General features: G+C 39.2%; 1 protein-coding gene and 2 long non-coding RNA genes across 7 annotated transcripts; 2 read left to right on the plus strand and 1 right to left on the minus strand.

Annotated features, from left to right (window-relative positions):
* Positions 1–3,120: 3,120 nt before the first annotated feature.
* On the minus strand, positions 3,121–58,999 carry wdr11 (WD repeat domain 11). The gene is made up of 29 exons (XM_005473868.3): positions 58,787–58,999; positions 57,724–57,835; positions 56,690–56,843; positions 56,326–56,499; positions 55,802–56,003; positions 50,477–50,642; positions 47,470–47,572; positions 46,583–46,781; positions 45,743–45,843; positions 43,552–43,728; positions 33,768–33,852; positions 30,641–30,747; positions 27,440–27,515; positions 24,875–24,983; positions 23,561–23,682; positions 22,916–23,063; positions 20,016–20,122; positions 19,531–19,645; positions 18,259–18,430; positions 17,350–17,458; positions 15,506–15,568; positions 15,123–15,188; positions 12,569–12,758; positions 9,717–9,812; positions 8,997–9,162; positions 8,628–8,725; positions 7,240–7,385; positions 6,664–6,743; positions 3,121–5,260 (listed from the first exon to the last, which is right to left on the minus strand). The coding sequence occupies exons 1-29, from the start codon at positions 58,870–58,872 to the stop codon at positions 5,058–5,060; spliced, it is 3,732 nt and encodes a 1,243-aa protein (XP_005473925.1). The 5' UTR covers positions 58,873–58,999; the 3' UTR covers positions 3,121–5,057.
* On the plus strand, positions 12,711–18,887 carry LOC112841962 (uncharacterized). The gene is made up of 3 exons (XR_003213471.1): positions 12,711–12,919; positions 18,227–18,452; positions 18,783–18,887. It is a non-coding gene; the product is annotated as an uncharacterized LOC112841962 (long non-coding RNA).
* A 7,373-nt stretch (positions 59,000–66,372) lies between the features above and the next one.
* On the plus strand, positions 66,373–70,030 carry LOC109204696 (uncharacterized). 5 transcript variants are annotated; one of them, XR_003213636.1, is made up of 5 exons: positions 66,373–68,328; positions 68,520–68,591; positions 68,677–68,767; positions 68,934–69,091; positions 69,730–70,030. It is a non-coding gene; the product is annotated as an uncharacterized LOC109204696 (long non-coding RNA). The 5 variants fall into 5 exon arrangements; XR_002064201.2 differs by having other exon boundaries at positions 66,373–67,523; positions 68,219–68,328; positions 68,520–68,579; positions 68,677–69,091; XR_002064200.2 differs by having other exon boundaries at positions 66,376–68,328; positions 68,520–68,579.
* Positions 70,031–108,365: the final 38,335 nt, after the last annotated feature.

Consider the following 108,365-nt stretch of genomic DNA (forward strand, 5'->3'; position numbering starts at 1 on the left):
ATTCAAATGGAATCAGATAAAGCATGGGGCCTGAAGACTTGCAACATAAACATCACCTGGAGCCTCCCAAGCAGGGCCCCCAGCACTGCTCCAAAGCCAGTCAGAGCCCGCAAACATTAGAGGGTGAACAGTGAACTCGACCAATAGCAGCGACTGAAAGGAGGGAGGGAGGGAAGCCACCTCTTTACCAGGAAAGAAACTCAGATGAGATCGAGCCTGTGGGTTCGTTCCACGCCAGGTGATATCCCCAGATGTGGGCGATGAGAGGTGATGTGAGAGGGAGGGGAGGCGGATTGTTTGAGAGAAACAGATATGACCTTTACATGTATAGCTCGAGTTTCCCATGGAGTGGAGTGGGATCACAAAAAAAACAGTGAGGCGAAAGGCAAGAAAAGTGGGCATTGATGTAGAGTGGGCTTTAGTATTCAAGTCAGCGTCCCGGAAAGCTGGCATTTTGTGGAAAGGTTAAAAGGACATCACTGAAAAAGAAATAATCATGCCCGTAAAAATAATTATCCTCATAAATGCGGCAGCCACTCAAACCCCAAATTATTCCACTACCTGGGGTGTGAGCTGCCTGAAGAATGCTCAGAAATGTCTGGGGGAGGTTAAGAAAACAATGGAAGAAAGGATAATTACACAGAAAATGAGGAATGAACTCAGTGGTAACCCTCAGCGAGGAACGGGGATGAGGGAGAGGGAGGGGAAAATCTCAAAACAGCTCACACAAATGAAGAAGGAGTAAGGGATACAAGCGAGCTTGGACTTGCCCATCCTAGATAAAGCTATCCGTCAGGAGCACCATAGGAGGAACATACTCATGGGAACTGGATGACCCTGCTGTATGTCACTGTCTGCAGCTCACAGACTGTGCAGCAGTGCTGTGCCATACTGCAAATTTTGGTATTGATCCAATACCAAATAATCACAGGGTCAGTATCACAGATACTGATCCCTTTAACCTGTAAAGACATCTTAATTAAGGGAGAGCAGCGTGTCATGATTTATGAGCTGCATCATCATCAGCTTGCAAATCCTGAACACTTTTTAATGACCACTAAATCACTGTGATTTTTTCTTTCCACAATACTTAGGTAACACAACAAAACACACCTTTCAGCTTTTCCTGTATTGTTAAATTGGACACTTTGGGTCAGCTTCTGGTGTTTAAATGAGCAATAGGCTATAATAAAATAGACGTGACAGAAACACAGGAAGGTTCAGATATTTTGTATGTTTGAGATGTATTTTGTCATTACAAAAAAATTAACATAGTTCATTGGGCGACATACTGAGAATAGAAAGAAAGTATTGATCATATCACTAGTATCAACGTGATACTAGCGATATTTGGATCGATCTGTCTAGCTCTCCAGCCCCCAATCCAATCCTTAATCATCCTAAACCAGCGGCCCCCAACCTTTTTTGCGCCACGGACCGGTTTATGCCCGACAATATTTTCACGGACCAGCCTTTAAGGTGTCGCGGATAAATACAACAAAATAAAACCAGTACCGGTGTTCTGAGAAACCATCCTACTCTGACAATACGTCCTACCCGTGTTATAATTTGACCGTGACTTGCGACTAAACCTAACCCTACCCCTAACCATAACCATAACCTTAAGATGTATTCTGGATGGGTGAGAGAAAAAAAAGTTAATTCGGCGTTGGTGTTGTGCGCATGCGGCGCGTCTGCGCAGAAACGTTGGGTAGGATGTTTGTTCAGGTAGGATGGATTCCCAGAACACCCCGGTACCAAAAACACAAGATTTATTCATAGCACACGGGAAAAGTCCGAGGAAAACAGAGTTATGATAAAAACGATATAAAAAAAAAAAATAAAAAAAAATAATAATAATTACGCTAAAAACCGACAAAACCCCTGAAAACCATCAATTTCTCACCCGAGCCTCAACTCTTGCGGACCGGCACCGGTCCATGGCCGGCGGTTGGGGACCTCCTAAACTACACACCCCCACCTCCACCAGCAACAGAGTGAACGGAAACGAATGTAGACTGAAGCCAGAGTTTGAATGAAATCCAGTGGGTCACATTGTAACAAATTTCATAATGCGGAATGAAGATCGAAACAAAGTATCGATCCTTTCGATATCGATCCACCCACCTCTACCGTGCAGCCTTGGCTTTACCTCTGCTTGCTGCACACACAGGCCCCTGTTCAGTAGCTACTTATACAGATGATTGAAAACAAGGAACAGCAAGAGTGCTGCATATGATTGATCTGTAGCTGGCTGCTAATTCTTGCAGTATGTGCGTAAAACAGTGGAGGCGGGTGATTTCCAGCGCTCCTCACGGCTCCGGTTGCTAACAACCCCTTAATATTGTGTCAGCTGAAACTGCTTTGAATTTTATTTCGAGGAAAATGGGGATCCGAGAGGTGAAAGCTAAGCAGCAGACGGAAACAAGGCTTTCAGGAAATTAGAGGAGATGGGGAGCAGCAAGAACATGAGTTGGCATGAGGTTATTCTGGTGAAAGGAGAGCGAGGGGGAGAAAAAGGAGTAAAGCGCATGTAAAGTGGAAACTGGGAGTGTGGGGCAAGCTGGGGTGGCAGACTATGTAGAAAGCAGTGGAACAGCAAAGAAAAGCTGCTGCGAGGCCCCGCATACTGATGACCTGGCTGTAACGGCTGGATCGGCTCTCCGGCAGTTATTCATTAGGCCATTAAAAGGAGCACAACCAAGGCGCTTGTGTGGCCCTCTGTTCCAGACTGTTTTTCTTCCCTTTGTGTTCTGGGCTGTGTGCGGGACAGAGAGAAAAAGCAGAATGCACGTCAATGAATAAATCTGCGACGAAGAAAAGAGTGAAAACGGTTAGACCTGGACACAGAGCTGAAGCCAGCTGTTGGCCCTCCTTGTGAGCAGAAAGGGAGTAATTAATCGCGGAAGTGGCTGAAACAGGAACTAATTAACTTTTAGGACAGCTTGATGAATGAACGAACGCTCAAATTCAATCTACCTGGGTTGAAATTAAACGAGGAAAATTAAAAGGAACACTCGCTATAATGGATCTCTAGAGAAACCAGTCACCCTGCCTCCTACTGAGGGATTACAGCGCCCTCTTGTGTCTTCAGATCTGTAACAACACACAGAAAACATGGAAGTTAATATTGATTTTATTGCCATCCATATATACACATACATTTCTATTCTCTTGCAATATTTATATAGCTTAAAGCATTAGGGTCACCGTGTAAACCATGATCAAAGAACAATGAGGGAGAGGAGAGGGGCCACTAAACTTTGACACCATTACAATCATTTCTTACAAAATATACTGCTAAAGGCATGTCTCCCATCTACATGCCTCAATTTTCAACTATTTTATTTTATCGAGTTCATCTACATATAAAGAAAAGCAGCAAGTGTTAATCAAACCAGTGCCCGATCACAAATAGGCAGTACAGTACACGTTGCTTCCACAATACTGTTATGACTGGAAGAAGATGACACAGCTTCGGGTCAGCTACATCATAACGTCGTCTGTTGGACTGTGCGACTCTACGGGATCCTACAGCACGTTATTGGGGAGGCCATGTGAAAATTGATATACAGGAAAAACATGCAGTCCCCCCCTAAAATAGGACTGGGTTGCCATAGTGACACAGCCTGGGGTTTACTGTAACACAACAGAGAAAATAGCACTGACGTGTTTTTGAAACACAGTAACGCACTACAAGGTCCCGTGGATGAAGTTGCTGAACATAACAAAGCAAATTAAACACACAGTCACTAAAATCTTCGTATTGTTGCGCACATTTTGTTTTGTTTTTTTATGATCAGGACATTTTTACCATGTAACGAGGTGAAAGCAAAGCAAAGGAAAGCTGGCGCCGTCTGAGCCAGTGTGTCGGATTATGTGATTGTGATGAGCAACAGCAGAAGCAGCAGAGTATTTGTGTAAATGATCCATCAGAGGTCTGAATAAAAGGAGTTTTGACAGCTCTTCTTTTGACACACACACTAGAGAACAACTTCACTACACAAACATCAAAGTACACATGTTGCAACGTATCCTCTCAATTCTCCGTTAAAAATAGAAAAGATTTTAAAAATCCATTTGGATTATTGGATTGGATTAACAAACAACCCTCTGCACACTCTAATTAAATGGTGCTCAATCCCTCAGGTGGCTGCGGTCAGACTCCTCTGTCCTTGGCATCAAGGGAGATAATATACTAATAAGTGTCTAATAAGTGCAGGGTGGGCTGGCTGTGCAATTTTACTGCCATCCAACTATTACAGCTGCAGAGGCGCGTGCAGCAGCAGCGGCGCGTGCAGCAGCAGCAGCAGCAGGCTTTGGTCAATTACTTATAAAGCACCACCACCTGCTGCAGAAACCCCTCCCCCAGTGTGCTGTGTGCCTGTCTACAGCAATATTACTGTATGTTTCCAAGACAGTCAGGCAAGTTTTCAATCAAAATTATGCAGCTTTTTGGTTATATTGAATGCTAAACAAACAAAAAAACTGGGAATGTGTCACGTCATTTGAAAATGGACTGTCAATAATGACACGTTCAAATGATTTGCATTTCTCAAACAGGAATAGAGAACCTGTTACTTGGAGACTAAATGAATTCTGCCACTTTCAATTTCAGCAAACTAAAGGCAAATTGAACATGCAGAGCTACAACGGTTCTCGGAAATTAATACAGGCACGCAAAATAAGGCTTAACAAGTAAACTGTAAAAAAGAAAAAATCCTTTGAATTTATCAATCAACCAAAACATGTACAGATTTTTGGGGGATAAAGGTAAACAAGGAAAGTGTTTCTTTTGGGGCTGATACATACATACAGACAGAGCACAGACACAATGGTCTCACCAAACATGAAGACATTTCAGTCTGATTACTGTCACAGACAAACCCACTGACTCAACATCAAAGTAAACTCCTCATATTGATGTGAAGATGATGATCATGATGCGCCTGGATGCTTTGAACTGTTAACTAACTGAAGTTAGACTGAATGGCTAACTCTCGATAAACACCAAAGAGCGGGCTGTCCGTCGTCTTCTCAATCTTCCGTCTTCGAGGTCACTCTTTGCTCTCCAGGCCCAGCTCGACGACCTCTTCGCCGAGAATGGCTTCCGGTATACCTCCCTCTCCTTGAAAAAGCTCCTCCATCAGCTGCTCCCCAGCGCTGCCAGCCCGCGACGCCCACAGAGCAGCACCCTCCCGCAGGCCCAGCGTGCGCAGCAGCCGCGCGTAGTCCAGAAATGCAGCTTCGATAAGTTTATGTGCATAGTGAGTTAAGGATGCCACAGCAGAGCGACTTGAAACTTTTACATACTGGCATCTCATCTATTGAAGTTCAAGAAAGATTAATCAAGTGTTGGTCTAATTATATCACTGAACCAAATCCTAAAAGGTAACAAATAAAACGAAAGCGTTAAATTAGAGAGCAACACAATAAATGCAGGCGCTCAGCTGTTAGCTTCCTGCCAGTGCAAAGTGTGCATTACATTTAAAAACACTTTGAGTGCTCATGTGGAGTACAAAAGCTATATATAAGAAACAGTCCAAAGCAGACGACCCTGTGTGAGCAAGTACTTGGCGACAGTGAAGGAAAAAACCTCTGGCAGAAAAAGGCTCAGGGTGGCCATCTGCTGCTTATGTGGTTTCCTGACATCCTAAGGACCTGCTAGCATTGAGGTGAGAGAAAGGATGGCGCTGAGGGTTCCTATGGTTACCCTTTTTACTACTGTTTGTATGTCCCTGCTCAAAATATTTTTTAGGCCAAAAAGATGATCTTTCTTACTATAAGCTTCTTGAAAAGAGGATGGTTGGTGCACTGCACTGATTTTAGCTACAGTATGATGACTGCATTCGCCCTCTTGCACATTGTACATTTGGCTTATGCGATTACTAAATTTACAAAGATTAATTGGTCTCTCTCAAACACACACACACGCTTTTGTGTGGGCCTAACTTCTAGGCAGTGTTGGCTCATGAACTCACAAAGTCTGAAAAATAGAGATATTTTTACTGAAATGCTGTTTGATGTTACTGTCACTTCTCCAACAAAAACCTGCGCTTGAAGAGAGCCTGGCTTGATCTGGTCCTCATGAATCATAACTCGCTTTGTGGTTAAAACACAGAATAAACACAGCTCTGACAAGTCAAACAGATATCTTATTACACAGCAGAGATTTCTAGATGAAATATTGCTTTTAGGTGGATGTCAGATTCTTTTTCTCCTCTCACAACATACTCAGCGTGTATTAGATAAAATAGAGATTACGCAGCACTGTGCACATTAAAAATGTGGCTGAGAAAAAGAAGGGTTTGGTAGGACAGATGTAGCCATAAATTCTTGTTGAGGGTTACAGTATATCTCAGTTGAGTCACAGAGCAGCATACTACTTGAGTTAGATGGTAAATATATTTAAATCTTACAGATAAGAAGTATGTGCCAAAACTGTGCCCATAGATGGTGATCTACAATAAGCTTTCAAAGTTTGGGTTGAAAAAGTTCTCCAACTGTTCTCTGTGATCACAGTGTGTTACTGGCTAATGGGAAAGTGTGAAATAGAGCTTGATGTGCTCTGCAGAGCATCTAAATTGACCTTCACTGTGAAGCTGCCTACTATCAGGTGCATACTTGTAACGTGTAACAATAATGGGTTTTCAAAAAGGATATTGGACGAGTCGTTGGCCTCCATCACCCCATACTTCAGACAGGCTTCGATGAAGAGGGCGGCACGATCAAAGTGTCTCATGCTGTCCGGGATATGGAAGGAAGAAAAGAAAGATACACAGAGGAGGAGGTGAGAGGGACCATCAGAAACCAGCATCTGTCCATGCCTTGATGCCTGTGTTCCTAAAGAATGCATCAACCTTGTCGTCCTCATGTCTCTCTAATTCTCTGTGAGAGCTTTTTGCTGCCAGAAGCATCTTGGAACATGAGCTGTTAAGGAGGGGGGACCGGTATTCTCAGAGGAGATCGATGCTGAGGCAAGAGCCACAGGTACAGCCCACACCCTACACTGTGGTTTGTCCTTCAGTGTACTCAGGAAGAAAAGGAAAGGCGCTAACTGTGAAAGTGCAACATCTTAGAACAAAAAACTTAAGTGTAAGAAAGGGAATCTCATTTTAGAGAAGAAAAAGTGAGCTAATATATCTGTACATGCGTGTATTTGATTACATGGGATAAATAGGAGGTCAATATTTTTAAGAGTCTTATCTTCCCATTTCTTAATCTTCAGCTTGTTCCTACCTGTGGAGCATCTCTCCTACTTTGTAAAAGCAGCCCAGTGAAAGCAGCACCAGAATGGCTTTGGATTTATGGTTGACCTGTGGGGAGCAGAGGTGTTCTGCCCAGCGCTTCAGCACGTCTGAGCTCTCTGCTGGGTTCAGACGCACCTGGAAGCAAACACAACACGCAAAGGCATGAATTAGTGTTCTTAGTTGGAGGTTTGTCACTCTCCTGCTAAAACACACTGTGTGGTTAATTATTAGGCAACTGAAGATTAATTTTAGCAGTGAACAGCTACAGCACTCTTGGTAAATCCAAAATGTTGATGATATATGTGAGAATCACGATCTTCTGAAAAGACGCAGACCTTTTCTTGTACCGCTGCTTGAAGTAAGTGTCTTCTAAAAACTAGCAGTCGGTTTGGGAGTTGAGTTTGAGTCCATCTTCAACCCGAAATCATACAATTAGCTCATCTTTAATAACGCCAGCCCATATCAGTACCCCACCTCCACCGCCACCTTGCTGATGTCTGCTTCAAAGTGGAGTGTAGAGCCTGTTACCGATCCATCCAAAGGCCCGTCTGTGTGGCCTGACAACAGTCCCTTCCATCTGATCTTTAGATATTTTTTGGCACAGTACTGAGGTAGTAATTTATGTGTCTTGTTCATTGGTGGTCGGGTTCAGCCTGTGGCTGTGTCTCTGAGCACTGAACACCTTGCACTGCAGGTAGGCTGCCTTCTAGAATATGGCAGCGCTGCAGAATAAGGGGTTCCTAGCAGCTTTATGTCTGAGTCTTCTCAAATCTTTGGCAGTTAATTTAAGTCTCTTTTTTCCCCTTCAACACGTATCTTGTCTGCGTGTTGACTATTTACAACAAAAAGTTTGGTTCTGTCATCATGCCCTAATATTGCAACAATTTCTGCATCTCCTTGAAAGATTTCTTTTTAAAGTTTTGCCCTTCAAAGTCAGTTAAATATCTTTTTGTGCCCATTTTGCTTGAGGAAAAGAAGCTAATATATATTGCTGATCTCCTTAGGCCAGACCCTCCCTCATTACACACATCACCTGATTTGCTTCAATCCAATAGGTCATTAAAGTTTATAAAGCTTATAGCTGGAAAATATGCATAAAAACAATGATATGGTCAAAATGTTTACCTAATAACTGTGCACACAGTCTATTTTTGTATAAAAGTCTAGGGGAGCCTAAATATGCGACCACTATGAGAGTTCCCTGATGTAGCTACAGTGCTAATGCAATAGCTAACAGGAAAACAAAGTTCAGAGAATAAATGGTGGCGCCATAAGCGTCACACATCCACAACTCACATGCCCACAGATTTACACTATCCAAACATTACTCAGTATCTGATCTTCATCCTGCTGATGGATGCCGTCATGCTGAGTTACCTTAGCCAGCCATGCGGCTCGGTTCCACTCCCCGTAGGTCTGCAGGTAGCGGCAAGCATCTGCTGCCTTGTCAATCAAACACAACAGCTGAACTCCCTCTGATAAACAGCAGAAGATTGACAAGTCATACACACGTGTGAGACATCATAGCCTATCAGTACCAAAGGTGGCCAACATGGCCCTGAAAGCAGCAGAATGGTTTCATTACACAATGCTACTATGAGCCAAATTGATAGGATAAGCATTATTTGATTTATTGATTGATTCCAATATAAGTTTTTCCAATTTAAATTAAAAATAAAAAGATCCCAGGTGTATGCTATACAAATAAAAATGTCCTTTCTGGTATCAGATATAGAGGAACACTACCTGCAAGCTTGCCATTAGCTATCATATTGGTGGCCACTAGCTTGATTGTAGATTGCGAGGGGCCTGAAGAGGTGATGGTGGTCACTAGGCAGGCCTTGAGTGAATCACAGTAGTAGCTGGGGTTGTCTGCGCTCGTCTCCAACAGTAATTGCACCGCCCGGTCCGTCTGAGAGCAACAACAAAGAGATGAGAGCGTAATTACCGTGGCAGCAGAGAGAAACAAGGCATTAGTAGCTCTGATAGGTAACCACTGTGCACGAGCTGAACAAGACAGAGCTGCGAGGGGAAATTATGTTTATTATCATGCTTTTCATCTAGTGTAGATGAAGGCTGGAGCTCGTGCTGGGGTCAGCACCGACCGGCCTCTGCCGGTCTGCCTGCTGGATAACTGCACCTCCGGCAAACAGCCGGCTGATTGCAGCTTGTGATTAGAGGGAGAGTGGTGACATTGAGAGGTGAAAGAGGTGATGTCAGTCCCCGCAGGCTGTGAAGCTAGGGAGGACAGGAGCAGCGCTGATTTTCTTCACTGCGATATGAACTATTTATGATTCTGACATTTCAGCTTGCATGTATGCACAGCTAAGGAGGTGTAGATTTGTGAAAAGTGTGGCGCATAGTCTACGCAGACATTTAAGCGGATACGTTTATCAGTTATGCCACATGACAACTCCATACAGATGCACTTTAGCTGTGTAGGCGGTGCGGTGGTGTCATACTTACCTGACCCAGAAGGAGGAGCTGGTCAGCGCATTTCTTAGTGTGTTCATAACTGGAGCGCTTTACTTCCTGCAGGTGAACTCGATCCAGCTGGAACTTCTGTTTAAAAGAAAAACACAAGGAGCAACAAGGACTAAGTTTTTGCTTTGTGCAACAAGTGCTTTCAGAAATCCATTAAACCTTGTGTCTGAGAGAGAGACAGAGAAGATACGAGTTAGTACGCATGCATTAATATAGGGAGAAAGTGATGGATTGACAATTATATGAATACATATACCAGAGTTGGAGAGTATAATTATAATGTCTTTAAAAACTTCACAAGCTTCTTGGGTGTCAGTGCTCCCTGTACTGTATTTCATTATTAAGTGTCTGTTTCCCAATTATTGATGACAGATCTCATTTTTTCCCTGTCAGACACTTCACTTCAAAGATGAAGTCAGTGGAAGAAATACTGTTTGGTTGAGGTTAAGGTGCTCCTGGGCAAGACCACACAGGAAGCACAATGCACCATCCACTCGCCCTCTACTGTGAATTCAACTTGACCTGCTCCATTCTCACATGGGCGAGATCACGGCGACTTTGTACCGGGATGAGGCAGGTTAAAGCCTGCTCACAGTCCGACATTTTTATTCTCACGCGCACCTCCGCCAGGTAATGTATGGAGAAGTTTAGAGCTGCCTTCTTCATGTCTTTGAGTGGACGGTGACACCTCTTCCATCTGTGGAACAAAGGCTGAATGAGCAGTCTTCACCAGACGCCAGCTTCCCACGTCCAGTTAATGCATCATATTAACTGTATGTGGGAAGTAAACCAGACTAGTTCTTTGTTCACTGATCACGAAGTGATAGAAAAAAAAAAAAAAAAAGGTTTCCACAAACTGATGTCTTTCTAACTGGCTTGTGTGGACGCATCCATCAGTATGTGGTCATTTCTTGGGGACTTTAAGGGTCATCTCTGTGGAAGAGATACAGCATGCTATCTTAGGTTCGCCAAACATGACTTTGTGACCTTTTTTTTATTTTTACCTACACTCTATGTCTCAGAAAGTCACTCAAACAGTCCTGTCAGTGGGAAAATGATGCAGCTGTCATCACTGCAGCTGCTGTTTCAAGGCTATGTCAGCTCTGTGGGAGTCTTGGGGCGTGATGCTATATCCCCATAATGATGTGTAATACTGACTGTACTGACACAAAGGGAGCTGGAGGACATGGAGAAAAATCACTGATGCGTTGGTGAAGATGTCTCCCTGGCTTCCCCGGCTCAGTCAAAAATTGTCTCCCTGGGGGAAGGATAGACGTTCAGGTCCTCACTACCTTGGGGTTCAGTGAAGGTGGCGTTGGATCTGATATATTCTTTAAGGAGGGCAGGGCGTCCCATGCATGCCTCAACAGGCCCGTTAAAAGAAATTCTTCAGGTTGGTTTCGCGTGGGCGCAATTCCCTATACTCACTGCAGGCATCGAGATTGTGTGATTGCATGTACTGACTACACTCTGTTCAATGAGCAAAAGATAGGCAAGAAAAATAAAAACAGCAGCTGATGGACAAAAGACTGAGTCATCAGTTTTGGGGAGAGATAGCAGCATAGTAGATTTCTTTATAAGAATGGCTACGTGCACACATTTATTGCTTCTACATCTACAACAGAGGCTTCTTTTTTTGGCTTCGCTTTATTTTGATGAATTCTTCTGCAATTCATAGCTGTGCGTATACTTCCTTGCGGAGACCAAATGAGTTTAGTAACTTCAGAGCTGTGTGCTCTGTACTGGAGTCTGGGATATTAGTAATTACAGGCAGGCTGCTGCCACTGAAGTCGTTTTATGACAACAGGAGCCAAATGGTGCTGCACACGGTCTTGGTAGCTCTTTGAAAGTCCTAACTTTGTGATCACTGCATGGCCCCTCATTAGCAGGCAGCACAACTTTCACAGAAACGGAATGGTGCATAATCCATTAGAAAAAGATGTTAAGACTTTTTAATTGGAACTATACTGAGTGAAATTAGACAGTACATTTGCTTGTTGCTACTTAAAACCTTGAACTGAAAGGTTTGGGGCACCATTTTCAACTGGTTAAATCGTCTTTTATCAAAAATGGAAAAGGCTTTTTCCTTATTTTACTTTCGCGGGTACATGGAGGTTAGCACAGTGGGGGAAAAAACGGTACAGCAGCCAAAAAAAAAAAAAAAAAAAAAATTTCCAGAAAATGCTATCCCCACATGCACAGTAAGCCAATTTTTAATTATCTTACATTTTCAAACTGTCTCTTTTTTGCAGACTAGAAATTAAGTCAGTTCACAGACACAAAATGGGAAAACGATGGAAACACATTTGAATGGAAAACTTTTCACAACACAAATGTTGCTCAGTGTGCTGAAAAACACGCCTAACTAGTCTGATAAACTGAAGATGAAAAGAGAAGAGTCATGTTTATAAAGACCTTGGATGCTGATGCAAGAATGTCATCAGCAAGATGCTACGCAATCGCACTGCACAAACGAGACATTTTTAAGAGGGCATCCAATAAGGGCTTGAATCACTCAGAGGAGAGGTAGGCATGGAGTTGACCTTAAAGGCTTAAAAATGTGGGCGAGAGTAGATCCACAGCGTCATTAGTAACAGAATGCACTGTTTGACCGAGGTGATATTGACACTGTGGACGATAAGGGACAGCCCGTCTGTGTTTGTTTGTGCATAGTCTGACTCGAGGACATCGACTGTCTTTGGGATGGCTCCTGGGGGGATTTTTTGTTTTTTCAATGTTAGCTGAAACTTATTTGTCTTTACTTTCTGTGCTCACCAAAGAGACAGCACCAAACACAGGTAAACACTTTCTCCATCTTCTCTTAGTATACTGACCTGGAAGTAAGAGCTCTCACACAAGACATCGTGGCAGATGTCCAGGTGGCTCTGAGGCGACGGTTGGACTCCCTCGCTTTGGGCCTGACCCTCTGCGGCGGACACAGTTAGCTGACGAGCCTGTGCAAATGACTGGATGTAGTGGGATGCCACTGTCCAGAAGTGAAGGTCTGACTCGTCCCCGAACAACCTGCAGTTTGCCACAGAAAAACAAAAACGCATCACCTGAGTTCAGTGTTTGTCTCTGGACTAGTCAGATTCTGCAGCCTGAATCATCATGGCACCTGGTTTCCCTACTCGTTTGCTCATTAATGACCACAGTTCCTCCATCATCCAGCCTACGCTTTGTCTGTAAGTGAGCTCTCCTCCTCCTCCTCCTGCTTTACTTTCCTCAGCCTCCTTTAACATATCGGCACAGACACATAGCTGTTGCTAGGTTACCTTATGACATTAACAATGGCATGGAAACTTGAGACAGCCAGATGTAGAGACATAATCGTGAGCTCTCACTAAGAGTGTAGCCAGGGTGTTCAAGGAACAAAAACGGTCTTTTAGACTTTCCCTGTAAATCATGGCATTAATAACAGGATGCAAACAGGGGTGGGATGATATGATATTGCCTTTCTTTTCATACTAGCTGCTCTAGATTTGTCAGATGCTCGAGGGAAATGAAGGCTGAAGCACAGATGAGATGAGAGTTGCTGACACAAGCACAAGTCTCATACTTCTTTTTGTGGTGCTTCAGAACTGCACTTTACAGTTACAGCAAGTATATGCTCTTTGGCAGTTAATTTAAATGTTTCAAAAACAAAATAATTTGCTTTGCTTCATAAATTTACACCTTCTGGCTCATCTTTCCAATTTGTTCTAAATTAAGTAGTTACATTTTTATAATTATATTCCTCCACAAATAACCAGAAATCCCTGCTAAAACATCAGTTTACAATATAGTAGAAAAATGAGCCCAGCCTTGTGTAATATAAGCCTCCTCAAATGATACCAAAGCTCTCAATAGCAGCCTCATTTCTCTGTTGACAAGTACAGTATTTCCTCTACTATTCAAAGCAATAAAAAAAGCGAAAAACTTTCTTTAAAAAACAGCTTTTGGAGGAGAAAGGAAACAAAAAACATGCTCCAAAGGTAGAAATTCAATGTAACACAAGCCAATACATCACTGACAGTCAAGTTAGAAAACCTGTGATCACTGAAACCAGACTGACTATTGACTCTGCACCATGGCTCCATGAGGAAAAGAAAAAAACAGGGAAAATGAAATTTGATTGTGAGATTATAAAAAAAAAGATGGAAAAGGACACAGGATGATGGGGAGACGGGCCAAAAAAATCAGTTGAAATAAAGTTACAGCAGTAATCAGAAGGTATTGAATGAGATACAGAGCTGCAGTGGCCGTCTGGCTAAAATGACAGATGGCTACTTGCACAATCTAGAGCTGAAAAACAAGAGTTTCAGACTAGGCACAATGGAAATTCACGTTTCTCTAGCAACTGACTGCATTTATTTGACTTTTCTAGAAAACATGAAGATAAGCCGGAACACTGAGCGTATTTGGTCAGACGAGACCAAGACAGGTTTGTTGGATTAGATGAAGAGGCAAGAGCACAAATAGCACTGCAAAAACCTCTGTGAACCGAGAATGCATAGTCCTGAGAGTGATGCACCAAGGTGAGAGAATACAGCTCTTCAAGAGTGCAGAAGGAAACGGGGAGGTGATAATTAAAGGGAGCACCATGAATGACTGTGGAGATGATGGAGAACAATACTGGCTGATGAGATCACTTTTCATCTGCAGAAATCGGGCAGGAGAAGAATATTCTAGCATGATAACAATGCAAAACAGACCACCAAAAATCACGCAGGAGTTTAGAAAGAAGACACAATCTATGATCTGGTCAAATGTGTCATCATGGGCCACTCTCTGATCTTAAGTGGGCACGATCACTAAAACTACATGATAAATATGTAAAATTGCAAACAGTACTGGTAGCTGCCCAGATTGTCCTGTAATTTTAAAATTAAGAAAAAATGAAAGGAACTCCTGTGTGTTATTTCAAAGATAGAAAGTCGCCCTCTTCATCACTGAGTAGCTGAAATAAGCTCTCTAAAAGATGGCTGCAATATCTTTTAAGATTGGTATCCTCCATCCTGAGAATGTTTAGTCTGTCATACAAAAAAAAGTGAACATAGATATAGAAAAATATTAAATCCCCCCCAAAAAACCCAAGGTGCTTTTCTTGCACAACGAGAGCAAATATTCACTGTGCAACTCATGTAAAGTCAGAATTATTATTTTTATTAGAGAATATAATTAAGTTAGTATTATTCTCTATATTAGACAACTATTTTTTTCCTTGTCCCTTATACTTTCATACTTCTGTTGGAACTCTGTAACCAAGGCTTTTATGAGTCTTTGACATAGATACACTGTCTGAATGTTAACAAAATAACCGCCCCGGGGTACTAGCGAACGCTCATGAACACGGTACAATCTGCGCAGAGACAAACACTGGCAACTTCACACAGAGCTCGAACTCACCGTGAGACCAGGAGGCAGCGCTGCAGAAGACTGAGCTCCGGGTCCTGTAGCACACTCTTCATATCACTGGGGGGCCAATCAGAGACAGACAATCAAAACACAGCCAGGGCCAATTACACTTCTCTAACACAGCAGGCCCAGTGTGGCTGTTCCAGGAGTTTCGTCTTATCTGTCAACCCACAGACTACATGCTCTCTGGGCCCGCTGTCTGAGCACGAAGGAAGGACTTACACTTTCTAACTGTAAAACAACCCTACATGAACACAAACTGGAATCACATACATACACTGTTATTTGGTTGTTAGTGTCTGTGCCATTACATTAATATCGAGTTACCACATGAACTTGGCATTAGAGGACAAAGCAACAGTGCAGTAACTCACTTTGATAATGAGTTGAGCTGCTCCTGGATTAGGCCTTTTATCTCATCTTTCTCACTGTAGTCTCTGAAACAGAAGGATCAAAGCAAGTCAAACGGCTCCTTTAACATCTTCCTTAAATAGAACCTGACCTGATATTAAATGGAAATCTGAACACTTCCTTTTTAAGAGAAGTCGATCTGTGGTGTCAAGCGAAGTCTATTCTAACATTTAAGCTGAGGATGGGTATTGCCTTACACACACTGCTAATATAGCTGCTTACTTATGATAAGGGAGCTGTGAAGCAATGAAATACTCAGGGCTCAGTTAAATGGGTTTGTAACTACATCTGGCTTAAAAAGTGTCCCTGTGGACGGCCTCTGCTGAATCCCGCGTTGAGCTTGTTTATACTGGTGATTTTTACAGACAGTGTCTGGGTGGTTGACAGAAGCTGTAGTGGTAGGATGGAAAAGTAAGAAGCCTAATCTTGCAGACATCTTACCTAAAATTAATTACATTTTCTATATTTATATTTTCAGTTCTCATTTTGCAAACTGGGTGAAAATTCTAACAAAGTTTTGTAAACACAGCTACCTACGGAAGAGGATTAGGGCCACTGGAGGAAAAAAAAATAAAAGTGGGCTCGTCTTTTTTGTTTTTCTTTTCCAGAATTCTGAGAAAAAAAAATCAGAATTCTGATGAAAAAGTCAGAATTCTGAGAAAAGTGTCAGAATTCTGAGAAAAAAGTCAGAATTCTGAGATTAAAGTCAGAATTCTGAGAAAAAAAAAAAATCAGAATTCTGATGAAAAAGTCAGAATTCTGAGAAAAGTGTCAGAATTCTGAGAAAAAAGTCAGAATTCTGACTTTAATCTCAGAATTCTGACTTTTTTCTCAGAATTCTGGAAAGGAAGAAAAAAAAAAAGACGTGCCCCCTTTTTTTTTTCCCAGTGGCCCTAATCCTTTTCCGTAACTACTTTATAACTGTTCTTAAAACTATATTTTGGTTGAGAGACACAAAAATCAACCTTCAATGCAAAGTGAAAGTAGATTAAAAATGGATAGTATTACTAAGTTGTAACCAAGATTCGCAATCAGATGATTTTTATTTCTCCTCAGAGTGAATCAGTCTGAAAATAGGTCAACGTTATAAATTAATGAGGGGAAAGTTTGGTTTTGAGATAGCAGAGCTAAAAACCTTCTCATACTCATTCATTAGTTTTTTGTAGAACATACTGTATGTGGGGAGATGAGATCAGTCTGCAACTGTAAAAGTAGCACAGTTCAACAGAAGATGGCTTATCGGTCTTCCTCCTCAAATAGAGCAGTACACAGTACACATGTTTAAATGCAATTTAACCTAGAGCAGTTCACACAGATCACTGACAGACGCTGTGTGGACATCAATAATTGAAACTACTGACAACAATTGATGTGCTGCTCTGCTCACTTGCTCACAACCGCCTGCTTTCAGGGTAGGAAGCAATATTCCATTTTTATTTTTAAAAACACATCAGTAAAACCCATCTTTACATGGCTCAAACAGTTTATTCAAACATCAGATACTCATACTGATCATACTGATCTTGCAGACCACCTCAGGTCAATTCATGAACTTCTATTTAGTAAGTTGCTTTCTCTTACTAAAATGTATCTGCACCCTTACATACAAGAAAATGAGGAGTAAAGCTTCTGATCACGTCAAACCAAACCTATTCATAACGTCAAATCTTGTTGCTAGTTCCTTTAGCTCAGCAGCACTTTGTGAAAGTTAAAATCATCCTCAGGTCAAAATCAGTTAGCCTGACTAAAAAGGCATGTGAAAAGGAGACGATTTCACAGTGAACACTTGTTCAGAGGTGAGACTTACACTTGCGTGACGTCCATGGTAAAGGTTCCTGACCAGGGTTGCAGCAGAAGAAAAGCCTTTAGAGTGAGGGCAGCTCGGGGCAGCAGCAGGTAAGGGCACCACACTGGATCTGTGCATTACCACAGATAAGAAAGAATACAATATTAGACTGTGGGTTTTATCAGCATCATAAGCTGAGTGACTACAGATGTCAACCTGTAACTGGGTAAAGGAGCTCTAATCCACAGCTACACCGATTAGACATAACAACCACCTGCCTAATATTGTGTCAGTCCACCTTTTGCTGCCAAAACAGCCTTGACCAAACTGTGCTGTGGTTCTTCCCATATAGTATCATGGTGCCAGGTGTTCCTTAGGTATGCGATGCACACACATCTGGCCATCCACATGATGTAAATTTAAAAAATAAAACAGGCCACCTATTTCCACTGCTCTGTGGTCTATTACTCACGCGCTTATTATTGGCGCTTTTGGTGATGGCCGGGGTCACCATGGGAACCCCGATTGGTCTGCGGCTATGCAGCACTATAGACAACCAGAATTACATTTTTCTGCAAACTGAGCTACAGTAGCTAATCTGTTGGGTTGGACCACATGGGCCAGCCTTCACAAAAGCTGCAGCTTAGGAGATGTTCCGACCCAGTTGTCTTGCCCAGTTTTCCAGCTTATAGCGCATCAATTTTGAGGACAAAAGGCTTATTTGCTCTCTAATATACCCCACCCACTAACAGGTGCTGTGATGAAGGGCCAGTCAGTGTTATTTAGTTCACCTATCAGTGGTAATAATGTTATGCCTGATTGGGGTATATGCAACTATTTTTGGTTGACACTTAATCAAAATCAACCTCAAAAATCTTCATAACCCTTTTCTTTTCAGTCCTTTTACGCTGCATAAGGATCCTAGCTCACCAGTCAGGTCTTGTTCATCCATGCGGTAGCTGGCAGACTTCATGGCCATTTCCAACACTCGGATACAGCCATCGTCAGATGCCAGGACAACCTTGTCTGATGTGCACCAGTCGATGTCTAAGATGCGGTAGTTCACATTGCGACCAATGCGCATACTGCTGACCATTTGAACCTGCAGAGAAAGGACATCCAAGGTGATTGATTTCAAATTTTAATCTAATTGCTTCTTTTATTTGTAAGGGCACAATATGGAAAGTTTTTTTTGATTAAGTAAAACAGGAAACAGAATGATGTTATGGGCACACAAGAAAAACTAAAAGTACAGTAACTACAGGTTTATTTTGTTAACAACCGAACTGTTGTGAATTTGTATGTGATAGCGCAAGATCCCAAATGGCTCATGTGTTTCCCGCTTCAGCTGCTGATTAGCTCATTGGAAGGAGGGGCTGAAATTCTCTTTTAGATTTCTAATAATAATTCTCATGATTTGTTACATTAAAGCTTTTTCTTGTTTTCCTCTACAGCTTGACTCATCTGCTGTCCGGCTTTTATAACTGGGGACCATAAACAGAGCTCCACGATGACCATTTTCTCTCTACCTCACTCTTCATAATAAACCAAATCATCGACGCGTGTGTCATTTAATCTGCCAGTTAATATCTAACACTGATTGCTTGATAAGCCAACAAAAAATGTAGAATGGATACAGATAACAAAATGCAGTCGATGACATTAGATCAAATAAAAAACCGAAATGTAAACAAGCCAGAAGGAATCTTGGGCAAGATGAAAAGTAGACTGCTCAGAGGGGACCTTGTGGATGTTGACGACTTTGGTAAACAAAGCTAAAGATGAAGCAGGGATTCACGTCGCCTTCAGAAACCACAATCATCCATCCTGCTATGCTTGAGTTTTTACATGTCAGGAGAAAGCTTTTAAGAATTGCATGTGTGTACCTGTACAACACACTGTAATCATTTGTCAACGCAACAGCAGAACTGCAGCAGTTGTATTATTATTACAGTGTTAGCTTCAGAAAGGACATTAGTTTAATGCACCCCATAGAAATACTGTCATGCCCCAGTGAATGCCGTTCTATGAAAACCCATTAAGTGTACCACAGTGAGCCCGTAAACCACTGCTATGAACCTGAAGACGACTGTAGCTTTTTTAACTTATGAGCTACGCAGTGCAGTGAGGTTATGCATGTTGGGAATTTATAGCATCTCATCTGCAACTACCAGCATGTGGAGTTACTGTATAGAGTCTTACCTCTTTGGTGTCCCAGACCTCTGCTCCATCTGTGTACATGACCAGCAGCTTTTGGTTACCCTTCCCAGGGGCGAAGCGGATCTTCTTCACCCAACCACGATGTGTTGGTATCCCCCTAAAAATGTCAATTAATAATAAAAAATGACCTTATTTGCTTTGTGGATTTGACTTTCCAGCTTCATCACTCACAGGTTCATTCAAACACGCTCGTGAAAATGAGCCTGTGTGGGTAAGTGCACTACATGATGTACTGTGCGCAAAATCTGAGAGCGCATCAAAGGCCATATAATGCATTTTATGTGCCATGTATTCAGACCAGGTCAAAAGTGACCCATGTGTGATTTCAAACATGAAACCTACAACCTCTGAAATGGGCTTTACTGATCGATTTGCTCATAATGTTTACAATCTATGAACCGTTTCTTTAACAAAGCATCAGAAAGCAAAACTAGAGCTTTCATAACGTTTTTCAGTCTAGCTGTTACCTCGACAAACGAGCCTTGAGATCCCAGAAGTTGAGATTGCCGTCCACATCCCCAAGCACCAGGGTGTCACCTTTCCAGGCAATACAGGCTATACTGCCCATGCTCCCCTGCAACACAGGAAGAGAGAAAAAGGTGTTAAAGCAAAGATGAAAAAGTGCTAGCCTCACAAGTGAGTCGCTGTAGCTGTGTCCTCTGAGTATTGAGATAAATTGCAGTCGAGTCCATGATCCTTCAGACATGCAGTCTGAAGTTTATGATTACCCATCATATAACTGGAGATAGACATCAAAAGGAATTAGGTTATTATGTTCACAAGTCACGTCTTTAATGCAGCCAACCATTGCGTAGTTAAAAAAACAAAAACGCGCAATTCAAACAGCATAAAAGCCATCCCTTTTCCCTCTGCAATAAAACATCTCGCTGCCAGGCATTTAATGTCGGGACATGAAGAAAACAAGACAATAAATTGATATATGTGTGGCAGCTGAGTGGTAAACAAGCACAGCATCTGAGTTTTGAATAAGGCCAGACTATGCTGCGAAGCAGAGTGCCAATGTTAAGATGTTACGTGTCAGCTCATCCTCAGTGTGTGATAGCCCAAAACTTTTTAGGAGAGTTTGGCTCAGTTCCCTGACAGAGATATGAAGATCTTCTATCATCCCGAAAAGACTGTAAAACCTTTGGGGTATGCAAATCTTTGAGAAATAAATCTGAAGCCGTCACAAAACTAAGGCTTTAAAATCCCCAGGTAAACCGCTGGTATCTGTCTACGTGGTGGAAAGCAAAGCACTGAATACGCAAACAATCCACCAGTTCACAAAGGAAACGAATATATTCCACAGGTTTCCCTTTAGAAATGCTACACGAAGTGAGATAAATGTTACTGAGTTAAATAGTATATTAAATGATAATGAAAAGATATGAGATTGTGCCATCTTCAGCGATGACAAAGATGTGGGCAATCAACACCCGACAGCAGCAGGTGCTACACTACAGCATGACTAAGCTCTAAGCAACTGCAAGTTTGAACAAGGTAATGAGTCCAAGAAAGTCAAAGTCCTCCAAAAGACAGGGAGGCTTAGGTAACTGAAACTTTCTTAATTAACAATCAGAAGCGTTCTTTGTTAGTGGTGACATGTCAGCTTGTAAGGTAATCGAACCATCCTACTGTCATGATGTTACCAATGCATCCTGGATTCACCCGGGTGAAAAGAAATCCTGTCTTCAGTAATAGCTCGTTTCTTTTTACACGGGAGGACACTTTGCTGTCAGAGCGGATTAATAGCTAGGTTAACATGTACTTGCTTTACATATAAATACACACACGCTTTCTTTTTCCTGAAGCCTGACTCATTGCTCCCTATCAGTGAGGTGAACATTTGCTAAACGCTATCTGGGACAAACTGATGACACCGTCAAATTCGCAGACATTCAGCTGGCCGTTTGGTTCCCAGGGAAAAAAAAAAAGAGAGAGAGAGAGAAAACTGGCAAAAAACATAGCGCTGTACAATTTATCTTTGAAACCTTTACCTTGATTACATTTAGTTTATGACTGAAAGAGACATTAGGTTGGCAACATTTTGTTGGGGAGCCAAAATCTATATCATCCCCTGCACAAGTTCTCACAAATAAGCTGAAGGACACAGGATTTTAAAGAGGGAGTGGTGGCATTTACTTTATCGAGGGGAAAATTGGGGAGACACTGCCTAACAACCGGAAAGCAGAGCTTCTTTTGAGTAAAGTGACAAGACAGTGCAGATATAAAGTAAAACACATAACACCAAGGAGATATTTAGCCTTTAAACATAAGAGACCCAAAAGTAGATAAAGAACATGAAAAGAAAAAAGAGAACTTATTAGCCTTTGGCTAACAAAGTGACTGGAAGTGATGGATATGGCACAGACTAGAGGTGGGGGAACTCCAGGCCTCAAGGGCAGGTGTCCTGCAGGTTTTAGATGTGTCCTTGAGGCCTGGACAGCTGATTGAAATGGCTAAATTATGTCATCAATGTGTCTTGAAGTTCTCCAGAGGCCTGGTAATGAACTAATCATTTGATTCAGGTGTGTTGACCTGGGTGATCTCTAAAACCTGCAGGACACTGGCCCTTGTGGCCTGGAGTTCCCCCACTGCTTGCATAGAGTAAAAAAACAAAAAAACCAATGTGTGTTATGAAACAGAGAGTAAATAGATAAACAGATGGTGGAAGGTTGCTGATCAGTAGTTACACTGTCAAAAACATCCTGAAATGAGCTCTTTTCTGGTTTCAGGGGGAAACTACTGTTAAATTATCAGCAATCAAAGGATGGCCAACAACATGCCCAACACCATGGGCGTGTGGACACAGCCACAGCAGGTTGTTGGAGCAATATTCACTGACTTTATTGGTAGACAAGAGGAAGTGAGTGCATAGTAAGCTCCTCTTAGGCTATCCTAACCTCTGATGGTATTGCAAATCTGGCCCCAAATTTGCCCAGATGGTTAGGTGACAGAGTGTTTTATTTTGCAAATACACTATTTAAAGAAAAGAAGGCACAATGAAATGTCACCTCTTTATTGTCACCAGTATCTTGAAAATGCAAATGTTTAAACTAAATTTTTAACATTTTTCCTCACAACTTATTACAGCAACAAAAACACAGAGAGAGAGAAAGGACAAAGTCAGAAGGAAAAGCAATGATAAGAGACAGACTGATGTAAAGGAAAAACCTGATTTTGATCTGTGTGTACAAAAAGGATTAACATGATATTAACAAAATGAAAAGAGGTCGATATAAAGCGGGGACAAATAGCTTTGTGCAAGGATCGGTGTGGACGACCTTGAAGCAGTACAAGAACTTATAAGGTAAGAAGAGACGAAGAGGGAAGGGGAAAAAAAGAAAAAGACAGTCTCGGGACTCACATCAGGTGGAATTCTTGCACCATCTTTGACTGTGTTGCCCTCTACAGTGATGTGGTACACTTGTCCATCTGTGTCAGTGAATACAAAATGCTCCCTGGCTGAGATAGCCTGGCTTGTCTCCGACTTGCTCTCAGCATCCTGCAGGAGACTGTAGGGAGAAGAAGACAAAAAACGATACTGACTATTCTCCCACCTAAGCGCTCGTCTTTATTCACACTTTCTCGTGTGAAATTTTTTGGTTGGACATCTTGCTATTCTGCTCCGCACTTTGACAGGGCTTTACAATTATGGGGAGTCTAGTGATTCCCCAGCAGGGGTGGTTGTACCGCAGGAGGCACCTCTGCAGAAAGACTGTCGAGAAGCTGAACTAATATGAAAAACTAGACACATATATGCATATATATATATGGGTTGTTACACATGAGTGCTACATGACATGTGGTTGAATAATTTATTCTTTATTACAATGTTTTCTTAATGAAACATAGTAAGGACTAAGGAATTTGTTCTGGACTGTCTGTTCTCTTAACTTCTAACATTGGGACCATAAAAAGTAAATACGATCTCAGCCAGATGGATTTAATGCTGGATTTCATAAATGTCAGTCAAAAGGCTTCCAAGATTCTGGAGCTCCACAGCACTCACCTGATTACTGAGGATTCAACGCTACTCTGCTCGGCATCTGACACAGTCTGCCGAGCCATGGCCTCCCTCGCAGCCATCTGCTTCTTCTTTAGACTCTTCAGGTTGTGGGATGGGGACCATTCCTGTTGACATAACCAGGGGATTGCGGTTTTTGTAACAAAGCCATCCGTACAACACATTTGCGGACACAATAGCAAACAATTGCAGCCTGACTCGCAGACAAAGACAGACTGAGAGAAGGGAGATCTGCACACTCACATAAATGAAACTACGGGAGGCAGGAGATTTGTTTTCCTCAGCCCTCTTGTCTACTTTCTGGTGAACTGTGGCTACAAGTCTGGGTGACTCGAGGTTGTAATCAATATGGAAATGAGACAGCAAAACGGTGCTGGGGGAGGCCTGCATGTATTATTAAGGTTACTGCCGTTTTTATTCACACTGTGGACGATTTTTACGGCCTCACTGTAAAGTTTGTCCAGCATAACTCTTGTTTTATGAGCATTTCTCTGGCCTAATGAAGCCACTGCTGTTTGCTGAGCTTGGGGAAATTTTCCAGACTAATCTTTCAAATGACCCATGCAAACACAAGGCGAGGATGGGCCAAAAAGTATGAGACTATTAACACAGGAAAGAGTCAACAATGCGTATTTGCAACACTTTGTAACACAAGTTAAAATATAAAGTGTGGAGTTAATGAACATTTAAAATACAACAGAAATGCTACATTCCAGCGTGTTGATGATCTGTTGTTCTCTTAGTGTTGTGGTCGATTGGTCGTCTTCTTTCGGATGCTCACCTCAGCAGATCATCAGCCTCACCCTATGCCCACCATCCTCCTCTGTCACACCAACCCTCTGTATGTCCTTCTTTACTACATCCATGAATGTTTTCTATCGTCTTCCACTTTCTCTCCTCCCTGGCAGCTCCATGTTCAACAACTTTCATTCAATACATCCACTCTCTCTTCTCTATACATGTCCAAACCCTCTCAGCCTTCCCTCTTCTGACTTCGTCTCCCAACTGCTCAAACTGATGTGTCCCTCAGGTATACTCGTTCCTAACCCTGTCAGTTCTGGTCACGCCCAATGAAAATCTTTGCATCTTTAAATCTGCCACTACCACCTCCTGTCTTTTTGTCAGTGCCACTGTCTCCAATTCATATATCATAGCAGGTCTCACTACCATCTTGTAAAGCTTTCCTTTCACTCTTGCTGCTGTCCTTCTGTCAAAAATCATTCGTCTCTCTCCTGCCTGGACTCTGTTCTTTACTTGGTACAAAACCACATTTTTATTAGTGTGTAAATGTGTTTGTACCAGTGCAGTAACAGTGGGGAAGTTCTTAGCCATCTCCCGGAGAAGAGTCCCAGTCCGGATGTCCCACAGCTCCAAGGGTTTGTCTCTGAACACGACCACCAGGTACTGCCTGAGGAGGAAAAACACAAAACATGCATTCTGAACAACCAATATAAGGCTTGTTGTTGTGTAGCATAAAGTAAGAAGTTAGCAATGTATGGCTAAAGTAATGATGAAGACATGAGTTGTTTTTTTTATTATGCGGTCTAAGACTTTTTGTGTTTATATGGTAAAAATAAAATGGTCAAAGTTTTAACACTGATATATGATTCTACCTCTGCACAAGAATTTAAATTCAACACAGTTTGCTGTTTCAACAACTCCTCCTTTCTATTCAACTCTCCATATTATCTTCTAGCTTAGTTACACCACTGTTTACAGTGTACAACAGATTAGACATTCTGACGTGTGACCTGATGTTTATCAGACTAAATCCACAAAATAATCACTGTCCAAACCTGTGACCAAGCTAACAAGCTGTTGTTCTACTGTGCAATTACACAAAAGCCAATATTTAACCTTCAGCTGCTGTACAGGAACTTAAGTGTGTGAAAAAAAATGGTCTTCTGTCACTGTAAATACAAACAGTAAGTTATAATTATTATAAGATTGTGCTTTGTGGCCTCCTGTAAGATGTGATGAGTCTCCCAGTAATTGTACTTTTTTCTCCTCCCTATTATAATCACCTCAGTAACAAACAGCCTAGCTGCTTTTTAAAGTGACGCTGTGCAGCTTTGGAGTAATAGAAGCAACCGTGGAAATAAAATAAAATACATTTTTAAACTAATATTGCAGAAAATCCCTCAAAAACCAAATCGTGGTAGGAGCAGCCACAGATGATCTTTTAGAGTGAACTCAGTTTCAGAGGCCAAAAAAACAAGAGGACCACAACAAACAGACACACATTGTGAGTGCAACTGAAAGAGGACAGTCAACATTTTCAGAATCTTTTCTAATGAATGATTGATTATTGAAGAAAAATAACAAAATTATTTGGTGCGATTCTAAGAACGTTCTTCAGCCTGACATCTTCAACAACACTAATCGGCCTGCAGTTTGTTGCTAACAACTTCGCTATGGCGTTTGTTGTCGCTTGTCCTGCTTTTGTTTATCTATTCTTCTCCCACAAGTCTACCGAAGCCTCCCGCCACTGTTTGTTTGGGTGGGTGATTTGGGCATCAATAGCGTGTAATGCATTTAAGTGATACTTCAGACTTGAAGTACTCCGGTGACAAGTAAACTCAACTTTGCAGTGCTTTACAAATAACTTTAGTTCTGGAACAGGTTTAATATGTCCATGCAAAAGATCTCCACCTTTTCTGTCCCTGCAACTTTTTTCCTGTTTCGGTTCATGTGAGCGCTGCAGCATAGGTCGGCCCACCATTAAGTTTCTTTAATTTCTCTCTCTCTTTGCAATTGCATGTCATCAGCCAACAGTAAGCCTAAAGCCTTATAAAATGGTCGCAATAGGTGAAGCAAAATCTGAGCAAAATTAAACTGAGACTAACTACTGAGGTTGTCTCGTGTCAGTGCTTCGAGTTTGAGCGTTTCTATATTCATTAAAAAAGCGATGTCTAATCACTCTGGGTGACTTGCTAGGGTTCATAAACTAGGACTAGGGCTGATTAAAAGGAGTGCAATAAGATCACGCACTGGTCAGTTCAGACTGAGACAAATGTGGGTTTACTGCTTGTTACTCGAAAGCAGTTCGTGGAGAAGAAACAGTTTACTTAGTGCTGCATGGCAGAAAATCTTGTAGAATGCCATTAGCAGTACATTAATTGTCTCCTCTTGTGTTACAGCTTGTAATATCATATATAACATTCTCGCGGCCATGGCTTCTGTACTGACCCTTACATTTACTGCCTCCACCGCAGCCTGTTCCTTTCAGAGGAGGGGAAAGGAGGAGGGGAAACTTGTTGCCACTGGCAATAAAGTAAAAATGCGCCGTCAGTAGTCGCCCAGTGTGGGCTGAATAATTAGATGTCACCTTCCATTATAATACATTATCTACCTTATGCCATTCGTAACGTATACACAAGGCTTGACAAAAGATGTTGGCCTTGAAAAAAAGATGAAATGACTGTCTCCCAGAGAGCAGCAGAGTATGCAATAAACAGCTGCTGTATGAAAACCTTGTTTATGGTTTCATTTTTTTTTTAAATGTGTGATGGCTGTAAATGAATGCTCTATTTTTTTCCACTGAATAACACAGCCCTGTCAAAAGATATGGCAATGAAAGAGAGAAAATTAAGTTTCCAAACGCTGCACAACATGAATAAATGAAGGTTGGGGAATAATTACAAATGAAACAGCAAATTAAAGACAATTCTCAGCTTTAAAGCCCTTTTCACAGATTTCTATTACAATTTGATCCGAGTATGGCAAAACCACAAGACCACTCACACCTTTATGTGAAATATACACTCTGTGCTTATAAATGTGAATCTCAGCTAGAAACATCAGCAAGTGTGTGCTCTTATTTGTATTTACTTTTGTTGGTGTTGTGGAGAGTTGGTGACTTACTTGAGATGAGACACTTTAATCATCTCAATGGGTGGCTCATCATTTCCGCGCTCGCCTCTGAATGCAAAGCATCTGCCTGGAAAGCACAACAAACACACACCGAAAAGGAGAAAGTGAGAGGCTGAAGGACAGGAGGTGATAATTGAAGACAGAAGATGGTAGCTTTCCTTATACCTGAGAAAAGGCTGATCCATCTCGTTTTCTTTTTAGTGCCAGTGCATCCTGGTTTTATCTCTTTTGTCAGAGCCAGGAGAGAAAGCTATACACAACTTATTCTAACCATCTGCTCTAATCCGTGCTTAACACTCGCAACTTTCCGGTCACGAAATTCGACATTATGCAGAGCATCAAAGTGGCCCTGCGAGCAAAACAACAATGCCCTTCAGGTGCACTGCATCACATTTGCCAACGGAAGTGCTTATCAGATTTCGCGAAGGACACTAAGGAAAGGTGGCCTGTTTGAAATGTGCAAGTGATAGAGGTGCCTGTTGTAGGTTTAACCTACAGCTGTGTTGATGACGGCAGGTGAGAGCTGTGGTGCATTAGAGGCTTATGAAGCACTGCTCACCATTTACACCTTTATTTCCTTATATAAAGTAGGAAGAATCACATAGGTCAAATGTGCATTTACAAAAGCACATCGCAACTACGACCCAGGGTGGAGCAAACACAGTAACAGAAACACCAAAGGGAAATTACATTCGACTTCTCATTACCATAAAAACTGTCAGAACCTGAAGCGCTTCCATGATTGGATTATTTTTGGAAAGACAAGTCAAAGGGTTGATGCCTGAAATGATCATGGATGTGTAAGTAACAAGTAATCATCAACATTTATGCAATAAACTTTTACATTGTACACGAGGCGTTTCAATCTGGGTGCACAACTTATCTTTACTGCACCTTAGAAAAATCCTTTCACAGGAAAAACAGCATATCCATTTAGGGCAGCTCCTATCACTGCTGCAGAAGCCAAGTACCGCCACAACTGACAGCGTGAAGACGGTTTCCCATCCTAGAGTCTTCAACTTTATCAGGAAATGCTACAAATGCATGAGTTTCCCTTTAAGTGGATTAATAGGTGAAGGGAAAACATTTAAGAACAGAACACACTTTTGCACATGTTCACTTTCCCCGACTGACTGAAATGAACACAAGTAACCTCAAGTAACAGAAACAAATCTGTGTGAATCTGACTTATAAAATCTAGACCATAAAGTTTAGGAGTAAACGTAAAAGCTTCACTGTATAATTGTTCTTTTAAACATTAAAAAATATGTGAAATATTCTACGAACAAAAACGCAATTCAAATACTGTATGGATATTGTTTAGACTTGAAACCCACAAATACTAAATTCACAGAAGCATAATGCATTCAGTTAACAAAACAAATAGTCCTGTTTTTCTGAATCAACCACATCATTATCTCAGAAATTCAAAGAAAACTTTCTAATAAAAACAAAAATATTGCCCTGTTTTTCAGAATTAATGAGATAAGAGCCTCTTTTGGGAGTTTAAGTTAACTTGAAAGCTTGATTTCATGAGCAATAATGGTCCGACTGCTTGGTTTAATACAGGGAGATACTATCATGTTATAAGTCGATTTGAATGCATTTTAGATCCTGGAGAAACGCTGCAAAATCCAGCACATATTACTCAAGTCATGAAATCAATGTCTCAAGTCAGCAGAAGCTCTTTTGAGATTTGTTAAATCAGAAAACGGCAGATTTGTATTATTTTTTACTAAAAATGTTCTCTGAAAAACATGTGCATTGAGCTTTTGTAGAAGTTTAGGTTGTAATCGGTAAATAAGATCAGTGGAGTTACTGAACGGTATGTTTTTAAAATTTTATTGGTCTTAGGGAGCTGTTTCCCTGTTTTCCTCGTGAACCTAGCACCATGCTAGGCTAAACAGATTAAATTGGCATTGATCTTTTCCATCTAATTCTTGGTAAGACAGCCAAACAGAACATATTTTCCAAAATATGATGGACTAAACTGCACAAGAGAGATGTAAACCTGGGCAGTGAAGGCTAAAGATCCTGTCTGCACCTCCAGCATCTACAGGTGGATGACAAATTAAAGGAAAAACCCTTGTTTCAAACTCTATCATGATTGATTTGGTTTCTTCAAGCATGTCATTGTGAACCATATGCTACAGCCTTTGAGGTCAACATAAATGTGGTCTTTGTGAATTGTTACACTGACATGTTACACAACGGTGTCCACCAACACACTGATTTTTTTCTTTTTTCTGCGTCTCTTTAAACCTCTTTTAAATCCAGAGACGTAGGAAAAATACTAAGACACATTGATGCATTTCTGGCAGCACAAGGTGACCCAGCACCTTTCCTTTAATTTGTCACCAGTCTTTAAATTTGTAGTAAAGAACAATTGAACGAAAAAACGATTAAGTATGTTGGATGGTGTGTGGTATTGTAACCAAAGGTAATGTCACAGACTATTAACTTTGACGATGCTGGTGCTTAAGACAGTTAATAAAGTGTCGTGCTAGTCTTGCCATTGTCCTAATGAACACAGGGCAAAGGCTCAGTAAATGAACCACCATTGTGACCATAATTCTTTTTATTGCAGCCATAAAAAACCTGGAGGAATTGGAAATATTTGACCAAAGCAGAAACGACTTATGGAAAAGATGAAAGTTCTCATCAGTTCTTTGCATCTAAAAATTGTGTCTGATTTTCTAATATTTTAAAAAGAAGTAACAACAACACGTATTTTTTAAAGTTCCACTGAAGCCATTAAACATACTTTTCCTCATCACCCGAGGTTACAGAGAAATCATGCTTTCTTTCAGCTCAGAAAATCCAGCATTTCCTATTTCCACTCCTGTGGGAGGCAGAAACACAATAATTCTATAGACATGTAAGAAATCATGATGGATCTCACTTTCAGAGCTAAACTTCCTTAGGTGGTGCCCTAACACTGTTTAGTTTGGACCTTAATTTGGATAGTGTGCAAGTATTCCTTGGAGGGAAAATGGAAGTGTCTCTTTGAGAACCACACAGACAAAGAGAGACAGATAAAAGAGAAAGTCGGAGCGACAGAGACTCAAGTCTCTTTTTTTTGTGTTGGTAAGGATGCAGAAAGCCAAAAGAAAACTCTCAAGAATAAAGGATAATATAAAAGTTGTGGTTGGTACCCTCAGGTACAGATGATAATATGTGCGTGTCTCTCACCAGTAGGCAGGTCGACATGCTGCAGCTCATTTCGCACCAGCCCCATGTTGTTGGGTGCAGAAGTGGCAAAAGACAGGAAACTGGTAAGACTCACCCATTCTATCCCCCTGTGAAATAAATCAATACACACACAAGATTTTTAGTTAAACTGAAAGAAAAAAAAAAATAGTGCCATCTAACAGTTGCAGCCTAGCTGTAAAACATTCCCATTAATACATCCAAGCGTGGTGTGAGGTAGATGGGTTTCGTTAAAGCCCAAAACAAATCGGGAAGGAGCAAAAATCCACAGCAAATGAAGCTAGAAAGTGTGAGATTAGGATATTTTTCGAAGAAGCTGGCCCAGTGGAGGGAGCACAAACTCCACAGTAATGAGATGGTAAATAGCCACATGATTAATTAGTCGATTTCCCCACTAAATGTAAATGAGATGCTAAGAAACTGGGCTTCTTTCGGCATGGCTGTGCAGGGCAACGGCTGCTGGACTCATCTACATAAAGCACCTCTCCTCTCCCAAACTCATAAAACACACAGCTTTAAACCTAAGATTGTACATCACAGCACTGCACTATGTTCCACCTGTGTCTGTATATGAAGAGAGAAGAAAATATCTATTTATATGATAAAAAAAAAATGCACAGGGGGAAACATCTATGAGATCTGTTTAATACGAGCAAACACGTGTTTTAGCAGCGGACAGGTCAACGGAATACATATTGTATGCTGAGAGCGTAGAGAAGTGTTTAAGGAGACAAATTACAAGCGGGTGGAGACATGAATGCTGAGTGTCACTGCTGAAGAGCAAACTCACAGTCACCAGTAACCAGGCAGAAAAAGCCACTGCCTCATTTCTCCCTTTAATCCTTACATACACAGAAGGCGTTTCAAGTAAGTTCTGCTCGTGTTGCGCAGCTCATTAAACTTTGTTGAAGTTTTGTATTTGTGGATACCAACTTCTCTCATTAAAGAAACCCTGGCTCTGCTTGAACGGATGGTGTTTGCTCCCAATCAATCTCTTAACAGCATTAATTGATTCAATCTTGTGCTTAATTAATCCTGGTCAAATAGTTTTGCTGCTCATTACAGAATACTAACTAATGAAGCACGGTTGGCTCTGTGCTGATGTCTGGCGGTTGCATTGTGGGGCAGCTTTCTACGCAAAGACTGTAAATAAAGATAGGGCCTTTTTTCCAGTGTGGCTTTTAGTTTTAGCTCCCTGGAAGTCCCGTTATGACCACTCACGCTTGGGCATCTCTTTAATTCCGGTCTTTAACATCAACTTCTCCTTTAAACTAAGTTGACATTTGTGCATTTGATCCTCTTCATGTTGTTTTTTTGCTGAAGAGCCCGGAGTTACCAAGCGCAGCAGGTTAGGAATGGGACCAGGAGCGTGCTCGTCATCTTGTCAATATTCATAAATGTATGCATCATGAATTCGTCCTTCACTGTGTGACTAACAATGAGCTCTGTTTTACATTCTGAGGCAACCAGGCGGAAAACATTCAGTAAAAAATCACCTGAACTGTGACTTGTACGATCGTGTGCTGGCACGCAGTACAATGAAAAGTTTTTTGGCCGCGCCAGCACATTTGCTCACCGCTTGGTCCGCTCAGATTTCAGGTTCAGTGGCACACTGGAGGAGATCCAAAGTGCATCACAGAGGTAAAAGTGTCAGAGGACAGAATGGGACTTCCACTGAGTGGTGTAAACATTAAAAAAAGCCACTGTGTTGAAAACACAGGCACAGAGGACTGGCTAAATTTAAATCGGGTATGGTTTTTGATTTTTATAGACCAATTCAAAGACAGTTTTGATCACATCTTGTACATTTGAAAATACAGCATGTATCGCTAACCACATCTGAAGAAGCACATCAGGACAAATGAGTTAAAAGAATAGGAAAACTGCACTGAAACAAAGTCAGATTTTAGTCAAGAACATCACCCCAATCTGTCTCCTAATTAGAATAAACAGCCTGAACACTTACTTGATATGAATTCGACATGACTGAATGGTGCCCTTATAAATATGTAAAATGATATGTGATGTGGATTCAGCCCAGCAAGCGTTCTGCCTAATGTGTAACCAGTCTTACAGACAATGCACTGCTTTCTCCCTCCCTGGACTTCTCTGTTACACCACCAACAACAACAAAACAGAAGGACGAGGTCTTTTCAGCAGCTCCCTTATTTCCCAAGAGGTCGCAAGAGTGGATGGATCCACACGTTTGATCTGGCACAGATTATACACCGGATGACCTTCCTGACGCAACCCTCCCATTTATCCAGGCTTGGGACAGGTATTAGAAGTCCACTAGCTTGTGACCCTCCCCCTGAGGCGGGGTTTGTGAATTGAACTGAGGATCTTTCACATGTAAGACAAATGAATTAACCGCTATGCCACTGACACCAAGGAAAAATGCAACAACAACAAAAAAAAAAAACCCAAACAAAAAACAAAAAAAACTTTTTACTGTTTTATTCCAGCTTTTTATTGTGTTTGTAGTGTTTGGGTCCCAATTAGCAGAAATGTCAACAGCTTCTTATTGCTCCTGTTTTTAATGATCACTTTCCTGATTAAAATGCATAGTTAATAACAGAGGGAAGAAGCTTCCTAATTTAGATTACTGCTCTTTCCTGAACTGCCCCTTTGATCTGTGATTGACAGCCTAATTAATTAGCCGCTTAGACTTCAGGGACTGGTGTGTGTTCAGAGCTAAGGGTGCCACAACATGTCTGAATACTGGTGTTGAGTTTCTCCCTCAAATAAGTAAATTACTGTAAAAGGCAGTGGGAAACCAATACATCACTTTTCATTTTTTTCAAGATTGATTATTGTACTTAGCTAAACCACCTCACTTTAATAAATACTTGAAAAAAATATAAACCAAATAGGGAATTATTTCTTGTAAACAAACATGTGTTGACACAGCACATTAATTGTGTGACAGTGAATTGCCTGAATCCACCTCAAGCTGATTGGCTCCTGGGATTTGTCTAACATGTCATTTTTCAGCTAAAGACTGCCTTGAGTTCATATACTTGCTCATTACTGCGACTGAACTGTTGACCTGTAAAAAAAAAAAAAAAAAAAATCTTTTTGTACACAATAACAGAAACAACAGTCTTACCTGACTTCACACGAGTGAACGCTGAGTTCTTTGTGGAGAAGTCCACTCGTTAGGTTGTAGACCAGCACAGACCCGTTGCTCGTGCCTAAGCAGAACAAACGGAAACAGAGAGCAGGGAGTAAGACATACGAGCCAGGCTGATGCAGAGAGGAAGAAAGGTCACAAGCCAGAGTTACTTATCATAGCAGCATCTAGCCTCCAGCAGTATCAGAGACACGATGTGTCAGTGTGACACCCCTGTGTGTTCCCTGTCACTGCAGTAGGTGTGGAAAGAGGCAACACATCAAACCCTGTGTCATTCAGCTCACAGCCCGAGAACATCGCAGTTTCATCTGCTGCTGAAAACGGCACAACAGCTCGATCCGTCCCTAAACTTTACCTGATTAAATACCGCAAGTGACATTCGACACTCCCACAAACTCAAACTTTTTTTTTAAAAACATTTGTTCATGCTGATATTACACTTTTAAAAGTTATTTTCTGACGTTTGCTTATGCAGCTAAAAAACATTTTTTGAGCAAATACAAGAAATGTTGGCCTTTTTTTTTGCACTGAAATAAATTCAGACACAAAAAAATCAAACTAAGACAACTGAGTCATCACTTTGAATCATTTGCATCTTCTAAGGATGTAAACAAGTTTAAGTTCTAAAGCCTTTAATATTCCACCTCAGCTTAATTTACAAAGTGGACTGGCATCATGCCTATTGTGCATATGCAAATACCCCAATTTCATTTTCCTATATATGCAATAATATCCTTTATTTGCACTCTTTGCTTTAAACCATAGACTGTTTTCAAACTACTTGGTAGTTTTTCATAATCAGGAATGACAAAGCTATTATAAAAAACCCAAAACTCTGCAGTGCATCTGATATCTAATGAAGACTCAAGTTTAATGATGTCTGGAAAGCATTTAACTGGGTCTGGGGCATTCCTTCTGCAGGTGCAGAAACACATTTAGTTTTTGCAATTATACTGACTGTGACCACAGTGACTATGATCACATGCTGACACAACATCTGGAGACTGTGATAGGCAGTGTGGCATGGGTGTCTGTGTAAGCACGTTTGTGTATTCCCTTCCGTCTCCCGGTGCTGCTAATAGATGGCATGTAGTGTGGGCACAAAGATGTTTCAGCAGGATTTGAACAGGGAAGGACTGAGTGGAGATGACATTCCTGCAGCCTGATTCCTCACAGCCAGTGTTTGTTTACTTTATGCAAGATTAGTCAGGCTCTGTAGCTCGCAAATTATCACCTTATAGTTTAAGAGATTGTTAATCTATTAAAAACACATGTAAAAATGTCAAGTTGTTGTTTTATGTGGGTCTGGAATACACTTCTTGGCTCAGCATAATGACTCCAATGCTTTAGCTGCCTGGCAAGGTCACTGGAAGAACAAGACTGAAAGAAGTCGCTGCTTCAAGAAATATATTAGTGAGCATGCCTGCTGAAAGGCCAGCCAAGCAAGCTGTCTTTCCTAGTCCCAGTGTTTATGCACAGTTAACCAGCAACTGGCTGTAGCCTTATATTAACCACACAGACATGAGAGTGTATAAGTCTCCTCTAGCACTTGCTCAATAAGACCACACTATTGTTTATTTTATGTAGAACAGAAATACGATGTTTTCTGACCAGCTATTTCTATAGTGCTAGTGGTAGTGTCTGCCTTGCAGTTTCTATCGAGACTAAAATAATAAGAATATCTCAGAGATTTTATGTCTTGGGTTGTCAGTTCTGTTTATTTGTCTTGTAATAAAATAAATTGACGAGTAAAACAAAAATTAACCTTTATCAAAAAGACAGCAGGAGTTAACTATTACAATAATGAATCATTAATTTTAATCAAAAGTTCATCCTTTAAACATTCTGTTTTGGCTTGGGCACGCATAGTACTTGGCGAAACGGCCTCACTAGCGTTTACTGATGATTTCAACGCTGAGGGGAGCAACAAGGTCAAGGCTCAGATCAGCCAAATGCATTAAAAGTCATTGGAAAACATTTTAGCATTCAGCAACAAAGTAAACAGTCCTGAACAAATGGTCATTCGGATGTTATCACAGTGAAGAGTTGGGATCAGTGGCTAAGTGGGTCACCTGGGGACGATGCAAAATATCTCAGGATAACTTCAGGCAGGTACAAGCTAATAAATACAATGATTTTGTTTTTGTGTCATCATATAGACAATTTATGCAATTTTTAATGTACTATAGTTTTTTTTATATTTACTATAGTATCCTTTTTTTATTGGTCGTATAGAATTTATAGCAAAACATTGCATTAATAGCGTATTTAGACATATTCTTGATCGCACTTTCCCATTTAACCTCATGAATTCCTTGAGAGTACCAGAAATCATTTTATCCTTATCCAAAAATTAATGTTTCAATACCAAGTGCAACTGATGACAGATCTGAACTTCATCTGCAGATGAACCCAACAAATTATGAGAAGGGGGAAAGACAGAAAAAAAAAGACAGATATTATAAAGTGACAGCTTTGAATGGATTCTTTTGTGGGCTACAATCCCAATTCCTTTCTGACAGGCCACTGGAGCTGATAATTAAAATCCATCAATCCGATAATTGCTTTGCTTTCTGAGGCACAGTAGCTGCCTTCATGTTTATTTTGTATATTTGTTATTGATAAATTTAGATTTTGCTCTATTGATACTTTATTTAAATCATCTATTTTCTCTGGTCCAAACCAGGCAGGGGAGTGTAGCTGTCAGGAAAGTGTGGATAAACAAATATTAGAAGGCTGGAAGGGATATCAGTCTGTCAGTGTTTGTATAAGCCACTGAATAAGAAGGGTGTGGGCCTTGTACCTATCAGTAATGGAGCTGTCAGATACCCCAAGGCTTACAACTCTTTAAACAGGAGACCAGAAAGCAGTGATTTTGGGAAGCTCCTTGGGTGCAGAGCTTCTGTAACCTTCCCTAAGAGAGGAGGCTCAGAGCAGAAAAGACTGGCAGAGGGGAAAGTGAGAGACGGAAATGAAGAAAACAGAGATGGGAATCCCTGCACTTTGTCTAACTGTAATGAAACTGTGGGAGGCAATTTCAAACCTCAGTGCTTTCACACCATCAGCAGTAGGTGCATCTCCTGCTTTAATTGCACCAATAGAAGGTGTAAAAAGTCTGTATCCTTAGCTGTTCCCCTGACTAGTGTGGCATAACTGAGAACTCAGTGTTTCTCCACTTTAACTTGCGCACACATCAGGGAGAAGCTTAATGCCGACTGGAACAGAGGCCAAGAAAATGAGCTGCATGTGCCAAGCACTCATGCGTGACTCAATCTGGATTTACTGATCAGGTTTATTCTCTGGCTCTTGGTAAATAGGACAAGTAATATATACCAACACCCCCTAGAATACCTGCCCCAGTGCCAGCCTTGGCATCAATACTGAGGAGGTGAGAAATGCAACTGTAACTCTGACTCATTGATCATTAATGATCAAGTAACTGACCTCACAGCCCATTGTTCATTCAGTGGACTGGTTTCAGTTATTGTCAAATGTATTGTTTATAAGATTGGGGAATCCTGCAGTCAGCTGAGACTGAAGAAGTCACTTGGATAAGTGACAAAATGTTTCTCCCACTGAAAACGCTACATCCAGATGAAAAGAAACAACCTTTTGGGATTTACTTACCATCAAGACAATGTAACCTTAAATCGTTTTGTATTTGATGACAGCGTAAGTAGGTAAAGTAAGCAAAGCAACGTTTATTTATTAAGCACTTTTCAAAATCACACACAGACTGAGAGACTCTGAAGTCTTTAGTCATGTACGAGGAACAGGATAACAAATTCTGAGCCTGTGAATAAAGATAGCCACCAGCATTGAATTTTGTATAAATGTGATTTGTATAATTAAGATTAATTTAACACAAATCATTTTTTTTATATATATATATATATATAGCGCAAAAATCACAAAAGTCGCCTTAAGCCACTTTATGTTGTAAAGACCCTACAATAATACAGACATAACCCCAACAATCAGATGACCCCTTTGAGGAAACACTTGGTAACAGTGGGAAGGAAAAACTCCCTTTTAACAGGAAAAACCTCTGGCAGAACCAGGCTCAGGGAGGGGCAGCCATCATGCCACACCTGGTTGGGGGGTGGGTGGAGGGAGACAGACTGTTTAGTGCTCTGTATTTACATACAGGAATTTTATATATGACATTACAGTAATCTGACACAGTGAGTAACAGACTCCAACTCTCCAAATGCAATATTTAATATTATTGTAACTTGTACTTTGTGTGCGCATTCCCTCTAACTGTGCTAATAAAATAAAGTGGCTATAAATGACACGCATTAGCCTCAAGATACCATTTTAATTAAACATACTTCAGCTTCTGAATTATCTGGACGCTGCCTCCACCTTTCAGCGGAGATTGTGATTCTCCTTCTAAATCCTCGGCGTAATTAGCCAGACCTTCAAACTTATTATTCACAAGGCATTTCACTGGAAGTGGAACAAAAGACACATTTCAATAATGCAGCTAGAGACTGTTTAACTACTTGACTGTGCAAGATGACAACGGGGACCTGCCAAATGATGTGCAAAGAAAACCTAATCATCCTGTTCTAGCTTTAGACTCAAAATGCTACCGAGAGCCAGCTGTGCCAAGTCAACCCCACACCATCTGCAGCAGAATGGGCAGCCACTCCAATCCCTCGTTAAATTGGGGAGGGAGGGTCAGTTTTTTACTATTGCTACCTCTTCATTCATTTCACTCCTTAACAAAAACACACCTAAGACAATTTGCTATTAACAGTTTAGGTTTTCGTCTTTTAGAACTATTGCACTAATTAGGTGATAATGTGCAGTGAACTTAAGAAAGTTCTGTCTTCCATAACTGTGGACCTGACAGGTGTATAGCAAAAGTAAACAGACCAAGAAAATGGTTATAAGACGTAGAGCTTGAAGGTATTATTATTCATCTGCCTGTCTGTAGGTATGAAGCAGGCAATGTATCTTTAAGGTATGATTAATTTATGTGTCCAATGTCAGGGGACAAAGTGTAGCCTATTTTTCAGCCTGACAACTAAACTGAAGGTTTGCTGCAACGGGGAGCGAAAAGCTGCCTGCCTAGACTTAAAATGGAATTTGGCACAGAACCACGAGTGTGTGTGTGTTTGTGTGTGCACGCATGTCTACACACATGAAAAGCAATGGCAAAATGAGGGGAAAGAAACACAATCCTGCTCTTAATTTCCCCTTCAAATTTAGACTTTCATAATTTTATGCATCATTACTGTAGTGAGGAGGGAAAAGAAAATTGCTATGCCGATCTAAAACTAATAAATCCAAACTTTGACTGCTTCTCTCTCTCTTTTGCCTGGCAGCTGTCTTAGGAGAGTAATAACAGAGGATGATACTTCAGATTAAGTCTATGCCTTGTGCCATCATTTACCGAGACCGCACAGTAGGATTTGATGGCCCGCTGCTTACTCACCGTCTGCCTCAAGGACATAAATTTACAGCAATGATATGCATATTCACAAATCCTGACATGCATTTCATTTGAAAAAAATCAATTTTGAGTTGTTTTTTTTCCCCAGCTCAAACTTGAGATTGTGTTGCTATTTGAAATAAAGACCTGTTTAACTTGCTTGGCTTCATATCAGCTCTGTTAATTTCCTGTTAGGGACAAAAAAAAATTGTGATAATTTGACTGTGTTCATTTTGGTGTGTGTGTTTAACTTTGTAGCAAAAAACTCTTAATTTGACAAACGGAATCAAATTTATGCTTTTCGAGTCAACTGGGGGGAAAAAAACCTAGAGCGTTAACAAAGAGTGTGGATGTGCATGAAATTAAAATGTGCAGCTGCAGCTTATAGCTGCATAATCATTTCATCTCGTCTCCCTCAAAAGCAATCTTCACTCACTGGATATTTACAAACAAACTTTGATAAAAATCCAACCAGGCTTTTCCTCAAACAGATCTGTGGTAGTTACACACGGCGGCAAGAACGGCATAGATGAGTAAAATTTAATAAACATAAAAACAAAACGAACCCTTCTGTGCTTCGGTATGGCGAGCCAAACAGTTGCTGATAAACGTCCATTTGTGTCTTCAACTTGGCATTCTTTTAGAAATCAAACTGCTGGCAGTGCACCTCTATACATTTCACTGATCAATAAAATTAGAAAAGCACTATATAAATGCATTCCCTTTACTATCTATTTATCTGTTAGAGTTAGCCTCGTCTAATTGACTTTCCTACACAGCTAGAAACTATAATTTCTCCAGACACTACTTCTAAAGCTGAAATTGCACTGTTGGTATTGGTGGGACTTCATTTTATTTTATTGTATTTTGCAGCCAATCGTTTAATGGACATTGTTAAGCTGTTGGGAACAACAAATAAAATCATCACTGTTTGATATCACTCATTTTCTAAGTCCCCCCCCCCTTTTTAGGCTACAAGCCACTCTTGAGCAGGCGGAGAGAAATATAGATATATAGGCTGCTGATATCTGCTTATACATGCAGCACTGAGGTGACATGCATATTTTCGTGCTAACTAGTGCTAATCTTGAGGTCACTTTTGATCAGGCCATATCCTTCAATGAGCGGAGAGTGATGCCGTAAACCTAGTTCATTCATGACTTTTAGGCTAATCAATTACAATTAGACTATTGTAAATCATTATTATCATCAGGTTGTTCTAAAAGGTCCCTAAAAAGCCTCCAGTTAATACAGGGACAAGAGAGAAAGATCATATTTCTCTCATATATTTTTTCCTGTTAAATCCAGAATTGAACTTAAAATCCTTCTCATGAATTATCAGGCCCCATCATATCTTAAAAACCTCATTGTCCTTTCTTAACCAAGCACTTCGCTCTCAGACTGCAGACTTACTCGTGATTCCTTGGATAGAAGTAGAATTGCCTCAGCCTGATAGCTGAGGCAGAGGCTTCAGCTATCAGGTCCCTCTCCTGTGGAGCCATCTCCCAGTTTGGATTTGGGAGACAGACACTCTCTCTCTATGTAAGAATAGACTTAAAACTTTCCTTTTTGATAAAGATTATAGTTAGGATTGGAACAGGTGACACTGAACCATCCCTTAATCACGCTGCAGTTGGCTCAGGCTGCTGTGGGACAGCTGTGATGTGCTACACTGTGACACACTGAGCACTTCTCCATTCACCTCTTTTCACTTTCCAGGTGTTTAGAATAGAATAAAAATATTATTATCCCACATTGGGGATTCACGATTTTCTGTTGTTGTTGTTTATTTACCACTGCAAGATGTCATTACTTTTTCATCTTCTTTCTCTCTCTCAGTGTTTTTGCCTGTCTCCCTATGCTTTGTTTTTTTCTGTTCTTCCCTCCCCAACCAGTCACGACAGATGGCTGCCCCTCTCTGAGCCTGGTTCTGCTCGAGGTTTCTTCCTGTTAAAAAGACATTTCTCCAGCCTACCTTCACACAGTCTTTGCCCATAGGGGGTCATTTGAATGTCTGGGTTTTCTCCAGAATGCTGTAGGGTCTTTACCTTACTGTGTAAAGCACTTTGTGGCGACTGTTATTGTGATTTGGTGCTATATCAATAAACCTGAATTGAAATGTATTTTCTTTATTAGCTCATAGAGTTTGAAAAATACAAGCAGTGGAAGCATTTGGCACACTTGCTACACTTGTGAGGCTGAGCCTCTGTGAATAAGGTGATAACAATTCCAGTCTCATAAATACAGGGAGCTTTTCCCACATTGGTTACAGCAATGCTGTTTCTCTACAGTGTGGATAGACTGATCCAGCTGTTATTCACTGAAAACATCTTCACACTCATCATGAGGTCTGTCTGGATATTTCCAGCTGTGGTTCTGTGAAGCAAACAGAGATGGACAATAAAAAAAAAAAGCCAGTCATAACAGTGTAGTAAGGTTAGCAAATCACACAGGAAGAGGTCTCCTGATGCACAGAAAAACTGGGCATGGTAGAAGTGAAACATTAAGTCGATTATCTTTTGATAACTTTTTGAAATTTTCTATAAAACTTTAAACAATGTGTGTGCCCGTATCTGACAGTAGCAGCAGCTATATCCAGAACGAACTGAATAAGGGGCTTTCTCTGTGTTAAAAAACAGAAAAAAAATAGCACAGTTGGATTGTGGAATTTATTGCTCAGGGCAGTTCTCAGGGGTTATGACATCACAAGCTGATATACTACTACTCATTCTGGAAGCCTTTTAAATATAGGCAGGTACACACTGGTCTCTAGTCTGTAGTATAAAGCTGTATATAACAACTATCACTTACAATTATGTGAATAATAATAGTCAATAAGAGCTTTTTATTTAAGTATTAGCTGCTTTAAGGAAATACGAGTTATCTGTGGGATGTAATCAGTGCAATGGGGCCAAAATAAGATCACTTCAAGTGTTACAACTGCTGTTGATCCCTTTTGCAATGACATTACAATAAAATGTCTTTATAGCTACTAAATGCCAACAGAAGAAGCAGAGATGGAAATTTTACACGCAGTAAATATTCGTTAAAGAACTTACATCCATGAATTATGTCTGTTTTTTTTGTTGGTGTTAATCTTCTATCAGGCATTCCTCCATCTTTAAATCCCCTCTGGCATAAACAAACAGAAATAATAAGTGCGGTAAAATGCTAAAACACTGCAGCAACAACAGCAATTGTATTAAAAATCATCACCCAAACACATCAAGGAAAATTCGTCTGACCTTTAAAATTGAAAAAAAGAAATAAAAAAATTAAAAAATAATGAATTTTTTTTTAAAAGTAGCAATAAGAAAGCTAATCCAGGTGAATAGTAAACAGAGAAACAATGAATAGGCTTTCTATCTAATTTCCGTTTAAACAACTTCAGCTTGGAAAGGAACCACATTTAGAAAAGAATACATAAAAAATAAAACTATTTATGTCACTTTTGTGCACTCAAACATTTGTGTTTTTTACAGTAAAGCCCTCCACACTATACAACATCAATTACAAATGAAATGAACTAAACAAAGCTTGTTTTCTTACCATTCCAGTGTCGATGATGTTTAATTATCGTCTGCAGTCAACATGCATCTTCACACTGAGAGACGGGAGGTTTGAAAAACCCAGCACTGGTTTCCAAGGTAACCAAAGGTGAATCCAGTTCGAGTTACAGAAGCGTTTTTAAAAAAAATGAACAAATGCAAAAGATAACCCGGCCAGCTACAAAGGAAGAATACGTCACCCAATAATAGAACCAAAGTCCTTTTTCGCTCCTCAGTGGGCCACGAACTCGGTCTCAAATACCAAAGTGTTCGTCAACATTAACTTACCCTAGCTTGACAATTACTCACGGATAATACAGTCAATGCTTAAATGTTTTGCCACCATTAATTTACTAATGCTTTGACATCTAATTCACTTGGTTGTGTATCAAGGACTTGTCAATAATAGTAGGTAATGATGATAAAACAGCAGCAATACTGTGTTAAAATCTTTAGTGGACTTGTAGGACTGCCAATGTGAACTCAAAAGAAAGCAAATCAAACGTATACGGTTCAACAAAAACACGACATTTAGACTAGAGTTAGCTGCATTTACAGTTTCTGCGGAATTTACCAACGTCACTTAAAATTAACTCTGTTGCGTGGTTATAATGATTAAATGATGATATAACAAATCAATAGTTTGTTTTGCTTTTTTTGGTTTTTTTCCAGTAAAACAGAAACCTCATAATGCCAGCGGTAGTGACTCATTTGTCATAAAGTTTTGCAGAATTGCGTGATTGCGAGTAACTGGTTTCCTATTACCTACCTACAGCCAGAAGGGGTTGATAGTGGTTGATATTTTTGGTGGTAAGAGGTGGACACATGCGGATGGCAAATGGTGGCAGTGGCAGACCAGACAGCAAACCGGTTAGCAGGAACTTCAGCTGGACTTCTTGCTGGTTGGAAGATGTAGGAAGAGTCTCACCAGCTATCAAGGTCTGACCTGGAGATGGACAAAAAAAGATAAAATAAAAAGACAAGACGTCAAGTTTTAAGTTTGACATAATGTGAAAAACTACCTCTTATTTGCTCTTAAATAATGAAATAACAACAGGTTAGGAAAATCTAACCAAAATCAAGACTTTTCTTTCGTTATCACTGTCACCATTGTATTCTATCTTATACAGCTCATATGTAGAGGGAAGGCTGTCATTCTGTAAATCAATCACTGTATAAGACATAGACAGCAACACTGGGGTGCTACCATCTGTATGAATATGTTCAACGAAGAAATAAATAAACCCAAGCAAAATAAACAAAATGTAAGACAAAAAAACATAAACAAAATATAAACAGAAGCTTCCTGAGAGCAGCAACATCAACAAGTGAACTGCAATAACAAGATGCTACATTATGTGAAACAAACAGTGTTTGAATATTGTGTAGGAAATAAATCATCCCAAATCAAGACTGTGGCAGAGTATCATCTGCACCCTTGGGAAGGAATAAGTCAAAATATGTTAAAACAATCCCAATCTTTTGAAATCATTGATAGAGGTATGAATCTCTCATTTCTTTTTCCATATTTTCTAAGAACTCTAGACACCTCGTACTTGTAAAAAGCTTAATAGCAGCATTCCAATAGTGAGACACCTCACTCATGTTATCAGAGAACGGGTTTACGAGATAAGTAACCACAAGTTTTTTCAATACTTTAAAATCACAGATTGAGACATGGATGTGATGGCAATTCGCTTAAAAAAAACAATTTCATTACTGCACATCAGACTGCGCATTTTAATGCACTGTGAACGAATAAATCATCTTTATCTGTGTATCTGCTGGAGAGCTTTAGTATTCTCTGAGGAACAAACATTAAGTTGTAAATGGCACTTGTTAAATAATTCATTTGGTTTTCTTGATTTCTTTACACTGGATGTGTATTGTCTTTCAGCTTGGAGTTATAATAACACAAGATTAGAATATAATTACAAATAAAACAAAAAAAAAAAAACCCCAAACAAACCACACTGTGCCTACCATAAATTGCAACAAAGGAAAAAATGGTTGTCTAGTTTCCAGCTCTTTCCACATCTCAGTGTAATAACAAGCATGTTTTTTTTCACAGACTATAAGTAACCTGCATGACAGTGATATTTCCTCATAACAAGAGCTTTAGTCAGCAACTGTCAAACAGAGCTACTGCTCCAGGCAGTAGATGGCTTCAGTCTGTGTGTGTGTGTGTGTGTGTGTGTGTGTGTGTGTGTGTGTGTGTGTGTATGTATATATATATATATATATATATATATATATATATATATATACACATATATATATATCTATCTAAAGGATGAGACAGAAAACTCCTCCCCTCTAATGCCATCCACCTCCCACAGGTCTGCCGCTCAATGCAAGTTAACTCTCACTTAATACAAATGACAAACCTAACACACAAAAAAAATCATCCTATTACAATTTTACATTTACATTCATCTTTTGACAGGCAGCCTTAAATCATCAGGGAGGATAAAGAGAGAGGGTGGAGAGGAAAAAAGGAATTAAATGAAGGAGAGACATCATAAGCAGAAAAGATGAGACAAAAAAAGGGAAAAAAGGGGAAAGAGAGGAAGGGCCATGCATCTATGGGACTCTTTGTGCAGAGCTGCCCAACGGGGGAATAAGGCTGGCTTGTGAAGTGCACAGAGGAGAAACCAGCAGTCACACATTAAAGCAGAAACTGAAGGGGTGCCTCGAGGCCCACTCAACTCGCAGAGGTACAATAAAAGATACACTAAGACCTGCAGCATCCACACACACTAATCTAATTCCCTTCATGTTTTTGAGTTTTCACATTTTCTTTCAAAAAATGAAAACCATCCTTCTATGATGAGAATGAGAATGCTTCAGCTGCACCAAGATGTGACATGTGTGACATTTTGCCTTTCAAACAGCAAACTATATTGTCTGAGATGCGCCTTGTAGTGGAGTGTTGATGGTGGTGGTGTGTTTAGGCATACCAATCATGCTGTTAAGAGACAGATCCTGAATCTTTTTCTGGTTTGGACCCAGTGGAGCTCCACAAAATGACACAGGGGAGTAGAGCGGCGACAGACCCGAGCTGTCGTGGAGAAAGAGAAAGAATCATTCACCACATGAACTTCAGAGTGACATAAATGAATAAACACATGCGATATTTCATAAGCTGCATACAAATTATATGCATTGCGTCTTAACCTTCCTTAGTTAACTCAGCTTTCCCTTTCAAAACGCACCTCACTGAGAGTATAATTTATGTCATTATATCAAACATAAGCTAAAAAACCTTTTAGGAAACATCAGACTGTCAATTTAGAGCACTGCAAAAGAAAACTTCTGCAACTCATTAGCCGTGAAACAGAAAACCAACCTGTCAAGCAAATGAATTCAAACAAGACTATAATAAGAAAATTCCTCACATACTGACGGAAAGCAAAAACTTGTCATCCCTTTTTCATTTAATGCTGTAGATTTCTCTTGTTTGCCCACATTAAATTGGCTTGTTCACAGGCAGGCAGAATTCACTCTGTCTCACGTAGGAACCCGACTTAAGAGAGAAATACAAAACTGTTCTCGACAGCAGCGAGGGAACGCTCCATCAAACGAAAAGACACGTCAACGACAACCCAACCCCTCTGCACAGCCCACCTGCACCAGTCACGATGAAGACTACATTTAGGTCAGAGGATTATTATTTAAAGTCAGCTTGAGTCACCTTACAAAGCAGTCAAACTTTTAACCATTACGTCTAGCTTTCAACTGTGAAATTTGTAATGTAACTTTGCAGAATTATTTGGCTTTCTTCATACGTGTGCGTGTACCTAGGATTGGTAGCAGCCTTGCCAGTGTGGGCTCTGAGCTCCCACAGCATGGCTCTGCCATCGCTGACCATGAGCGCAGCCTTGTTTTCGTTGACGGGGCAAATCACCATGCGATATGGTCGGACAGTCTTCGTGACTCGGATGGCGTCACACTGAGAGCGCAGGTCGTACACAAGCTCCTGGACACTCTGTTCTGGGTCTGGGAAACCAAAGGAATGAGGGAAAAATACGACAAAGAATTAGGGAGAGAGAAAATGTACAGAGAGGTCGACGTGCAGGAAAAATAGTGGCAGATACAAACCACATGATGGAAATTGTGGATTGAGGACAAACAAGAGGAAAAAAAATACAAAATGTCAAAGTCTACACAGAGTAGATGTTCATAATACTGACAACAGAGGAAAAAAAGAGGAAGAAGAATGGGAGTATATCCGATTGAAAGAACAATTTTGAGCACATTAGAAAAAAGAAAAATAGAGAGAATAGAGAGCTTTACATAGACTTAAGGCAGTAAAAAGAGTAGGTGAGAGATACAAGAGGAAATTTCAGGGAAAAAAAAGGAAAATGGGTATAGAGAGATGTGTGTGGAGGAGATAGCAAGGAGAGCAAGTGAGGAAGAGAGAGAGAGATTCAGCGAGACAATTGTCTCCCATTGGCCTATCACGCTAAGCCAAAGATAAATGAGACAGTAAGGGGCTAAATGCCCGCTGGAGCATAGGAAAAAAGGCTACAGGATCCAATTGCAGTGCAGTTGGCTGAATAGATGATGACTGGGGGATGGAGCACTGAAGTGAGGAGCAGCTTAGGCGCTGAAGTGAGGAGTGAGTAAAGCACAACGGCTATGTGCAGATTGTGAGTGGATACACCATTGTGAAGAGGTTTCATACCCGCCGCTTCCTCAGTGGCAACCGTGGAGCGACAAACTCGTAGTGTGATACAACCATTCTCATGGAGACAGTAGAGGGCGTCTCTCTGAGCACAGGGAATCACCTAAACACAGAGGGAGTGGGAAAAAAAAGGGGGATCATGTGTGATTGTGACTTTGCCAAATGTCTATTTGAGACTTAATGTTGAACAGGTGGTGTTTACATTTGCTCCAAGCACTGCATGTATTTGCCAATGTATTTGCTCCACAGCATGAGAACCCCTAATACACTCATCAAAATCTACATGTGTAAATTTGTTTGGCACAAACAGAGAAAAACAGAACAGGGGCTAAGCTTAATTAGCTTGTCAGATCTCATGCTAGTCTAAAAAGGAGGGATTTTTGCCAAAGGTTTAGACTCCTGGGCCATACTGATGACATGATTGGGAAAAATATTATTGTGCAGACTTAAGATGTTATGGCATAGTCATGTTTTATAAATACATGGGCAATAAGCTAAGAAGGTGGGAATTTAAAATATTGCTGACTACAGCAGGCAAGATCTATTATCATACAAAAAAAGGGATACATTTGATAAATTATCCTGATGATGAATTATGCAAATATACTGCAGGATTCATTACTTCAAGTAATTATTCTACACTTTTACTCTCTCCCCTCACCCCTAACCAGTCGTGGCAAATGGCTGCCCCTCCCAGAGCTTTTGTCGCGCTAAAGGGGAGTTTTTCCTTCCCACTGTCGCCAAGTGTTTGCTCAAAAGGGGTCGTCTGATTGCTGAGGTTTTCTCTGTATTATTGCAGGGTCTCTACCTTACAATATAAAGCACTTTGAAGTGACTGCTGTTCCACATTGCATCGAAGATACTGTTTGGCAGGTCAGTGTAAAGAAAAAAGTCAAGGAACACATTCTCCCTCCAAAAAGCAAAGAAAATTCACATTTTCGGAGTATAACTGACAACAAGACGGTCATCAAAAACACTGAATGACTTGTTTGCATTTAACAGCTCTGAAAATAGTTTTATCTTAAAGTGCAAAAAAGCAGCAGCGTTTTGGGGCCAGTTCTAGTGTTGTATAAATATCAGATCCATTTCTGTAATCCTTTGAATATATTTATTGATGTGTGTGGGCATGTGCATCTGTTATTTTATTGTGTAATCCTCCGTTTCATGTGCAGCAGTTTGGTTAACTTTGTTGTTTTAAATATGCTGTATAAAGAAATTTGGACTGGATTTGAATTTTGTGTGTAAAACTGCAACATAATAACAATGAAGTGTTCAGTTATTTAAAGCTTCTACCATCTAACAGGTTTTAAATCTATTCACATTTTGTATGACAAAAGCCCTACAGAGCTCACCTGGTATGATCTGTACAATAAATTCTATATCAATGCAGTTCTCATGTTTCTATACCTTATTAATTCATGACAGCAATTAACATATTAACTTATGTTTGTTACTAACAGATAATCTAATCAAACTACTAATTAAATTCATCATGTTCACAAATATGTGCATTCAGTTGTGACTGCTATTTTCTAATCACAAAGCTGACATCTTCACATTGCTTCTTCTGTTGGCTTTCTGAACGTCTGGTTTCATTGAACATACTGTACATTTTATAATACCTCACTCAATTTATGCCAGTGCACAAAATATTCCAAATACTCAAATACAAAAACTGCAAGACATCAATCAGCAGCCATTTGAAATCAAAGTAAATCAGCACCTTGTTGAAAATGAACAGATAAACAACAAATTGATGGATTCTGTATTAGTTTGCTATTGATAGATGGAAAAATGACTGTAGGCCATGTTGACCTGACAAACTGGCAACTGCACACTATGTATGCCCCAACCTGACAGTGGAGCCTCTGTACACTCGAGCATAGACCTTTGCTAAGCTGTGTCATCAGTCATGCAAATTGGCTGGAAGACAAGCACTTTATAACACTTAGAGAAAGGAGGCGTTGGTCAGACAGAGCCTAGGCAGCTGAGTAATACCCCTTTGCTTCTGCCCCTGGTGACTTTAGATCTTACTCCTTGACTACAAAGGCTCATTCTCTACCTTTGTGTTGTTAAACCATAGAGACGTTTATTAAAACAAGATCAGTGACAAACCAAATAAAGTATGATTTATGATAGGACAATAATACAAAGAACAGAGCGCAATTTCACAGAAGCAGAACATGTCATCGACTGCAGAGATGAACTAATAACTGCAAACTGCTCCATGCATGTACATTCAGGCATGAAATTCAACACTTTTCAAAAAGGCACATTAGGTCTCAAATACAGTAGAACCATCGCTGTGAAAAATCAGGAGAGCTACTCTGTAATGACAGGGCAGCACAACGGTCAATCTTTTGGAGACGGAGAGTTAGTAGAGAAAGGGGGAGCAAACGGTGCGACTTTAAGACAGTTTCTGTTCAATTACTGGCACTGGAGCTGTGACAAATCCTCAGTGTAATACCCCCACAGCATTCATCAATTTCCAATTAGAAATCCAGACTTTAAAAGAAAGTGAATTGGCACCTAAAGGTCAAGTCTGTCGCTGTGGAGAGGCAGTATAAAGGCAGGGGGGGACTCCCCCCCTTGTTGCTAATGACTACATGGTCCTGATGTGCAGTTGTCACACCTGATGAGGAGAAACAACTGCAAAGGCGGGTGCAAAAAGATTTAAGAACTTTATCATTTGTGGCAGGAGGAACTGTCTTCCTGGAGGAATCATCCATAAAAAAGACAGATTTCAGTAAAGCTCTTCAAGTAAGATGTTGATATATGAGGTTTGTTAAAGCCACATAACACAGCCATCCTTTCACCTAGACCAACTACGGTGTCAACGCAAAACAGTTTAAAAAATAACTTTGCACATAACGTCAAGAGTAAGAGATTGGTGAGAACGCCGAGCCTGAAAATTTAATGCTGTTTTAAGGTTAACTTTCATCTCTTCAAGTTTCACCGAGATCCATATTTAAGGGAATTTGCTGCGTATTTTTGCAGCGTGCCTCACCTGGATGAAGGGAACCCCGGAGCGCTCGATGGCCACCACACCCACCGTCTGACTGAGCTCCAGGTCCAGGATCAAAATTTCTCTGGGATAAAGCAGCAGCATGTGGTTTCTCTTCGAAGGTAGGTAGGATAGCTGCAGGCAGTCGTTCAGCGTCACAGCCTCTGCCCTAAAGCATCAGACAGCAGGGGAATGACAACAATGAGAACAGGGAGTTAGTTAAAACAGCCTGACACTGAAACTGAGAACAAACTAGATGGAATGGGAAATAATAAACTATCAATCTTTACTGACAAAAAGATTTTTCTTTAATCCAAGGATTAAGCATGTCCTGGAATTGCCTGTTTTGTCGTGTTGTTTACGACGCAATTTAATGGACACAGAAGATGAAAAATGCTAATTACGATGACTAGAAATGAGGGTTAGATAATAGCCCGCTCAGTAAGTCAGTCTTATTCTCCAGATAAATCAGGATATAATGAGACTCTGCTGTAACAACAACACATGCATATGAAATATGCAAATTCCATGCAAACCAATATGATGCTAGATTTAAAATTCCTGAATCAAGTTTAATATAAAAATTCTCTCATTTCTAAGGACAAGTTGATATTTATTCATGTCTTCCCAAACAGAAGCTAGAATGAATGACTTATTATTGTTGTGAGTCACAGGGAAAATTTGAAAAGGCACTTTGGTTGGCTGATGAACTAAGCAGGTACTGTAAGAATTGCAAAGAATTTCCTTTACGTTATTTTTGGCTGCTCTGATTTGTTATTCACAGCGACTTCTTTCATGTGCGACTAAATTAATGACAGGTACTATTATCTGTGGCGGCAACCAGTTTTGATCTCTCCGTATCACAGCAAAGCGGTCACAGGTACTTCTGTTCAGTACAGCTCACTCAAGAAGGAAAAAGAGCCGATTTTCACTGAACTTACGAGCAGGTCTACAGCCACAACTCATTCCAACAGCTGAATTCCTCTAGGTCACGGTAAGATCAAATAAAAGAGAGACAAACCTTATAACACAATGGAGATCATTATCATCTGGGGAAAGTGTAACAGATAAAATAGACTCAGTAGGGGAACCTTCAGGAGTTACTGAGCTAAATTACACTTTTAGCAGCTTACTGAAGTCAGAAAAGAAAGAGACAGAGGCTAAAATGTCTGAGTCACCAAAGGCAGAACATCAGAAAGAAGCAGACCTTAGATTGCAAGCAACAGATCTTCAGAGAGAAATGAAAAAAGTAAAAAGGGAGAAAAGGGAAATAAAAAGACCTGCAGCCCTCAAATATTCAGCTCTCCAATTACCAAAACATCACACGCCCTTCTCGCCCTCTCAATCGTTGTTATGAATAAGACATGAAGGCTACAGCGGTCAGAGGATCACACACAGTTACATATTGCTAAGTACATACACATATGTGTGCTCACGCAGTGAGTTTGCTATCAAAGACGCAGGACATTCGATAGCAAAGGTGAATGCCTTTATTAAAGTTTTAAAGCACTCTCAAGGTTCTATTATTTAACTCGCCCAAAGGACATTAAAGTCAAATACTGTCTTTATACAGCAGTCACAGCACCTTGAGCTTGTTATCTACACAATACAAATTCAATTTACACACACTGGCAGCTGCTGGAGGTGAAACTGAACTGAAGCCCACACTGAGGGACCAAAAAAACCCCATAACCTAAAATACTTCGGTCACGTCACTCCTATACACATACTGATCACTCTTGTGATTATATTTGTACATGTCTGTGAATGATCGGGTTCTCTTTCATGTTATGTTGTTTCTTTTTCGATTGCTCTCACACTACCTGTAGCCAAGCTTCAAATAAAACTCTAAGGTTTATGCCACAGCTGCCCTAAGGAAACAGTGTTGGGAATAAGTGGTTGAATGTTTGCTTGATTAACCTCTGAATTTTGAAACAAGTCCAGTGTGCAGTCGCAGGGCAGCATCCTACTGCCCTGAAACCAGCGAGATGGCATTAACTGTGCATTTGTCGGTGTGGTTAGCGACTGTTCATCGAATGTGTCCAAATCAAGAGATTCAGTTTCATCAATTTTTGATCAGCAATCTGAAGAGCAGCTACAGTCAGACAGAACCCCCAACTCATCGGCAAGATAATGAACTTTGCCATTCCCTGTTGTGTGGAAAACTACTCGCTCTGCACACAACATGATTTCAGATGAAGCCATGAATTAAAAACAGGCCTGATTATTCAGACTTACTGTTTTTATCCATAACATTATGATTTTTTCATAATCATAAGAACTACAACTTCAAGCATCTTCGTGAATTATTTAGATTTTTTTAAAATCTAACTTATAAATATTTCTGTCAGTTTAAAAGAAAACATACATTAGTCGACGTTGCTCTGTATATGTAATAGTATAGCTGACTTCATTTTGATAAATGAACCAAATCTCTAGTGGCTAACACCCAGATTAATGGCTCCCTGATGGGACACTAATGCACACAATACCATACTGTATTCAGTAAGTTTCTGATAACACTGTGGGGGAGCAGAGTCTTGTTTAAATCCTCCATTTATCAACCACAAGCAGACAGAACCAGAGAGAGTAGAGACTGTAGACAAAGGCGAACTGAAGGAATACAGCATCTTGGATAGCAATTACACACAGTTAAAGGTGAGGAAGGAAGTTGTCACACATGGATAGAAGACTAAAACAGACAAAATGAGAAAGGCACGAGAGAATAAAGACAAGTAAGATTAATGGAGTGTTTGTTATCAGAACTGGCTTGGTGGGTGGACAGAGAGACTGGGGCATGCTGCTATAAATAACCTGACAGTCACAACCACTCTAGCGGGAAGCTGCCAGCACATCAAACAAGTCTACAGCTCATGCAACTTTTTCTAAATTAAGGCTTATACAATTTATCAAGTTTGTCAACTAATGGAATAAGAAGCCAGAAGAAGTACATCACTACTTCTGCTGCGTTTCAGAATTAAAAATCAATGTAGCAAATATACCAAGTGATCAAATCCTTCCTTATTCTCTTGAGAAATGCTACTCCCGGACCCTTGACTTGATTTAGCATCTGATCTATGTTTAAAGAGGAATCTCACTGCTGTGCTGGAGAGACAGTTACATCAAAACTAGGTCATCTATGTAGTGAAAGGTGCTGGTCCTGTTTTTTGGGGGGGTTTTTTGCAATGACCAAAGAAAACATAAAAAACAAAACAAACCAAACATAAAAATAGACCGTGTTAGTCCATACTGCTGTCAACAAAAATGCTCCGTGACCTGCTTCTTACAATGTTGCTTGTCGGGCCATTTCTATTGGTTAGGCTTGAAAAAGTGTCTGGAATACTTCTGTTCACATAATTTGGAGAAGCTTTGCTGTCAAATGAACAGGGAGGTCTCAGGTAACACAGTGGAGAGTAAAATATACTCTACAGAAAGACCAATCGGCCACAACATTAAAACCGCTGGCAGGTGAAGTCAATAACATTGATTATCTTGTTACACTGACTAAGGGTGTGAGAAATTAAACAGCAAGTGAACTGCCAGATCTTGAATATGATGTCTAGAATGCAGAAAACGTGCAAGTGTAATCTTAGTGACCTTGATGAGGGCAAGAGTGTGATGAAAATAATAATGCTGGCTATGACAGAAAGGAGGCAAAATACAGAGCTCACTGTATATAGGCATGCATAACAACAGCCTGGTCTGACCGCTCATGCTGACCCCTCTTCACAGAAGAATGGGCATGTGAGAACTGGACCGAGGAGAAGTGGTTCTGGACTCACACATCAAAATTTATTTTAGATCAGGAGCTATTAATATTCCCCAAGGTGTCATGTGAGAAACTACATCAATAATATCAGACAATAAAAATGTGAAATAGGCATAAGAAAGAAAAGACTTTATCACCATTTAATCAACATTTCCAAAACTAAGTGTGAACAAAAATGCGCATGTTTTTGGTAATGTTGTTTAAATTTGTATAAATCTGTTCACAAGTGAGGGCAGATCCAAAGAGAATCAACATTTTCACTGACAATGTCTCTTTTTCCTCCTTGAGAAAATACAAACAAATCCAGCAGTAATACTGATTTAAAGTGTTCTCCCAGCAATGAATCAGGTTGAGCAGGTCAATCGCTGTTTTGATCAAATAATAAATATATAAATAAAACTTAATTGAACTTCACATTCTTTTCATAGCTTTAGTTGTAAACCTCTTCACCGATTAAAATATAAAAACTCAAAATAAAGTTTTGAAAATGTAAAATAAATGGATAAAACTTTACAGTCAGTTTGATCATTCAGAGTGTTTTGCAGGCACGACAGGCACTGACTTGATATTAGGCAGCTGCTTTTCATGTTGTGGCCAAACAGTCTATGCTTCCAGCTCTGTATATTACAAAGCTTGGTTAGTAACTGAGATTTAGTTCATATGATAGTAAATAAACCTTGGTGTTTACTTAGAAATCACCGGCCTTTAAGGTGTCACAGATAAATACAACAAAATAAAATGATATCACCAAGACAAAAACTGTGGTATTTTTGTAAAAAGAATAATAAACGTGAGTTCACTGTGTAATTGTGTAACTTTATTAGCAGCGTCCTTGTGAAATGCGCCAACAACATTGAGAGTAACATCCTCCTCTCTGCTTCTTAATGCTCTCTGGTCGCTATGGTAACACGTAAATATTTCTTTCAAAATAAGACACACAACTACAACACAGGAAAAGACCCAGGGAAACCGAGTTAATGATAAAAACCCCTGAAAACCATAAATTTCACACCCGAGCCTCAACTCTCGCGGACCGGTACCAAACGACTCACGGACCGGTACCGGTCCATGGCCCGGGGGTTGGAGACCGCTGTCTTAAAGACTTTGTAGTTTACTTTGAACAAGTCATAAACTCATCAAAAAACAAAGAGAGAAACAGCAACACAACTTACAAAGAGACAAAAAAAAAGGAACTGGACAACATTGAGACATAGCATTTCAATAAAACATGACACCGGAAGGGTGACATAACCTGCAGGAAGTTTGATTTAAAAACTGACTTAACACGTGTAACAAATTTTTTCCACAGATTATCCTTTAGCACCTAAATAAGTGTTGAGATGAAATTCAGACATTTATTAAAAGATTAACATGCTGTAGTGTATGAAGATCTTGGCTTTTCAGTAAGTTACGTCTTAAAAACCATACAATACTGCTAACATCAGAGCTTCATTAGACTTGTTAAACTTAAAACAACAGTCTATGTGTCTCAAAAAAAAAAGATCAGAAATATTTTAAAAATAAAGTCGAGGAAGTAAAATTAATTTAATTTCACTCACGTGGGCTTTTCATTGGTAATGAGCACTTTGACCTTGTTAAGGGCCTTCTTGGCACCAGTAGGGGCCGGAGCTGTTGCAGGTGCAGGTTTGGTATGCGCTGGGCTTGCATGAGGACTGGCAATGTAGACCTTTTTGCCAGCGCTGCCTGGGGGTTTGGAGTAAGAAAAGTCTGTAATGAAGACGATCCCTTCACTGGTCAGCACTGGAGAAAAAGGACAGAAGAACATTATAAAGATTAATTTGCTTATTACAGATTGTCAAACGTCAATATTCTGTTTTCAATTTGCCATTTGTTATTTGTGAAAGTCTCTGCTTTGACTTATCTTTTTCCACAAAAAAAATACCACTGGTTAAATGGTTGGTATCACAGAATACCAGTCACATGCTTTCAGATATAAGATATGTTCAACCATACTGCAATAAGCAGTAAATTTAAGAGATCAAGCATGCCCTGTGTATGTGGGTGGCAAAGTAATGAATTCAAAGGCTTCATTAGTTTTTTGGTAAGTATTTTGTTCACCTACATGCCATGTTGGAAGGGTCAAAAGGGTCAAAAGAAAAGGAGAGGATATTCTCAGCGTAGCTTTTTTTCCACAGTTTGGTGCCTGTGTCTCCATTCCACAGAACAATGTAGTTGGGAGGATGGACAGCTAACAAGAGATCACGAGACGCATCCTGATTCCACAGCCACTCCAAGTCTGACAGAGGGAGCGAGCAAAACAGAGAAGAGGAGGTGAGAATGGAAGCGTAGTGCGCACCAGCAGGAGCGGCAGTAACAGCGTCCTAATGAAAACAAATAGTCAACAGCAAACCATCGGCTCAGTGTCTCTTCTTGGCAGGACTGCCACTGAGCTGACAAACATGTTTGGTGTCTTGAAGCTGTCTTACCCTGGATAGGTTTGGAGTGCTCCTGTATCTCACAGTGGGCTGTGCCGCTGACCACATCCCACACTATAATCTTCCCCGAGGCATCTCCCGAGGCCAACCGCAGACAGTAGGGTGAGCTCAAGTTGTGGTAGTAATTTTCCCTGGACCATTTTACCTTCCAACATAAAACACTAATTGAGTCTCTGGGAGGGATATCAGGTAATGCTGTAAGCCTTCTACATTTGTCGACAGAATGCTCAGAAAGTCAACAACAGAAAAGAAAAGAAAAACAAAACAGCAAGGTCTGAAGATGTATGATTTCACTAAATGTGACATTGGGGAGAAAAGAGAGAGTAAAGGACATTATAGGAAATGCATAACACTGAAAGGCACATTTTATATGTGAAATAACAAATTACTCCACATACAAGCTGGTGTTTAAATAATTGATTCTGTCTGTCTATTTGCTCCCAGGTAGGCATGCCCTTTACTGTAGTTACTTCTTTTTCTATTTCCTTTTTTTCTTCATTCAGCAAGTTCTCTTATGTCAGGCTGGGTGGTGAGGAATAGCTTGTTGCTGTGGCAGCGGTGCTTTACAAGATTAAAGTGTTCTTTATAGCGAAGAATGAAAGGCCCGGATTGAGCCCAGGCACTGATAATCACTGTAGAATTTATTGCCCATTATTTGCTCTTCTCTTCCACAACACACATGCACGCGCGCCGCACGGACGCACACAAAATGACTCTCTGTCAATGCTCTGTGTTGCAGGTGTTGGTTTACAAGAAGTAGAGAGAGCCAAAAGTACTTCACTCAAGGTCACACAATGCTAACATTAATACTGTGAGACATAAATAACACAATCCCACAAGGTGTGTTCACTCTGTAGCCTCATTAGTGTGCCTATTCTCTAACGGCTTAACTTAGTGGTATATATTAAATCATATTTTGAAGTCTACGGAGCAGAGACGCAAAAGTGAGTCAATTAATTCATGTAATTAAACAGCAATTATGTTGTGGAGGGAAACAATTAAGCCAATTTACTTCTCAAACTCACCTTGACCACATTTGCCTTGTGTCTCTCCAGCACCTGGATGGTCTGGGCGGTCTTAGGATCTATTATGAGAATACTGGAGTGACATCCCTGAGCTATGAGCCCCTGCCAGCCCCTACAGACCACGTTAGCAAGGCAGAATAGGAGGAAGAGGAAAGAAACAGATGAAAGATACGTGAAATGGTTTGGGATGTGAGACATTGATCTACAAAAAATAACATATGATTCAGACTGTGAACTCTGGACGTTATGAATTTAAACGTATGTTTCCAGTCAGCCTGACACTTAAGTGCACCGTCTCCAGTAAACACAGCATTATTCAACAACTGTGTCTGCATTCTGATTTCTGTGCTTTCCACTCCATGTCTAAATCTACCTCATCTTCTTTCTGTGCGCGTACAAGACCTGCATGCATATTTGCCTGGAGTGCATCCAGACTGCATAAAAATCAAAGCTCAGTGACACAACAAATTTCAAAATGCCAACATAACTTGAAGCTAAACTTTCGGTTCCAATGAAAAAAGCTGCAAGTGAAGAGACTGTACTATTTGCTACAACTACACAAGCTTAATTTATCTCATATGATGCGTAGATAAAGTTAAATATTCACAAGGACAGTTCCCTTTTTAAATATGACAGGTGAAAAGCAAGAGATTATATTTGTGAATAGCATTATAAGCAAAGGTATCATATTTAGGTTCATGTATGCGAAATGAAACTTTGGCACTATGCTGCTCTAATCTAAAGTTTGATCCCTTTAAGTGAGTGAGTTTATCACGCGAGTCCGACTGCGTTGACAGTCTCTGCTTGATTGCTGTGGAGGATGAGGCATTAGAAATTCATCAGGCCCGACAAAATGTCACATGACATGGTACAAGAAATATACCCCGCACGTTTGTGGACTCAATGACAAATTATCAGTGGCCGTTCACGCTGACAACTTTACATGCAGCAATAAAGACAAGCCACGAAACTGACAGGATGCAAACAGCAGTTCCTTAACGTCATCTGTCAGTCGCGTATTGAATTAACCAAATTATGCTAGCAGCAGAGATGCGGTACTCACCAATCTACGGCGGTTTTATTCTGCAAATTGAGAGTGCCAGTTAACGTCCGAGCCGCGAGTTTAATGTTGACAGTGTAAGGAATCATTGCTCTTCCTAAGGATTTCTGCTACGTTAACATTTAATGAGTAAACACTGCTAAAATTAATTAGCTTATCTGTATCGGCTCTGTTGTGAATGTTAACAGGAAGTGAAATGGTGTTTCTAAATAGGATGCCGTGTAGGAACAAATTCCAGCAACAAAGTTCCGCAATGAATACAACAGTACTCCCCCCACCCCACCACCGCCAGAAAAAGAGGAAAACAAAGAAAAAGAAGCAAAAAAAAAAAAAAGAAAAAAAAGAAAGTTGTAATATATGTAAGTAATAGTTACAGTAAAGTAAAATACTGTAACTGAAAAACATACGGGCTACATTTATTGTTTTAATCCTCCCAAGATTATAATAATAAAAATAAATCAATAAAGTAATAAAATACATTATATTAAATTAAATCAAAAGTTGCCTAAAATACAAAAGTAAATAAACCTCAAAATGTTAGTCTCTGACAACACAAACAGCTGCTTTCATTTTTCTTCACCAAGTGCTGCATTCATAACACAGAAGCTATACCAGTTTCATAGCTGAGACATACATACATACATACATACATACATACATACATACATACATATTATACCAGAAAGTTGTTCTTGGCTGCTTATTGACAGAGGGTTGCTTGGTCGCTTGGGCATATTTTTATGCGAGTTGCCATTTCTGATACGACCTCAAAGGGTGTCTCACTTGTAAGGTGAGTGTACAAACCACTACATTATGGAGTCCCTTTGCAATGTGCGGGAGAAATATCCAAAACTAAAGAAGAAGGAACAATTGATGAAAGCTATGCATTGTTTTCACAGTTTTTCACAAAAAATAAAAATCAGTATAATGTGTAACTTTCAATAGAAAAGTCTTATTTTGGGTCAAAGTTGACAGGCAAACAATTTTTTATTCTTTGGTTTTTTTTGCTTTGTTTTTTCAGATTTGACCAGTGAACACGTACCGGTGACTTTTTTAGGCGCAGTTTATTTAGACCAGGGGTCTCCAACTTCAATGAGCTGTGGGCCACTGCTGGCACTGTCATCTGATTGGAGGGGTACTTTAGTGTTCAAGTAGTACAAAAAAAAAAAAACCCAACCAACTAACCAACCAAGCAAACAAACAAGAAAACACCCACAAATATTTCTGAAAATGTAGTGTTTTGTTTGTTTTTTAAAATTTAAAATATTGTATAACAAGACAAAGCTGGAAACATGAAAGCATTTTTTTTCTCGCTCTTAACTAACTTAAGCCTTTCACATTGGTACCCTCTGTCTGGCCAGACACGTGGCAGCACTTCTGCTATAATTTTGTTCATATTTAACAAAATAAAAATGCAGACAATTTTTTGTTTTTTAAATAACTTATTTTAACACTGCACTCAACAACAAACAAATCCTCCCTAAGAACAAAAGTAACTTCAATATACGGACCGCAAGTAAGGGTGACATGGCCCTCAAGTGGCCCCCGGGCCCTGATTTAGACTGTGGCACACAGCGTTAAAGGCTGGCTGCCAACTGACTTAAAATAAATAAAAACTTAACTGAAATGATCAATCCCCCAGTGGAAATAAAGTGAAATTAAGCTGAAGTGGAAGCATGCAGTACCCAGTAACTAGGGAATTATTGTTGTTCTGCTTTAATTGGTGTTCAATTATAAAATGTCACTGAAAACATTTTATCCTCTTTTCAATTGCAATTTATTCACAATTTAGCATCCACCACTTGAAAAGTTTAAATACATAAACTATCCCAAATGCTCATGTTGTTTGTTTTCTTTTTAATGTCATATGAGTTAAATGAATGATGAAACGCCTCAAATGTTTTGTGTTTTCAAAAATGTGTTATGTACTCCAATAAAGTGCTTAATTCTAGTTGCTTATTTAATATTTAACAACAACCAGTGTCATGACTACTGCAGCAACTCAGCTTTCATATAATTTCCCCTCGGGATGCACATGTTCAGTAGAGACCCCACATTTCTCACTGTGTGAACAGTATCCTGCAGGAAGATGGTGACATCATATTTTAGTCTGATGGGCTTGGAGGCAGCACACAGGGGAGTGCAGTGAATGGTTTCTGGCCACCAAAGCTGTGAAACTGAAATATAAACTACCTCATTTAAGTGTCTGCAGTTCGGGAGTAAAATCTTTGTGACTTTTATTTGCCAGTACTCCCTCTAACAGCAGCTGGCACACTGGTTGATAGTGCTGAACACACCAGTTGTGCCTCCTGGTAGTGCTGTGTGATACAGCAAACTTTGGTAGCGATTCAAGTCCATGTAGACACAGAGCCAGAATTGCCGCTACCAATACTGACCCCACTACCAGATATGAATACATTTAAGCTACAAACGCAGCTTATAGAGGAGATCAGAGATCATTAATTTGAAAATGCTGTTCACATTTTAATAGTAAATCACTGTGATTTTTACCTTCCACAATAATAAGTTAATACAACAAAACACACCATTCAGCTTTTCATGTATTTTGAAACTGGGTGTTTTGGAGACCTGGAATGTAAATCTGCTTGTCTCTAAAGCACTTTGTGGCAATACAATAAATACATATTTATATAAATACAATAGATCCAACAGTAACTTTTCATAGTGTAGGTTTTGAGGTATATTTTTTCCATTTCCAAAAAAATTATGTATTTTATACAATTCAGTAGCATCGATTCGATACCAGTACCAGCATTGGTATCTACACTGTTGATATTTGGATAAATCTGCTTATATCAGCCTCCTGGGAATGAAGTGCATCCTGGCAGATTCTTATATTAGGGAAAGACCTTAAACTTAGGGGTTTGACTGAAAATCAGAAGAATTTGTTTACAGCTTTGGAACATAAAACTGCCACAGAAATATACAATATGCCAGATTTAATTACACTTTCCGTGGCTAACAGAGTTACACAGGTTAATTCTTATTTAACGTAAGCTCCTTAAGCTCTGTGATAAGAAGCTTAATTTGCTTTATTTACTGCAAAAGCAAAAAAAAAGCAAAAAAACCAACAAACTTCTCTCAGTTGGAGGGTTTTGTTCCAGCCTCTGAGACGTTGGCCTTCAGTTTTGAGATTCATTCTTCAGTGGAGGATGAAGAAAGAAAAAGCCTGCAGTGCAACACAAAGAACATATACTGAGTCCAAGTGAACTGAAATAAAAAATAAATAAATACAATGGAACTTTAAGTTTATTGGCTTGAAGGTTTTTTTAAAGTAACATTTGATTTACTCTCATAAAGTAGAGATTTTCTTTAAGAAAGATGTTTTTCCAACTTGCCTATTGTGACATATTGAAAAACACAGGTTCCAACAACACAATGAAGCCCATTTTTCTTTCATCTGTAGAGACACTAATATTGGATGTGGGGGAGAAAAAACAGACATGTTTAATAGTCAAGCACTTTTAAAAGCACTAAATGTTCAGGGTAACTGTTAATTCATTTATGGCTCATTGGCTGCAAATGCAGTACTGTTAATGGTGTTTTCACCAGAGAACTAATTGTTATTTTTTAGGCTAAATTTTCCTCAGGGAGTCACACTGTTACAACAATTGATTGAAATTATAATTCTGACATTTTCAGCACCGCAATGAGATTTTCAAGCTTTTTCTTATTGTGATGCAGATCCAGGAACAGGGGAAATATTTGTATTTATTAATTATTTTTTTGCGGCAGACAGACTAAATGAACATATACCATATTGTTCTTTGTCTTTCTGTTATTGGATTTTGCTAACAATCCCCTCCAGACCTTTTTCCGATTTGCATGTTAATTGTGAGAAGGTTTACTCGAGATTGCATCTCACCTTACATCCTATAAATGTTTGACTGTCCATCAGGATGCTGTTACAGCTGTCTGCACATTCAGTGTACACATCACAAATCTGTCTTTTTAATAGTAATTATGCCAGGTCTGCCACACTGCTCAGCTGGAATGCAGTTATCATATATTTTTTATTCCTGCTTGAGGCACACAACTTTGGATTTCAGTCCAACATTAACCTAGCTTCCATATTAAAATTACAGAAACTGTGAATATAATTTTGACGGGCTATGACAGTATTTCATTGTAAAGTCATTTTCTGTTGCGGCTTGGAGAAGCAGTTAACCTTTTCATACGGGAAGCTAAGGCATTTATTTTGAGAGACTGCCTGTCAAAACTGATGTCTTTTTGCTGTATTATACCCAAAATCTACTTAACAGATCGTTGAGATTTTTATGAAAATAGTTTTTGGAGTATATGAAAATTTTCCGGTCATTTGCAAATCTAGGGGAGCGCTGTCTAATCCCATTAAGCATTTCTAACTGAAATATAATCTTCTTTTCATTGTTAGTATTTATGTTTGTATGTATGTATTTATCCATATCTCCATAATTAGATAATCAGAGGGGACAACAAGGGAATTGGCCTCATCTGATCATAAAACTGATTGCCAGTCAGCTGTCCAAAGACTTCTGAACCTCTAAAAATGGGGAACTATGTATAAAACTGTCTGTCATTCATAAATTAATAAAGTTATTACAACATTTTTTATATAAAACTGTGAGTTAAAGCTGATTTCTGGTACTTAAATCATATCTTGAATGTTTATTTAACACAAACACCACCGTGTTTCAGTCTTTCTCCAAGTGCACTGTCATGTACATTTGAAATGAGACACTGAGAAATGCACTGAATGGGTGAATTTGCTAGGATGATCACTCCTTGGGTTTTTGGGACATTGTGTTAACACACACCCGAATGCTCCAGAACAGCAAACTGACAGAACTTTCACACATTTTTCTTCTCATATTTAATAAAGTTTATTTGATCAGAAGCACCTGGCTGCTACTAAACTACCTAGGGTGTACTTACTGTAGTAAAAACTTTCCTTTTGACATGATTGCAAAAGAGAACAATTTAATTATAAATTAAATGCAACCTATAATCGTTTAGTGAGTTTTATACATTATTTACATTTTTGCATTACGTGTTAAAGGATCAAAATCTGCAAAAGTTCGCAAAATGAATGTACCTCATGCACTACAAAGTTACAGTATAGCAATACTGGTTTTGCTAACATTTGAACAACAAGCTCAAAACAAAAACGCTGATCAAGGAGTCTCAGTCACAGTGGCCTATTAATAGCTAAGCTTTTACAGTTCTTGGCTGCTCAAACACTGGAAAACACATCACACATCCATGTGAATCAAAGTCTAAGCCCAGCATTACTGAAATAATGATCACAGCACTGCTAAATTCAGGACACAGAGTTAAACATTAACACTCCCATGAGTCTTTGCGTCTGTCATAGAAGAAATCAACTCCAAATTATCGGGTGAAAAAAAATGCGTGCAAAACACTCCTTAATATGCCGACACATAGCACATATAACACAATATTAGTAAGTACACTTAGATTAAAGTTAAATGCATTCATCTGAATAAAGTTTGACTAGCATTTGCATCCATAGTGAGGCTTAACCTGGAAGTTACTGAGAAGCTTAAATGTATTACTTTCTGTCATATTTATTTAATCATATCAGATGCAAAGTCACATACTATCATTCTGGATTTTTTTACAGGACAGCAGCAGCATAAATCATAATTTAAAATCATTCATGCTGCTGCTTGGCATTGATTCATTAAGCATCTTACAGTTAATGAATTGCTTCTGGACTTCTTATCTAGTATATTCTGCAATATGGCTTCATTCCATTGTTATTCCTCATTCTCGTTCCCAAACCAGGCAGGATGTCTTTATTTTGTTTAATCAGTGCTGGCTCATGATTATCCTGTTCAGCTAATGGTCTGAAAACATGTACAGGACAGCTAAGACATCATTGGCACATTGCTTTTCAGGGAAACATGTGCATCCTTATTTGTGCTGCGTTTCACCATATGTTGTAGTAGTCAAACAATTTCTTCAGGTTTTCTACTGTGTAGTATTAAACGGATGATTTCTGTGACATGTGCACATGTTAGGTTTATTTAAAATTGCCACATATTCAGATATTTTTATAACATCAATAAAAAGACAACAATCCAAATGGTATAATCAAAAATATGCCATTAAACAATGAGTTTTTTGGGGAGAAAAATCTGTCATGACAGCTACAAGAGCGCTGTTAACTGCTTAGCATGAAGCCTAAAAACCATACAGAGTGCTAGTCTGACTCTATCTAACATAAAACAGTAACAAATCTACCTGCCATCACATCTAAAGCTTGTAGTCAATGTGTGTGCTTTGTTTAATCTGTACAAAGCGTGTAACTCAAACAGTGACAAATAATGTTTGAGCTTTTTCTGAAATGACTGATGCTGTTGTTTTTGTTGAGACGAGTTCTTTTCACCACAAGTCTTTTTTATTTCTCTCCTCTTTTTTATAGCTTGTTGATGTTTTTTTTTTCTGCTAGAATAAAACCTACTTGTTCACTTCAGGTCTACCCTGGTCAAACTGGAAAGGCACTGTTTGATCAGGCATTTCTAACAGAACAGGAATAATTTGAGAGTTTGAAAGGTCATAAATCAGCTGTTTATTTCTTTCACTTATTTTTCTTCTTGCAACCTGTACATTTCTTTGTTAAGGCAACGGGTCTGCTGGGGCAGTGGTATGTAATGAAGGTCCTTAAATGAAAATGGAGAGCAGGAATAATCACACTTCGGGTCATGTAAAAACTCAATTAGAGCCTGAGTGCTGTGAGTGTGCTTGAGTGCTGGTCATAAGCCTTGTGAAATATCTCCATTATTTCCTCTGCCCATCTAGCCTGAATTTTCGGCCAATGGAAAGTGTTCAGAACGTGCTGAGAAGTTTTTTTTCTCTTATTGATGCATAGTAAGCACTTTACATTTATTCCACACAAACTCAGTGACCCCCATCTCATTACTGCAGAATACAATGATTTGTATGAGGTAAAAAGTTGGAGAACATTTATGGTCTTGACTTGGAATGACCACCAGCTTGACGTAACTTAATGTTAGTCATAGAGACCAAATGTTCTCTGCAGCTTAATGGACATTACACTTTCAAATTGCTGAGAAGATGGCTTTCCATTCTGTTTATTTATTTTATTTGTGATTGATGTTAATGAATGTTAACATCTGATCTACTGCAGTTAAAGAGCACACACAATCTGGGAAAAAAGCACGATGGAGACTAAACAAACAAGACATCCACCGATCAGGCATAATGTTGTGACTACTGAGAGTCGAACTGAATAGCGCTGATTATCTCTTCATCACGGCATCTGTTAGTGCGTGGGATATATTAGGGGGCAAGTGAACATTTTTGTCCTCAGAGTTGATGCGTCCAAAGCCGATGGGCAAGCATAAGGGTTTGAGTGACCCTGACAAGAGCCAAACTGTGACAGCTAGGTGACCGGGTTAGAAAATCTCCAAAACTGCAGCTCTTGTGAGGTTTTTCTAGTCTGCATCCGTCAGTATCCATCAAAAGTGGTTCAAGGAAGGAAAAGCGATGGGGTCATGGACAGCCAAGGCTCAGTGATGCATGTGTGAAGGCTGGCCTACACTGTAACAAAAGTCAGTAAAATATACAGCAAAACACCGTCAAATTCCAACGGTAATGGAGCGTAAAACCAAAAACTTCCTTTTACTGTATTAAATAGATTGAATAACTGTTAATTGTGAGACTGGATAAAACTTTGTTTTTTACTGTAATAAAATGTTGAAATTATAAATATTGTCTGTGAAAACAAATAAATATGCATACATTTTACAATTAAATATTGTAATGTTGAAAATGTCTGAAAAACTTAGATTTTACGGTATTATTTGAGTAAAACTACATCTTTTGGGGTTGTGCACATTGGAATTCACAGTATAAAGCTGTAGATTTTTAAGCAAACAAAAACATTCATTTTTACAGAAGCAAGATGTTAAAAAATAGGGTCCACCGTAATAATACAACCAGTAAATACCATTAAAAAAAAAAAAAAAGCAAATATCAGCAGTGAAAGACAATAAAATTGATAGTATTTTTTTTTATTTTAAAATTCAGATACTGATATACAGATTAAAAGTTAGGCCTGCAGTATATCATTGTTAACCTTCTGATAAAAAAAAATCAACAGCAAAAGAAGATGTTAAAAATAAAGTTCATGGTTGTGAATAAAATTGATTTCAATAATCTTTTTTAATTATTATTTTAAAACAACTTTATGTTGTTGTGTTTCACGCCATATTATCAGACCACCTTAAGTGGGTCCGCCTTAAATTTTGAGTTTGTGTGATGGCTGTTGATTGGTAGCTAAACTGCTGGTAAACTGTGTACAGACGTTTTACGTTCGAATTGCAGAGAAAAAAAAATTCTGGTAGCAACATTGTGCAGTATGAGCGAACCATTTCACCAAAAAAAGGGGAAGCAAGGCAAGACGTGGCTGCAGCGGTCTGCAGACGTGACTTCTGATCAAATTCGAACCTCCTCCTAAAGAAACAAAGAGCGACATTACATTGCGGGATGACGTCACCTGAAAATGACCAATAGCGCGGCGCGCTGCTGAGCTGTGTGCCAACCGCTCTTTTTTTCATGCAGGAGACTCAAGTTGGCTTCGCTAACGGACACAGTTTTGAACTCGTATATTAGCGCCATTTATTGCTGCTTGGACCACAGCATCTTCGGAATTTGTAGACATCCTGGCAGCTTACAATTAGTTCGAGGTGAGGTGAGTACATGCAACTTCAAGTTATCTCTGTTATAAAAATCCACCAGCCCAGCGTTTATAGATAATTTTAGCAGTTCGTTTTTTATGAGTGAGGTTGTGAATTTAGTTAGCATTTGTGAGTTGAGTTAGCATTAGTGTCACGAGGGAAGCATTGCTCTGGATTAGTTTCTGTGTTTGGCGTGCTTAATTCGCTAGGGAGGAATTACCAAAGTACATGGAGTTATGTTAACCTGTAATTTCCTTGGTAAGGTAGTTCAGTCATCAAGGGGCTACGTGATTTTTTTGGTCAAAACCCATCATGTCTCAAGCTAGTACTCTACCAGGATGCCTTTGAAGTCGTTAACCCTTTAGGCTCTGCAAGGACAAAACACAAGGTATTATTTGTATATGCATCAGTGGCAAACTTGCCACTTCATGTACGCTCAGACACAGATCACATGTCTCTTGTCTTACTGTGCAAGGAGAAAGATTTTAAAGAGTTTGGTCATGCTAATGTGTTCTCTGAATTACTGGCAGACTTGAAAGAATTGGAGGACAGTGGGATTGTTGCATCAGATGAAACTAGAGTCAAAGGAACTTTGTTTTGCATTGCTGGTGATAATCTGGGTTCTCACTGTATTGGTGGCTTCACTGAAAACTTTAGTTCTTCAAAGTACTTCTGCAGGTACTGCCTGATAACGAAATCTGAATTTCAGGGTGCTGACCCAAATCTGTGTGGACCAGAACGTACCAAAGAGAACTACAACTCTGCTGTTGATCGCCTCCAGATTGACAATACACCAGACGTCGAAGGAGTGAAGTTCAGGTCAGTGTTCAATTCACTGAAATACTTCAACGTTTGTATGCCAGGCTTGCCACCATGTCTAGGTCATGATATCTTTGAGGGAGTAAACAGATTCAAGAAGATATTTTACACATTTCTTTGTTGTCTGTCTCTAAATCTTATTTTGTCTTTATTATGATTAAAAAGGTTTGTTTTGTTCCTGCCCTTTTCAGACACTGAATTTGAGCAGAAACCATAAGGATACTCAAAGGACCTGTGACTCTCAGGAAATGGTGAGATTTCAGGTCATAATCTTTTTTTCTTTTTTTTTCCATTAAATTCATTTTCCTTTTTCCCTTTACAATATTGCTGTTTTGTTTTTGTAAACAGCATCAAATGAGAGGGACAGATGAAACAGTTTCAAGACAATAGCAGGAAAAACATGCTGAAGATTGAAACAAACCTTGGCTGGAAATATTTGGTATGTGTTTTACCGTAAATCAAATTGTTGAAAAACATTCAGCTACACTGCAACACAGGGAAACTTGATTTGCACTTATTTTGTTACTTTAATTTCTTGTCTCATTATTTTTGTCAGTTATTATTGTTTATGGTGTATGCCCTTCTTGTTTTCTTTCTGAATGCAGAAGGTATCTAGCCAGTCCACAATGAAAGCTTTGTTGCACCCCATGAGTCTTCTGGCAGAAATGATGGCGCCTGTATTCTTTGGTTTCCCTAAACATCACACCCTGCCTGTTTATACGAGGCTCTTCAATTAAGTCTGCACCCAAAGATTCAATAAGAGGTAAGCAGTGGTATTATTCAAGTTTTGCTAAAGAAAGATGGACAGGAGACACTAATCTTAATCAGCCGAGCTCAGGTTCATGTCCAGGTGAGCAGTTTCATACGCTATAAAATGTAGATTGAATGATAGGTCTCATCACCATGCATTCAGCCATTAACTTCAAGTTCTATGATAAATCAATAGAAAACTTAAATACGTTTTCCAACAAATTATGATTGTGATTAGGGCTGCGTTGTCTATGTATCACTTTTACATAAGTAGATTTAAAGGATAACTATTGCCAAAACGCAACCTGGGCTGTTTTTTTTTTTTTTTTTACTGTATCGATTTTGATGCGCTCAAATTTATGCACCGGCCCCTAGTATTCCCATTCACTGGCTATTGACCACAAAACAAAATCACGGTCAATCTCAAAAACGGCTTGTTTGTCGTAATTATGCTTTTAGATATATGTTTGTCTCGTTTACAGTAAAAAAAAACAGCCCAGGTTGCATTTTGACAATAGCTATCCTTTAAGAACTGTATATTTTACACTTAAGAAATCATTTATCATTAGATCTGTTTTTGGCAGCACGTTTTGTTCATTTCTGTGCATTTTGCTCAAGCACTGATCAAACTTTGTCCATTTTTTGCTGCAGAGGGGATCCTGCCAGTCCAAAGTGAACTCCTGATGGACATTGAAGTACTCCTGCAGAGCTTGTATCTTCGACACCATGCGCATTAGAAACTCCACTGAGTCCTTTCCTTCACCAAGGCAGGACCCAGTGACTCATTACTGTTGATAGGTCAGGGGCAGGTAATATTTTGTTTCATGTTTATTCATTCCTCTATGGATTACCAGCCATATATATGGACACATGCTGTATTCTCAAGATCTATGCTGTTTTGTAGGAATAGAGAAAATGATATGTTTAGTCTGTTTTCAAATAGTATGTCAAATTTTCTCATTGTTTATCAGTAATATTCACTACCTTGGCTATATATGAGCATCTTTAGGTTTTTCTATATTTAGCGGTTGCAAATGTAAAATGTACGGTAAACCATTTATGTTCCTCATATTGTACTGTATTTTTAGCGGTAAAATACCGGCAGCTGTGGTAGCCAGGAATTTACCGTAAAATGTATCTGGTCAAAATAAAATGCTGTAATTTGTTATACAATTTCACTGTGTTTTTTACTGTCAAAGGTTTTAATAAGGTTTAACATATTTCTGTTATTTTTACAGTTATTTACAATAATAGGGTCTATCCTATTACTGTTAAATTAACAACAAATTACTGTAAATATTATTATGTCATAACCTTTTTTTTACTGCAAATATCCGTAAAAAGCTATGGAAAGTTGCATTTTTTACATTAAATTGCTGTATAATTGACAAATATATTTGTTTTTTTCTATCATGATTTTGGTAAAATAATACGTTGTCTACCTTAAAATTTAGGGTTACAAAACCAGTATACCGTATTGTCTTTTACAGATTCCACATTTTTTTCACGGTATATTCCTGGCTACCACAGCTGCCGGTATTTTACCGTAAATTTGACAGTTTTTTTTTTACAGTGTATGTGGTCTGATCCAGCAGACAAGCTACTACTGCTCAAATTTCAATAAAAGTTAATGCTGGTTCTTACAGAAAGGTGTCAGAATATACCCAACCACATGGGGCTGCATAGCTGCAGAGCAGTTAAGATGCCCATGCCGACCCCTGTACATCGTTGACCACCAACAATAGGCAAGAGCATCAGAACCAGACCACAGAGCAATGACAGAAGGTGGCCTGGTCTGATGAATCATGTTTTCTTGTATATCACACGGATGGCCTGGTGTGTGTGCATCACTTACCTGGGGAACTACACTATGGGAAGAAGACACCCCAGCCAAGGCAATGTGATGCGTTGGGCATTTTTTGCCCAACGCATCAGTCATCCATCCTGACAAGTAACTAAGTATTTGCTTACAGCATGACTTAAAGAATCTGTCACTAATGTCTTGGTGCCAGATACCACAGCACATCTTAAGGGGTCTAGTGGAGTTGCAGATCAACCATGTGTTTATTCACCTACATTAACAAATTCCAAAACATAACACAAACATACAGCCCAGTGTTGAGACATGATTCCAACCACCTCTGTTGTCAACTGGGAGCCTTTTATAGACAGCTGCTAATTTGACCCTCAAACCATGTCGTTTTCTGGGGTTGCATGCTAAACTAAGATGGTAAACTACACACACATCACATTTACTAGCCTTTATTAACATCAAATCAAATATGTAGAAATAATGACAATTATTAAATCAAATATTTTCCCATTTGGTCTACCATCTATAATCTACAATAAAACTTCAATCACGTTGTGGTGTCTGGGAACGTTAAGGAAGGCTGGGGCACACCATTGGGAGAAAACACAGGTAAGACATGATCTTGTCATCAAAATATTCACTTAGGATATAAATTGTCTCTCCTACCTATTAAAATACACATCAGGTTAAAGTAATACTGTCCATCAGCTTAACCAAACTTGCCAAATTTCTGTTCCTAGGTTGACATTAACCAGTAGCAGCTGGAAGACTGCCAACAGGAAAAACCAATAAAAACCAGTACAACTTTTTTGTTTAAGTGTCTTCTTTTACACAAATGTTGAAATTACTCATGTATGTTAATCCGGCCAAGCAATGAAGATGACCTTCATTACAGGGCCCGACACAGAGTTAGCCAGGAGGTCATAATGTTATGCGTATTGAATAGTACATCACACATACACCCATTTTTTCTACATAATTCTGAAAATGTTATGCTTAGGTCCAGCTACAGTACATTATAATCAGTTTTTGATGTTCAACACAGGCTCAAGTGTTCACAATTTCAGAAATTTCAGTCATCTTTTGTAGTTGGTTTCAAAATTCACAGAAAAACTCTTAACCTTAAAAACAAGGCTGTAACGTTCTTATCACTGTGACATTTTTTCCACTACAAAGGGAAAAAAACAGCCTACAAAATATTACTCACCTCCACCAAAATATCATTGTGAATTGGAAGTGTCAAGGATACACATAATGTAATATTGCACTGTAATATGATTTATTTACAGCAATATTTGGTTTTGAAACATTTAGCCATGTTTAATGTGCAGAAAATACTGTATAGAAAAGTATGGTAAAACTAAAAAAGAAATAACAGGGGTAATGTTTGAGCCACAAAATTTATAAATGGCACACAACAAAATCCATGCACATCATGTGTGTTTTCAGAAATCACAGAATCAATCACAAGGTGAAGCTTCTCCTCTAGTGCCCATATGCTCTCATCGTTTTTGTCTTACCGTCAGCACAATTCCCTCTGCAACCACATGGAGCACGGGGAATGAGAACAATCGAGCGGAGGCAACAGGGTCATAAAATTCTCATTGATTTCTCTTAAACCACAGCAGTCCATATGGTGTGCTCAAGTTAACGGTTTACTACGTCACGTCTTAGCACACTTCGTTGTCGTTGCTCACGGAGCATTTTTGATCCACACGAACAGACAAAGCCTTTGACTCGTATCTCCTGTGCATGTGTTCACAACTCTTTTTCCATACTTTAAATTGTCTCATCTGATGCTTTCAGTGCTGGATGTCAGGATGAGTTACGATGTCATACTTTAGGAAGAGAGATCCCCACAAGATATCCCTGATTTACTTCTGTCATCCAGGCAATTGAACATCTGCCATATGAATATTAATGAAAGACCGAATGAGTTGTATAGTAATAGCATTGTCGTTGGTGTAATTTGCAGCCCTGTTTCTATTGCCGCTCCTTGTATGAAATTGATTCTAAATTACTGCCTTGTAACAGTAAAATGAGTCATCATTTTATGATCTGACTGCATAATTTCTTCACACAGAGCAAATGATACATGATGGACATGTTTTATTTATCATAAATAGAGCAGAGTTGAAAAAAAAAATGACTGGAGGGGTATAAATTGAATAATGACATAAACCAAAAAGGTCATAATACATAAATTGACCTCCTAGACCTGTGGAAAGCGAGGGTGCTAACAACCTCAGGGAATTGCTATATGACTGCATATGAATCAGTTTCACCCTTTCTAGAGTGAAACGGGCATGAAAATAGCTTTTGGCTGACAATATATTTGTATAATGAGCTTCAGTGTTGAGCATCATTATTTCATGAAAGCCCACAGAGAGAGTGCGTGCATAGATGTTTTACATCCTCAGTATTGTCCAAAATGACCCATACAGGAAGGTAATTTCCATCAGATGAATGCAAATGAAGCCTATGTATTTGTGCAACATCTCTGTAGAGCGTTAAAAGTGTCTGAACTACATCTGACTGCAAATTAGGAGGTGATGGTGCTTTTCCAGGATAGTACCAATGGCTTTACATCGTTGCCGTGTGTGTGTGTTTCATGGTCTGAAAAGAAAAAAAACATACATTTGCAAAAGTCATTTACATGTTGAACTCCAAATCTTCATTCTTCACCTCATAGCTGCTCAGGATTTTTTGACACTACAGTAAGTACTTTCCTATTGCATGGTGTTTCATTTTGTCAAAGCAATTTCCAGACTTTTAAAGCCAGCAGAATCTGAATTCCCATGATAACTCTGCAGCCTGCTGTAGCCATTCTTGAAGGTCAACGGATATGATCAAAAGCTCAAATATTAAATAGGCTAAGATGATTTTTTTTAGACCTGCTTAAGTGTGCAGTACACTTTACAGAGAGGCTTTAAGTAAACCTGAATCATCTATATGAAAATACATGAACCCATGTGAGAGATTCCAGATAAAAGTGCTGGATTTACATCACCCAAACATTGTTCTTATGGTTAGTGGTGGACTAATAATAATAATAATGATGATAATGATAATTTTAAAAAATGGGTCCATATCATAGATTTGAGGGGAGTATGATTATTCTTTTTCCTGTTTGGAGTTATGAGTGGAATGGTGCTTAATTAATCAAAGCATGACCCTTGCCATTAAAACATTTGAATCACTGTGATGGACCAAGCAGTAAGTAAGCAGGCACTGGTTAAGTCCAATAAAATAACCTCCCACGATAAAATTGGTTAAATTATACAAAAGAATCTAAATCTTGGGACCATAAAAGAGGTCACTCTACTCAAAAGCTGGTAACAAACAATACTACTAACTCAAACAAACTGACCTACCTAAATGAGACATAGGGGGTGATCAGCCTGCAAAGACACAAAAAGGGGTAGAACACACACACACACACACACAAACCTAACCGAAACCAACCAATTCGATTTCCCCCCCCATGATCCAGAGTTGTGGTATGACCCACAGTTCTCCACATAGGCTTGCTCCGCCCCTTTTCCACCTGTTAGCTCATCAACTGAGGGACTGGAAGCAGCTGCTACTGAGGTAACTCAGAAAACAAAGAAAGATTAACACACATAACAGCGTGGCCTAAAATGTGCGCACTTATTTAAGAATACAGTATCATGTGATTGTATAAGTAAATGAATTCTAAACTAAAGCCAATTCTTTATTACCCTGTAAATTAAATCTTATATTTAACGAAAGAAAAATGTAAATGTTGTCATGTGTAAGTCTATTGTAGCACTGATGTTTGATAGATATTACCCGATACATGTGGCTGTAACTGCAGCCATCACAATCATCATTTACAGACTCAAGCCATTTAATATGAGAGGGAATAAGTCAGTAATTACTGAGCAGGAAGAAAGTGAATGATGAAACTGAATTCACAGAATGACCAAGGCCAAAAGAAACAAAAGACCCCCCCTCCTGCCCCCCAAACAATGACGATAATTATGTACCGCACCCTGACCTAACACCCACATTTGTCTGTGTCATATATCGGAGACTGTGAAAAGAATGCTTAATGTAGTGGTAGCCCAGTGTCACGTAATCCTGACCCCGAGAGAAACGTTAAGTGGTTCTTTCGCTCCCCTGGCCACACTTGATGCCTCATCAACACAAACCACATATGCTGAATATTGCTGTCAAGATAACCCATTACCATTCTGGCTGCGGTCTCCCTCTTGATGTTTTATTAACGTCCAAGAAATGACAAGGTGATGGACGGTTGGACACAAGATGCTGTTAAAGAAAACGGCTCTCTCCCGAGAGATGTGCAAACAAAAAGAAGGAAACATTGTATAGTGTTTCAGTGAAACAGTAAGACGATATTCGAGGCGCAGGGCAGATGAAAGTTCACGGCTTATTAGTTACAGCAAGGAAGAGAAGTGTGAGGATGATAAAGGGCATTAAAGCCAAATATTTCAGTAGCTTAACGTGAAGCCTATGAATCACTAATAACATGATAAGCATTTAGATGTCTTGAAGTCATGCAAATCATTCTCTAATCACCACTATAACAAATATTTTTTGGGGGGAGGATACTTTCTTGCATCAGTGCATACTTGATTGCTTTTGGAGGCAAATTATACAGCTGTGATAAACTCTTTTAGAACCTTGAGAACATGTTTTACATTTATGTAGTTTCACTCATTTGAGTTTATCTGTCCTCCTAATGAGGTGATTTAGCTGGATGGTCTGAACTGATTTTATCGTGTTCGGTCATCTTGCTGCATACACCTAAGACAAAAGAATAACTCCATCCCAATAGTTGTTGGTAATGACTATAATAAAGATCCTATTACCAGGGGTGCAGCTGAATAACGGGCACATATCGTTTCACCGAAAGACATAATGATGAGAAAGAGTGATGCCTAAAGAAAAAGAGAGAAATAATGTTCTTTATCTCAGTAACATGTTTTGCATTCCAGTGCTGATCATGCAGGCTTCATAATAATAAAGAATATTGATTCAAAGTAAAATTGAAATGAGACTGAACATAATAGAAAGTGAAAGGAGACAGTAAAAGAAAAGCAGGCAGAGAATCATGGGAGATGAGGGCTGACTACTTAAAAGGATGGGGGGGGGGGGGGGGGGTGATGCCAAAAATACAGCCAGACATTCATTATTGGATCTTAGCTACAAAGTAATATACTGTTGGACTCTCTTTACTTGAAGCCTCCTCCAACATAAATTATAGCAAACCAAATATTCAGTGGTGCATATATGGACTCAAATTAGAAGCACTCCATATAAGACGAGGGAAGAATTATGTACTAATTATCCCAATTTCAATTTAGCCTGATTCGTTTCTAAAAGCAGGAATGCATGGCAGCTCAGTATCAACTGACCACTTCTTTGGCACAAATGTGGTGTTCTAGCCAGTGTGTTTCACTCCAAGATTGAGGGAGTAAGAAAACAGAACAATGTGAAATAAACAAAAAGGCGAAGGAAAGTGAAAGAACAGTAAGTAAGTCTGTTTGCTCAGTGTAGTAAAAGTAAAAGTAATTCTTCATTTCACCTCGGGCTGTTCGTGTAACTCCTGTGTTCTGTGCTCTCTTGTGCACAGTAGTCTTTGCCAGGCCAAATGCAGATGAAAAGACCTTAAGGCTAACTGCATGAATCACAGTGTGGACAGTTAGAAAGTGGAAGATGTTCTGGACTGCGTATATAAGCTCCTGTACCTGTTAATGAAATCTTAATACTCCAGCATATGCAGGTACATTTCTAGATGCTGATGACACTGTAGTTTTCTTACGTGACACACATTTTACTGTTTGGCCTCAATATTCTGCATGATTTGTAACACAACCAATCAAATCAATTGTCTATATGGTCACAACTATTGTCAAGTGCTTGCTCAAAAAGATTTGTTTGGTTTCTTCCCATAATACGGTGTCGAGAATGTAAATTACTCTAAGATGACTTGGGTGTAATTTAGTACATAAGGAATATTTCATAGATTACAAATTAAATACTATAATTGGAAATCTCACTGCCTGGTGGAAAGTGAACTTGAAACTTTCACCCCTGTCTGGTTTAACCAATGTGCTGAAAATCAAAATAGAAAAAAAGCAACAACTTGTCTGCATGGAGCAGGAGAGGACTACGCAGCCTGGAAGCCTCTTTAGAGGCAGCTCATGGCCTTTGACTTTTTCAGACAAGAATAAAATGTATCACACCACAGTTACTTTCTCTTACATGCTTATAAAAAAAACAAATATAACATTACTTGGGAGTGCATTTAATCTGATTTATACACACATTTTATCTAATTTGTATACTGTAAACTGAGAAAATCATAAAAAATATAAAATATTCCTGCAGCTGGAGAAGCAGAAAAATATTGAAACGTACCAGTGTGCAAGGATACAGGAATTTTCTGTAATTGAAATAGTTTTGTATCTTTAATTTAGCCGAAATCACTGGTATTTCTGTGGATATTTTAGGTTAAATGACAGGTATTTACATGTGTAAAAATAATTAAACTAACAATTTCCCTAATAGTACAGTCAAGCACACCTGTAATACAAATAATCAGGCTTAAAATTACAGAAAAGTATTGTTATTATTTGAATTCTATTAGGTAATATTATGTTAAATATTTTGAACATTTAGCTCACATTTAATATAATAATATGATACTATCAATAAAAAGTCAAAATACCATTGTAAAGCTAGCAAATCTACCTTCATTTTTAATTATATGAACTGTAATATAGGATGTTTGCATGAAAAGTTTGTATATTTAATAGATCTTTACTGTTAAAAAGGTACTGCCACATATAAATCTAACGGATTTACATTTTCACAAATGTCCAGAAATGATTTTTGCCATATACTGTTAATTATAGATCATATCATGTACAAATTAATTACTAAGATATGATTTCTTATCAGGTCATGTGTTTTTATTGGATACAAACCTTGGAAAAGTTGCAATTATTAAAATATTAGCTTTAACTTTTAAAAATATTATCATTACTATAATATAGCATAACTGCATTTTGAGTCTCACAATATTTATCTTCAAAAACATTTTAAAATTAAAAAACATCTACTGTAGGACCACTTTATCACTTCATGTACATTTTCACATTTTAAAACTACAAAGAGGCATTTTGCTTCTGACACTGTTGCTGAATGACATAATATATACAGATATTATAAAATGGTGACATTTAATTTTACTTTGGCAAGTCTTAAAGAATAAAGGCACACTTGCTTTGTGTCTTCATCATTTAATTCTGTTAACAAATAAACCACAACATAACACAACTGCCCTTCTTTCAGCGTTCTTGATGACAACACTTGAAACCAAATTAAATGAAAACAATGTGCAATTTCAAAATTGCTCTCAGGAGCTATGAAAAGCAAAAAGAACAGAAAAGAAAGAAACATTTGTTAACTAAACCAAGGGCACCCTAAACTAAAGAACATAATAAGTGCCCCCTGGTGCTACAGATATAACAAGACGTTTGGCCTCTTGCACACAGCAAAATTGTTTCAGTTCAGTTATAGCTGGTAACAGATATACCTCATGTTTACAGTGTTACCCATCCTCAACAAAAGATCGCCCTATAACCTTTGCTTTATTTTTATTCCTGCTGACTGAATTTTGACCTTGTTGGTATCCTTGTTACAAATGATGGCATGAGATTTTACCTGTAACACATTCAGGTTTTACAGGTTGTCCAGCTTTTCCAGGACAGCACATTCATACATGATATTGCAAGAATGTTTGCTGTATCTACCAGCACAGTCACAGTGTGGTAGCGGTACCAGAAGACAGACTGTTACATGAGGAAAGATGGACAGGGCAGCAAAAATATATAAATCTAACAATAGAACCAGTACCTGCTGCTTTGTGCAAGGAGGTATACAACGTACAGTTGTACATACAAAAGTGACCTCCAGTTTGGCTACTTGTGTATGCTTCTGACAAAAACTGTCAGAAATGGACTTCACGAGGGTCCCATCAGGGCCCCGTGTGCTTTACTGAGACCTGTGCTCACAGCCCAGGACTATACTGATTGATTAGCATTTACCAGAGAACACCAGAATAGTTTATTTTTCACAGTGTATGTTTATTTACCACATAGATGGTCATGTTCCTATGTTGGTGAAAACATTCATTTAAAAAACTGGCATTGGCAAAATAAGCAGTGAACATAAAGTAAAACATTTTTTTTTCTAAACATCATCTGGGGATTTAGAACGTTGACAGTCTCATTCTGTACCATCTTTCTTTGCCTCTTCTATTACAATAATTTACTTTAATCGGTGAACCAACAGCAAAGCTTTAGAATGGAGCCTCCAAGATTAATGTCAGGCCTCCTCCTACTATCTGCTATTATGTTACACTATCACAGCATAATGCCTTGATCCTCCACAGGCACACCAATAATTCAGTCATCAACTACAGCCAGCTAGAAAATAGCCATTTTTAACGAGTCGTGTACCATACCAGCATTATATTCTTCCTTAACTGTTGAGCATTGTAGTGCACAGTCTAAGGAGGTTGGAAAGAAAAGCGTCTGGACTTCTTTAGGTTTCTTGATGACGTTTCACCTCTAATCCAAGAAGCTTCTTCAGTTCTAAGAGCAATTGGTGGAGAGTCCCAGATTTTAAGCCCAGTGGGAGTGGCCCCAAGAGGGTCATGGACCCCCTATTGATCCGCTACCTAATCACACGAGCCAACGTGTCAAAACAGGTGTGGGTCACAATCAGCCATGGTTTTGGGTGAACCTATTGTGAAACCTAGCCCCCCTATCATGTGATTTACTAAGGTCAAATGGCCCAGGGTGTGAGTGGGCGTTAAGGCATCTGAGAAGGGATCTCAAAACTGGATTGTAGATGGCAGACAGTTGGTGTCGTAAGCCACCATCCCTGTTCAAAGATGGTTGGTCACACAAGACATAGATAACGTCTTTCACTCCTCTTTTAAACTATCAGTCTTCTCTGTCCAAAATGTGAAAATTGGCATCCTCGAAAGAGTGTCCTTTGTCCTTTAGATGCAGATGAACCACTAACTCTTGTCCTATCGAGGTGGCTCTTGTATGTTGTGCCATGCGTTTATGAAGTGGGAGTACTTAATGTACAGACCTTGGATCATGTGATTAGGTTGAGGATCAATAGGGGGTCCATGACCCTCTTGGGGACACTCCCACTGGGCTTAAAATCTGGGACTCTCCACCAATTACACTTAGAACTGAAGAAGCTTCTCGGATGAGAAGTGAAACGTCTTAGAAATCCAGATGCTTTTCTTTCCAATCTCCTTAGACTACGATGACCTGGATGACTGAGAACCTTCACAGACATATTGTAGCGCAATATAGTGGTTACAATCATATTGTAACCACTGTCTGAAGTCATATTCCATGTCTTTTCTATTCCATTGGTTAACTGTCAGTGGTCATTTTTTCTTTTCCCCCCCAGTTCTTCTCCAAAAGAAGTTCTGCTGAAAAATGTATTTACAATATGAACAGAGAAAAGTGCTTTTTATAATTTTTTTTTTTTTTTTTTTTTACAAACTATTGTGATAGAAGAGAGAAATGATCAAATGTAAGAGTCATTTTCAAGATGAAAAAAATAAAACGATCTAACATAAGACAATATGTTGTCGTCAAAGATAGCCGGTAAAACTGGACAGGGCTCCCAGATCCCAACATCTACTGCACACAAATTATTATTTATTATTATTATTATTATTGTTATTAGTATTATTATTTATCACTGGTTATGTATATGTGTGTGTGATATTAAGCGAATTGACATATAATACCATCCATCCATGACTCTGGGGTGGATAGATGGATGGATTTTTATTGTTATTATTTTAGTTTTATTTATATTTTGAATAATTACAAATGCCACACTCTCTAAACAGCTACGGGGGCTCAATCCAGAACCATGTGGATGTATACTTCTTTCTGGACTACCTACTCAAGGACTAAAAACACATTAAATTGTTGCTTACAATCTGTTAATCTGTGCAATGGTCTACTTGCTCTAAACTGAACACACAAAAATCCTTCTGCTCTTACACACTGATCAATCCTGTCTCATTGTCAGGGATAATTTATAATAAGTGGTTAATCACACTGTTATGTCATATGCTCTACAGAAAGCTGAAAGCAGCAAACCAAACGTCAGTTCCAGGTTATGTTTTCTCACAACCCAGATTTCAGCTGGTCCTGGTTATACTGGAGAAGTCTCCATGTGCCTCCAGAATCTGTGTTTCTTCTGTTTTCTTTGCAGAAGTGTTCAGAAGAAGCTTTGCAGTGTTTGCACAGAAAAGCTTTTAAAATGAAAAGTCTGTTTAACTTGCAGCTGTTGTTTGCTGTGACAGTAGTTTGGTTGGAGTGAGACTGAGAGCCGGTCACTACTCATACTGCTGAAGGGGATTCCACAAAAACATTCATACCTTTTAATAATATTAAACGAGCAACTAACAAAGATGCACCAAAGGCAATCTCTTAGTGTGCATTGCATTCAGACTGCATGCATTCAGACTTTACATTACATGTAATATGCAAAATTTTCATCACAGCTTTTATGGTAAAGTAATGCGGGCGTGCATAGAGACACAAACCTGACCCTTTCAGATGCTGTCAGCTTAATGGAAAGGAGTGCATTTCTAAAAGGGTCTTAAGCTAGGCCCTGTCTCTGTCCTTTTAACTCCAGTGCAATCTTAAAGAATGTGTCATTTTATCACAAGTACCAGGAATCGTCTGGATGCTCAAGATGACTGAACTCTGTCACAGTAGACGAGACATGACTGGGGCAGGGAGACCGTTCAATACTTGGGTGGATTAACCACCAAAATTAGAGGATTTCTATATCATTAGGATCAAATGTGAGTCTGTCACACCCGTGTTCTGGGCTCTAGCGACCTGCTCTGCCCAATGCTAGCCCCTAAAAATGAGCAGCAACAGTGCAGCAATGCAGTAATGCTAAGAGTAGATGAGCCTGGTTGCTGATGGCTAATCAATCATCCTTACTGCTGAGATGAGAGCAGGTTCCACTGCAGTGATCCTGAGGTGGTGATGGGAAGGGAGGAGAAGGGAAGAGACACAAGGGTGGCAGTAGGGAGAAGGTTAGTAAGATAAAGTGCAACAGAGTGGAAAAGACAAAGAAAAAGTTTAATCACATCCCCACCAGAACCCAGGCCTGACCCACACAGACAAGGAACACCGAGTGGGCGAGGAGCTTAGTAGTGTAGAAGATAGTGGTTTAAACTTCAACTTTAAACAGACTTTAAACCTCAGCGCTGTCTCGAATGACAATGTAAAGCAGAGAAAGAAATACAGGCTGGTTCAAAATAGGTAATGAAACCACATACCCTTCTGAAAGACTGAATTTCATCATTTGTTTATCAAAACTATGAAATCAAACAATCTGATTACAGCTTTTGTCATTTACTGCCATTCAGAAAGCAAATTGTACCCCAGAGCTTTTCATCACCTGCCAGACTTTGTGGCCAGTGAGTTTGTGATTAGATGGGAGGTTTTTAATTGTGTAGTTTACGTGGGAGCTGCCCACCTTCACTTGTGTGAATGTAGCTCAGTGGTCTTAGATTTATAATATCTCTGCTGAAAGCTGCTGAAGCAGTGAACTTGTCCTTTTGTACACAAAAGGAATGAATTTTGAATTTAACCTACACTGTTTGTGCTAAGAGGGTGATATTGGACATCAAGAGAGAAACTTGAGTATTTTCTGCTGAATGCTTAAAAAGAAACATTTCTGTTGATTCCTCCCTTCCCTTCCCTGTCTCTCCAGCCAAAATGTTTTTATTCCAAGGTCTTCTCTTTTCAAGAGCGTTGAATAAAACATGACGTCAAACTCAGCTGTGTCGACGCTAATCCACTTTCTATACAGTTTGCTGCATATTAGTGCTGAAACACATTTAAATGTGGTGTTGTGTGCACCTCAAGAGGTCACCACCATCTGGCCTGTCAGAAACATGAATAAATAGCAAGTCTGTCGACAAAATAACATCAATACGAATCGCAGTCCACGGCAGATTTAGTTGTTTTTTTTGTTTTTTTTAGGCTGTTTGTGTGAATGGTATGATAAAAATTAACTGTGCTTAACTTTTTTATATATTTAAAAATATAAAAAGGCAATTCAGTAGAAAAATGCATTAACGTAGGCTGTGAGCTCAGGCTGTCTCTTTCAGATGAATAATTTAATACATTTGTAACTGTCTGTAAAGAATGTTTGCAATTTTCAAATGCTGTCACCAGGAGCAGAAGAACATTAAGATGGACAAATGTGAGGGAGTGGGGTTTTTTCAGTACGCAGACGCCGACCTAGACTGATGATAACCTTTAAAGCTGAACAAAAGAAAACATTTTCCCCCAGTGTTCATGCACTGTGTACGTCATCAGATACAAGTCTATCCTTCATCTCAACACGGTGCTTATTAAGGCAAACTTGGGAACTTATTAAGAACGAGGCAGCCACTGGAAAACATTTCACAGCAGCGTGGTTCCACGGTGACCCAGACTGAGTCGGATGTTTAACTGGTGTCGATGGGAGAAGCAGCAGTGACCTTTTCGCTGCTCAGTGGGCGAGGAAGGAGTTGTTAAAGTTCACATGAAACAAGAAGCACATGGATTTCCCCTCACTACTGCTGACAAAAAACAAAAAACAAAACTGGAAAAATAACCACTGATGTTTTCAGCCAGTCCAGTTTAACAGCCTTGAGAAAATATAGATATTTGTGGTCTGCCCACATTGTATCCAGAATACTTCAAAATCCCTTGACCCCAGTGATGCTAACATTTTTACCAGTTCTGTGAAATATCTCAGGATGGATTGGTTGCACACATTCACGGCTCCCTCAGGAAAACCTCTGAAAACCATGAATGTTGGCCGATTGCATCGCTTTGATGAGTCAATGACTTTTCAACTTTTGCTATCTCCTGATCAAACTGTGAAGTTGGCCAGAACTTAGATTTAAGAACAACTGCACAATGTGTTTAGTGTTAATCAATACATTTCAGAATAATAACACCCTAAACTAACATAGTGATGTGAAAAAGATATAAAAACACTAATTTATGCCTAATATTAGCATGATGTTGCAATCATTTCTTATGATGCAGATGTTGGGGGGCAGTATGGTGGTTAGCGCTATCACCTCAGCAAAAAGGTCGAGCGTTTAAATCCGGCAGCCCTTCTGTGTGGAATTTATGTTTTCCGTGTCCATGTGGGATCTCCCCAGATACTCAGTCTCCCTTCTGCACCCTAAAGACATGCAAGTTAGGTAATTGATTATTCTAAATTGGCCGTGAGTGTGAAGGGTTGTCTGTCTGTGTGTATTAGCCCTGCAACAGATTGGCGACCTTTTCAGGGTGTACCCTGCTTCTTGCCCTATGATAGCTGGGATAGGCTCCAGCACAAGAAGAAAATGAATTGACGTTACTGTCTAACGGGACTCTTTGTTTATTTTATTAGGCAACGGCTGATTAAAGATTGACACCTTGACAAACAGTAACAATAGTTCAATATGTCAGTCTATACTAATTAAAAAGCACTCAGCTCAACCACTGTGCAAAGCATCTCAAATTTAATGAACTTTTTTTGCTCTTCAAGTGTTGCTCTAATTGCTGCAAAAAAGCAATGTCAAATTTTTTTTTCCTTTTCGCCGTTATCCCTCGTGCATATGGTAAAGTCCTTGTTTTTGAGTACCAGTGCCAGAACTTTTTTGTGACACAGCTGGAGACTCTCAGTGGAAAACAAATGTAAATTTCATTATCCAGACGCTAGAGAGAATAATGTAACACTAAAACTCTCTGTCTTTCTGCCAGAGTGTGCGCTGCTGTTTTGCTTTTTATGTCTCTCCTCTGTGCACTCGCTAATGGCCACTCCTAATGCTTTTCCTCTTAATAGTGGAGTTGTTTTCCATAGGGGGAACAGGATGGACCTGGGACACGGCGTGGCCGCGTCTCTTCTAATGAGCAGCAATTTAGCCATTGCACCAACTAGAGCAGAACAGGGTAAATGAACAGAAAAAAAAAAACAAAAAACATTTCGCTTTGCAGTCGCTGGGTTGAATGCCAAATTCCTGTGTTTTTAAGGGCTGCCAGTGGATGCAGAGGGAGATGAAAGAGCAAGGCCAGCATGTTTTTGTGGGTGCATTTAAAATCTTTTTGTGAGTATGTGGGAGACCAGCCTAAAAACAAGAGGAGGGCAGTGAGAAAGACATACATTAGCTGTTGACTGAGACTACTGCTGAAGGGCTGTCCTTGTAAGAATGTCACAGTATACAGCACTGTCCAAGACTGCCGTCCTCCAATCAGCTACTGGCAACTACTCCCCACTAAGCAGACACAAAGACAGAGCAGCTGCGAGAAGCAATTTATAGTACACAAGAAAGCATTTTATAATTAACACTACAAGGTTAGAGCCACAAGAATTACCCTAACATTATGCACGCAAGCCCAATTTAAAGAACAAACAAACACTGAAAGATGCGGAAGATTATCCCGCAGTGGTGCACTAAATGTGCATAATTGTTATGCGTTATCAGTTTTCGCAGAAATGTTCCCCTCAACAGTTAATCAAACAAAAGCTTCTTCAGCAGACACGAGAAAGAGTAAAACATGTCTGTGGATGTCTTTAGATAGTATTCATTGGCTGGTCTAAGATGGAATCCCTGGATATGGTTGAATTTTGCAGTGCTACCAGCTGCAACTAAATGATTACTGACTGCTTCTTGTGCCCGGCCACACACGCACACACACATAAGATGAGAGAGCTCAGGGGAGGAAGGAGAGAGAAAACAGACAGGGGTTTATTCAACATATCAGCAGTCAGGTAATCCGACTGGCAGTGGAATAAGAAGATTAGCAATACTCACTGATGAGTATGAATTCAGAGGAAATATTGCTCAGGAGTCTGCTGAGTTAAGCTGCAAACCAGGACAAGTTCAGGGAGAGTTAAAATTCAAAAATTCTGAACTCATTTTGACTACCCTTAACATGTTTTAGCTTTTTAGGAAGATGCATCTGTAAAATACTCGCGTTTTGTTGTTCCTCCTACCCCAGAGTGCTTTTATTGGGTAGCTTCTATTCATTATTTGAGGTTACCTTAATTTGACATTTGCGAAAAAATATCTCGCACCTTCTCAAAATGGCATCTTTGAGGATACGTCTTTGAGCGAGACGTTACGAGGAAGAGAGTGAGACTACAGGGTGCTGAAAAAAGTAACAGGTTTTTCATACTGATTAGCAGAGGAGGTGTATCACTTGCCAGATGACATAGTAAGAGGCATTAAAGATTCATGGACAGGAAATGATCTGTAAATCACTGTTATGATTCATGCATATTTAATGAAGCCTCATAAGCAATAAAAACCTAGAGCCTGGGTGTAGATCCAGTGCTTCTTCTGCTTTATATGATAATGAATATATAGGTGCTCTCAGCAGCCAGAACCCCATCGACCAGCCTGCAGGCATCATCTTTTGCTCGTTTTTCACAAAGCCTCTCGGATGGATGAGAGGCATGCATGCCTAAATGGAAATGACGGGATAAACAAAGCTATCTTTTCCTGTGAGCGTCCATCCCTTTGCTAAGCAAACATCTAACAAAGCTCTCTCCATTAGAAAATGGACCCAGGCGAGCAAATTAACAGAAATCCATTCCTATCAAGTTTGATGCCTACAAGGTTAAACACAAACACAAAAGTTGCTTTTTTTAACACTAATGAATAATATAAGATTAAAACTGAGGAAGAACATGGAAGTTGATAGAGTGAAAATCCATTCATAGTAGTAACTAAGGCAACAGTATGAAAGGCTGTCCATCACAATTACAACACAATTAATCAGTAACAATAACACACACTGTGCATGAGCACAATGAGTATAAATAACAGCATAATAATAATAATAATAATAATTATAATATGATGATGAAGTAATTCAATCAAGTCAAAATACTAACCAAATGACTTTATATGAGCACTAAGATTTCAGGTAAACTGACCCTACAGCAGACCTACTGTGACTTTGTCAATGCCTTTCTATATCAACAAGCAATACAGTAAAAGTCAATTCAGTGCACACAGTCCTGGGTTATTCCAGCAATGATGTTTTCTTGGTCACTACACTGAAGTTTGGATTTAGGTGAGGAATTCACACTTCGCCACCTACAAGTTTCCACCTCCCAAACATGCAGTGGTCCAGGCAGGGGATTTATGGTCAGGCCCATAGTTGTCCCAATCATACTGTGGTGAGCAACGTCACTGCTGGCTGGATTGATGAATGAAGCCGACATTTCTGAAATACAGAACAGTCTAAAGGATTTGGTTGGTGTGTATAGTTGCAGTAAAAACTGTACAATTGTGACACGGTTGCCCGGGGATAGAGTTTGTCATTTTGTATGCACTTTCAAGGAGCCAGGCAAGTGAAGCTGTCTAAATATGGAGTGTTTGTATTGGTGTGTAACATGTTATGAGTGACAGAACTGAACTGGAGACAAATGAAGAGACTTGCAACAGATTAATCATATTGCCTTAACACAGAGGATGTGGGCAGTACAATAGAGCTGTGGAAGTAGGGCAAGAGTACCCATCCCGAATGTGGCACACAAGCCTGAATGTAGGAAAAGATGACAGGACATTAAAAATTCCAGCTGGTATTAAAAAAGGAAATCACTCACTCACAACTAATACTTGCAAAATTGTCTTTCAGACTTACATCTGTTCCAACTAAATGAATAGGCAACACGAAATACATTTTTATGACATAACTAAGAAAGCCCTGCTGGGGTTTTAATACAGTCGCATTCTCTAATCCTCGGCACAGTACAACTTGACTGAAATCCAACCAAAAACTGTGGAAAAAAGCCCAAGTCACCTCAACATGAACTCATCTCTCATTGGCTTTTTTCCATTCTTGGCATAAAGCTGTGATCCCCACACACCACGAGAGCTGTTGTCAGATGCTGAATCAATTTGGCTCAGATAGAGATGCAAATCTACTGAGCAGGTAAACTTTAAAAGAGAAAACTACCATGCAATAAATCACATAATCTTAACCTGACAATTAATCTAAAGCAGGAGTGTGAAACATAAGGCTCAGGGGCCAAAATTGATCTGACAATACGTCCAATCCAGCCCACTGGATTTGGCTTTGGAAAATGTGAAAAAGGGCATTGATTTTTCTTTATTTAACTGCATTTTCCTGCTGATAAAGACTTGGACACCATGTCTTTATCATGGACACCATGGACATTCACACTAAATGAAAGTAATTAAGTAACAGTTAAACAGTTAAATGGTAGAAAAGTTTCTGTTTTTCAATCTCTGCTATTGAATAATTTGGGTTCACAGTAAAGATAAATAAATAAATTAAAAACAAAAATAGAACATTTTCTGTGAAATAAAAACTTTCTTTGTATAATTAGATCACAGTCTGGGCAATATGTTTCTTTAATTTTACAGATTTATTTCTTACAATTTTTGGCCCAAAGAGACTTCCTGACAGTTTTCACATTTACTACAGCAGCATTTATTTATCATTTTCAAAACTGAGACAAACTGTTGCAATTGCATGTCTTTTTATTTTATTAAGATATTTCATGTTTAAATGTGTTAAATGTGTGGGAAGGTTCACTGGTCGGGGCCCATTTGTGATTAATGTTGGCTGTATGTGGCTCACAATGTAAACTGAGTTTGCGATCCCCGGTGTGAAATAAATCTTTCATTTGGATTTCTCACTGGACTGTTAAGATGGATATACAATATACCAGTTACACCTCAAAACATTATTTACAGTCTTTCAGAGGATTTGTTTTTACTTAACTTGTAGTTACTTTTTCTTTATCACATCCCAACCCAGACCCCTGTGAGTAGTACCAATATCATTTTTCTCAAAATACGTCACAGCAGAGAAGACAACGGCTGCATCAGCATCCTTCAGGTGTCCCCAGATGCCGTATGTGCTTCAGGTACAAGTGATGCCAGGTTGCTGTCGTACTTGATGGCGAATCTTATCCAGGCCAGCTGCAGCTCCTCTTCTCAGCTGGGCACCTCATGGGTTTGGCACAGTGGCAGTGCCAATGCCCGTCAGCACTGAACATCAGTCACTGCATGCCCCAGATTCACACATCATCCCCACTTCAGAGAGCCAGCCAACTGTTTGTACATCTATGCGAATAAAATTAACTAACTGAGGCAATTAGAGATTTCATGAATATAATTTTTATGAGAAAAGGGCCCGACACAAACTGATCTGATACAATTCCTCTACATGAATAATATGGTGGAGATGCGGTTACCTTGTTCGCGGTGAAAGGGGCATTACATTTGTGAACTCCTGCTTATACTGCTGCTGGTCAATGAATATCTATTCCCTGTTTATTTGAGTTGACCAACAAAGCATATAGATTAAAAACACAGAGTTACAAAACAGCTCATGAGTTCTTAAAAATCTCGTGCACTTTCAGTCATTTCTAAAAACACAATGGTATATAATAAGAGGGGAAGTAACAGCCAGGTGCCGCTAATCAAACGCACTTTATTAATTGATGACCAGCAAGGGTGAAGCTCTATAAAAACAGAACTTGTGGTAGTTTGCTGGTCTGGAGTATACAGGTGTGTTTTAACACAATAGCACATACTTCCCAGGAGTATTAGTGTAGTAGTGTAGATGTTCTGCCATAATACACAGCACTACATCTGAAGAAAACCAAACACAGCAAGCACATCAGCACAAGCACGGTGGTGGGGGAGTGATGACTTGGGCTTGTTTTTCAGCCTCACTGAGTCGACCATCAACTCCTCTGTGTGCCAAAGTATTCTAGAGTCAAAGGTGAGGCCATCTGTCTGACAGCAAATCTACAACTGAATGGTTGAAAAGGAAAAGAATCAAGATGTCTGTGAAGGTTCTCAGTCATCCAGGTCATCGTAGACCAAGGAGCTTGGAAAGAAAAGCGTCTGGACTTCTTTGAGTTGCTTGAAGACGTTTCACCTCTCATCCGAGAAGCTTCTTCAGTTCTAAGGGTCAATGGTGGAGAGTCCCAGATTTAAACCTAGTGGGAGTTTCCCCCCAAAGGGGCACAAAGGACCCCCTGATGATCCTCTACCTAATCAATCATCTGCATCTAAAGGACAAAGGTCACTCTTTCAAGGATGCCAACGTTCACATTTTGGACAGAGGAGACAGATGGTTTGAAAGAGGAGTGAAAGAAGCCATTTACGTCCACTGTGAGCGACCATCTTTGAATAGTGAGGCAGTGGTTTACGACACCAACTGTCTGCCATCTATAATCCAGTTTTGAGATCCCTTCCCAGATGCCTTAACGCCCACTCACATCCTGGGCCATCTGACCTCAGGAAATCACATGATAGGGTGGGGCCAGGTTTCACAAAGAGTTTACCCGAAACCCTGGCTGATTGGGACCCACACCCGCTTTCACACCTTGGGTCATGTGATTAGGTAGAGGATCATCAGGGGGTCCTTTGTCCCCCTTTGGGGGGAAACTCCCACTAGGTTTAAATCTGGGACCCTCCACCATTGACCCTTAGAACCGAAGAAGCTTCTCGGATGAGAGGTGAAACGTCTTCAAGCAACTCAAAGAAGTCCAGACGCTTTTCTTTCCAAGCTCCTTAGAAAAGAATCAAGGTTTCAATGAACTGAAGCAACGTTGTAAAGAAGAGAGGGCCAAAGGTCCTCCACAACGATGTGATAGACCAATAAAGTCACACAGAAAACTATTGCTGGTTTACATAGTTTTTCACAGGACTGCATAGAGTCTCTCTTCTTTTCCTTCTTTGCTTTCACTATATTATTAAAAATCTCTTCTTGAGTTTTCAAACATATTCGACCGATGGAAAAAGTTTGTGCCAAAAAAAGCGGGAAACTCTTCAACAAAAACATCTTGAAAAGCTAAAATTAAAACGTAAAAATTGGAATTCGTTTGGGATTCATCACTTGGAACCAAGGAAACGGACTGAAAGGCAAGTCAATGAATAAAACATACAAGTAAGGAAAAGATGAGACAGTTTTTATATGTATCCTGTCTCAGTCGCTCAGCAAATCTCTTTAGAACTCTTGCCTAGCTTCTTAAACACTTTTCTTAAACACATGCTTTTCTCTGTTGCTGCTTTTCCTTTAGAAGAACTCTAGTAAGAGTAGGTGAAAACAAACACCATTTATCTATAATGTATTATTAAAATCCTTTGTGAACTGTATAGGTGTGTTTCTTGCTGTATTTACCTTAACTTGTGAAGTCTGATATATGATTCCTGGGAGACAGAGAGCTTTGGGTAGCCTTGGGGCAGTTGAGCTGCCAGGCAAGGTACTCGTCTTCCAGGGGCAGATATTTTTTGAGACTTTTTCTTTTTGGCCTCAGGCAAGATAATGCTTTGTATTAAGTTTATTTTTTTTAAAAACCACACAAATCAAAAGAATTGTTTTCTTAGGCTCGCTCTAGTCATGCTGTGTGAGTGAAGATGATTAAATACACAACAGATTCTCAGTGGTGTTCACAACTTAATATTTTCTAGATGAACTGGCTTTTTGACTTCATTCTCCATCAGCTTCTTATTATTGAAAAAATCCTGGAGGAAAAAATAGTGACAGTTCCTTAATAATAGAAGCTTTATTTACTGATATTATAGGCAAATCCAACTGACTTAGGTGTAAGACGCTGTACCAATCATCATAACTGAAAGAATAAGATGTGATTTGGCTACAGAGGAAATATTTATTAACATTTAGTGTCTCACTGCCTGTGAGCTTAGACAAAAACATTTTTACCTATCAAAAAGAAATCATATGAGTTATTGTGATAAACCTTTTTCATGGACTCAGAGTCTTTGAGAAAATTGTGTGTCATCTCAAGGTTATCATCAGCTTACCAATGAAATCTGGCACAGGCTTTATTTGCCTGTTATACTACAGTTACATATATTTATTCCACCCACAAATGTAAAAGTAGGCTTTTGAGACTATGCCACCATGCATTTCACTGCAAATATTCAAGAGCATTAAGAATTTTTCTGAAGAAATATGTGATGGACATTTTGCAACGGCTATTTTCATTCTGGTCAAGAGCATAAAAAAGACTATTACTATTCTCAGGTCTACAGTTAGGCAACAGCTATCTTATCTTACCAACTTCTTAACACACTGACTATGGTTCAGTTCATTTCAGGTTTATTTATATAGTGTCTGATCACAGTAACAATACAGCGAAGACCCCAACAATCGGACGGAAAAACTCCCTTTAAACAGGAATAAACCTCTAGCAGGTAGGTTTCTTCCTGTTTATTACTGGGAAGAAAACCAGCGCGTAATAATATTAATTATAATAATAAAATTATTATCATTTATTATTATTAGTAGTAGTATTGTTTTTCCCCTCCTCCCAGTGTTTATAAGTTAAGCTAACTGGCTCCTATCCATTTAAAATAAGTGCCTCTTTCTTGTGGCAGTCATCAGTCTCCTTGGGCTTTTTCTTCAGACACAGATGCTACATTTTCCTAGTAAGAAATAGTTTTTTTAAAAGCCTTTATTATCGCTATAAAAAGTTAAATAAAGATTTATTATGTTGCACACTGGATGATTTTATGCAGATTTGAACATTTAAGGCTTAAAAATATCACAATTCTTAATATAGCATTGTAACCTCCTGTGATCAAGAATTTTTTTTTAATGTTTGGCAACTAGGGATGAGCAACGTATAGCCTGAAAACAAAATAATGTAAGAAAATTTTTGGATATTTATATTTATAACAATATAGAAAAAACAATATAAACAACATTTTATTGATGCTTGCAGGCAGCAGCATTTCTAAATGCAGGTAAATAAAGAGCATTTTCCATCCTTATTTTCTAATGAGCCACTGTCTCCAATGACACACTACCTAATTTCAAGCGTGAATCTATTGAAATAAGGTGCCAACAGCAGCATTACTATAGTGTAATAGTAGTGACACATCATTATATCCAGTGACACAGCATAAGTCAAATGAAACTACAAAAGTAACCTAGGTTCTCTGGAAATTTTAAGTAAGTATAAAATAAAAACAGCTCAACACTTTAGTTTAAATACAACTAGAATCAATTAACCTAATGAATCTTCAGGTTGTTCCACACTATTGTCACGTAATAAAAAGTTAGAAGAAAGAAGTTAAAGTTATTTATTTGAGCAGTGTGTTTAAATTGTGGTCCCAGGTCCCAGTGCCAGTATCTCCTCCTTCATATTCTGGTTGTATCTGATGCTGTGTTTATGTCTCAAGTGGTGAACACATTTGTTGTTACAGTTTTTTCTGGCATATTCTAAGTGTAATTGCTGTATTATCACAAACAGGCTGCATGTAATTGCCAAATTGACTCCATTCACTTGCAAACTGATAGCTACGGAAGAGGATTAGGGCCACTGGAAAAAAAAAAAGTGGGCACGTCTTTTTTTTTTTCTTCTTTTCCAGAATTCTGAGAAAAAAGTCAGAATTTTGACTTTTTCATCAGAATTATTTTTTCTCAGAATTCTGACTTTGATCTCAGAATTCTGAGAAAAAAGTCAGAATTCTGATCTCAGAATTTTGACTTTTTTCTCAGAATTCTGGAAAAGAAAAAAAAAGACCTGCCCACTTTTTTTTTTCCCAGTGGCCCTAATCCTCTTCCGTAGATAGCAGACTGACAGCAGACTCCATCTTATTCCCATTTATCACAATTTTAGTCATGCTGTGGACTCCAGCGTTTCCCTAATCTGTCAATAGCATTACCTACATCTGGATAGCTCTCTCCCTTTTTACCAGTTTACAAACTGCTGAGGTAAGCTAAGCTAGCAACAGAACTACAGCTGTACTTGTTTTCCCCAGGAAAACTAGGCAGTTAAGCATATTTCCCCAAATACTCTGCTTTAAATAAGTAGCAGGTGGAAATCTTGGCAATAAAATCAATACTCAGTAACATGTAGCAAGCAAACAGAAACGATGACTGCATCCCTCAGTCTCAATGTAGTGCAGTCTAGACATGTAGTAATTACTTTATGAATTGTACTATGCTGTCACCAGCTCCCATTAACCGTCATCAGTTACAAACAATGGGAGGTAGGAGTATTTTTCAAGAAATAAGGTACAAATACGGTTATGATGCAGGAAAAGATCTGCACAGTTAATCAGAACAAATAACTCATTCGTTAGATCTCAGTGCTGGATGTTGTGACTGCAAGCCGAAAGTGTCGGGGAAAGCTACAGAGGCAGGATGTTCTAAAGCACAGATATAACCCGACGCACAAGTTTGTAACTTGGGATGAGCTATTGTAACTGCTGAATAATTGATGTTTCTCTGCTTTTAAAAGGCGGATGGCACTTCTTGTGTCAAGCTTTTCTTGCTGACTTAATTTTCTCACTTTTTCTAGGTGCCCTCACATGTAGCCAGGCAGGTGGACAGAAAGATATACAGACATGCATGAGTGCTCACTTAACAGCATAAATGCCTAGAGTGGGCATGCTCCCAGACTCTGTATGCAAACTCTGCATGTACCTCAAGGTTGTGTAAACACAGTGACAGGTAATCCCACGGTTTGTAATGTTCTTCAAGTCATTCAGATGGAACAGATTGAATTTCAGGTCTTTAGCCACACATTTCTTTTTTTGTCAGTGTCACCTGTTTGCAGCTATGTGGGTATTTAATTTCAGTTTGAATTGTGAGATGCATTGTAAACAATATTTGAAGGTTTCGCAGTATGGTAGGTTTTCAAGGTGGAAGCCACCATGTTCCCCGCCATCTTGAATACAGTGGCTGAGATGGACATCATCATTCCACCTGGTTGTGTTTTATGCGTCTGGCTAGATACTGGCCACATACGAAGTATGCCAAAGGCTGAGGAGAAGAGAAGTCCTAGGTGTTTGTGGTGCCGTGGAGGCAAATTTTAATTCATGTCTGCATCTTCAAGATATGAAAGATCATACGTTTGTTTGATCATCATAATAGTTTCCCTCCCTTTTTACCTCAAGCCTCATCTCTTGAACTGAAGTCACAAGTAAACATGCATAAACACACTTATTTAGTCTCAATATTGTTGCAGTTATATTGTTGCAGTTATTATTAAATTAGACATGCAACCCTCCAGTCTCTGGACAGCTGATAATGAGCTGGCTAAACAACAACAGCAACTGGCTGTAAGCTAACATTATACCAGTTTGCTACTGTTAGGTTTAAGTGTCCTAAAAATCACAGTTTCCCTCTGATAAACAGTTTGGTTACCTTCTCACATCATTTGAATGTTAATTTGAAAATGTCCAACTTCATATATGTTCAAATATGTTCCCTTCAAAGCAAGTGCCACTAACGACAGCTAGCAACAGTGAACAGATGCTAACAGCAGCAAAACTTCAGTTCAACAACTCACCTCAGTATCGCTGTCATCGAACTGAAGTGAACATCACTGACTCCTCGACTCATATTGGACTCCTTTTATAAAGTTCTACAGCCTCCTCAAGAGTAAATATTGATTGACAGCTGAGGTAAAAAGGAGATGAACAGTCTACCCAGATAGCGAAACAAGTGGCTCTGGACTGAGCCACTCTGCTAACCAGGTACACCCACCTCAGATGAACAGTGGCCAGAGGTTTTGAGGTGAGAGACAGTTTTGATCTCTTGGCTGAATTCTGATGTGAAAGAAGATGGAACTGAGTTTGACTGTATTTTACACATTGTAACTTTAATGTGCACACCTGGCAAGTTGTTGAAAAACCAGAGCTAACTAGTTCCATTTTTAAAAGATGTTGGAAAGTAAGCACTTGATCTGAAAATCTCATACAGCAAATGCCTAATATTAACTTATGAAATATTTTTTTTGCTTGAGATTTCAGACCAAAACATAGACACCCAAATACACTGGAATACATTTAATACGATACATCTTTCCATCTTGTCTTTGGTGAATATAAGAAAAACCTTTACATATAAGAAAGACTTTTAAAATTGTGAGTTTGCCTTTTGATATGAACCAAAACAAGCCCATTGACTTTTAGCTGAAAGAAAAATCCAATTCTTTCATTTCTAACTGATATGTGAGAGGTGATTTTTGCTCCAATTTCCCCCCGCAGAGCATGTAGCACATATAGATGACTGCAGATGTGTTTCCAGCTGGTGTACTGAATATTAAAGAGATCAAGCAAGCAATGCTGGTATCGGTTACTTGTACAATGACTGGAATTTAAATATCTGTGCAGGTCTATAATTTCTATATCGGATTGCTTGTACAGGTTTCTTTGAACTCGTGGATTTCACTTCAGCATTTGCAGTCAGGTTTACCTATACGTTACATGTTGCTTCATATTGCTTGTTGATCATTAAATATTTATGTATTCCACACCGAGCTTTCCTCTCTCTCAGCAAAAGGCACTGACACACCCCAACGATTGTTCAGAAAAAGGAAAAAAATAATCTGTCTTCAGTCATAGTGTTTACATGTGTGAGCAGTTGTGTGTGTGTTTGGGAGAAACATGAAGAAAGATGGAGAAGAGGAGACATCCGTCTTCTCCATCCTACGGGTCAGCAAATTCCAGATAAGACATTACAGCAGTGATGCTGATTAAGTTCACCCTAATTCTGTTGTGAAAAAAAAAAAACTTACCTCATGTCTGTCATTCTGTATCTCAAAAATACACACCACTGTGTCAACAACGTGTAAAAGGGACATCCTTGTGTCAACTGCAGATAGAAATTACCTGCTATCATTTTCTTCCCCTAGATTTATAATTTTGTGCTGTCAGCTGAGTCGGTATCACATGTGGCAGATGTGTCATTTTTGAAATATAGCTCCTAAAATAAATCAGTAGAGTTTGGTAAAAAATGTCAGTTTAAAAAAACATCTCGGGCGTATGTAATTCTTTTCATAAAATTTGCAAAAGAAGGGAAAAAAATATGACTGGCAAATAGTCAGTCAGCTCCTTTTTTCAAAGAACCACATCCCGTGGGTATTTAATATGGCTTTAGCGAATCTGGCTGCATGTAGGCGAATCTATGAGATCTAAAAATAGCGAGTGGTTTCATTAAAACAAAAGTTTCTTAATTTGTGCATTAGTATTTAAATAGATACAGATCAAAGACTACTTTTTCATGGATCCTAGCATTCCAACAATAATCAGTTTAAAGGTTTAAGGAGCAAAATCTTTATTTAAACAGACCAATCAGAATAAACTTGGTTGGTTTCAAACTTTTTAAAAGCTAATGAGCAGAAAAATTATAACAAGCAACTTGCTGAACCTCTTCATGCATGCCCTCCTTGACATAAAAGCTTAAGTTTCTTCATGTGCCCAAAAGTCATTGTTTCAGAGCGGAACAGAGTTCTCTGTAATGAGTTTGTTTTTTATTAATGCAAACATTCAAACTTTATAAAGTGGTACAGAATGAAGTGCAACACAACAAGTGTGCTGAGCAGATGATCTCCAGAGAACTGATCGAACGCAGGCCGAGGTGGTCGTTACAGAGGAAGACAAATCCATGATCTGTTCATCACTTCGTGTCGTATTGTTCTGATTAAATGCTTCAGTGCCTGTAAATGCAACACTGTATTAAAATCACATTGAATGAAGTGTGCATGTAACCAAAGCTTGTAAGAGGTTATAAACAGAGCTTTTCCACAACATATTATGACCAAACATTTAGCATCCTGAATGAATGTTAACCAATCAAGCTTTCCCTTATATTTAATAAAAATACTGTTTTGTGAATAAAGAGACACAAAAAAACTGTTAATTTCAGTAACTTTTTTCAGGTATCTTTTTCTTTCGGATCTCTCACCAATACAGCCACAAATACTTGCAACAGTGTTTGCTATATAGAAGGTTTCTATAATGACAGGCTACATAAAAACAGAGACTGTCATTTTCAGCCTTTGGTTCGTGGCAGACTACATGTGAGCAGCCAGCTGTAGCAGCAACCCAGCCAAGCTTTCTGTTAAGAGTCTCTGCAGGCACAGCCACTCTTCTGGTCTCCCTCGTCATTGAAAATGCTCACAACTAGGTCAGTAGCTGTTAGCATAATGCAGCTCACCTGTGGCTGCTGTACCTGGTGAGAGCTGATAATTTGGGTAATCCTTTAGCTCTCTTCCAGGACATTTCCCAGTGGCCTGAGCTACAGGAGAGAACACTGTCAGTGGTGCTGATGGTGCTAGCTCAATACAGCAGAGCATCAGCTGCCACTGAGGAGTCTTTTTATTTATTTATTTTTTTTAATTGACTGTTGTTTTACAGTTGTGGAAGTTTTAGTAAAGGTTAGAGGGGCGAGACATTAAAGTTCAGCTGTGCTGACATTGCAGGATTTGTTCTGTCTTGGTGTCACACAGCTCTAGCTCTAACTGTAATTCTGTCATCAAGAGAGACTATAAAACAGAAAAGAATTTAACAATTCCCTGAGAGTGAGCCTAAACAGCAGGGAATATCGACTTTGTGGCAAAGTGCTGGTGCCGAGATTTTATTGCATTGTTTACAATTTGATTTTAAAACTTTTCATCTCAGAAATGAGAAGAAAAGTTATATAATCTAGCTTGTCTCATAGTGTAAGTGACAGTACAGGGTATTTGAGTAAAGTCAATTCATTGTCATGTTTAAGAAACTGGTCAACCAGAGATGTGTGAGCACTCTAAAATTATTGATCATCCTGTTGGAAGTAGCCATTAGAGACAGGTGTACTGTTTTCCTAAAGACAGGTGTACTGTTTTCCTAAAGTGCACAGGATATAACTCACAGCATGGATAATCTCATGGTTAGATTATTGTTTTCAGATTCAAAGATGACTTTCGAAGCTTAATAATTAAACATATGGTAAATGGACAGGTTCTTCTATGGCGCTTTTCAACTCTACCTGAGCACTCAAAGAGCTTTATAACTTTCTCTATGCTTAAGTGATTTCTATCTAACATTTATACTCTGATGGATACATTGGAGAACAACTTGGGTTCTCCAGTGTATCCAGGATACATTGATAACTTTCTGATTAGGAGTTGATCTGCTCTACTTTCTGAGCTACAGCAACTCCAAGTTTACAGCAACTGGTATTTCCAAGCGGTTTCCCATTGAAAAACTAACCAGGCGCAATCCTGCTTAGCTTCCGAGATCAGAAGAGCTGGGCGTGTTCAGGGTGGTGTATCATATCATTATTTATTGTAATTTATGCTCAGGTCATGTATTGGAAGATTATTAAAGAGCTCCTGGGATTCAGAGAAAAAAACAGAACACAATCCAAAATATCCCTTCTCGAGCAAATGTTTGGAAATTTGGTTGCTTGAATAGTGACCTCAAATTTCTAGGTTTTGGAAATTGAGATTTACTGATGTCTTACTTTCTAAAAATTCCATTTTGTGGTGAGGCGTGGTTGGAGGTGCCGTGTGGACGCACCTGCACGACATCCGCAATCACGTCCGCCGTGTTTAGAAACACGGGGAAGCAGGGGTTGGGAAAAGTTGTGCGGCTGAGAGCTGCAGCCACGTGTGCAATAAAGATGGCTTTGAACAACGCTCTCTGGACCCGCTGTTTCTCTATCACACCAAAGCACTAAAGAATCTGTCACTGTTGTCACTATTCATCAGATTTACTAGTCATTTAATCTAACTGTTAAAATTTGAATTGATGCCCAGTGCCGGTGTTTACTGGTTTATACATTCACTGGTCTCTGTCTGCCAGTGTGTCAAAGACCCTGGCAAAGAAAAGCTCTCCATCTCCAGCTTGTGCAAATGTATACATGTATCAATATCATCTTCAGACGACAATTAAATTATTTTAATAAAAAAAAGAAAAAAATCTTGCGTCTGAGACTTTGTCTGGTCTCGTCCACTCAAAAAAAATAACTCTTTGAATGAACATAAAAGAAATAATGAAAAGGATTTCCATGACATTAAATTGCTTTATTTGAACATTATGCAATTCTGTTACTCCAGCTTCATATACTTGAGTTGGACCAACTTAATTAATTAATGATGAATCAATCTATTTACTGCAGTTGAGTCCAACTTAATTTAAATAACTTAAATTGCATTAGTCCAACAAAAATACTTAATGCTAATAGAAGGCCATTTTTTAATGTGGAGTGCTGAGTGTTCAACAAAGCCACTGCACCATCACGCCACTTCAATCCATGCTTAAAAAAAGCAGGTTCTTTTTCTCCGTTTGTGTGTCGTCAGTGGGAGGCGAGGGTTACTCAGTACGAGGGAGATTTTGACAGAATTGGCATGACTGTACACAAGGAGGTTCTCAGGTTTGAGGTATGTTGGGAAAAGTTTCTTTTAATCTCTCACCACAAGTTTGCATCAAAGTAGAATAAATGTGGCTCTTTTGTCAATGTTCCAATGTATATTTGACCTGGTGAGCACTTATGGTTTTTCCAGTAGCACAAGCAGCTTCATTGTGATGGTTGGTTTCAAACATGCACTTCATTCCTTTGCTTTGATTCACATCAATGTGAGAACAGAGCAGGTAATAATAAATAACAGTGGGGCACTGTTCCCCTGATGAAAGCCAAAAGCTACAGGGGTTCTTCTTCACAATAAAGTTGCTGGATTTCAGCTCTTGTGAATATTAAAGTTCTGACCTCAGAAGTTCTGCCAGAAATTCCTACAGCTGGCTTGAGCCTTAAATGTGACAGCTCTTGTCTTTTCAGAAAGAGAAAGCCAAGGACCTCAAGAGCCAGATAATTAAATACCTGGAAGCGATGCTGCAGTCTCAACAGCGGGTAATCACTGTGATCAAGGATCATATCCAAATGTACAAGGGGAGTGAGGATAACAAACATGGCTATTAAACATCGGTAACGATTAACATCTTACTGTGAAAAAAAAGTTTTAATAGTCTTTTTGTCTTCTTCTCACTCTGATTGTATTCCAGCTCATAAAGTTTTGGGAGACATTCCTGCCTGAGGCGAAGGTAATAGCCTGATAGAGAGGGAGACTTTTTAAAGACCCCGAATGCCTTTTTGAACACTTTACCTCTATAGCAGGAACTGAGAGGACAAATTTGAAACACACCAGAAACTTTTCTCCATTTTTCTTTCTTTTGTCTTTTTAATGATATCAGCTTCTCTAATCTTGTACAGTACTTTGATATGATAAGCTGCCACCTTTCCACAGCATTTCTCTGGCTTTTTGCCTTGTTTATGTTCCTGATTTAAAGATGGTATAAAGCAAGAACCCAGCAGAGATTAACAGGGCCATGAGCTGTGTTGTTCAAGTTACTTGAAAAAAGTAATTAGTTACTAATTACTTATTACTTCTCCAAAAAAGTAATCCAGTTACTTTACTGATTACTTATTTTCAAACGTAATTAGATCCTTAGTTATTTAGGTACTTTTAAAACACATGATACACAACCTGAATGTGTAATAACACAATAATAATCTATTTTCACCTGTTTAGCAGGAGTGGGGCGGGTGGAGGTTTGCCCGGTGCCGCAGCAGTCATATCTGGGGGGATCAGGGGGTTTCTCTGTGAACTTCACATTCCCGTGGCAGTGTGCTAGGTGCTTGGTCAGATTTGAAGGTTATTTTTTTGCTGCAGAAAGAAGTTTTCTTCCCACGCAGAGCGCACAGAGGACGCTAATGTTTTTGTCACTTTTTACGGAATCAAACTCAAAGTAACATAAGTATGTCTACGCTTTAAACGATGCATGGTTGTACTCTCTACCACACTCTATATAATCCATTGTTGATCTACGCACGTCTGTTGCTGCCACGCATGTCGCACACGCTTACGTCATTATGAGACACTCTCACAAACAAGATCACGGCGGTTTAGTAACACAGTAATTGTGTTCTTATGGGAAAATAACAGTAATCTAATTACTTTTTTGCAATAGTAATCCCTTACATTACTTGTTACTTGAAAAAAGTAATCAGATTACAGTAACAGATTACTTGTAACATGTTAACATGGAGGTACTGTCCCAAAGTAGCATTGCCTACAGTTTACATTAGAGGACAGGCATATGTGAGTCATTGCTCACTAACAGATGGATGCATGTAAGATAATGTTTTGATGCACTAAAACGAACTGTACTATTTGAAGAGGGTTGTGTTGTGTTCTGTTGTGTCATATTTACGTAAGAATATGCTTTATTTTTATAGCACACACATTTTCCTGGAAATTCTGTACAGGTAGATTTACAAAATCATTAGTTAAGCTTTAGGACACTTGTGGATTTTTTATTTGAGCTTTTTTGCTTGTTTGGTGGGATTTTCCATTTCAATGGGGAAGTCAGATAAATTGTGATCTTCTAGACTTATACTGTACATGTAACAGGACCACTGGTTAGCACTGTCCTCTTTACAACAATTTTGAAGGTTAATCATGACTTTAAAGCAGTGGTTCTGCAAAACAACCCACATTCCTATGTTCTGAAGTTTTTATCAATGATTAAAAAATGGTCCAAGTTGAGTTTTCCCTTTAAAAACAGTTGCTCTTGGTTGAATAAGATTTGATAAAACTTAATAACTTTATTCATTTTCTAGCTCATGCTGTCTACGCTACACCTGCACCACCGTCCTTCATCCATACACAGTAATAAAGAGATACAGTTCGTATTTTTCTTGAAGCAAACCTATATTGGTGTAAAATTTATTAAACAAATCCAGAATCTTTGCATCTGTGGTTGGGCAAAAGGGGGCAAGATAAAAATTTATTGTTTTGCACTGAATTAAAAAAAAAGTTCTGGAACAGGTTAAAATTGCCTCGTGTTTATCCAAATTCTAATACTTAATACTCTGGAAAGTTAAAGCATGATCATGACCAGCAACACTCACATAGGCTTTGTGTTTTGTTTTTTTAATCATGCTCAATTAGGAGTTCAAAGTGTTCCAGAAAATGCCTCCTACATCAACAGGCTACGCCACGATCAGCACTCTGAATCTTTCATACTGGATGGATGCTTTCATGTTGTTTATCCCAAGTCTGGCTTTTGGTTTCAAGCCTGTCTGGCACAAACAACCATACCAGATTCAAAGGCACAATATCCACATGCCCAAATGCATGTGAGTGGTTTGGCGACTGGCTGATTAGATATATGTGTGCCGTATTGAGGAGTTGGACAGATGTAACTAATATTATTGGCACAGAGCACAGGTCTGTGTTCCCTCTGAAGTAGGAGTAGAAAGTAAACAAGAATACTGTGGGGAAAAAAGTGTAAGGAGACAATGTGAATGTAATACAACTAAATAACGTTGTGAGCAGAGATGGATAGAGCTGTCCTCAAATTTTGCTGCTTTTGTAGCTTAAACCTGTTTAATACCGCACTAAAGCATTTCACCTACTAATATCTTACTGTGCTTTTCCTCCACTTCACTGACCAGCCATATAAAACTGTGAGGCTGTCTTCATTTACTGATGGCTTCTCAAAACTCCATCTCATAACTAACTGACAAAATAAAAATTAAGAGTGTTTATTCTCCCATGTATGTTTAGTATGTTTATACTCGAACACTTGTCTGCATCATATTTCTAAATGATATGGATCAATTTGTCCCTCTGAGTCAAACAAGAGTGGAATCAGTATTTAACATTTAAGAAAGGAGAGCGGGAGCTTGCTACCCGCTTTGCCAACAATTCCCCCAACCCTTCTTTCAGGTTTATATTGAATGTTGCACTTTGACAGAATTGTGGTTTGTGTATTAATGAGGCAGACATGACACATTGCGATATAGCACAGCGCCCTGAGGAATTTACAGGAGCATGAAAAGTACATCCACAGCTGTCTGCTCATTGCTATTGATCTATTATGAATGTCAGTTTCCATTTTAGTTGTGATTCATGCAGAGTTGGAGAATTATTGTGTATGCTACCTTCCACACGTACAGCTTTTTCCCTCTTTCGTTCTTTTTTTTTAGAATATTGTTTTATATGGCTGAATAAACCCTGTAATGAACTCAGACGAAGGTGTAGACCCACACAAAAATACTCCTTCTGTCAAAAGCCACAGAGGGTTTGCTGTGCTTGGAGTAATTTAAACATACACATAACGTATCGATCTCTCTGTAAGTTTTTGCTTTAATTAAGACTGGCTTTAAGAAGCTTGGCAGCATATCTTTGGTACTTTTCTTTTCCAAAGTCGTTTAGAACAACAAGTATGAGAACTATATTTCTTGGCTGATCCATTAAATATGAGCAAATCTGATGACTCCTTTGTGTGGCACTAGAATCTGCATCCATTAATAATTCACATGTGGTGTAAAAAAAAAACACTATATGAAGTTAAAAGACAGACGGAACGTGGATTTATTATTTATGCATTTGTTATAATAAAATAATGAAACGATTCAGTTGTTAGATTATTTCCTGCTGCAGAACTTTTGGGTGGGCGTCTGAAGTTGACAAACTTAATTAATCCCAATTTTGAAACATGATGCCTTACTTTTCTTTTTTATTTAACCCAGTCTACCTGGGTTAAAGCCCTGTCCAGAAAAACAAAAACAAAAAAACCCTTCAATATTTTCATCCTTTACAGAAATAAAACCACACAGTAGTGAAAGGGTGAACTAGGTTTCCTCTGTTTTCTGTCAAGAGTTGTTCTACTAGCGTTGTGACAGCTTTGGTTCTCTGTATGAGACACAATCAGTCTTCCACTAATTAGACACTACAGACAAATAACTACACTCATCTGACACCTTGCCAGTAGATAGATGGATCCTCTTTTGCCTTAGGAGCTGCCTTAATTGCGTAGGCATTCATTTAAAAATGTGCCGGAAACATTCCTCAGATTTTGGTCCACATTGGCATGACAGCACCACACAACTGCTGCAGACCTATCAGCTGCACATTCGTGATATGAATCTCTGGTTCCGCCACATCCCAAAGGTGCTCTATTAGAGGTTGAGCTCTGGTGACTTTGGAGGCCACTGAGTACAGCGAACTCAGTGTCATGTTCAAGAAAAAGTTTGATTTGAGTTGCCTGGAAGCAACCATCAGGAGATGGGAAAGAGATGGAGCAATACTCAGTTGGTACTAAGGGGCTCAAAAGTGTGCTGGGGAAATATTTTCCACGAGATTTTCAACAAAACCAGCAGCCTGAACTGTTCATGCAAGGTAGGTTTGATCCATAGCTTCATGTTGTTTATGCCTGAGTCTACACGCTGGATGTCACAGGAGAAATTGAGACTTCAGATCAGGTAAGTCTTTTCCTTCTATTGCACAATTCAGTCAATCTGAGTTCAATCAATTTATTATTTGTTTTTTCTAATTTTATTTACATAGCTCCAAATCACAAGAACAGTGTTCTCAAGGCACTAAAGAGACTCTACAATATTAAAGAAACAAATGCAAAGCACTAGACACCAGTGGGAAGGAGAAAAAACTCCCCTTTAATATGAAGAAACCTCCAGCAGAACTGCTAAAGAAAGGGCTCAGTTGCCAAGTGGCTGCTGACAGGTGTAGCACCTGGCGTGGTCTTCTGCTGCTGTGGCCCATCGGCTTCAGTGTTTGCTGTGTCGTGCATTCAGAAATGATCTTCTGTATGACTTGACTGTAACAAGTAGACTTTTGAGTTACTGTTGACATCAGCTCGAAGCAGTCTGGCGATTCTCCTCTGACCTCTGGTGTCAACAAGGCATTTTCATTTAGAGAACTGCTGCTCACTGGATATTTTTTTTCTTCTTTTTCCCTGTTTTTTGTGAGAATTCTTGTTAACCTTTCAGTGATGATTGTATGGGAAAATCCCAGTAGCAGTTTCTACTAAATCCTCAGCTTAGTCCCTCTGACCAGCAGCCATGCCTTGTTTAACGTCAATTTTCTTTTCTATGTGGTGCTGAATTTAAACTTAGACAGTTCTTCCTGACCATGCTTAAATCCCTAAACGCAGTCAGTTGCTATAGATATTTGCATTAACAATCCTTTGAACCACTATACCTAAAATTACTGTAAAGTAATCTTTTGCAAGATAGTCAGTTTTGAGTCCTGTGACTATGAACATAAAATACTAAAACGCTGGACGATCCCTTTATTGCTGCAGCACTTATCAGTGTATCATCTATAAGCAGACTGACTGAAACCAATTAAAAGCAGCAGTGCTTCAGATATATTTGGCAAAAACATTCTCATGTTCTGCATTAAGCTGGCAAAGCACATCTCCCCCAATTTTTCTCGTTATGCATAAAACTGTTGCTTCCGTGTGACTCTAATAATTTTAATTTCCCAACTCTGCAACTGATTTGTTGCTTTAATAGCAGAGATCTGACCTGAAGCACATGTCTGATAAGTGTCACTATTAGTGTTGATGGAATTCTGTTATTTGGGTATTGCAAAGATAATGCCAGTGTATTGATTAACAGTGTTTTTAATCTAGCTGTGTTTTTTGTTTACACCGCTGAAAAATTTATATAGGGTAGATAGTGTGTGTGTGTGTTCACTGTTAGATATCTTATCAGCATCTACAATAACAAATTACCATATTAACGATCCCTCTTTCCTTATACTCTAAGCACATTCTGTTTGAACCCCCCTTTGAAAACACTATGTTTATGTGTGCAGCCTCCTGAAGGGTATTGCAATGTTAAGTGATATTAGATGCCAGCTGACTGTTGATGCATTAGATCTAGGTTGATCTGACTCCCATAATGGCACTGCTCATCCAGAAGTGGGGAGCTGCCCTTGACAGGGAAACAATACTGGGTGTTTTGAAGGATGACATTTGCCTGTGATTGAGCACTCTAATCAATCACATACTGAATGGAAATCATCTTGCCTATTTCTGAGGCAAACAAACGTGTTACACAAAGCTTTTTACTGCTGTATCAAATTTTACTTTTCTGTGATTCAGAACAATATCTTTATTAGTTCGCAGCAAGAGGCTTCTCCTAAATTTTCCATAAGACATTTTCAACTGTGGCTTTCTGTGTAATAGTGATTGTGTGTGTGTGGGTGGTTTTCAGTTTCGCGTGTGCTCAATGTGCCTTGAAACGACACTATCTACTGTACCTAGCAGAAGCGCCAGCTCCTAGGAAATATCGTGCTTATTTACCAGCTCACTGTCAAATCCAAACAAACAACTGTGAACGTCAGATTACGTTCAGTTTATAAATTTTTATTGCAGAATGGATCATATTTCACACCCTCACACCTGTCTGAGGTGTGAGGTGAAGCCTGGAGTTTTCAGGTTGTCAAAGATTCACTCTCAGCAGGGAGACTTTCTCCACTTACTGTGAAGTAGGTGCTGCAGCTCTGCTGGGTCTGATTGGATGGGGGTTTTTTTAGACATCACACAGCACTTAAATGTTTCAGCTGAGTTTCTGTTTTTTCTTTCAATTACACTCGCCAACCTTGAGGCCATTTGCTTTCACAATTGTCATCGCACTTTAATATGCTGTGGAAAAAAGACACATCACAGCAACTCATCAGTGCAATGAGGGGAGATGTCTGGGAGCAACAACCTCATTGATCTGTGATGTCTTTATCTTATTACTCAGGAGGAATTACTTCCATGAGTAACACCGCCACAAGGGTTAAAGGCCCTCATGAAAAAAAGAACCAGGGTTTGAAATTTTAGCCATTCAATTTACTGAATGTATCTTCACACTCTATTATTTGCAGGTTTGAAAGCGACTGGACTTCTAAAGAGACTTAAAGAAGTCCAGTCGCTTTCTTTCCAAGCTCCTTAGACTGCTTTAGTTCATTGATGTTTGTGGGTTTTCATTCATGCACAGCTCTCTGAAGGTCTTGTCTCAGCATTGAGGTCTGGACTTTGACTAGGCCATATCAGCTCTTTGGTTCTTTTCTTGTTCAGTCATTTTGTTTTCAGATTTCAGCCACGCTTTAGCTGTCAGGTGGCCTTACATTTGACTCAAGAATGCTCTCATATACATAGGAGCAGTGTTAGGGTAAAGTGTTACACAGTAATGCATTACTGTAATAAATTCAGTTATCACACTACAGTTATGACACACACCTGTATTATTACAGATGTAAAAGTTGTAAAATAAAGATTTTAAGAGGTGCAGATCAGCAAACCGACAATTTTTTGCATTTATAGGGGTGGTCATACTTGGCGGTTAATCAAATAACCCTCTTAATGCCATAGAAGCCATACTTAAGACTGCACAGAGTTCTGTAAAAATGTTTTCTAAGGAATCTTTTCCATAAATAAAAATACTGCTCATATTTTTTTTTTAATTAACAAGCTATCTTAAAATCTTAAAAGAGCTTCAGTTGACTTGAAAGCTTAATAAAAGGCATCTTTACCTCTTTAGTTGCCACCAGGTGAATCAATTACACCTATGTAGTGTTAGTATGCATTCTGCTAGCCTATAGTATTGGTTTGAGGTTGGTAAGCACTGCCTCCTTCCCATGAAACTATCTCACAGTAACTGGGTCCAATCTTTTAAAAGATCCAAATATATATTTTTTGTCATTTATATTTAAAAAAAAGATTAAAAAACTGATACAGGCGATGTGGAAATGTGGAGCGCGGTTTATAATTACC

The sequence above is a fragment of the Oreochromis niloticus genome, linkage group LG13, assembly GCF_001858045.2.
Source record: "Oreochromis niloticus isolate F11D_XX linkage group LG13, O_niloticus_UMD_NMBU, whole genome shotgun sequence".
In the NCBI taxonomy this organism is placed as follows: Eukaryota; Metazoa; Chordata; class Actinopteri; order Cichliformes; family Cichlidae; genus Oreochromis; species Oreochromis niloticus.

What these genes read in the sequence shown, in the direction of transcription:
- wdr11 (XM_005473868.3), bottom strand. Translation starts at nt 58,872, where the DNA reads ATGATTCCTTACACTGTCAACATTAAACTCGCGGCTCGGACGTTAACT. An exon ending in AATAAAACCGCCGTAGATTG is followed by an intron (nt 57,836 to 58,786) that starts GTGAGTACCGCA and finishes CGTGGTCTGTAG; the next exon opens with GGGCTGGCAGGGGCTCATAG. An exon ending in ACAAGGCAAATGTGGTCAAG is followed by an intron (nt 56,844 to 57,723) that starts GTGAGTTTGAGA and finishes TTATGTTGGAAG; the next exon opens with GTAAAATGGTCCAGGGAAAA.